Below are 110,000 nucleotides of genomic sequence, written 5' to 3' on the forward strand. Positions count from 1 at the left end.
TCTATCTCTCTTCTCTCTCTCGTCTCTCAACAGGAAAAACACTCTTTAGAATTTGGCTAATCGTCTCTGTAGTCTTTGAAAATGGTTGCGGTGAGAGAGAGAGAGAGAGAGAGAGAGAGAGAGAGAGAGAGAGAGAGAGAGAAGGGGGTGGAACGTTTTTGAGTATGACGCAGAGTCCAGGTCGGAGTCAACCAGACCGTGGGGTGGCGAGGCGAAGGCGGCGCTCGGAGGCTTTCGTGGGTCGCGGCGTGGGAGAGGAAATAATTGATTAACACGTGAAAGGAGAGAATCAACACAGGTGCTCGGCTTGTTTACTCAGTCCCCAGCATCGAAGGGTGAAGGCGAGGAGGGAGAGAGAGGAAGAGGGTGAGGAAGAGAGGGAGAGAAGGGGTAAATGTAAGTAATTCTTGTTTTTTGTTCATTCCAAGGGGATTTGAAGGCATTTTCTACGGTGGTGGCTTGTTTGGTGTTACGTGGCTTTCCTTTTTGTTTTGGTTATGTTACTGTGACCCTTTCATGCATTCTGAGTCACCATAATGCCCTGCTTCTGGTATGTTGTCACCACGCTTCATTTTCATAGTTTTTTGTGGTATATTTAATCTTTTTCTTTTCATCCTTTCTCTTTTTTCCACCTTTCTTATCCTTTATCTTGTTCTTTATCTTTCCTCTACATTTTTCTCCACTTTCCGCCAACGTGTCTGTCTCCATGCTGTATTTTTATAGTTTTTTGTGTTATATTCAATCTTTTCTCTTCTTTTTTACCTTTCTCTTCTCTCCACCTCTCTTATCCTTTATCTTTCCTCTGTCTTCCTTCATCTTCTACTAACGTGTCTCTCTTCATGCTGTATTTTCGTAGTTTTTGTGTTATATTTTATCTGTTTTCTCTTCTCATTCTTTCTCTTCTCTCCACCTCTTCTATCCACCTTTATCTTGCCTCTACGTCTTTCTCCACCTTTCACCAACGTGTCTTTTTCCATGCCTGTTCTCTTCTTTTCATCATTTCTCTTCTTTCCACCTCTCTAATCCACCTTTTATCTTTCCTCCACGTCTTCCTCCATCTTCCACCAACGTGCATTCAAAATATAAACTCCCAAATCCACCACAAAGCTTTGAAATCTAGCAAGAAAGGAGTCACGTTCCTCAGTTTAAACGCTTGACAGACTTCCCTTGTTTTTACCTTTCTTTTTCCCACGTGGAGGTTGAAGGTTTGTTGATTCGGGACAGGGAAGTCGAACCCTCACTCATCCGTAACGTCAGAGAAAACAGAACAATGTCAAGATCTTGGAAACGGGAGCTAACTTTTTTTTTCTCCCTTCTTTTTTTTCTACCTCGGGAAATTATTTATCTCCCACAGACATTGATCTCTCGTCGCCCGCCCGCGTGTTTGTATATTTATCTGTCATTCTGTCCATCCGCGTGTCTGTCCGTCTGTCCGTCTGTCTTCTCCGTCAATATCACTGTCTAGGGTTTTGTGACGATGTGACACGAGGCTCCATTGTGAGGCGTGGTGGCGTCTGCTTTTTGAGAGAGAGAGAGAGAGAGAGAGAGAGAGAGAGAGAGAGAGAGAGAGAGAGAGAGAATGGTTTACGCCTCTTAACTCTTAACCAAACGTCTCCAAACTTCCTTCTCTTACACACACACACACACACACACACACACACACACACACACACACACACACACACACACACACACACACACACACACACACACACACACACACACACAACAGCTTACTTAACATCACAATGACTCGTGGATATCAACAAGGGTCAAAACGAAGGCCAAATATTTAGGATTTTCACCTTTATTGGGTTGTTTTTCTGTGTTCACGATGAAGAAAGGAAGGGAACAGAGGAGACAAGAATAATGGGAAGGAAGGAAGGAAGTAGAGAGAGAGAGAGAGAGAGAGAGAGAGAGAGAGAGAGAGAGAGAGAGAGAGAGAAATTAAATTAAGTAGGGAAGGAAGAATAGAAGAAAATAAAGAAAGAAAACAAAGAAAATAAGAAACTGATTTTGTAAATATAAGATAAAACAAGAAAAAAAGAAAGAAAAATGAACGAAACACACACACACACACACACACACACACACACACACACACACACACACACACACACACACACACACACACACACACACACACACACACACATGGTGGGAAGCTCACGGTGGACACAGAAGCGAGGAAAGGAACAAACTGTCGAGAGGTAAATGATATCTGGCAGTGTTGGCCTCGCTTAACACTGAATGATGGATTGCCAGCGCCAGGGAGAAGAGGAGGAGGAGGGTGGCCGAAGAGAAAATTCCGTCGAAACGCTTTCCTCTCTCACCATCACTGCTTTCCATAGGTTCTAGTTGAAGATACTCGTGTTTTTAACCCCTTCAGTAGCATAACGTGTTTCTCATATTCATTCTGCTTACTATTCGGTGATTTTATACAGCTTCAGAAACCTATGTGGGGTTAAAATAGTGAAGACTCTGGCCACTAATCTTCTGGCCTCCATAGACCCTTCCCAATATCAATAAAATCGTTTAATCGCACCCAAAACTAATGGTAAAAATGCGTCCCAGTACTGAAGAGGTTAAAGGTGTTTTTTATGGTTCTTGCGATAGACAGGCAATATTTCTAGATTACTGGAAGGAGAAACTGTCTAGAAAACCCGGTTAATTGCCTCTGAGGTCTTGGTAAATTGTCACGTTTTGTTCACTGCTTTCCAAAGGCTCTGGTTAAAGATACTCGTGTTTTTAAGGGTATTTTTATGATTGTGGTGATAGACTGGAAAGATTTATAGTTTACTGAAAGGAAAAATTGTCTAGATAACCCGACTAGTTGACTCTATGGCCTTGGAAAATTGTCTTGGTGAGAGAGCAAGCTGTTTGTGAATATGGGCTAACGTCTGACAACCTCCCCCCTCCCTCTTCAGATTAGTACTGAAGCCGTTCCGCTGTCCTCCCTTTCTCTTACAGTTTGCAGTGTTGTTGTATGTGTTGCTTGATGGAGCTTTGAATTGTGGGAAAGTAATAAGGGTGTGTTTTGTGTGTGTTTTATTTATTTTCTTTGTTTTTGCGTGTCTTTAAACGAATAAGTTTTCTTTTTCTTTATTTGTTTTGATGGTCTCTCTCTCTCTCTCTCTCTCTCTCTCTCTCTCTCTCTCTCTCTCGCAGAAATGTGTTTAAAACTGCAATTTTCTCCTTTCTATTTCATTTAATCTGTTTTTCTTTTGTTTTTTTCTTTTTCTCTTTATTATTTTCTTTCCTCTTTTTATTATCTTTTTCTCATCTTCGTATTTGTCTCATTTTCTTCTATTTCCTCTTCTTTTCTCTTAATTTTTTTCGTTCCTCTTTTTTCATTAATTATTTTTCATCTTCCTATATTTTTTTTCATATTTTTCTCCTATTTCCTCTTTTACTCCTCATCTTAGTAACTTCTCTCTCTCTGTTTCCTGCTTCGTAATTGTTATTGTTTGTGTTTCTCCTCTTCCATTTTTATCAAGTGTTTCTTCTCGAGTGTTTCCCTTTCTCTGTTCATACTTGCTGTTGTTGTTGTTCTTGTTGTTGTTCTTGTTGTTTCTTTGTTCTGGTTCGTTTACATTACAGTGTGTTGATTTTGTTTTCTCTTCACGGCTCTGCTTATATTTACTCCTCCTCCTCCTCCTCCTCCTCCTCCTCCTCCTCCTCCTCCTCCTCCTCCTCCTCCTCTATTTCCTTCCTTTCTCTCTTTTGTTTATCTTTCTCAATCTTTCTCCACGTCTCTGTATCTCTTTCCTTTCTCTTCCTCTTCCTCTTCCCTCTTTTCCTCCTCCTCCTCTCTCTCTCTCTCTCTCTCTCTCTCTCTCTCTCTCTCTCTCTGCTCCTCCTTATCCTTTCTTCATTTCTTCTTCTGTTCCTTTTCATTCTCGTCTTTTTCTTTTTGTTTCATTCTTTTTCGTTTATTACTATCTCTTCTTTTTCTTCTTTTTCTTCATTCCTCCTCCTCCTCTTTTTTTTCCTCTTATCCATTCCTTCTTTCTTTCTTTCTTTCCTTCTTCTAACCTTTTCTTTCATTCCCATCCTTTTTCCTTCCTAGTCTTCATGCTAGTCATCCTCCTCCTCCTCCTCCTCCTCCTCCTCCTCCTCCTCCTCCTCCTCCTCCTCCTCCTCCTCCTCCTCCTCCTCCATAACTGCCCTCCATCGCAGACCTCCTCCAGAGATTCGCCAATTTATTGATTCTTTGACGAAACTTGATCTTCAGAGGAGCAAAAGATGTCCTGTCGAGTCAGCCATCTTGGATTCGTAAGCCTGATTGTGTGTGTGTGTGTGTGTGTGTGTGTGTGTGTGTGTGTGTGGTAGAGTAGGAAGGGAAAAGACCGGGAAATGTATGTAGAAAGAAGGAAATGGATTAAAAGAGAATGAAAGGAAGGAAGGAAGGAAGGAAAGAAGGATAAGTTAATATAGAGATTTTTTTCATTTTATCTTTCGTTTCCCAGAGAGAGAGAGAGAGAGAGAGAGAGAGAGAGAGAGAGAGAGAGAGAGAGAGAGAGAGAGAGAGAGAGAGAACCGTTCCACTCCCCATAACCATCCTTTCTCCCTTCCTCCTCCTCCTCCTCCTCCTCCTCCTCCTCCTCCTCCTTCTTCCCCAGTAAAGGGTTTGCATTCCCTTTTGAGTTATTTATCACCCTAATCGTGTTACCTCCCGTTTTCTTCATCTTTGGAGCTTTGTACATTTCGTTTTCTTTGAGAGAGAGAGAGAGAGAGAGAGAGAGAGAGAGAGAGGGTGGTTATGGCATCCGTCAAGCCCAGTGTGGTCGTAAAATATAACTGTAGGTGTTAGTGAGTACATGTGGTATTAATCTATTTCCAAAAGGCGATACTATCAATATATATGTAACCATTTCGCCGCGGACATGACCAGTTAATTTTCCGCCTCGCCTCATGACTATAACATTAAAGGGAGCCCTGTAACATGGATTATTTTAATTACCAACCTTCTCTTCGACCAACGCCGCCCATTCTTGTTCGCCTTCCCTCCCTTGTCCACTCTCCATGCCACGGACGAAAAGAGTGAAACATTTCTAAGCCACGTGAAACATTTCGGAGAGTGTGGCCAGGCTGACGCGAACACACAGGTACATAGCTACTGGATGTTGTAACCCCGTGTCCCTATGTCCTGATCTGACGCCGGCTTCAGTTTACTGTTTATATTGTAACCTTGATTTAGTGAAGTTCTTGGTGGTTTTCCGGTGTGATTTTTAAGTGTCTAGACAGCTTAGGTGGTGTTGCAGGAGTGTTGTGTGGTGTTTGTGTGTTTTTCTCTCTTGTTTTTGTGTTTCTCTATGTTTTTTTGTTAAGAGGAAAACGAAATGGTACGTTTTTCTGTTCCTTTTCACTTTTTTTTTTTTCTGTCCGTCTCCTATTTTTCTTTTTTGGGTTCAGGATAAAATTTTATAAGACAAACGTAGTGAACATTAATCACTTTGAGTCTGTGCGAGCTGTGGCACCGATAAATATTTAGTTTGTAAAGAATCAAAGGTATTCTCAATCGTGTGTGTGTGTGTGTGTGTGTGTGTGTGTGTGTGTGTGTGTGTGTGTGTGTGTGTGTGTGTGTGTGTGTGTGTGTGTGTGTGGTTTATTTCAATTCTCCTTTTTTTTTCTTTTTGTTTTTATTCTTGTTCTTAGACGCAGAACACAGAACACTAATACGAACACACACACACACACACACACACACACACACACACACACACACACACACACACACACTACAAACATATGACGGTATGGCTCCCTTTGTAAACACCATTCGAATCCTTTAACTTTGGCTTCGACACACACACACACACACACACACACACACACACACACACACACACACACACACACACACACACACACACACACACACTCCTCCGAGACAATAAGCATAAAACAAAGTCCCGATAACAAGAACTAATGATTTTTAAAAGGAAAGAGAAGCCATAACTTTTTTCGTGCCTCCTTAGACGTGATACAAGGGTCACAGAAAGATGGACGCTCAAAATCCTCTCTGATAAGAATCGTCTGCTCCTGTGCCCGTAGTAAGCATAGGGAATCAGATACTCCGGTGATGGATGAGTCTATAGAGGCCACAAGGGATCTGATGCCCCTTCCAGACCCTCTCCCTGATGCTCTTTTGTTTCTTGTTCTCTTTTTCTTGTTTTTTATTATCGTTTCCAAGTCTCTATTCGTGGTTTATTTTATGTCATTGATGTTTTTTTCTTTTTTTCTTCGTTTTTTTTCGTTTTTAAATCTTTATTGTTCTATTTTGTTTGTCATTTTATTTTTGTTTGTAATTCACTTTTTTTCTCGTTTTACTTTTGTTTTTTTAGTCTATTTTTTTGTTTATCTTACTTTTCATTTATTTTATATTGGTTCTTGTGCTCTTTTTCTTGTTTTCTTTTCGTTTTTATGTTTTTTCTTGGTTTATCTTCCCTCTTTTTGTTTTCTTATCGTCTTTCCTTCTTTATTTTTGCCTTTTGTTGATGTTCTTTTGTTTTTAAGGCTTTTCCTGCATTTTTGTTTCGTACGCTCTTTTCTTGCTTTTTGAGAGAAACAAGCTAGAAAAAGTAAAGAAAAGAGATAAATCACTTTCTTTTCCTCATTTTTTTCACTTCGGAGTTCAGAAATAACGTAGTGAGTCTCGGATACGGTTCATTGCTTCGCCCATTCGTCTTGAGAGGCTCGAAATCCCACACGACTCGAAATGTTTGCTCTCGCGTCTTACTATTGGAAAAATAACATAAATCTCCACCTATTTGGCGAGACTCGGGAGACGTAACAGTGAAAACATTAACTCCTGCACGCTCTCTCTCTCTCTCTCTCTCTCTCTCTCTCTCTCTCTCTCTCTCTCTCTCTCTCTCTCCCAGGGCGCCTAGTCATTACCCCGATGTAAACAACCCCCCGTGGCTGGCCCATCATAACGCCCCTCGCATCCCGGCTTGCCACCTTGAATAAAGCAATCACTAGCTAGAACCATGGGGGAGGGACACCACCACCACCACCACCACCTTTCCTCTTAAGCTGAGAACCCGGGTCACAAAAATCGCCTCTGCACATAAGCTTGGTGAAGTTATGTGTTGGCGGGTCTTGGTTGGCGCCTCCAGTAATCGTGTGTGTGGACTTATCACCCAAGCAATCAGTATCTTATCTCCCTCGCGGGTATTTAACATGTCTAAAGGCTCCGGATCCTTCACCAAGCCAAATGGGAGGCTTCTAAATTCCTCCTTCTCATGGCTATCCATTAAAAGGAGCAAAACCTGAAACTCCCTCGCTGATAGGACGTGAATCACCGGGCATGTAGCCTCCGCACGCCTATCATTGGCAGATCGGTAGGCGGGCCAGCCATAAATTAGCCAATCACAGAGGGGGTCTGCCGGGGCGCGACACACAGTCCAATAGACGATGTCCGGCAGTCTGTCATCCCTGATTCCTTGCCATTGTCTCCCTGGACCCCGTGAGAGCACCACGTCCGCACCGACCGCCGGAAAGGGAACACTCTCTCTCTCTCGACTACCTACTTACTTTTTTTTTTTTTTTTTTTTCTCCTGTTACAAGTTTTTTTTTTTTTTTTTTGGTTCACCTCTTCCTTCTCTTCACACTTGTTTATTTTGTTTTTCTTTCTTGTCCTTCTTTCTTCTCGCTCTCCACAGCTTTACATTTGGTAGCTCTGTGCTTCTTGCCTTATATTCTATATACTTTTCGATTTTTGCTGTGTGTGGTGCTCTCTCTCTCTCTCTCTCTCTCTCTCTCTCTCTCTCTCTCTCTGCATTCGTCCTTCTATTTTTCCTACTTATTCTCTCCTCCTATTTATCGTTTCTTCTCTCTCCTATTCATCATTTCTCTGTCCTCTTTATTTTCTCCCTTCCTGCATTACCTTATCATTTGCCCTTCTCTTTCTTCTCTGTTTTCCTCTTTGGTCTCTTCTCCTGGTTCCTCCCTCCCTCCCTCCCTCCCTCCCCACCTTTCTCTACAGATAGAATCACCTGGCTGGCTTGGACGGGTATTGGTCACCCGCCTCCAATTAATTCGTGTCTATGAGCTCTCTGGCATTCCTGGAAATTGCCAACTGTCTCTTGAGTCTTGAGGATTATCGCTCAGATCACAACGCCCACCACACGAGGAACCCCCACCGATTTCCCGGGGACTGAAATGTGTGCCTCGTTGGTGTGTGTGTCTCCTCAGCTGTCGATAGTGTCCAGATTCGAGCTTCTCTTTGTTTTGAACGGGTTAGCTTTTCTGTGTGTGTGTGTGTGTGTGTGTATGGGGTATGTGGTGTCTCTTTATTCGTTATTGTTCGTGGGTAATGCTCGAAAACTTCATCTTTATTCTCGTTAGACTCTTGTGCTTGTTATTTTAGTTTTTTTTAAAGGTGTTTACGTGGTTTTATGTTCAGTTTAATAAGAATTTTGCGCTGTTATTGATAAAGATGTTAAAAGTACACCTATAAGAACTTTTATTCACCTCCATACAGACGTCTCCTGAAATTGATTGACTGTCTAAACTCTCTCTCTCTCTCTCTCTCTCTCTCTCTCTCTCTCTCTCTCTCTCTCTCTCTCTCTCTCTCTCTCTCTCTCTCTCTCTCTCTCTCTCTTTGCGTCCTTGCCTTTCTTCCCGTTTAATCTCAGTTATTTACGTCGAATGGAAGGGAGTAAGTATATCTCTCCGCCTCTGTTTACCCTCCTCCTTACTCCCTTCATTCCTCCTCCTCCTCCTCCTCCTCCTCCTCCTCCTCCTCCCGTTCATCCCCACACGGGCCGCGTCATTGACATATCCTATACTAATCTCCAGACGGAGACAATGGTGGCTGGCGATCAAAGTATCAATAAATCCGACGGACGCGGGAGGGGGTCGGCGAAGAGGGACATTTTGAGCCCAAGCAGGGAGGAGAGAAGGCAGGGCGAGCCACGGGTTGTATTAACATTAGAGTGAAACCTCGTATATTGTTCCCCAGAGACAGTGTTCGCTTATTACTGCAGGATGACTGTGGGTGAGCAGATAAGGGAGCGCTGTGGCATTGGTGGTGGTCGTGGTGGTGTGTGGTGCGTGGTGCGTGTAAACTCGAGGTGAAGTAATGGAAGTGGTGCGCGTTCTGCTTTCAGCCCTCCGTCTTTTCTCTTGGTGTGTTAACTAATAATAAAAGTTGCTTATGTAGGGCGGCTGTTGTCTTAACCCCTTCAGTACTGGGACGCATTTTTACCATGATTTTTGGGTGATTAGACGATTTTACATTAGGAAGCGTCTATGGAAGTCAAAAGATTAATGGCCAGTCTTCACTATTTTCATCCCCATATAAGTTTCTGAAGGTGTGTCAAATCGCCAAATAGTAACCAGAATGAACAAGAAGAGATTAATCCCCTCAGTACCATGACACGTTTCTATATTCATGCTGTTTATTATTTGGTGCTTTTATACAGCTTCAGAAACATGTGTGGGGGGGATTAGATTAGTGAAGACTGCCCATTAATCTTCTGACCTCTATAGACCCTTCCTGACGTCAATAAAATCGTCCAATCACACCCAAAACTCATGGTAAAAATGAGTCTCAGTACTGAAAGGGTCAAGAAAGGAATCAATTTAAAACTATTCACACCTTTCAGCTCTACGTGTGTGTGTGTGTGTGTGTTGGATGTAAAGTCAGGCCGGTCGATCTAAACACCCCTTTCTATATGATCAGAATCTACACAGCGATACCTAACACTATCATTCTCAATTTCTCACCTTCACACACATCCACGCACCTTCCCAATCACACAGCACCAGCCTTCATAATCCCCACTGCTATAACCCACATCACCCTCACATTACACGCGTCTTTAATGTGTTATCGTGTTATTCTCAAGTTCCCGTTGCCTTTATCTCCACATCACTACGCATGCATCTTGGCCACAACCTTATCGGTCCGTCGTCTAGCCTACCTCTTTATCTGAAGCAGCGGGAGGGTACAGCGTCTTTATTACAACTATGCATGGCTGTTATCTGTACATTGTTAACTTGTGTTCTCCCCCCCTGGTGGTCTGTGGCCTCCGCTCTCTCGTTGCTGTTCATATTTTCCCATTTAATTGCTCCTTTTTCTTGTCCTCGTCCCGTCTCTCTTGTTTACGTTACGGCTAGCGGAGGGAGCGAGAAAGGGAGGGAGAATGAGGAGGAAAGGAAGAAAGGAGGGAGAGACAGGTGCTATGCTTGTGTTGGAGTACTAATCTTTTCTTCTTCTTCTTCTTCTTCTTGTGTTAGTTAGATTTTTCTGTTTTCTTTTCTTCAGTTGTCTTACTCTTCCTCTATATAGTACTGGCGTGATTGTGCTTCTTATTCTATCACTACTATTTTCTCTTCTTATAGCACGTTATTTCTCCTTTCTTCTTCCTCTTCTTACTCCTCGTTTGTGCTTCCTTTTCCTTTCTTTCAATGTCTTCCTCTTCGTTTAGTGGCGTGATTTTGCTTCTTATTCTATCACTACTATTTTCTCTTCTTATAGCGCGTTATTTCTCCTTTCGTCTTCCACTTCCTCCTAGTCCTCGTTTGCGGGCCAACTAACAAGACCCAGACACCTTTACCATTAGCTACGTCACTCATAAAACAGGCAGAGTAAACATATCAACCCCTTCAGTACTGGAACGCATTTTCACCACGAATTGTTTATGTGAATAGACGATTTTATTGACATTAGGAAGGGTGTATTGAGGTCAGAAGATTAACCCCTTCAGTACCATGACGTGTTTTCTTATTTATTCTGCTTATTATTTGGCAATTTTATATAGCTTCAGAAACATATGTGGGGGAATTAGAACACCAAAACTTCAAGATCAAAATGTGTCACAGTATTGAAGAAGTTAATGGCCAGTCTTCACTATTTGAATCTCCACATACGTTTCTCAAGCTGTGTAAAATCACCAGGCAGTAAGCAGAATGAATAGGAAAACGTGGCATGGTACTGAAGGGGTTAATCCTCATTTGCTGGTCAACTAACAAAACCCAGTCACCTTTATTACTAACCTAACCCTTAAAACCAGGCAGAGTAAACAAATTAACACCAAACAAGGCAAATGACACGAGGAACAAACCATCAAACCATTTATTCAACAATGAAACCAACTTAGTAACAGTATAATGAAAACAAGAGGACAGGAAGTTATTACTAATGAAGATATTGCTAAAAAGGTGTGAGAATACCCTTATGAGTTTTGAGAGGGGATTCAAAGGGGCTAAACGTTGCAGGCAGTGAATGCAACAGTGTTCAGTGTCCACCCTCTATTATAATCTGCACATTTTTGATAGAGTGGCAGTGCTGTTTTCTATTATTACTTCTTTACGGGCCAAGACTGGGTGTTTTCTACGTGTTACTAGAAGAGCAGAAAATATATCAAAAAAAATTCAGAAAGGAGAGAATTTGGTCTATTTAGGTTAGCGTTTTCATCTTTTTTTCTTTACTTCTCGTCAAAAAAGATCAAACAAGCATTCGGACGGAGGGAGAGACGGATTGTCACAAATACATATTAAAAAAAAAGACAAGAATGTTCTCACTTCAGATCTCAGCTTTTTTTGTGTGTGTGACTCGCTTTGGGGATGTTGTTTTCCTTCTTAATCACCACAAATCACAGAATCATCATCATCATCATCATTATCATCACAAGTACACTAAAACAAAAAAAGCCAGATGTTCCTTGCTCTGACTTTCCTCTATGTTGCTTCACAAATTTATCTATTTCAGTAATCTTAATTGCAATGGACTTTCTTCCCAAGCAGCTTTGTTTGTCCTTTCCATCCCTTGTAACACTAGCGAGAATCACATATACACACACTGCATTGAAGTATTTGTATTGCTAGTAGTGCACAGCAGGTATACAATGCTCCCTTTTCTTATTTCCATGTTATAGTCCTTGAGCAATTCTATACAGCAATCTAAATGCCATGTTACTTGCAGAACAATTATGCTATGAACCAGACAGCTGAAAAGCACACACACTTTTAGAATAGCAAGTAAAAATGATAAAAGAAAATGTCACATATACAGAAACAAGTAGTAGGCAGTGACTCCAGACAGATTCCTGCATGGAAGCAAAATGCACAACACTGAAAAAATTAAAAGAAACTAGCAATGTTTTTTAATATTTTCCTGACTGAGTTGTTCCTCTAAGACTGTGATGAGGTGAGCCAGCGCGCCGCCAACACTCACTCAACGGGGGAACACAAGGAGCATCGAAAAGAAACACTGGCAATGCACGTGACAGCAACAGAACATTGTAAAAAAGTACATAAAACAGTGACGTGATTAATATTGTTGACAAAAGTGAAGCAACACCTGGACAATTGGACAACGCTTTCACGACAGCAATGAGACAGGTGTAACAAACGATTAGTGGCGGCGAGGGCGGCAGCACAGACGCCCTCGTGCTGCGGCGCCCACCAGGCTGTCTGTGCACTGCGTGGCACACACCACGCGCCACACGCCACACGCATCCACATACAAAGTGACTATTTACTAATGCATCGTGAAATAAACAACTACAATTGATAATTTTTTTTCTCTTTTGACTTGACTGAGTTAGTTGTGCAAAAATAAATCCACTTAGTTGTTTATTTCACCAGCCAGACAGTCCTATATTATGCTAATATTGCCTTTTATCAGTGTCTTTACTGTGGCAGAACCACTCTTGATTATCATCATTAATATTATTACATACATAATTATTCATATTGCAAAAAAAGAATTATCTAAAAGTAACAATTCAAACTATGAAATCAGCAACAAGAAAGATCTCCATATATATATAAATATATATGTATATATTATATATGCATAACACATAAAGCTGTTTAACAAAGCATCACATGGTAATTTGATATGCATTAATTACCTTCCATCTAAAAATACATCAAGCAATAATAATTTTTGGAGCAATAAAATCCCTATACATCATACTATACTTAAAAAAAGGTTAAAGATTATTAGAAATTAACAGTAAATAGATATTTTTCCCTAACTGGCTCCAGTGGCGGCCTCATCTCCTCTACAGCAAACTAATAATTACACAAGCATCTCATCAGTGAACACTTGCCATGATGGACGCCTTGAGCAAAACCTTGATAGAAAAACCCTCATCAGCCCTGAGACAACAGAAGGCAAGGGATGTGCAGGGAACCAAACAGGACTAGAGACTGTGCTGAGAGACAGACAGACAGACAGACAGACAGGAGAGGGAGAGGGAGAGGAGACGGGAAGGATAGTGATGGAAACACAGATAAGGATACGAGTATAGATAGAAGCATATATGTTATATGTATACCTTGCCTGTTTAACCCCTCAGGATGAGGCATAGACCATTTCTGGTCTCCTGGAGCAAAACACACACACACACACACACACACACACACACACACAAATTAATCAATACATTTTACACACATGGATAATTCCTTTCTCTCTCTCTCTCTCTCTCTCTCTCTCTCTCTCTCTCTCTCTCTCTCTCTCTCTCTCTCTCTCTCTCTCTCTCTCTCTCTCTCTCTCTCTCTCGTCCCAGTCTCTAAAACAGGACAACACAGCACAAACTGACAAGAGTATTTCCGCCTCCACACAAAACATTTGTTGGTGCACGGCACAAAATGTACAAAACAGTTCTTGGTGCACGTTACAAAATATGTCTGACAAATGGTCTCAGCAGAGGAGTGTCCAGTCCCTCCAAGAGAGGACCTCGCTGCTCTCCCTTCCTGAAGTGTGCTGGTCAAAATTATCGTATAGGATATGGATACATATATACAGGTGTGGTCTATAGAAGGACATACAGAATTCATGGACAGTCTTCTCATGGATAGTGATTATGTATGACCAAGAATAATTTGCAAACTTATGACACAGAAAGGTCATCATTATTGTTATCATCATTGTCATAATCATCATCCTAAACACTGCTATCATCACTCTCATTATCACACCATATCACCATTGTCACTACCGTCGCTACCACCACTACCACCACCATCAACGTCATCATCATCATCATCCCCATTTCCATTATCAGTAACACCACTTAATTTCAATTGAATAAGTGTCCCACAAGTGTCAGTGGAAGTATGTAATCATATTCTAAAACTATTTAAGATTCATCCCTTGAGGAGTGACAAACTGCTACATCCTGGAAATAAAAATCACATACAGAGAAAATTTGGTTTGTGTGCAGGATAATGTTACAATTTTCCATTCACTGATGCTGAGTAATGAATAGAAGCAGTGCACTGGAAACACTGAGGCAGAGGCAGTAGCACCATGCAATGACACCATCACTGTGCACACGTCTCACCGTCACAGTCTTGCCCACCACCAACAACAACAACAACACTAACAACAGTCTCCACACAGCTGGCCTTCCCTAAAACAAGTGGATTGGCACATTAAATAAGCAAAATGCAAAATTTGGAAATAATTCATAAATCTAAAAATAAATTCATATAAACCTTCACAATATCCACAAATCCCTGCTCTCTCAGATAAGCGTTCATCTCTCTAAATATCTCTTCCCTTGCTATTTAAATAAAAACTTTTAAAAACCTCAATTGAAAAGAAATATTAACTATCCCTGTAAATTTACCCAGTCCACAATCTCCAAAGTCACATTCACATTCTTATTGTCATTTTTTTGTTGCCAGTGTCAGCTGAAAAATGAGCCACACTCCTGCTCCCTTTCTTGCAACTGACTGGGGACTCATAATGCTGATAATGCTGTCGCCACTTCCGCAGTCACATTCATCCCCTTATTGCATTATGATATTCTTACTGTAATTTTTTTTTGTTGCTAGTGTCAGCTAAAATATGAGCCACACTCCTGCTCCCTCTCTTCCTGCAGCTGACTGGGGAATTCATAATGTTGTCACTAGTTCCATAGTCACATTCATCCCCCTTTTTGCATTATGCTATTCTTATTGTCATTTTTTCGTTGCCAGTGTCAGCTGAACAATGAGCCACACTCCTGCTCCCTCTCTTCCTGCAGCTGACTGGGGAACTCATAATGTTGTCATCACTTCCCTCACAGATCACTGAGGCGCCATGAGGGAATAAGGACGGAGGGATGGGATGTCTCTCCCTGCTATTGCTTAAACAAAACTACTAAAGACTGACAACAAGGTGAGGGCCTCTACTCAAGTCTTCCACTAACTACTCTATCCTTCCTTCCTCTCATACTCTAGTTGTGAGCAGCTGAGGTGATACACAGTGAATTTAACCCCTTCAGTACCAGGATGTATTTTCATATTTGTTCTGCTTACTATTTAATGATTTACAGCTTCGGAAACTTGTGTGGGGATTAGAATAGTGAAGACTCTCTAATCTGACCTCCATAGACCTTTCCTAATGGTCTAATTGTACCGAAGACTCAAGGTAAAAATGCATTCCAGTACTGAAAGGGCTAAGGAGACAGGGACTCTAGTGGTGGTTTGTAACATTACAGTGAGAAACCAACTTGATTTATGAGCTATCACTGAACACTGGGATGACAATGATGGGAACACTTCATACATTTTCACCCTTACAGCTTACCCTCCCCCTGACTGAGCCCTTCCCTCTCCCCTCCCTCGGCATCTATACAAGTAATGGGCACAATGAACCCCACAATTTCAAGACGTGACAAATATGGCATCGAGAATTGTCAGGCTAAAGGTATACACTTGACCAAGAGGTGAAGGTCTTGGGTCGTACATCTGATGAAAATCATGACTTTGTTTACCGGTATCTTGAATTACAATAAGAAAATAATAGTACACTTCTGTTATATATCTCTCTATATATATTCCACCTCAAAACAATAAACAAATTACTACAGTACACAGTTATTCATTAAAGCAACAATATGTAATCATTTCATAAAAGGAAAAATGGTTTTGATTACAATACAGAGGACATTATATAACATCATCATCATCTTTGAAGGTCACAGATAAAAAAAAAAAAAAAAAGAAAAAAAAAATAGGCGGAGGATTATCACAACACATTTTGATTGACCGACTGATCCTGATGACAATAAACACTAATCAGAAATATGGCAACACATCCAATGCAAACCAACCCACCAGGCAAGCAGGCAACACTCACCACCACCTACACATTTTCATCCGAGAAATTGAGTTGCATGAGAAGGGGTGGGGCGCTCTGTGTGGCCTCATCGCTCATCTTGGCTGAGTCGTGGGCGCTCTTGATGTGGTGGCGGAGGCTCTGCTTGTGCTTGAACTCCTTGCTGCACCACCGGCAGGAGAAACGCTTGTAGTCCGAGTGAACTGCCATGTGTTCACCAATGTATTCCTTGCGGGAGAAGGTCTTGCCACACACGTCACAGGAGTATGGACGCTCACCTGTGTGGTAAGGGGTGGTGTTAGGGAGGGAAATGGTAGTCCTTGCGTATAGCACCTGTAGGCACCCTTGAAGAGTATATGGGAAGTGCTGTTTAGCTTCCGCCCATTAGTGGCACAGGCAATTTTATTTATAGTGGTACCCATATTAGGGTCCATATCACCAACCAAGTGCATCTTTGGTGTAACTACCTAGAATCTGGTTATCATGCTGACATGTAGGTAATTTCTGAACCACTCGACAAATGGTATAGCTTCAAAGTGGTATGTGGTTGGATTTGAACCTATGCATGGACGTCTGCCCGATCCCATGCTCGGTAGTGGTGGTAGTACTGATGATGGTGGTGGTGGTGGTGGCAAGAGGTTGTGAGGATGTTCCAGTGTTGTGTGACTGTTTGGTGAATGGCAATAGTAGAGGTGGTGGTGGTGGTGGTGGTGGTGGTGGTGGTGAGGTTGAGTATGTTCCTTTGTGTTGGTGAGTTATAAGGAATTTTGTTGCTAATAACAGTTTAAGGAGAGATGGTCTAAGTCAGGGATGGGCAAACATTTCAGTGCCAGGGTGGCCACATTAAAAAACTCACCATTTAATAGGATCACATAGTATATTAACCCAAATTTATCAATATTTAAAAGACAAAATAAAAGGCTTGTAAAGAAAAAGCCACTCTCCCAAACAAACCTGCTGAAGGAAAACAAAATGCCGATATTATTTGGCATCATTTGTTAGCTTTGTCTTTCAATTTTACTAACATTTGTCAGACTGCATGAATTCACAGGCCACAGTTTGTCCACACCTTGTCAAAGTTAACAAGGTCATGAGAAATTGTTATCTGTTACATGGTTCCTTTTCCTACCGATCATCTATTGGAAAACCTTCTCTTTTAACCCCATTCCCTTTCCTACTCATTTTTGTGAAGGTATTTTAGTGCATTTTAAAGTGAGTCAACAAAAACCTCATGAATTCTGTAACACACCTGACCAAGACAAGGAAAAACAAGATGACTCCCATACCATCCTTGTTTTATGTTCAGCTTGTTTGGGGAACCGGCACCTCAGTGGGTCTTTTTTTATTACAGTTTTTGTTGCCCTTGGCTGGTCTTCCCTCTTACGTAAATTAAAGGTAAATAAATAAATAAAAAAAAATCTCACCTGTGTGTGTTCGTCTGTGCACATTGAGGTTGTCACGCCTGGAGAAGTTCTTGCCACACTCATCACAGGTGTATGGCGCCTCACCTGTGTGCAGCTTCACGTGTTCTGTCAGCCTGTCCTGTAGGGGAGGAACGCTGCATCAGATCACCTCAGGGACAACATACAGTCTTGTCTTAGTTTGTCCCTTCCTCTGTGTCTGGTAATACTGGAATACTGAGAAATGGTCACTACCTTGGAAAGAAGTTTATTTGAAAGAGACAAGAAGGATTGAACATACAGTCTTATTTCTCTGTCTCCCTTTCTCCATGTCTAGTGATGCTGAATACTGAGAAATGATCGCTATCTTGAAACATGTTAATTTGAAAAGGAGGTCAGAAGACTAATGGCCACAGTCTTCACTATTTTGATCCCTCCCATAAGTTGCTGAAGCTGTATAAAATCACCAAATAGTAACCAGAATGAATATGGAAATGTGTCATGGTACTGAAGAGGTTAAGGAAACTGGCAATCAAGTGGACCTTTTCCTTAATTTTCGTTGCCCTTGGCTGGCTTCCCCTCTTTGCACACACACACACACACACACACACACACACACACACACACACACAAAACAAAACATCCCAGGTAGGCAGCATACCTTACGAGTGAAGGTCTTCTCACAGGTGGGACAGGTGAAGGACTGACGGGTGTGGTGAGTGGCAATGTGACGCTGGAGGTTGGACCGTGTGGTGAGCAGCTTGAGGCAGAAGGGGCACTGTTGGGCGTTGATGCGAGAGGAGCCTTCCCGCTGGCCGTTAGACATCATGGAGGAGTCGTCAAAGTGGAAGGCCTCCCGGTGCTCCTTCATATCGCTGGAGTTGTCGTTGGTGTTCTCGGTGCACATCACCTCCAGGAAGCTTGCCTGAGGAGAGGAAAACACCATTAAAACGCACTTAAATACCCACAGAACCCTTAAAACACCCTTAAACACCCACAGAACCCTTAAAATACCCTTAAATAACCACAGAACCCTTAAAATATCCTTAAACACCCACAGAACCCTTAAACACCCTCAGAACCCTTTAAACAATCTGAGAACACCCTTAAATGCTCACAGAACCCTTAAAATAACTTTACAACATCCTTAAATATCCAAAGAACCCTTAAAACACCCTTAGCAAGACTTCTGCTTTCTTAAAAGGAGAAACTGTCTAGAAAACCCATTTAGTTGTCTCTGTGGCCTTGGAAAATTGTTGTAGTTAGAAGGGAAGGTATTTCTGGATACAGGCAAAAGAGTGAATGGTCAGTAGCTTTCATATCTCAAAAAATGACTGTCAATTTCCTTCCACATTTCAATAAATCTCACATAAGAGAACTAAAAACTCAGTAGAAAAACAGAAAACTCAAAAAGGCTACGTACAAGATTGGGATCCTTCGTTGATGGGTTCTCTTGGGTCGACTCTCCCTCTCTACTCTCCTCATTGATATCCTCGTCCTCCTCCTCCTCCTTCTGCTTCATGGCACAACCCTCAGCACTGTCCTCAAAGCCCTCAAACTCCTCCTCTTCCTCCACATCTTTCAGGTTCTCTTGTGTCTCATTGTCCTCCCCGGCATCCTGTTTTTCCTCCTTGTCCTCATCATCCGCTGGTTCTTCCTTGATTGGACGGTCGCCATACACATTACCAAGGAGCTGAGGTCATACGATTTAATTAATATTGTTAAGGGAAGCTGTGGCATAGTGGATAAGGTGGTGGTGGGATCGGGCGTAGGTTCAAATCCCATCACATACCACTTTGAATCTATGCCATTTGTTTGATATTATTATTGTTTGATAAATGGAACTTTTGTGAGTATTAATATTTCAGCTTGTATCTCTCTCTCTCTCTCTCTCTCTCTCTCTCTCTCTCTCTCTCTCTCTCTCTCTCTCTCTCTCTCTCTCTCTTCTCTCTCTCTCTCTCTCTCTCTCTCTCTCTCTTTACCAAGGAGCTGGAATTAGAATTTATGGAGTTGGGATTTCAGTTAAATCTCTCTCTTGTTTGTAGTTAAATCTCTTCTTTCTCTTAATCTCTCTCTCTCTCTCTCTCTCTCACCTGGTCTTGTCCATTATGCCCCTGGTACCATGGTGGATAGCCCAGCCCACGGTACCCCCAGCCACCAAGAGGAAGGCTGCTGGGCTGACATTCCTGCCCACAATGCTCCTCCTCTTGACTCTCCTCTCGGGACAGTCTTCCACTCTCTGTTGGCTCTTCAGAGTGGGGTGCCTCAGAGGGGGAGTCTGGGGCACCTCTCTTGGCTTGCTTCTGTGGGGAGTTGGCTGAGGTGCTGGACTGGCTCTCCTCCTCAGTGCTCTTCCTTTTGATTCCAGGATGGAGGGGTTCTGGAAAGGGTTCTGGGTGAGATCCTGGTGTGTAATGGGTGTGGTGTTGCATGGTTGATGGGCTATAGTGGGTTCCGTGGTGGTGTGCTAGGTGGGTCTGGCTGTGTGGTGTCTGTGTTGATTTGTAACATGGTGCACTGGTCAAGAATATCATGTTAATCTCTCTAGTACTATGATGCACTTCTATATTTATTCTGCTTACTGTTTGGCGATTCTATACAGCTTCAGAAACTTATGTGGGGATTAGAATAGTAAAGACTTTGGCCTTTAATCTTCTGACCTCCATAGATCCTTTCTAATGTAAACAAAATTGTCTAATCGTACACAAAACTCAAGGTAAAAATGTGTTACAGTACTGTAGGGGTTAAAACAGTGAAGACTAGCTATTAATCTTCTGACCTCCACAAGCCCTTCCTAATGTAAATAAAATCATCTAATCTTACACAAAACTCAAAGTAAAAATGTGTCCTAGTAATGAAGGGGTTAAGTAAAGGGTACATTGAGTTAAAAGCTGCAAATCAAATACCTCTCATTTTCTTTTTCTGAAAGGTGCGACTGAATAGGTAAGAACCCACTCCTGAGTTAAGCTTCAGAGGAAAATAGTGGCTCATGTACTCACTAGTGGAGGGAGTGCCACGGAAGTGTTCTGGGATGATCAAGCCCTTGACCTGGAGTCCCTCGGCAGTGTGCAGCAGTGAGGCAAGGCTGGAGTGTGCCACCTTCACTGTCCCTGCGTACATGTAGTCCAGAATCGCCTCCAGGTCTTCCTTTGGCACATCCTAATCACACAAAGACAAAAAATAGATGTGTAAATACCTAACCACAAATAGAGAGAAGGAGGTTTCAAGACATTTATCCCAGACTTTTTGATAACTCTATTGTTCTTTAAGGGAACTGGCAATCTAGTGGGCATTTTTGGTTTCTTTTTGTTCCCGTTGGCTGGTTTCCCTTATATAAAAAAAATAAGTAAAATAAATGAGTAAGCAAAATTATATATCTAGTAATAATAAATACAGAAAAGGAGTATGATGAATACTATCAAGTTACATCAAATCTTCCTCCACACACACTCTCTCTCTCTCTCTGACAAGCTAACAGGAACTGAACCTCCATGAGCAGTGGGTGACAGTGAGTGGTGTGGAGTGTACCTTCAGATAGAGGATGGGGTGCTTGTTGGGGTGGGCACACAGCATGACCCTGAGGTATTCACTGCAGGCAGAGAGCACAAACTTGTGGGCCGGGTACAGCCTCCCGCCACACGCAATGGTGACATCTGAGTACGTTTCCTGAAGGGAGAAATAATTATAGATGTACATGAACAACAGAGAGAGAGAGAGAGAGAGAGAGAGAGAGAGAGAGAGAGAGAGAGAGAGAGAGAGAGAGAGAGAGAGAGAGAGAGAGAGAGAGATCTTAATATTGATATAGATAATAATTCATTTTAATCCCTTCAATAGTGAGATGCATTTCTACCTTGATTTTTGGGTATGATTAGATGATTTTACTGACATTAGGAAGGGTCAATGGAGGTCAAAAGATTAATGGTCACAATCTTTACTATTCTAATCACAATATATGTTTCTAAAGCTGTATACAACCACCAAAATAGTAACCAGAGTGAATAAGAAAATGCATCCTGGTACTGAAGAGGTTAATCTATAATTTTGATTATTACTATTACCATTATTAGTTCTCATAGTTACTATCATTACTTATCATTAAGTTATCACCTATCATTATTATTATTTTTCATGTATGTATTCAGCTTATTACTTTCCGTTTTTAGGGAATATCAGAACGGTAGAGTGATTTCTTTATCATTAACTCCTTCAGTACAGGGACATATTTTTACCATGAGTTTTGGGTATAATGAAACAATTTTACTTACAGGTCAGAAGATTAACGACCAGACTCCACACTATTTTTAATCACCACATACATTTCCAAAGCTATACAAAATCATCAAGTAGTAAGCAAAACAAATATGAAAATGCATCATGGTACTGAAGGGATTAATATGATAAATGTCTATTTCCGCATTACTTTGATACCACTTTGACACATTCAGGACAAGCGAGGCAGTGTAGTATGGTGCAGTATTCTTCCGTTCCTCACCTCATTGCGGAGGTCTGAGAGAAGCGACGCAAAGGTTGACAGATGATTGTTCCACCTTAGAGCCAGGAGTTCTCCTTCCATAGTGGTGTGTGTTCTGGGGCCAGGCTGAGGTGGGCAGTGTTCATCTCTCCTGAAACACAAACACACGCTGAAGATTTTTACTGATTTTAACCACTTATGTACTGGGATGCATTCATTTCCTTGAGTTTTAGGTGTGATTATATTATTTTATTGACATTGAGAAGGGTCTATGAAGGTTGGAAGATTAATGGCCAATCTTCTCCTGAAATACAAACACATGCTGAAGATTTTTACTGATTTTAACCACTTATGTACTGGGATGCATTCTATTCCTTGGGTTTGGGTGTGATTAGATTATTTTATTGACATTAGGAGATTGGAAGATTGGAATTCTCCTGAAATACAAACACATGCTGAAGACCTGTACTGATTTTAACCATTTCAGTATTGGGATACAATTTTACTGTGAGTTTGGATGTGATTAGATGATTGTATTGACATTAGGAAGGGTCTATGGAGGTTGGAAAATTAATGGCCAGAGTCTTCACTATTTTAATTCTAACATAAGTCTCTGAAGGTGTATAAAGTCACCAAATAGTAAACAAAATGAATGTAGAAATGCATCATGGTACTGAAAAGGTCAACATCGATTCTTTATTCTATTCAGTTCTTGTGATACTACTCGTTATTTCTACATTAACGACTCCATACTTCTCGTTTACAAAGAAACTACATTTAACACACTGTGGAATGACGAATCGAGAGGTACAAATTATTACATACAGCAAGATTAACCCATTAAAACTTCACCAAATACACATCTTGCTTCTAATATAAAAAATTCTCGTGACCTAATTTTCTAAAAGCCACAGAATTCACTCTACGAGACACCGGAGAACACAAAGATGAGAATTACCTCCCATTGTGCATTGAAATTTCACCAAAGACAACCCATTACCCATTAATACAAGGCGATAAAAGGGTCACCCCTATCCTATCTTTATATCACCCTACCAGGCAGTCATAACTTAATAAACCCTCTCTATACCCACACCAACGATCATGAAAGTGTAAATAAAGCAACATAAAGTCAAAATACACAGAGATACACCTAAAACACACCCCAGTTCCTCGTAAGATAAGGGTCACCACTGTCCTTCCCTTATCACACCAAGCCAGGCAGTCATACCTTAATTAAACCTGCTTATACCCACACCAGCGACCAACAAAACGTAAATAAAACAACATAAAGTCAAAATACACAGAGAAACACCCAATTCACACACCAGATCCTCGTGACCCACCAAAAAATTTATGGTGTGACGAAGAACGCTACTGTTGTATTTTTGCGGTGTTCCAGAGGGCACCAAGCAGATTTCACTAGCAGAGGGTCACCAGCTCACCTTGCAGAGCCTACAGTATGTATAGCAAGGTGGTGGGCTGCGGGTAGAGGGAATTATAAGGTGTTAAAGACCATACAGCACGTGCAGCAGTAATATGTAAACACAGCTGATGTAGCCTCCCGATCCTTCCCTCTGGCTTAACATTCATTACTCTCACCATTTATTCAGTTAATCTAATGCCTTTTTCTACTCTATCAAGGGTTTATTTGACGTTTCAAAGCATTTTATTTGTTTTATTTGATAGCGAGAGCCTTTAATCCCGGTTTTGAAAGTTTGCAGCTTTTTATCCGGTTTTTATTCTCTCTGACCATTTATCTAGTTAATCTGCTGCTTCTTTATCTTTTATTAAGGGTTTATTTGATATTTTACAGCCTTTCCTTAGGTTTTTTTGACAGTTTACAGCCTTTTTGTATAGTATATCTGATAGTTCGCTGTCTTTTTTCCGGTTTTTTGTCTTTTCTAGCTTAACATTCATTACTTAGCATTTATCTAGTTAATTTACTGCTTTCTAGGCGTTATTTTAGATTCTATAGAGTGATTTTATGTGATTATTTTGCTTTATAATTTCTCTACGTTGGAAATATACAGCAGCGAGTCAGTGATTCGAATTGTAGCCCTGATGGAGAGAGAGAAGCTTGATCAACACATGTTCTGTTCACGAGTTCAGTTCATTTTGTCAGTCAAGTGCTGATTTCTGTCTCTTCTGTGGTGCTGAGGTGCTGAGTGGGCCAGGGCGTCAGCAGGCAGTCCCCAGCAGGCCAGTGGAGGGCTGGGTGGTGAGTTGTAACAGTACAGACGCCATAAAATAGTCCCCCGCCATTTCATTTCAAAATTTTCTCACGTTCCGGTATTTTTTTTTATTTTGTTTATTGTTAGTTTTGGTTTGTGTTGGTGTTGTTGGTGACTTGGTGTGTGTGGGAAGGGTTCATTGTTGCTGCCTGTGTGTTGGTGAGTGGTTTGTGTTGCTGTGTGTGTGTGGTGAGAAATACAGCGGCAGTTTTCAGTTTTGCTAGTGGGTAAATTTGCAGTCTCTCTCTCTCTCTCTCTCTCTCTCTCTCTCTCTCTCTCTCTCTCTCTCTCTCTCTCTCTCTCTCTCTCTGACAAAATTTTTCTCCTATTTCCACCTACATCAGTCTTTCGGTTTAAGTCGTAAGAGTAATAAATGTCGTTTTATCCATTTATTTTGTTACCTTCCTTCTCTTCCTTCCTTTTTTGTGTGGGCTTTTAACAACCAATATACCCTATCTTGTATTTCTTTTTCCCTATGTCTATCAAGCTTGGGGACCTCCTGGGAAACCTAACGTAACCTTATTATTAATTTCCGATAGGGTAAAATGAGGTTTGAAATACTCGTAGACCTAACCTATCTTTATTATTAATTTTTGATAGGGTAAAATAGGGTTAAAAATTATTGTAGACCTAACCTAACCTTATAATTAATTTCTAATAGGGTAAAATGGGGTTAAAAATGCTTGTAGACCTAACCTAACCATATTTTTCATTTCCAATAGGGTAAAATGGGGTTGAAAATGCTCATATACCTAACCTAACCTAACCTTACCTTGTTATTAATTTCCAATAGGGTAAAATGGGATTGGAAATGCTTGTATAGGTGTGATCTAGATATATGTGTATAGTTACGTGTGGTGTATTGGTTCAGACTGCAATAATACCTGTTAGTGTTACACCTCAATCAACTTAGCTTTTCTGAGAGGGGGAATTTAAAAAAATAGTGATTTGTGACGGAAAGTAAGTGCAGATTCATCCAAGACAGGTAAAAAAATACCAGAAATATTGGTATTATTGCAGTTTCAACCAATACACCAATATGAGCATTTCTAACCCTATTTTACCCTATCGGAACTTAATAATGTTAGGTTAGGTTAGGTTCGAGGAGGTCTCCCAAGCTTGTTAGACAGGGAAAAAGAAATGAAAGATAGGGTATATTGGTTGAAACTGCAAATTTACCAATAGTTTCATCATGAAGTGAGGTTATGGTGAAAGGTTGCCAATTTACCCAGTATTTCCTTTTCCTCCAGGCTGATGTGTGTAGCCAGTCTGTGTCTTGCATTTACAAACACTTCTGTGCTTGACCTTCACTATTCCAAAAGGCTTTATTTAAATATTCACAAGTTTATAAGCTGTTTTTACGGTTCTAGATGCAAATTGACAAGATTTCTGCATTATTAACACTCTTGAAAATCTACCAACCATTTCTGTGGCCTTGGAAAATAGTCATGGTGTTTTAAAGGATATTTTTATGGTTCTAGAGGCAGAGTGACAAGATTTCTACATTAACTGGAGAAACACTCTTGAAAACTCCACTAATAATTTCTGTGGCCTTGGAAAATAGTCATGGTGAGAGAACAGAATATTTTCAAGGGTATTTTTATGTTTCTAGAGACAGAGAGAAACACTCTTTAAAGCCCCACTAATCATCTCTGTGGCTGTGGAAAATAGTCATGGTGAGAGAACAGAGCATTTCTTAATGTGAGACACTTACCACTGGAGAAGATAAAAGTAATGGCAGTAATGACATTAATGGTGGTGATAATAGACTGTTCTCTCCTCTCTCCCCAGCACAATGTTCACCCCAGGAGCTGAGCGTGGGGGTGTTGGGGCGCCCACTCCCCCGCCCACCACCCCTGCCAGTTACTCCTCTGCCAGTGCCAGGGTAGCAGCCGCTCGGAGACGCAGTGGCCTCTTCACCTCAGGGGCAAGGCAGTCCCCCTTCGCCACTCCAGGGTAAGAGATACAGAGAAGTTTAGCCCCTTCAGTAGCATGACGTGTTTTGACATTTATTCTGGTTACTATTTGGTGATTTTATACAGCTTGCTATTTTGCTTACTATTTGGTGATTTTATTCAGCTTACTACTCTGGTTACTATTTGGTGATTCTATACAGCTTCAGAAACTTATGTGGGGGCGATTAAAATAGTCAAGACTTTGTCCATTAATCTTCTGACCTCCATAGACACTTCCTAATGTCAATAACATAGTTTAAATGCATCCAAAACATGCATTTTGATACTGATTCTGGTTACTATTGGATGATTTTATGCAGCTTCAGAAACTTATGTGGGGATTAAAATAGTTAAGACTAGCCATTAATCCTCTGATCTCCACAGACCCTTTCTAACGTCAAAAAATTATCTAAACAAACAAAAAAATTGTGATAGAAGTGTTCCACTACTGAAGTGGATAAAGATTGCAAAATTGATAGTATTAGTAGTGATATGATAGAAATTAAAAAGTAAAGGTTGTAGTAACAATATAAACAGGAATAGAAAAATGAGAAGCATCAGTAGATAGCATAGAAGTCAAATAATGGCTGTATATTGTATCTAACACTGACTAATGAAGGCAGAAAAATATCACCTTGGTACTGTTTCCCTTGACAGACAACCTACACCCCTTGAGAAGCATAGATGGATAGCATAGAAGTCAAATTGTAGTTGTATGTTGACTAATGGAGACAGAAAAAACAAAAAATCCTTACACTTGGTTCTCTCAACAGTTGACACACATCCTGAGAAACTTAAATAGATAGCATAGAGGTCAAATTGTAGCTGTATATAGACTAATGGAGGCAGAAAAACAAAAACTTTCTCATTATTTCCCTCGGCAGATGACTCACACCCTGAGAAACATAGACAGTAGCATACAAGACAAATTGTATCCCTATATTGACTAATGGAGGCAGAAAAAAAAAAATACCCTTCTTTTGTTTTCCCGGTAGTCGGTCCACACCCTTGAATCGCTCCCTGCAAACGTCACAGCTGCTGGAGTCGGCCGGCCAGTACACCATGGAGTTCTACGGCTCGTCGCTGCCCACACTGGTCAAGGAAGCACTTACTTTTGCTGACCGTAAGTGTGCCAGTGTCCCGTGCCTCAATGCTTTTTATTTCATTGTATTTCAGTTTTTGCTTTTTTTTTTATCCATGTAAGAGGGAAAGCCAGCCAAGGGAAATGATAGATTAAGAAAATGAACCACTTGAATGCCAGTTCCCTTAAAGAAAAAAAGATTAGCCAAAAGTCTGGAACAAATGTCTTTAAACCTCCCTCTTAAAAGAAGTCAAGTCGTCGGAAGATGGAAATACAGAAGCAGGCAGGGAGTTCCAGAGTTTGGTAGATAGTAATGTATAAGTGAGCGGTATTGAAATGAAAGCCACATTTTATTTCATTTTTTGCTTGTTGGGTTAGGTTAGGTTAATGATACATGAGTGAGCTATGTTGAAATTAACTACTTGTTGAGGGATTTAATTTTGCTCTACTCACGCACCACCACCACCACCACCACCACGCCAGGCAATGTGGAGATGTCTGCGGTGCTCTCGGAGGAGGGGTGGGCATGGCTGGTGTGTGGGCGGCGGCTGCTGGTGTGGAAGTACAGGCCGGAGGAGAGTCGGTCGCGCCTCGTCAACCACCAATTCCGTGAGCTGACCCTCCCACCTTCTGACTTGGCCACCGTGCACAGCTGGTGGTGGTGTATACTCCAGCTGAGGGACAGGTGGGTCTCTGCCGTCTGTTCTATTTATTTATTTTTATTTTTATCTATTTATTTATATATTCATTAATTTATTTATTATTTTATTTATTTTTTTTTTTGTAAGAGGGACAACTGTCCGAGAGCAATGGAAATAAAATAAAAAGGCCCAGTTAATTGCCAGTTCCCTTACAGGTCAACAGAGTCAGCCAAAGGAAAGGGATAAATGTCTTGAATCCTCCCTTTTAGAAGTCAGTTTGGTTCATTATTTCTAACATCTAAGGAGAGAGTGTGTGTACTGCTAAGTAACATGTATTTTTATTAATCCTTCCAAACTACAGGTAACTCTTGATTTACACGTGTTTGATTTACTCGTTTTTGTTAATATGCGACTGAAAAAATAGTATGATTAATTAAATTTGCGTGATTGGTTTCCTTATACATGATTTGGACCACATCCCGCATCCCCCTATTATCTATTGTTTCTTATGAGAATTACAAGATTGTTTTACGCGAATTTTGAAATACGCAATGCCTCTTGGAACACATCTATCATGTAAATCGAGAGTTACCTGCATCACCAAAATACATTGAATCCATTTGGTCTGATGTATATTGACTCAGCATGGTATCATTGGTCTTGCTATACACAACAGCTCCTTCTGCCCTGCCCTGACCAGTCATTCAGTGGCAGGCTGCGCACGAGCTGAGAGTGAAGTAGTGCTGTGCGGGGTAGAGGCACCACCAGCCACGGTGTCTCTTTTGGGAAGCCAGCACACAATGAAGATAAAGATGTTTAGACTGCAGTATAATTTAAACCCTTCAGTGCTAGAATGCATTTTTATCATGAATTTTTGGTGTGATTAGATGATTTTATTTACAATAGGAAGGATCTATGGAGGTCAGAAGATTAATGGCCAGAGTCTTTACTATTTGAATCACCACACAAGTTTCTAAAGCTGTATAAAACCAGAATGATCATTAAAACACACCCTATTGAAGGCCATTATTCTCTAGCCCTTCAGTATGTTATCTTGAAAGATCTCAATACGCCTGTGGAAATCATGTTTTTTTTGTGACAGGTGCCATCGTGCATTGCTGCTTCCCCCGAGGGCTTTGTGAGGTACTGGGGCACCATCACCCACGAGGCATCTTACTGTGAGGTCAGCACGGAGCTCCAGGTGAGGCCACAACAGGTGCTGAGTGGTAATGTTTGGGAGATTTGAGAGAGGAAGTATGAGATGAAGAACAAGATAAAAAGGTGAGAGGAAGTGAGAGAAAAAAGGAGAAAGGAAGTAGATAGGCATAGATTGACAACAGAAAGATGGAGAGGAGGTAAGTATAGCCTTTTATAAAATAGAGGTTTTATGATTTTCTTTCCTTTCTCTGCAGGAACAAGAGTGTGAAAGATACAGAGGAGATAAGAAAGGCCTTTTGTAACTAGAGCTTCTATTATTATCCTTCCTTTCTGCAGGGACAAGAGTGTGAAAGCTTGGTCTCCCTTGGTGCTGGGTTAGGCTGTCTGCTGGCCACCACTACCTCCACCACCCTCCTGCTGCAGCCCGGGGGAGGTCTCGGGGGTGGGCAGACCATCAACGTGCGGCACCTCAAGGCACCAGCAGGTCTTCTTGGGGGCATATCTCGCCGGTCTCCTCCCTCATGTTTGGATCCATGCCCACACAAGCTCCTGAAGCTGTGAGTTGGACATTATTTTTATTTATTTATTTTTTCTATTGAAGAGGGGAAAGCTGGTCAGGGCAACAAAAAATAATGAAAAAAAAAGTCTCACTTAGTTGCCAGTCCTCCTGCAGCTCTTGTATTTTGATAGTTAATTATGTCATTATTTGCCTTTGTTTTCTCATTTTGTAGTCCAGTCAAAGGCCTGTATTCTGAAATGCTTTGCTCTCTCACCATCAATGCTTTCTAAAGGTTCCAGTTGAAGATACTCGTGTTTTTAAGAGTATTTTTATGGTTCTTGTGATAGACTGGCAAGACTCCTAATGTATTTAAAGGAGAATCTGTCTTGAAAATTCAGCTTATCTCTGTGGCTTTGGAAGATTATTATAGCAAGAGGGCAGGACATTTCTGAATACGGGCGAAGTTATCACACTATACTCCCTCTTTTTGTACACAATGCTTAGCTGTAGTATCTTGGTGTGTTTCAGAGGCTGGTGAGGGCAGTTGGGGTACCAGGAGCTCAGGGGGAGGAGCGGGCTATCCTGGTGCTCTCTGCCAACAGCCTGCAGAAGTGGTACCTTGCCCCCAGCCAGGCTGACCAACTGGTGTATGAGTGTAATGTGGAGAAGCACATTCGAGAGAGCTTTGTTGATCATGTTTGGGTGAGTGTCTTTGCTATAGAGGTTTTTGTGTGAGTTTGTATTTCTGTAGTTTGATTTGCAGATTCGTGTATGTATTTTTGTAGTGTATTTTCAGATTCTGACGTGTCTTTGTATTTTTGGAGTGTCTTCGGTTTGTAAGTTCATATTTTTGTAACATTTACAAGCCACTATGAACACGAGTTTCATTCATATTGCTGCTGTTAATTTTTGCTTTCTCTAATTGACTGAATATACATCAATTAGGGAAGGTGTGTGTGTGTGTGTGTGTGTATGAATATTTAAGTGTCACATCCCAATACACAAGCCATGACCTGTCTCCTGTACTGTGTGTGCCAGGGGCGGGAGCGTGCTGGAGCCACACAGCTGAGGGTGTGGCTGGTGGACATGCAGCCAGCAGCAGGAGGGTCGGCTGTCATGGTCCTCACAGCTGCTGTCAACCCTCAAGTGTCACAGCAACTGGTTTATGCACTGGGTGAGTTGAGGAAATGTTTCTATCAATGTGTTTCCTTCATAGATTTCTTTCAGTCTTTCTTTTCTAGCTTTCTGTCAGTATGTTGAGGAAATGTCTTAACAGTGTTTTTTTTTATTATTATTATTGTTTCTGTTGCCCTTGGCCAGCTTTCTCCTTGCATAAAAAAAGTGTTTCTTCATAAATTCTTCTCAGTCTCATTTCTGGCTTACTTTTTATCAGTGAGTTGAGGGAATATCTTTATCAGTGTGCTTCTTTCATAAATTATTCTGTCTCATTTTTGTCATACTTTTTATCAGTGTTGAGGAAATGTCTTATCAATGTGTTTCCTTCATAAATTTCTTTAGTTTTTCATTTCTGGCTTATTGGTGTGGGAAACTGAACAGTAATGAAAGCAATGTGTTATTCATGATTGTTGAAGTTTTTTTTACTGCTTTTTGTGTTATTTCTTGTTGATTCTTTAAGTTTTTACCATGTTGTCATTTGTTTCTGGGGTAATTGTGTGATGTTAGACAGTGATGACAGAAACCAGACCACAGAAGTATTTGCGTTACATGTTTTTATTACAAAATATTATTACGAGTATAAGAAGTGTACAGTTTGATCTCGGGATGATGGGGACCACTCACATTTGCCAGTACTATTCAGATTCAGCACCAATTGCATGACTGAAAATTAGAATATTCTTAGTAATACTTCATAAATACTGCACAAAATTTATGGGATACATTTAACTACTAAAGAAGCAAGACTGAACAGTGGCAGGCAAGTCCCAATGACCCCGAGATGTGCCAGTGTGGCCATTATGTGTAGAGGAGCCACTGCTAGTTGAGAGTCTCCCCCTTGGTGACCCGAGCCTCTAGGTATTCAATGCGTCGTTCCAGCATGGTCAGCTTCTCATTGAGCTGACTCAGTTTGCTACGGCACGACATGTCAAAGCTGTTCAGGAAGTCCGCGATTCTCTTGATGTTGCTTGTAATGACCTGCAAGATACACACTAGAAAGTTTACAACATAATTCACAGGAAGTGGCTTTTATTAATTCAGGGATTGCTTTATCTAGATCATCTGGTCTTTATTTTGTAGTTTTCAACACTGTTTTGTAAGTTATAGTGTTTTGTATTCCTGCATGTAACATTCTGTGATATAAGTATGACAATGACAATTCAGTGGGTCTCTCTCTCTCTCTCTCTCTCTCTCTCTCTCTCTCTCTCTCTCTCTCTCTCTCTCTCTCTAATACTGGGACACATTTTTACTTTGAGACATGAACAATTATACCATTTTATCTACCTTTGGAGGTCAAAAGTTTAATGGCCAGACTCATCACTATTTTAATCCCCCACATAAGTTTATAAAGCTGTATAAAACCACCAAATAGTAAGCAGAATGAATATGAAAATGCATTAAGCTACTGAAGAGATGAATCACAGTATTTGTCCTTGGCTGGTTCCCCACCCACATATAAAACAATGAATAAAAGCAAATGTCAGCGTTGTACCTCAATGTACTCTCGGTTGACCCAGTCCTGTTGGATCTGCTGTGTGATGACCTGGTTCCGGGCAGACATGGTGAGGCTGGGTCACGCTGCGGCACCTGCCTGGTAGAGCAAGACGTCTGGTGTTAGTTGTATTTAGGCAAGGAAATGAGTTATTGATGTACTGCAGTGTAGATCTTAATTTTTACTCATTTTATACTGTGGTTATTATTTTTTATTTATTTTTTTTCTGATATTTACATTTTGGGGTGTCATATTCTCTCTCTCTCTCACACACACACACACACACACACACACACACACACACACACACCAAAACCACGCTGAGTCTGAGTAACCAATCAACGCCTCTCGACACTGTGACACGGCCCACTCACAACTCTCAGCCGGGATGAGAGGCGCCTCGCATTGCCAGAATTGCCACACAGAACTTACTGGCAATATTACTCACAGCTCATGAATATATCTCGCTGGCTTAGAGAACCACCCTCAGATCACAATAAGAGATAGAAGAAGCGATGCAAATTATAAGAATAGAGAGAACAACATTGCAGTCTCGTTATTGACCATGCTGAGAGGGGACCCGCTCTTACAACTCCCACAATGCACCTACACGCCTCCAGCATTATTAGGGCAGTGCTTGGGAATGTTAATAGCGGGAAAAATTCGGAGTAAGACATAGTACAGATTGCGTACCGGAGTGCTGGGTGTGGAGTGGAGAGAGGAAGGGAGTGGCGGTGGTGGTGGGTCGAGCTGTGTTAGTGTTTACAAGTATGGTTCAGTCTTGCACCAAGGACGGTTTCTCTTATTATTTCGTTTGTTATTCTATTTATATGATGTTTTTGGTTTTCGTGGTGTGTGTTTGTAGTGCTTCGTTTTATTTGTGCTTTTTTTTAATGTGAGGCTTTTGTTTTGTATTGATTGAAAAGTGCCATATTTCTAAAGGTTGCAGTGGTGGGGGGAGAGGAAGGGGGAAGGGTTTACTGGTGGTAGCTGCTTCGGTCTGATTTTGCTCTATATTACTAAGTTAACAAAAAATAAACAACAGGAGTTATGAAGGAGGAAGAGAAGGAGAATGTTAATTTATGCACATTAGAGAGCATTTGCTTTTACTTATTTATTTATTATTATCTTATTTATTTTATTTTTTTTTTTCATTGTTGATGTGATATTACAACACCAAAATCTCTCTTTCATACACACCACACACACGGGTTAGGAGGTGGCCAGCATACTCGACCTCGCTTGTTGTATACGCTTACAGCAATAAAGTTATCAATCAATCAATCACTCAACCAATCACCCACAGCTACACACACACACACACACACACACACTCCCTCCGACCCCCACCACCGCCACCAAAGCTACGGTATACCTGGCAGGTTGGCGCCCAGCGGCCCCCGCCCGCCAACCCCCGCTAGCCCCGCCCCTTCCACCAGCAGCCAAGTGATTTAGGGCGTTTTTCGAATGTCCTGCAGGTGTTTGCTGGTGTTTTAATAGCTCGCTGTGTTGGAGTACGTGGAAGAGGTGGAGGTGGAGGGGTGGGAATGAATGAGGGAGGGAGGGGATGGGAGATGGAGGCGGTGAGAAAAGGTGCAAAAAAACTACTTCGGCTCTACATCACGATTTTTTCTCGTTAATTATTGTACTTTACATTGTTTTTGTATTTTGTTTATTAATAGGAATGTATATCAAACAATAATCCGCAATAAGATCGTGTGTAGCTGTGTTTTGTGTTTTTCGTTGAAATAATACTTTCGGCATTTTATAATTTTCACTTTTTTTAATTAGCACGCCTGGGATTGTTTTGATGCTTGATATAAGACTAGAAAAATATGAAAAACATGACGCAAGTAATAATGTTCCATAAGGTTTACTCTAATTATTTGTATTTTCAAATTCAAAATTCTTAACGGTTCCGATATAGAAAACAAAAATCTTTATATGACGAGGAATCTGTGTTTTCTTTATTTGGCCTGAAAGCAAAAAATTTTCGTATTCAGAAAATGTAACATGATGTAGTAGGGCTGCGCTTTCCATCTCGACATTATGAGTGTTTGTGATACCGTTAATTTGATATAGACACCGTTGGTTGGACCGCGCAATGTAAACAATCGACCCGGTAAGGATATTATATTTTGGTTATTAGTTAATGTATTTGGCGCGTCAAAAAATGTAGTGTATTTCAGTCTGTGTGCTTTTTTTCTTGTGGCGATTTTCAAAATGAATTACGTACGTAAATATTGGGCCACAGCTGGGCACCTTAGCCGTACCTTCCCCCCAGGTCAGTCTACCAATGTTTCGCCTGCACTTCCCCTGTGTTTCTAGACCCAGACAGTGAAGCAAAGCCTGAATCAACCACCGAAATAGATAAATAGCCCATTACTGTGTTAAATAAGGCAATAGCTATGTTCACCCCCATTCAGATCCGCGGCGCTCACCATGACCCGGACCCAGACCCCGCCCCATCAGTCACCCTCCCTCCCTGTGTCAACTCATCAACATTTCCTTCACTTCTCAGTGTTTCCCTGGCATTTCCTTCTGTTTTCCTCGTGAAGAGCATAAAGTGTTGTGATAAGGGGAAGAAATGTGGAATAGGAGTGTGTAAGGGAGTGTAGTAGTAGCACCAGCAGCAACATTGCTATTGGTGTGTGTGGGTGTGTGTTGTGGCATGACTCGCCTCATGTTGCTTGCCAATCTTCTCTCTTTAACCTGTTAGAGTTGATATAGGTGCCAGTTTGGGTTATTGTTTGTTTATTTGTGATATTGTGACCTTGTTACTGCAGCAAAGGTAAATATATTGAGTTTTTTCATTGATTTACTTGTTTTTTTATAGTTATATATGGCAATCTTATAGTAGAAGTAGTAATAATGATAATAATAATAATAATAATAATAGCATCAGCATTAATAAGTAGTGAATCAGATAGATTTTCGCAGTAACGCACATCACACGCACAGACACACACACACACATCTTCCACTTAAACACATATTGATGGAAGCTGAAAATCTGGACATTTGAAGAGTTTTAAAAAATCATCCCAGATGCAGATTTCAACACATGAATTCCACACATGCCTGGGAAAGTTCGGACATGTGGCAACCCTGTAGTACTATTACCATTGTTGCTGGTGCTTCTGCTACCAGTCCTGTAGGTTATTTTGAACAAAATTGACCTATATAAATGAATAAACACATGTATTTCAAGACATTTGTTCTTGTCCTTTGGCTAATTGTATCAGCTCTGTAAGGAGACTGGCAACTGAGTGGGCCTGTTTTTCCTTTATAATTTGTTGCCATTGCCCAATCCTCTTACATAAAAAAAGGAAAAGAAATCAAGTAACCTAACTGACCTGAATCTGAACACCCACAGCCACCATGGAGACAGGCGGCACCACTCCACCAACCACAGTGAACAATTTCTCCGTCCTGAAGCATTCTGAGTACTACCAGGAGTCAGCGGAGAATGTACTGCTGGCTCAGAGGTTCCTGTTGTGTGGGACCACTGCTTACATCTACAACAAGAACACTGTGCTCTGTGTCTCAGGTATTTACTTGTCCACCTCCTCTCTTTGTGTATTCTAGTGTCCTTAACCCCTTCAGTAGTGGGACACTTTTTATTTTGATATTTGTGTACAATTAGACCATTTTATTGACATTAGGAAAGGTGTATGGGGTTCAGAAGATTGATGGTCACAGTCTTCACTATTTTAATTCTGCACTTAAGTTTCAGAAGCTGTGTAAAATCACCAAATAGTAAGCAGAATGAATATGGAAATGCATCATGGTACTGAAGGGGTTAAAAGCTGTATAAGGGATTAGAAAGAGAGAGAGAGAGGGTTGTCCAATTCTTCTTTTTGTGTATTCTAATGTCATGAAAAGCTGTATAGGTGATCTGAAAGAGAGAAAGGGTTGAGCAAATCCTCTTTTTGTTTATTGTGTCTAAATGTTGTATAGATGATTTGAAAGAGAGAAAGGGTTGTCCAGCTCTCTCTCTTTATTCTAGTATCTGAAAGCTGTGTAGGTGATTTAAACAAGAGAGAGGGTTAACAAGCTCCTCTTTTTTGTTTATTCTAGTGTTTTGTAAAGCTCCATAAGTGATTAGAAAGAAAGAGGGTTGAGTGGTGGAAAGGCAGAAGATTGAGCCTTATGGAAAACACTAGTAAGCTTGAAAGAGATGTGTGTGTGTGTGTGTGTGTGAGTGTTAGTGACTCCATATGCTGTGTGGTAAAATAGACTTCATGTACCATTTTCAACACACATAATTTATCTTTCCTTTTTCTCTCCTCCTCCTCCTCCTTCATGCTCCTATTATTAGCCTGGGAAACTCAAACAACTGTATGTCATTACATTATATTACCACACTGTACACCATAACATATTATTATCATACCACACTGTACGTCACAATACATCACCACACCCACCAACTCAACCATGCCACTGAGCACCTGACTGTCTCCATAACATCATATTAACATCATATCACATCAAATCATATCATCATAACATCACATCACCACATCCACCACCTCTATCATTTCACTGAGCACCCCCACTGTCTCCCTCCTGCATTGGGTGTCTCCAGCAGTGGGTGAAGGCGACAGTGGAGACCGGGTGGAGTTCTCAGGTGCGGGTGACAGTATCTTGGGTGTCGGCCGGTCTCAGAGGCTGCCACTCTTCTTCTCAGCAACTAATGGCATTGTCTCCATCACGCCCACCACTGCCAATACTAGTACTCTTGGGTAAGTCTGCTCTTGTTACTGTTTTTTTATTGTTTTCTTTCCATTTTTTTTTCTTGTTTTGTCAGATTTTTCTTTTCTTTTTCTTTTTTCTTTTCTTTTCTTTCTCTTCATTCTTTTCTTTTCTTTTCTTTGTTACAGGGGAAAACTATCCAAAAAGCAACATAAAACTGAAAAAAACAAGGGTCCACTTAGTTGCTAGTCCCTTGACATTTCACTATTTTGGTGTATAAAGTGGGCAGTTTTGTAAAGCTTGTATTTTGAAGTGGGAAAGGTTTTGTTTGGAGTTAATCTTGCTTTGTGTATCTTTGATTGGATGTTCTTTCATTTTGGGGATCAAAGCGTTGGCCTGTATTTCTCTCTCTCTCTCTCTCTCTCTCAGTATCTTATCTCCAAGTGTGAAATCATGTACAAATCTCAACAGAGGAATGGTGAACGAGAGCATGACAGAGGAGGCATCCCGGCTGACAGAGGGACTGAACCTGAGTCTTGGTGGGTGGGGAGAGGGTGGAGCAGACCAGGATAAGACTACAAGGTTCCAGGCAGCATTCCTTCACTACAACAAAGGCAATGTAGCTCAGTCGCAGGTATGAGGCCCTGAGATATTTGGCAAGATGTCAAGTTTAATGAGAGGAGAAACTGTCTAGAAAAACCAGCTAGTTGTCTCTCTGCCTTGGAAAATTGTCATGCTTTGCTCTCTCACCATCACTGCTTTCCATAGGTTCTAGTTGAAGATACTTGAGTTTTTTAAGGGTATTTTTATGGTTCTAGTGAAGTGCTGGCAAGATTTATAGATTGGTATAAGGAGAAACTGCCTCGAAAACCTGGTTAGCCATCTCTGTGGCCTTGCAAAACTGTCATGGTTTGAAAGCTAAGAGTTTCTGAATACAGGCTTGAGTGGCAAATTATTATTCCTTTGTAATTAAGTGGCCTGTGTATGTTATATGTCTTATGCAGTATAGTGGCTTATGTTGTTACATGTATCAAACAGCTCCTTCTGCCCTGCCCTGACCAGTCATTCAGTGGCAGGCTGCGCAGGAGCTGAGAGTGAAGTGAGTGCTGTGCGGGGTAGAGGCACCACCAGTCATGGTGTCTCTTTTGGGAAGCCAGCACACAATGTAGATATAGATGTTTAGACTTAAGAGTAGTTTAAGCCCTTCAGTACTGGTATGCATTTTATCATGAATTTTTGGTATGATGAAACGATTTGACATTAGGAAAGGTCTATGGAGGTCAGAAGAGTAATAGCCAGTCTTCACTATTTTAATCCCCACATAAGTTTCTGAATCTGTATAAAATCTCCAAATAGTAAGTGGAAATAATATGAAAATGTGTCCTGGTACTGAAGGGTTAATGTAAGTACAAATAAATCCAGTCAACTTACCTTCCTTTGTTACTGTCACTCCTCAGCTGCTGCTTGACGAGCTGTTCCCTGGCTCAGACACTTCACAGCTGGACTCGGCTGTGCTGCAGCTCTCCATCAACCTCCTGGATGACTCTCCGGCCACTGACCCACGCTGGGCTGAGGCACTGAAGGGGCCGCTGGAGGCACAGGGGCCAACCTCCCTCATTGTGCTCAACCAACTGAAGGACAAGACCACTGCCCACCAGTACTTCATCACCTTCTTGCAGCAGGTGTGGTGTGTGCAGTGTTGGACTGGCCTAGTGTTGGACTTCACTCGTGTAGCAGAAAACATTTAATTGTGTGTTGACATGAAAGTCTAGGATGAAAAAAAATGCAATGAATACATAATTGTTCCACTAATATAACTGATAGGGTTAATAGATATCTCAACAGTGGAACCATGCACGTTTTGAGGTCTGAGGTGTCTCCAAATGCAAGGGTTTGAATCCTGGCCATGGTCAGGTGTAGGCAGATCTTCCTTACTCAGGATAATAGTTCCTTGATGCTTTCAGGTATGAGGTACTAAAAAAGATACCTCCTTTAGCCCATAAATTCCTGTGAAAAGCCCACATGGTATAAAAAAAAAAAAAAGTAAAGGAGGTATCGAGTAATTAAAAGTTCTTGTTCACAAATCAGCAAAGAACAATTAACAATGCACATGTTCCGTGGCAGATGGGACTGTGGCAGCAGCTGAGTGTGGGCATGGAGCGAGACACACGTGGCCACCAGAACAGCCCTGGCAGAGCATGGACAGAGGCTTGCCTTCGCCACAGCACTGCGCAACATGCACAATGAACACCAGGAGCTTGTGGATGCTGCCATCAGGTACAGTGAAGGCCAAAAGTGTGTTAACGTACTGTATTTGTTTCCAGTAATTTATCTCTTAAGTCCTCCACTGTCCTATGTCCAAAGTATTATTGAATTTGTTGCTTTTAACCCCTTCAGTACTAGGATGCTTTTTTACCATGAGTTTTGGTTACAATTAGGCAATTTTAGTGACATTAGCAAGTGTCTATTGAGGTCAGAAGATTGATGGCCACAGTCTTCACTATTCTAAACCCCTACATAACTTTTGGAAGCTGTATGAAGTCACTAAATAGTAAGCAGAATGAATATGAAAGTGTGTCATAGTACAGAAAAGCTTAACCCCTTTAATACTTGGACACATTTTTACCTTGAATTTTGGTTACGAATAGATGATTTTATTGACATTAGCAAGCTTCTGTGGAGGTGAGAAGATTGATAGCCAGAGTGTAGCAAGGGTCTATGGAGGACAGAAGATTGATGGCCATGGTCTTCACTATTTTAATCCCCACATAAGTTTCTGAAGCTGTATAGAATCACCAAATAGTAAAAAGAATGAATATTAAAACACATCATGGTAGAGAAGGGCTTAATCCACCAACTATTATACACACACATTCTTCACTCAAGCTTTAGAATTGAAAAAAAAAAAGAAGGAAAAAGAATTATGACTTCTATACCAGCCAAGGAGTACCCTTTCACTTTCACTTTTTTTCACTTTTTTTTTTGTTGCTTTTTGATGATTGTCCCTATTACATAAAAAATAAAATAAGAAAATATCGAGTAACTGCAATCCTTCAGGCATGTGGTGGCGGAGCGTGGCGAGGTCCCTAAGAACAAACTGACACACGCTGACCTCTTTTACCGGTGTGTGAGTCAGATTGAGGACATCATCGCCGGGGTGTTGAAGGCGCAGGAGGAGGTGAGTGGGAGAAGGGGAATGTTAAACTGATCCATTATAGGGTAAGGGGAATTAAAAGTAACTTGAGTGCTCTCTGGTGATTGAAGTTGATGGAGGTTTGAAGGTTTTAAATGGTCAGTGGAGAAGTGATGAGGTTTGGATGCTCTGTGAGAAGTTAACAGTGAGGTTTGAATGTTATTGAGAGTTATAAGGAGGTTTGAATTGCATGTTATGGTTTTTAATCTTATAAATTTACTAAGAACTCTTGTATTCTCTTTTCAATCCTATAAATTCAATAAAAACATGTGTAATTTCTTTGAATCCTTTAGATTTAATAGAAATTCTTTGTATTCTCTTTTTGATCCTTTGAATTCACTAAAAAGTCTTGTAATCTCTCTTTCAATTCTAGAAACTCATTTAATATTTTTTAATCCTTCAAATTCACTAAATCTTCTGTAATCTGGAGGTATAGTTGTACAAATTCACAAAAAAATAGTAATCTACAAGTATAATCCCACAAATCCACAAATACACTAAAATCGTTGCAATTCACAGGTCCTCTCGGCAGACGTGGCTCCTCGTGATCCTGTAGCAACCATCCACAATGTCAACAAGCTGCTCCTCTCCCTGCTGCACACTGCCCGGGCCCCCTCCCCCACCATGCCCCCTTCCACCACCACCACAGACTCCTCACTGGAACATGTGCCCTGGACTGCCACCAGGGGAATGAAGGGCACCAGAACACTCCTCCTGCAGCAGCACCAAACCACTGTGCAGGTGACTTGATTGATGCTAAGACAGATGGACAGACAGACAGACAGACAGACAGACAGGCAAGCAGACACCAAGGCTTCACACTATGGCCTGTATTCTGAAATGCTTTGCTCTCTCACCATCACTGCTTTCCAAAGGCTCCAGTTGAAGATACTCATGTTTTTAAGAGTTTTTTTTATGGTTGTGGTGATAGATTGGTAAGATTTCTAGTTTATTAAAAGGAGTAACTGTCTTAAAAACCCGACTAGTTGTCTCTGTGGCCTTGAAAAATTGGTGTAGTGAGAAGGAAAGACGTTTCTGAATACAGGCATATATCTTTTTCTAGTAGAGGTTCAGAGCAAGGAGTGACAAGTTCTTTGCTTCATCCTTTGAGTGTCTTTATGTTCTTGCAACATGGTAAGATGTTGTGTTGACAGGCTATTCACTCTTCCTTACTCCTTTAGTATTGTATTAGTGGTGGTCATGGCTGTGATGTGTTATGTATGTGGTTTTTGTAGCTTATGTGCAGTTGTGTTATTGTCTATAGATAACAGCAACAGCTCCTTCTGCCCTGCCCTGACCAGTCATTCAGTGGCAGGCTGCGCAGGAGCTGAGAGTGAAGTGAGTGCTGTGCGGGGTAGAGGCACCACCAGCCACGGTGTCTCTTTTGGGAAGCCAGCACACAGTTCAATAGGTTGAGTAAAAGTAGAATGATTATGGAAATACATCATGGTACTGAAGGGGTTATGAAAGCACTGCATTGTTGTGTGCTTGAAGGAATAGATGAAGGTTTGACAAGTGGACATTTTCTCCCTAACCTCTTCAAAAACTTTAATTCATATGTAACCAGATGTGAAAATCCCCGAGTAACAATGTGCTGGGTGGCAGGTTGGATTGGTGAGGGCCGAGGACAGTGCCACAAGGACTAGACTGTACAGCCAACTAGTCAACCTTGCTGACTTCATCCTGGCCGACTACCAGCCCCACCTGCGCTCCCTGGCTGCCCTGCCCCTGGGCCACGACGCACACCAGGACCTGCTCAAAGAGTATGGCAAGGACAGATACAGTCTTATCCAGCCCCTTGGTGAGTAATGGTGAAGTGTTTGTGCTTGTGTTTTGTGTGGGAACACTTGTCTCATGGTGATACATAACCTGCTTCCATTATTTATTGCCAGCTGGTCATTACTTGCATATGTGAGTGTCTGAGTGTGTGTGTATTTCTGTAGATGCATATCAATATATACATGCATTCCCCAAGAGACAATGTACGTAGATGACATGCATATGTCTGTGTTGCAGTGGAGGGTGAGCAGTATGACCAGGCAGTGAGTCTGGCAGAGAAGTACTGTGACTTCCGCACACTGGTGGAGGTGTGTGACCGAACCAACAACCAGGAGAGGCTCACGCAGTACATGAACAGGTTTGGCTCAGAGGTGAGTCATCTCTGTGATGGTGAGATCTGTAATGTATGGCATCCCTGATTTATGTAGAATAGCTTACATAGTTTCATGTAACAGCTCTTTCTGCTCTGCCCTGACAAATGTAAGGCAAACAACTGAGTCAATTATTTCTTTTCAGGGTTTCTCGGACTTTGTGTTCCGGTGGTACCTTGAGACAGGGAAGCGAGGGAAGCTGCTGTGCCAGGGAGCCGGCCAGCAGGGAGGTGAGCTGGCCAGGTTCCTGCAGGACTACAGCTCCCTGGCGTGGCTGCACCAGATCAACACCAGGGACTTCACCTCTGCTTGCTCCACCCTCAGACATCTGGCTCAGGAGGAGAGCACTTACCTCAGCCGGAAAAAGGTGTGCTTTCAATTTTTCTTCATATGCATTCTAATAAATAATAATAATAATAATAATGAATAAAAGGCAGGTGTAATATCCTTCCTGCTTTCTTTCCAGACATTACTGAGTCTGAGCAAACTGTGTGGCTTAGTGGCTGGTGGTGGTGATGGCGGTGGTGGTGGCGGGGCAGACACCACCAATGGCAGCATGGTGGTGGAGGATGACTCACTCAGCCTGGAGGAGGAGCTCATCCACTACCAGGAGCAGCTGCCTGAGTCTGTCCTCTCAGCACACTTCCTTGATGCTGACACCATGAGGGTCTTGTCCCCCACCGAGCTGATTCATGTGAGTGTGTCAGCATCTCATTCTTGTCAGTGTAGTCTTGTGAGGTGTGTTCAGTAAGGATTGACCCTTTCTAACCCTGATTCTTTTAGGCAACATGTGTGGGAATGCTGGTAAGTTGGTAATGCAAAGGCATATATAGAAAGAAATGCTCTCCTTGTCCTCCAGATGTACACCATTTTAGGTAAGATGTGAGAGAATGCTTGTAAATTGATTGTATAGGGAACATGTACAAAAAAACCTCCTTGCCTCTCAGATGTACTCCATTTTAGTCAAGATGTGAGGGAATGCTTGTAAATTGATGAGGTAAAGTTCCATGTACAAAAAAAGCCCTCTCCTTGCCTTCCAGATGTACACTAGTGAGGACAATGTGAGTGCCAATGAGTTCGACTTCAAGAAAGCTTTGGACCTGATGTCATTTGTTGGAGAAGAGGAAGCAGAGGAGTTGCGTCGCCTGGTGTGGGTGAGAGCACTGCTGAGGAATTCCTGGGAGCACCTGGACACAGACAACCCCATACAGGCCCTCAGTGAAACAACCTTCTTCAAGACAGTGGAGCTGGCATTCACTCAAGGTAAGCACTGGTGGCACATAGCATACAGATTGGCAGGTTTCAAGACACTTGTGCCTTTCTTTCGACTGACTGATCTGCAAGGGGACTGGCAATTAAGTGGACCTTTTTTATACTTTTTTTTTTTTTTTTTTTTTTTTTTTTTTTTTTTGTGTTTAGCTAGTTTTTCCTCTTAGATAATAAAAATTAAGGTTTCAGTCTTTGCTAGTGACTTTTTGTGGCCATTTCATCCCTCCTGGTCCAGTATTTCTGTAAGACTAGAGTGACAGGTGACAGGACAGGTTGGTGATCTCTCCTTGCAGGGTGTGAGATGAGGGAGCTGCTGGTGCCTGTGGAGGAGCTGCTGACATGTGAGGAACTGGAAAAGCTGTGCCAGGATGCTAATTTCAAGTTCCTTCTGCGTGCCGGCTATGAACACGTGGAAAAGTTGATCGGATAGCATTAATGTTTTTACCAGAGCGACTCTCTCTCTCTCTCTCTCTCTCTCTCTCTCTCAGTACAACATAGTATTTTCTTTTTTACCAACATTTTATTTTCTATCAGTTACACCAAATTTGTTGTAATTCATCCTCCCCCATAAACAGACCTTCATTTATCTGTTACTGTACTTCATTACCACACAGGAACATGTGAATTGTCACTGCCAATGTTCCCATCCATACATCAGTAAAACTTAATTACGTGTGTGTCTAATAGTGATGCTAGACATTTTTTGTGGTACCCAGCTTGAATCGTGTGTGTGTGTGTGTGTGTGTGTGTGTGTGTGTGTGATTCTTTAGTGACCAAATGTTTGTGTGTAATATGTATTAGGCCTTTTCTTGATTAATAAAACTATAAAAAAAAAAAATCAAATAAAACTATGCTATTTTTCCAGCTTTCATTAAATTAGCATGTAAGATTTCAACACATGGATGAGACAAGTTGGAGGAGAGTGTTTCCTTCACTCGTCTGGGTCCTGAAGACTTGCAATCAGAATATCAGATACCATTGGTCACTTGCTGAGAATGGCTTGGAAACTGGTCAAACTGCCTCTTGCTACAGGTAAGAGAGCATTTCTTTTCTTGGCCATTAATCCCTTCATTACTGGTACGCGTTTTTACCATAAGTTTTGGGTGTGATTAGACGATTTTATTGACATCAGGAAGGGTCTATGGAGGTCAGAAGAGTAATGGCCACAGTCTTCACTATTTTAATTCTCATTATGAATTTGTGAAGCTGTGTAAAATCATCAAATAATAAACGGAAAACGCGGCATGGTACTGAAGGGTTTAATTAACAGAGAGAGAGAGAGAGCGGGCGTAGAGAAGAGAGGAAGGCAGCTTGACTGGCGGATCTCATTTCGTGCCTGGGGCGTTCTTTATCTCGTGTCCCCGTTAGGCTTACGTGAAAGATGCCCTTACTTATCAAGAGTAGTTTAAAGATTGTATACTGATAAACTACCTGCTAGGGAAACTGCGTGAGTGAATCGGTTATAGGACGCGTGTTTCTGCGTTCTATGAATAAAATGATGGATAAATGCAATAATGTTAAATTCTTAGTTTGACGAGCGACAGTGCCGGATGTATATGTGTAAGAGATGAATATCGCTGTCTCAGGGTGACTGTCCGGCATCGTAGAAAAGTATAATGAGTACCCGGCTGATGCTACATATATTGACCTTAGGCGCATATTCTGAAGCAATTCAAATGGCTGTAGTTGAAGTGATATGAATTTTAAGGATGTTTCTGTAATTCTAGTGCTATGTTGACTAGTTTATGCATTATCAAGAGAAAAAAAAAATACTCTGGAACTCGGGTTAATTGTCTATTTGTCTGAAAATAGAATATCACGTGGCTAAGTTGTCATGTGGTTCACCTGACTTGAATTAGGACCCTTGCACGTGTGATATGATGGAAACAAGACAAATAACACCTAGAAGACTATATATAAACACCTTTACGTAAAATCTACGCACTAGGGAGTTGCCAGCAATTGCCATATAGACCGGGAGTGAGTGAAAAGATGCCAAATTCACCGGGAGAGGCAGAGCAGCAGACCGCTTTCAATTTTCTTCAGTACGTGTCAGTCACCTAAGAGGGAAAGGCCACCAATATGATGCGCTCCACCAAACTCCTCTTCTCCCTTCCCAAGTCAGGACTGGTGAAGGAATATGCACCAGCACTCACCAGGTACGCGGCAATGTACTTTTAAAACACTAAATACTGAAATAAAAGGATTTTGCTTAGGCTGTGGCGGTGTTGGGATCAGCTGATTGTTATCCTTGAGTCCTATATGAGTCAAGGATGCCTGGCGGTACACTGGCTTGGGGTTATTTAGTTCCGCATGCACTTGTAGGACTTATAGGAATGGTTTTATAAATGGAATGGATGTGTGAAGTTAGTTAGTAGAGTAGTAATTGACGTGACCTAATTTTAGACTAATTTGCAAGAGTCACGCATTGTTTGTCACGATTTTGCCCTTATGTAACTTGAATTTTTATTTCTTTCAAACTAAGAATAAAAGTACGATGTAAACACTCAATTAAATCTTAGAGTTCGGTTAGATTATCTGGTTTTTGTGTTATAAAGGAAATTTGCGTCATTGATGTTGCTTATGTAACTGTACCTGATACCGTACCATTGCAAATTGAACCATCTCGCAATGCACCGTCTTTTTCATCTCCAATTACCTTGATCCGTCAATTTACGCGTTTTGTCTGCATTCCTTCATCTTGTATAGCATTTTTCCTTTGTGAAAGAGAGACTACTTGATTCAGTCTTCTAAATCTGACTTTATTTTTATTTTAATCCTCAGTATAGGAAAAATATTTATGTAAGTTTGTTCCATCAGTATTATCATCAGGTTTCTTGCTTCCTTTAACCCCTTCAGTAACATAATGCATTTTCATATTCATTCTGCTTACTATTTGGTGATTTACAGCTTCAGAAACTTGTTTGGGGAGTAAAATAGTGAAGAGTGGCTCATAATCTTACCTCTATAGAGCCTTCTTAATGTAAATAAAATAATTGAATCATACCCAGAACACTCATTTCAATATTCATTCTGCTTACTATTTGGTGATTTTATACAGCTTCAAAAAGTTATGTAGGGATTAAAATAGAGAAGACTGGCCATTCATCTTCTGACCTCCATAGACCCTTCCTAATGTAAATAAAATCATCTAATCACACCTAAAACTCAAGGTAAAAAGCATCCCAGTAGTGAAGGGGTTAAATAATTCACAAAATTGTACCTAAAAAACAATCCCAGTACTGAAGGGGTCAAGTAACATTGTATTGGCAGCTTAGTATTGATTTAACAACAGCAACAATATAAAAAGCCATACATTTTGATCCCAGGTATAATCCTTGGCATCCGTCCCTTGGAATGGTGCCAGGGGGTATGAGGAACCTTGGCAGGGCTGTAGCTCACGTGTGGCACTCTTGTGATGCCCCCTTGCCTCACCCTGGCATTCCTTACCCTGCCCCTCACTCTGCCAAATTATCCTACCTTATGTGACCCAAAAACAATGCTTTTGCTTCTCTGTATGTCTTTACTCTTTCAGTACTGAGATGTATTTATACCTTGAGCTTTAGGTGTGATTAGATGGTTAGGAAGGGTTTATAGAGGTTTGAAGAGTAATGGCCAGAGTCTTCACTATCTCATTTCCCACACGAGTTTCTGAAGTTGTATAAAATCTCCAAATAATAACCAGAATGAATATGAAAATGCATCCTGGTACTGAAGGGGTTAATGTGTGCGTGCGTGCGTACTTATGATTTAAAGAACTTGGCTAGACTCATTGTTTACTGTCTGTGTATCTTTATTCATCTAGTTTCTTAATGAATCAACACATTACTCACTTCATCACCTCTCTTCATTTCATTCAAAGTCACAACACATTACTCACTTCATCACCTCTCTTCATTTCATTCAAAGTCACACACCTCTCACACCTCTCGACAGTGTACAAACAGTAATTTCCTGGTAGAATGACACGTGTTAACCTTTGAGCTCATTTCTGGCTTGTTATTCCCCCTTATCTCTCACCCTTGACCAGGCAGCCTTGTCTTATCACTCCACACTGCATCATCCTCAACCACCCACATGACTGCATAATCTGGAACATAGTGTTTTGCATAAGGAATTGAGTGTTATGTAACCTCTAGTCTTCATGTATCTTTAACCTCTTCAGTACCATAATACATTTCCATATTCATTCTGGTTACAGTTTGGTGATTTTGCACAGCTTCAGAAACTTATGTGGGATATTGAAGTAGGGAAGACTGTGGCCATTAATCTTCTGACCTCCATAGATCTTTACTAATGTCAATAAAATGGTCTAATCATACACAAAACACAAGGTAAAAATGTGTCCCAGTATTGAAGAGGTTAATTAGAGATACAGCATTAAGATCTGTGCTATGATATGCTCAATTTTTTTAGATTATGACACATTTAGAGACACTTGTCCTCGTGTTTTTGGCAGTGGCTTCTGGTTTCTGATCCTTCTTTGGGGACAGGCACCTCAGTGTTTTTTATTATCAAATTTAGTTGCCTTAGTCTGATGCTCCTCCTATGTAAAGATGAGTACATAACAGTCGACTATGTAACATCCACCTTTCAAAACCTCTGTCCTTTGTTACATGAGCATGATTACCTTGCTTCTTATCCTTATCCACCCCACCCTGGATTGCCTCACCATTACCTTATCTCATCACCTTACCTAGACCTGATTACTCTGATATTAGTATCCTATCTTTTTTTTTTTTCTTTTCCCTTTTTTTTCCTTTTTATCTCACCAACTTACTTAAACCTCATTACAGTATCCTATCTTTTCTTTTCCTTTTCTTTTTTTTGTCTCACCAACTTTGCTAAACCTTATTTCAGTATTCTATCTTTTCTTTTTTCTTTCTTTTTTTTTCTTTTTATCTCATCAACCTACTTAAACCTCATTTCAGTATCCTATCTTTTTCTTTCTCATTTTCTTTCTTTCTAGTCCAAGGAAATAATGATAATAAGTTATTTAAGCCTTCAAGGTATATTTGTTCTAGATGTTTACCTTGGGAGGGGTCATATTCATTGTGGTTACTATTTGGTGATTTTATACAGCTCCAGAAACATATGTTGGGATTAGAATAGTGAAGACTGGCCATCAATCGTCTGACTTCCATAGATCCTCCCTAATGCAAACGATAATGTCTAATCATACACAGAAATCAAGGTAAAAGTGCATCTCGGTATTGAAGGAGTTAAAGTTCCCAATTGACTCACCATTAATATGATTATTGAGTTCCATTCATTAACCACTCTTAAAGAATCACTTCCTTCGTATTTCTTTCCTAAATCTGAATTTTCAAGTTAGAACCCATTATTTCTGGTTTTATCCTGGCTACTGGGTCTCCACTTTCCTATGTAATATTAATAATGACTCCTATTATCATCCTGGAGTCTTCTTTTGGCTATTTATCATTTATTCAGCTCATTTAACTCCCTTCAGTATCACGACATTTCCATATTCATTCTGCTTTCTATTTGGTGATTTTAAACAGCTTCAGAAACTTATGTGGGGATTAAAATAGTGAAGACTGTGGCCATTAATCTTTTGACCTCCATAGACAATTCATAATGTGAAAAAAATAATCTAATCACACCAAAAACTCTTGGTAAAAAAAAAGCGTCCCAGTACTGATGGGATTATGGACCAGTACCTCCTCCTTTTTTACTAATCATTTGCGTTGACCTTCGCTAGATTTCCCTCATACATATTAAAGAAAAAAGAGAAGCAACAAATCAGGAACCATCTCACACCAGCCTGCAGCAGATTTCCCTCTTACATTAAAAAAAGAAAATGAATAAATAAATAAATAACCAAGCATTAAACACTTCACACTTACCAGGTTGCAGTCCACCTCAGCCCAGCCTGCAGCAGCGGCGAGTTCGAAGAGGAAGGAACGCACGATGAACAAGACAGTAAAACCCAGCAAGTCCTTTGTGATGAACATGTTCCGAGGGGCCACCATGACGGAGCAGGTGATTCCTTACCCCAACGTGATGACAGAGGAGCAGATGGAGACCCTGGAGATGCTGGTGGACCCTACCGAGAAGTTCTTCCAGGTGAGAGAGAGAGAGAGAGAGAAGTGGAAGGAAAAAAAAATGTGTGCTTGTGTGTGTGAAATAGAGAAAGGAAAAAGAGAGCACACGTGACTTTTGGGTAGAGAGAGAGAGAGAGAGAGAGAGAGAATGTGTGAAAGCATAAGAAAGGAGAGAGAAAGAGTGAGTGAGTTTGTTTAATTGTTTGTGTAGAGGAGAAAGGAATATACCTGTGTGTGAGTGAGTATACTAGTAGAAAGAGACAGATAGACAGACAGACAGACAGACAGACAGACAGGACTGGTTCTGTGTATATTTGTATGCAAGGAAAAGAGAGCAAGAAAAAAGATAGTAGAAGATAGGTCAAGGTTAGAGAGAGAGAGAGAGAGAGAGAGAGAGAGAGAGAGAGAGAGATCAGATAAAGTGAAAGTGAGAGAGAGAAAGCTACAGCCTGCCATCTGACACAGCCTGGCAACACAGTCCTCCCAGCAAGTCTTAAAAATGGAGCCTTTCTAATCATCTAATACCATATACAGAATGTTATTTTTCTGTCACACTTTCCTTTACAAATATAGACTAAATGATGAGGAACTTAACCCCTTCAGTACCAGGACACATTTCCATAATCATTCTGCTTAATATTTGGTGATTTTACACAGCTTCAGAAACTCATGTGGGGGATTAAAATAGTGAAAGCTGTGGCCATTAATTTGACCTTCATAGACCCTTCTTAAATGTCAGTAAAATGGTCTAACTGTACATAGATCTAAAGGTAAAAATGTGGCCCAGTATTTGAAGAGGTAACAGAGCCTTTCAAATCTAATACCATATACAGAAAATTTTCTCTCTGTACCACTTTCACAAATGTAGACTAACTGATGAGAAAATTAATAGGCAGAGTGTGTTATGTTTAGCCGAGCCTGTAGAGAGACAATGAGGGAGGTCAGGGGAATGAGGAAGAGGAGAGGGAGAAAGTCAAGGTTAGGTTAGAAGGAAGATGGTGTGAGCTGCATTGTTGACTCGTGGTATGGCTTGAATAATGTATGTTGGTTGTGATTTTGTGATTGGGTGTTATTGGTGATGTATTGGTTATTTAATAGGGATGTGAGAATGTAAGAAAAGCTGGTGTTATTTTGGGAATTGTACTTTAACTATAAATACGATAAGAGGAATAATGTGCAAGAATTTAAGCTTTATTATTGTTTTAGTATGAGTGTTTGTTTTTTCATTAGTTAAACTGAAACACACACACACACACACACACACACACACACACACACACACACACACACACACACACACACACACACTCTACTCTAACTCTACTCTAATACATCCACTACTGCCTCGTCTTGCAGGAATGTAACGACGCCTCAAAGAACGATTCGATGGAAAGAGTGGATGATGACACACTGCAGGGCCTGAGGGAGATGGGTGCCTTTGGTCTACAGGTGAGTTTTATGTAAATGGCACTTCACTTCTTCTCTTCCTCCTTCACCTCCATATCCATCTCCTCCTCCTCCTCCTCCTCCTCCTCCTCCTCCTCCTCCTCCTCCTCCTCCTCCTCCTCCTCCTCCTCCTCCTCCTCCTCCTCCTCCTCCTCCTCCTCCTCCTCCTTTCTTTTCTTTATTGATATTAACTTTTTTTTTCTTTCCTTATATTAACATTTCTTCTTCCTCTCTCTCCCTCAACAAACTTTTGAAATAGCTTGCAGAGAGAGAGAGAGAGAGAGAGAGTGAGTGAGTGAGTGAGTGAGTGAGTGAGTGAGTAAAAGTTTAAATATAAAAGAAAACAAAAAGAAGAAGGAAGAAGTGAAGGAGATGAAAGATGAATGTAAAGGAGGGAAGGAGAGAAGAAAAAGAAGAGAAAGATGAAAGAATAAAGACAAGGGAGGAATGGAAGAAGAGAGAGAGAGAGAGATGAGATAAACAACCCTCACCTAACCAGTCCTATTTTTCAACAGGTCCCGGCAGAGCTTGGTGGTGTGGGGCTGAACAACACACAGTACGCCCGCCTGGTGGAGATTGTGGGCTCTCATGACCTTGGCGTCGGCATCACCCTCGGCGCCCATCAGTCCATTGGCTTCAAGGTACATACAGCCCACTAATATCTGTCTTATTTTGGCAAGGCAGTGAGATTTTTTTTCCATTTTGATTTATTTTTGTTATTTGTTTATATATTTATTTTTTTGGTTATGGTTGTTGTCTCGTATCATCTCTATATCTCTCTCATTCTAGGCTGTGAGTTGAAGTTATGATCAATCTTGTATCTTATTTTGTTTATCGTATTCTAGCAAGTTAATGAGATAAAGTATGGCTTACAGCCTGTTATGATCACTGTCTGTTTATCTCACTCTAGCAAAGCAGTGAAATAAAGCTATGATCATTCTTGTCTCTTATCATTGTTTGTTTATCATATTTTAGCAAGAATCACAAAAAAAAAGGCAATGAGATATGTGGTCACTGTCTAATCATAACTGTTTGTCATATTCTAGGCAGTGAAATACAGTTATGATCATTCTTGTCTCTTATCACTGTTTGTTTATCTCATCCCAGCATGGCAGATCCTTCAGTGTGACTCCTCTTCCCTCAGTTTTCAGATCCTTCACAGCTCCTCTTCCTGCCCACACAGAATATTGCATTTGTATACCTTTAGATCTTGCAGTGTAGCTCCTTATCCTCCTCATCATCATCGTTGTCATCTTTATTTTCCTTTAACATCTGCATTTTCCCATTTAGTGTGGGGTTGAATGGGCAATGATTGATTTCCACAACTGACGATCTTGTTCCGTGTGTTCTATTCCCAAATTCATGTCCTCCATCACACACTCCATTACTGCTTTCTATTCCTCCGTCTGGTATACTCTCACAGCTTCCCTTTGTTCTCCCTCTAATATACCCTCACAGCTTCTTTGTCCCCACTCTGGTATACCGTCACATCTTCCCCTTGTCGTTCCTCTGGTATATCCTCACAGCTTCCCTTCATCCCCCTCTGGTATACCCTCACAGCTTCTTTTCCTCCCCCACAGGGTATTCTCATCGCCGGGAACCCTGAGCAGAAGGAAAAGTACCTCCCCAGGGTGGCGTCAGGGGAGGATTTCGCCGCCTTTGCCCTCACAGAACCCAGCAGTGGATCAGATGCCGGCTCAATCCGCAGCCGTGCCGTGCCCTCGGAGGCGGCTCACACTACGTCCTCAATGGCTCAAAGATCTGGATCAGCAATGGTGGTTTGGCGGAAGTGTTCACAGTGTTCGCCCAGACTCCAGTCACCGACCCCAAGACAGGTGTGAAGCTGCTTGTTGTCTTGTCTTCATCTTGACAGAGAAAATTTTCATATAAGCACAGAAATAAGTTGATATCAATAAAGAAGAGGAAGGAAAGACAAATTTCACAAAGATAAGAGAAAAAACAAGAGAATCAAGGCACTCATAACTTCTATTGCAACCTCTCATGTTTAATTGCTTATATTTCTTTTGTCTACCCATTCTGATTACTAGTTAATGTATCATAATTCAATTTTTCTACCTTCTGACACTTCAATTTGGTATATCTATGGCCTATATTCGTAAACGTGGTGGTACCTCATGTCAACTACACTTTCAACAGTCTCCCATACAAATTATTGGTGTATTCAAAGGTGTTTTTATGATCCTAGTGATAAATTGACAAGTATTCACCACTCTGGAAGCCTTTGAGAATAGCTGTGATGAGAGAGTAAAGTGTTGAAGACCTAGAATAAATGACCTCTGACCTTTGACTCTCCAGGACCTTCAGGAAACTGCCCTCTGTAGCCTTTGAGAATAATCATGATGAGAGAATAAAGTGTTGATTGACCTAGAATATATCCCTAAATGACCTCTGACCTTTGACCCTCCAGGAACCACCAGGGACAAGGTGACGGCATTCATTGTGGAGCGTTCATTTGGAGGAGTGTCCCATGGTCCTCCAGAGAAGAAAATGGGCATCAAGGCTTCCAATACTGCCGAGGTTTACTTTGAGGACACCAAGATCCCTGCCGAGAATGTCCTTGGTGGTGTTGGCAATGGATTCAAGGTCAGCAGGTGTTTGCTACTTGTTTGCTGGTTTACTGGTTTGTTTGTTTGTATTTACTGTTTTTATTTATTTGTGTGGTCATTATTTTCTCATTCTATTAATTTATTTTTACTCTTAAGATGTTTGTGTAAATTTGAAGTTAGAGAGTATCTATTTTTAACCTTTCCTCCAAGTTACACTGAAGATTTTTAAGACCTTAACCCAACCTTATCTTACCTTATCTTAACCTAACTTTTTTCCAAATCATAGTGAAGATTTTTTTAAGCATCTAACCTAACCTAATCTAACCTAACCTCAAACAATTAATTTTCATCAGGTTGCCATGGAGATTCTGAACAACGGCAGGTTTGGCATGGCAGCAGCTCTCTCCGGCACCATGCGTTACTCTATTAAGAAAGCCGTCGACTTTGCCACCGCCCGCACACAGTTTGGCCGTCGCATTGACTCCTATGGCACTATTCAGGTGAGCCATTTCCACTGCTTCTCTATTTCCAACTTTTTAAACTGCTCTATTTCCTAATTTTTCCTCTGCTTTTGTATTTCCAACTTTTTAAACTGCTTCTGTATTTCCAACTTCCACCTACCTATGACTTAAATTAATTTAACTCATTGACAGGTGTTTGGCATTTCATTAATTGTTAATCACTTTATTTGTTCTCTCAAACCTGCAAAGGGACTGGCAACTAAGTGGGCCTTTTTGTTCAATTGTTTTTGCAGCTCTTGGCCAGTTTTACCCTCTTACATTAAAAAAAGAAGAAAAACTAAACTTTCTTAGAGTAAACAGGTAGTGGAGAACATAAAATTCCTTTGCCATTGTTGATAATTAAGGGTAGAAGAGATGTTATTGTTTTCTTCTGTTAACTGTGTCTTCCTTCACTACTACAGGAGAAGCTGGCACGCATGGCAATGTTACACTACGTCACTGAGTCAATGGCTTACATGATCTCCTCCAACATGGATGCCGGCTCTAAGGACTACCATTTGGAGGCAGCCATTAGCAAGGTCTGTGTGTGTGTGTATTTACTTACCTACTTGTATTTACCTAGTTGTACATTACAGGGTTGGATTGGGGCTCATAGTGACTTGTCTCCATATCTACTTTTATCCAGCTTTTCCTTAAATTTATGCACATTTTCTGCTGCTACAATATCATCACTCAAGCCATTTCAGATGTCCACCATTCTATGTGGAATACTAAACTTTTTAATGTTTCTCAGACATTGACCTTTTGTGTGTGTGTATATATATGTGAACAAATGTATGCCATTCTTATATCTTTGTGGTAAAAGTTGAGAATTGAGTGTTAGTAAGAGAATTGAGTGTGAGTGAGAGAATTGAGTGAGTAGAGAATTGACTGACAGAATCGAGTGAGAGAACAGAGTGAGAAAATTGAGTATGAGTGAGAAAATTGAGTGTGAATGAAAGAATTGAGTGCCTGTGTTTGTTCCGTCAGTGCTTTGCATCTGAGGCGGCGTGGACAGTGACCGACGAGGCGATCCAGGTGATGGGAGGGATGGGCTTCATGAAGGACACTGGGCTGGAGAGAGTCATGAGGGATCTGAGAATCTTCCGCATCTTTGAAGGAACCAATGACATCCTTCGCCTCTTTGTTGCTCTCACTGGTAAGGATCTCTCCCCTCCCTCTCCTTCATCTTCTTCTTCCTCTTCCTCTTTCTCTTTTTTTTGTTATTCTGTTGTTACGCATGTTTTTCTCTCTTTTCTCTCACTTTCTCCTTCCATTGCTTTTTATTATTTTGTCTTGTTGCTTCTCTCTCTCTATTTATTCTATCATTACTCTTATTTTCTTTGTTATTTTTCATTGCTAATAATCTAAGTTTCTTCCTATTCCTTCCCCATTAACACCTATTTCCTCAGTTTAACTCCTTCAGTACTGGAATGCTTTTTTACAATAAGTTTTAGGTGTGATTCAACAATTTTATTTACATTAAGAAGGGTCTTGGGAGGTCAGAAGATTAATAGCCATAGTCTTCACTAATTCAATCCCTACGCGCATTTCTGAAGCCCCGTAAAATCACCAAATAGTAAATAAAATATGAAAATGTGTCCTGGTACTGAAGGGTGTAATCATGCATATTTATTTTATCTTTCTTGTCTTCTTATAATTCACCCATCATGTCTTCTTGTCTTCACAGAATTCATCTACTGCCATATCTTTCTTGTCTTCTAATAATTTATTCACCACCATATTGTCTTGTCTTCTCTTCATTTATGCATCTCAGTGTCTTCCTGTCTTCTCATATTCATCCACCATATCCTTTCTAGCTTCTAATTCATCCACCACTATCACCTCCAGGGCTTCAGTTTGCTGGCGGTCACCTGAAGGAGTTGCAGCAGGCACTGAAGAACCCTGCTGCCAACATGGGCCTCATTGTGGACGAGGGTGCCAAAAGAGCAAAGAGGGCCATTGGCTTCACTGACACTGGCAAGATTGAAGGCGTCCACCCCAACCTGAAGGACTCCAGCCTGCTCTTGGGAAGGGTAAGGAAGGGAGTCAGTCAATTTTCACCCCATGATTAGTGAAATGTGACAGGATCTACTCTTTAGCTTTCCAAGAGGCTTAACTTCTTGACTGGATTTGATATTTTTGCGGTAGACACTAAGTACATAATTCAGGCTTTATTTATCACACAGCCACCATACAGAAACCCAAACTAAACCAAATGTATCCTAACCTAACTCAATTCAAACTAACTGCTACTTAAACTTGACCTTATTCAACGTAAAGGCTATTTAGAACCAGCTTACACCAAACCTAACCTAACTCAATTCAAACTAAACGCCACATAGATTCACCCTTGTTTAACCATAAAGGCTATTTGACATCACCCTAAATGAAACCTAGCCTAACCTAATTTAATTCAAACTAACTGCTACTTAAACTTGACCTTATGTGATGTAAAGGCTATTTAGAATCACACTAAACCAAATAAAAGCTAACCTAACCTAACCTAACTTAACTCAATTCAAACTAACTACCACATGGATTCATTCTTATTTAACACAAAGGCTATTTAAAATCACACTAAACAAAGCAAACCAAACCTAACCCTAACCTAACCTAAACTAAACTAGCTCAATTCAAACTAACTGCCACATAGATCCATCCTAATTTAACCTTTAGACTATTTAAAACTGACCTAAAATCACTTTAACCTTAACTCAACTTTCTACATTTCCCTCCTCAGGCAGTGGCAGCATTTGGGGCCAGTGCCGAAGGTCTCTTAATGAAGCACGGCAAGCAGATAGTGGAGCAGCAATTCCTCCTGAACCGCCTGGCCAACGCTGCCATGGACCTGTACAGCAGCATGGTGGTGCTCTCCAGGGCCTCCCGCTCCCTCTCCACCAACCTGCCATCCTGCACACATGAGGAGAAGATTGCAAGGGTGTGGGTCAATGAGGTAAGTGTAGGACAGAGAGAGGGAGGGAGAGGGAGAGTTAGAGATGTGTCCTAGTATTGAAGGAGTTAACAGTGTGTGGTGTCTGACTGTTCTCTTTTATTGCAGGCATCAGACCGCATCCAGCTCAACCTGACAGCCATGCGTTCTGCCACCTCCATCAGCAACTTTGACGACTTGGCTTCCATCTCGAAGGATTTGTGTGAGAATGGCGATATCGTTGCACAAAGGCCACTTGGGATTTAGTCACCTAATTACCTCTTGTCTGGGAATTAGTCAGCTTATCTCATGTCTTCCTTTGTTCCTTCCTCTTCTTTTCCAGGGTTTCTGCTCCTTTCTCTACATTATTTCCCTCTTTATCTTCTTCATTGCTTCATCAGTTTTGTTTCTTCCTGTTTTGATTGTTTCTTAGGTTTCTGCTCCTCCATCTTCTCCATTTATCTCTCTCTTTGTCTTCTTTAGTGCTTCCATCACCTTTGTTCTTCTCCATCTCTCTCTCTTTCTCTGTCTCTCTCTCACCTTTTCTGGGTAATAATTGTAGTGGTTAAGTAATGAAACTATACAAATTATGAACTTGCTTTTGAGAGTGAAGTTTTATCCTCTCTCTCTCTCTCTCTCTCTCTCTCTCTCTCTCTCTCTCTCTCTCTCTCTCTCTCTCTCTCTCTCTCTCTGTCTCTGTTTCTCTCCAGGTCTCCATCCCTTTTGTAATGGCTAAAGACACCTTTTTCTAATAGTCCATCACAGTGTACCTTTAGACTCAACACACTTGTACATACTCTGCCTCAATTATAGTAATAAAAAAACAGGTACAACTTGATTAATATATATTTTGTACAGTTTACATAGTCAAGGTTATTTATTTTTCACCATTGATCCTGTTGAGACTCTTCATTTACTCTATTTTTTGGGTCCAGTTACCTGAGAGTTACCTCATTCATACACTACACAGCTTAATTCCCCACCGACGCTGAGATGATCTTGGTCTATCCTGAATGTTGATAGTAACTTTATTTTCTCACTGTGACAAGCAACACCATAGCACTAGCACCCATATTCAACCTTTTCCCTCTCACTATGGCAATTTTCCCAGGCCACAGAGACAACTAACTTGGTTTTCAAGGCAGTTTTTCCCTTTTATAAACTAGAAAGCTTGCCAATCTATCATGAGAACCATAAAAATACTCTTAAAAACATGAGTATCTTCAATTATAGGTACTGGAAGCAATGGAATCTTGATAAACGACAAGAAAAAGAGATATTAAATAAAATCAGTAATTTTTAGTGAGTTTAATGCTAAGATATTGCTGAGGAAGGAGAAAAAAGACCTTAGTGGTTCTACATATATTAGGGAAAATCAGTGAAGAAAAAGCTATGGAAACTTAATAAACCACAAGGAAAAGAAATATTAAATGGAATCAGCAATTTTTAGCCAGTTTGATGCTAAGATATTTTGAGGAGGGAAGAAAAAAGACATAGTGTTTAGTTATTAGGGAAAATCAATTAAGAAGCAATGGAATCTTGATAAACCACAAAGAAAATAGAAATGAAGGGTTTTCAGCAATTTTTAGCTAGTTTAATGCTTAGACTTTGCTGAGTAGGGATAAAATAGACCTTAGTTAATTAAGTTATAAGAGGAAATCAACTCAAGGGAAAGTGTTAGTGGCAGTAAGGCTGTTTCTCTTACCTCAGTGTTCAGTATTGAATTAAATGCCAATACTCAAACTGTAAGGAATTTTGATGCTCTAGGAATGTCTCGGCTATTTTGCATTTCTATTTTGTCTCATTTTAATTCATTGTTTGTATATCATTGAAATACCTGGACTGTTTCTCATCTTTTCCTCATTTTTACTCATTTTCCTGTGTCTTACTTCTTTGGGGGATGTAAATCAGGTGGTATACACACACACACGCACACACACACACACACACACACACACACACACACACACACACACACACACACACACACACACACACACACACACACACACACACACACACACACACACACACACACTGCATGTTCTGTATCCTTAAGCACACTCAACATTTTGCCATAACAATGCAATTCTCCTTAACAGTGCAAGATATGACTAGTGGATAACCTTTAGCAGTATGTTATGTTAAGCCCTTCAGTATTGGGATGCATTTTTACCTTGAGTTTTGGGTATAATAGATGATTTTAGGATCATTAAGAAGGCTCTATGGAGATCAGAAGATTAATGGCCACAGTCTTCACTATTCTATTCCCCCAGACAAGTTTCTAAACATGTAAATTATCAAATAGTAAGCAGAATGAATGTTGAAATGTGAGTTTTGGATGTGATTAGATAATTTTATTGACATTAGGAAAGGTCTTTGAAGGTCAGAAGATTAATGGCCAGAGTCTTCACTGTTCCATTCCCCTCAGAGTTTCTAAAGCTGTATAAAATCACTAAATAACCAGAATGAATATTGAAGTGTGAGTGTTGGGTGTGATTAGACCATTTTATTCACACTAGGAAAGTTGTATGGAGGTCAGAAGATTAATGGCCAAAGTCTTCACTGTTATATTCCCCCCACACAAGTTTCTGAAGCTGTAAATCACCAAATAGTAAACAGAAAAGTGGAAACGTGTCCTGGTACTGAAGGGGTTAAGTAAATTTTGACTATAGTGTAGTGGGATGGGGCCAAGTGTATTTTTAATAATAATAATGATAAACATGTTCTGGTGTATCATTGGTAATCCTTTTGAAGTGCACCAAGTTATTGTAGTGTGGGTTACTTTATAAATGCATGAAGGTACTGTAGTTTTATGGGCTTTGTATTAATTTATTTTCTTTTTCACTATACATATCTATGAATTATTGTAATATTTTGCACATGTTGTTAATTGGTTTCTAGTTGTTCCATTATTTTGAGTGTAGATAGGAGTAAGAAAAGGTACAGTGGAACCATGCGTGCTTTGGGGTCCGAGGGGTCTCCAAGCGCACACTGGTTCGAATTCTGTCCACGGTCCGAGTGTAGGTTGGGCTTCCTCATCCGGAGCAAGGGTATCCTAGCGGGTGGGCTTTGAGATTGGAGGTACCCCAAAAAAGTACCCTCCTTTAGCCCATAAATTCCCGTGAAAAGCCCACATGGTATAAATAAATAAGAAAATGAAATAATAAAATAAATAAGGTGGTGGTGGTAAAAGACAATGTATACTTTGTTTCTCCTCTCAATGTTTGGTTTTCTATGCAAGATTTTTTGGCAGTAATACACTTTGTTGGGATGCCATGGTAAGGGAGCCAAGGTTACTCAAGCCTTACTAGTCACAAATGCCCATTGAGAACCTCCTCCTCCTACTACTACTACTACTACTACTACTACTACTACTACTATTTCTACTACTATTTCTACTACTACTACTACTACTACTACTACTACTACTACTATTTCTTACTACTACTACTATTACTACTACTACTACTACTACTACTACTACTACTACTACTACTACTACTACTATTTCTACTACTACTACTACTACTACTACTAATACTACCACCACCACCATTCCCTTTACGGTGTTCATTTATGTTGATCTTCCTATTGGGATGGTTTCTCCATTTTTGTCCTTCTCTTTCTTTCTCTTCTAAAATCAGCATAATATTTATTCTTTATATAATTTGATAACTTCATGATTAATCTGGTACTTTATGTTATGTTAGTTTATGAGAAAAGTGAAGAAAAAGAACATAAATCTTGACAATCTCGACATTTTGAGTTTCTGGTAAACAAATCGTGACGTCATCGCCGGCCATCGTAACTTGCCTTCCTGTCATGGCTCCGGCGATATTAATGAGAATTTCTGCCCTGGCCTTGCTTCTGCTGGCCTGGGGAGGAGCACACGCATTCCAGGTACAGTAGGGGAAGTGGGAAACCAGGGGAGGATGCTGGGGAAGGCGTGGGTGAAGTTTATATGCCTTTGTTTTAAGATCTCGTGATTATTGTAGTTACTTTGACACGGGTCTTTTAATTCCATCAGTGCTAGGGTGTGTTTTTATGCTTATCCTTTTTGCTATTTGGTGATTCTCTTCTGTTTAGTGTTTGGTGATTTTATTCTGGTTACTATATGATGATTATATAGCTACTTGTTACTATTTGGTGATTATATACCTGCTACTATTTGGTGATTTTATTGTGGTTACTATTTGGTGATTCTCTAAAGCTTACAATTCTGCTTACTATTTGGTGATTCTATACAGCTTCATAAACTTAACGTGGGGGATTAAGATAGTAAAGACTGGCCATTAACCTTCTGACCTCCATAGACCCTTACAAATGTTAATAAAATGGTCCTATCGTACACAAAACTCACGGTAAAAATGCGTCCCAGTACAAAACTTGACTTATTTGAAGTAGATAATTGACTTTTTTTTATTATAAGAGGAAAACTGGCCCAAGGGAAGCAAAAACAATAAATAAATAAGATAGGCCCACTGAGTTGCCTGTCCTCTTAACATTTTTACTGTGATACAAAACAACACTACCAAAAGTAAAGCAGAAAATCTTTGTAAGTGTCAATAAGAAGGTAAAAGGATGAAAGGAACATATTTTATTGCAATTTCTACTCAAAAGATTGGAGGTTGCTGTAGAACAAGTAGTGACATCTCAGAGTGATTAGTAATTAAGGAAAGATGTACTAACTAGCAATCAAAGGGTTAGGTGAATATTCTCAACTATAGTATCCTTGGAGCCTCACCTCTGGCTACATCAACTTGTTTGGGGACTGGCACCTCAGTGGGTCTTTTTTGTCACACTTTGCTGGTATTCCTTCTTATGCAAATAAATAGAAAAATTAAAAACACTCATTATTACTTTTATTTCTGCAGGAGGATGATTTTCTGGATGGTCAGCTGACATTAGTGGTGGAAGATGCACTGGATGGTGGCCCAGAACCAGTCTTCTCCCCGCGGTCCACCATACAAGTCCGCTCAGTGAAGTCTGGCAGTGCGGTGATTAGCCACACCCGCCCCTGGACCTCACAGCTGGACACCAAACTTAAGGTGATGGTGGTGGTGGTGGCAAACATTTTATTAGTCTTTTTTATATTTTTCTTATTTTAATTTTTCCATATTGTGCCACTTAACTTTCTTTCATCATTATTTTCTATGTGTGTGATAGTGGTGCAGGTGAACATTTTATTAGTCTTTCTCTTTTTTTATTTCTATTTTTCATATTTACATTTAACTTTCTTTATTACCTTTCTTTTTCTTATCATTATATATTTTCTACAGTGTGTGGTTGTGGTGGTGGTGGTGGTGGTGGCAGGGAGTGGTCTTATATATCTCTAGTAACCTCACTGATAATTGATACAGTAAAATTTCCATATATTCCTGCTTTTTATACTTGCATATTCTCTCTCTCTCTCTCTCTCTCTCTCTCTCTACCCATTTATATATCTTTGTCCTTCTCTCACTCATGCTTCCACCTCCCCACAGAGTCTGGTGGACACGGACGACTTATATCGCATCCGAGTGTACCAGAAAGGCTCAGAGGACAGGCGCTATGTGTCCACCTTCACCAGAGCCGTAAGTTAGGTGCTGCTGTGATGGAAGTGGTGGTGGTGGTGGTGGTGGTGATTTGATTGTTTTAGTGAGATAATTTTTTTTTTTTTTTTTTTTCATCCCTCTATATTTTTCTATTTCAAGTTTTATATTTTTTGTATTTATGCTTTCTCATTCCATTTTTCACTTTCAATACTTGATGGGCATTTTATTTTGTTTTAGCGAGATACATTTTTTCATCCTTGTAATGTATTATTTTTCTTTTACATTTTATTTCAAGGTTTTTATTCTTTCTGATTTTATTTTTCACTCGCAATACTTGATATCCACATTTTTAACTCCTTCAGTACAGGGACATATTTTACCCATGAATTTTGAGTGTGATTAGATGCTTCTATTGACATTAGGAAGGGTCTGTGGAGGTCAGATTAATGGCCAGTCTTCACTATTGTAATCCCCACATAAGTTTCTGAAGCTGTAAAGATCACCAGATAGTAAGCAGGAATATGGAAGTATATCATGGTACTGAAGGGGATTAAATAGTGTTGGTGTTGGGTATTTTATGGTTCTATTGTTCATCAGGTGGTCTTAATTAGCTAATGGTCTCTTTACAAAACCTTCTAAATTATTCTAAGGAGGCTTGAGTCTGCTAATGTGTCACAGTTTTATCAATCTTAACTCCAATTAGCTAACAGTCTCTTTACAAAACTGGTTAAGTTATTCTAAGCTCAGGAACTTCTATTTAAAAAGAGTGTGACACATATCCTTTGCCACATTTACTGCAGGACACTTCTACAAATTCAGCATTTTTTAGAGTAGTGACATATTTCCTACAGGACTACAGCATATCTGGGTACAAAATTACTGTGTAGGAAATGTGCTTGCCACTCATCCTTGTGTAGGAAATATTACCAATGTGTAGAAGCTGTGGCTTTTGTGTAGGAAATGTGCCAGGTACTTATTTTTTTGTGTAGGAAATTTGTCAGGTACTTACTTTTGTGTAGGAAATATGACCACCTATGTGTATTATGTCTCAGATGTAACAGGGACATTATTCGGCCTTAGAAGTACAACAGTGTCTTGAAGTTTGTGTAACGTTCGATTTTGTTCATTCACATACGATATTCTATGTTTTTCTTGAAGTATAGTTGTGTATTAATATTTCTTTATTCTTCAAATGTTTCCAGGATTTTGTTTTTACTCTTTGTGTTAATGTATGAGTAAGGTTTTCATCTATATAATGTCATCAGAACATGTACAAGTGTGTGTTTTATCCGCAGTGCCAGATATATGAGAGTAGCCTGACGGAAACCCTTAGTCTGGTGGTGGACAGCGGAGGCATCTCAGTGGTTGGCGTTGGCATCTTCCCCCCTGTGGCTGTGTGTGGTGGAGAGGCGCCGCCAACACCACCTGCACACCACAACACCACTGTCATCATTCGCTCTCCCATTCCAGCACCTGTGTGAGTGTCTGGTGCCTTCAGAGGGCTTATTGCAGCTTCCCTTAGTTCTTGATTTTGGTGCCTTACTTTTGTTTGGTAAGAATAAGAGGATGATTCATGGATAGAGAATCTTCTGATATGTTGAAATGAAAGTCTGTTAATATCTTTTATGTTCTCTCTCTCATTTTAGTGTGTTTGTGCAATATGACTCATCTTTTACCTAATTTCAGTCTCATATCTGTTGGTTTTGTTAGAGTGCAAGGCTAGTACATAGATAGAGAACATTCCAATATGTAGAAAAGAAAGTTTGTTAACCTTATTCATATTCATTCTCTCTCTCTCTCTCTTATTTTAAGGTGTTTGTGCAGTGACTAAGCTTTTATCTAATTTCAATCTCATATCTGTTGCCTTTGTTTGAGTGGGGAGCCTGTATTTTTTTTTCTTTATGCAGGACAGAATGCCAGCCAAAGGCAACAAAATATAAAAAAAAAGGCCCACTTGAGCTGGTTCCTTTAAAGACAAGTAGAGTCAGCCAAAATTAAGGAACAAATGTCTTGATACCTCCCTCTTAAAAGAAGCCAAGTTGTAAAGATAAAAGAATGACCTGATATTTTAAGTTTGTCTGTTAATCTCTCTCATATTCTCTCATTTTAAGGTGTTTGTGCAGTGTGACTCATCTTTTATCTAATTTCAATGTATGTGTTGGTTTGTCCCTCAGACCTGACACAGCCACTTACATTGAGAAGCTGGAGGCCATGAAGAACGAGAAGGCAGAGGGGAAAGACAACCGATCCTTCCTGGCTAAATACGTAAGTGGGAAGATGCATATTGTTGTGGAGATGACAAGTGACTCTTAGCGCTCTTTATATTTAGTGAAGCAAAGGAAACTTGTCATTGTGTTGAAGATGATAAATGACTCTAAGCACTCTTTGTACAGATAGTGGAGTGAATTAGCACTGTTTTTGTGTAGGTAGTGGAATGAACCAGCAGTGTTTATATGGATGGAGATGGTGGAGTGAAGGAAACTTTTTGTGTTGGAGAGATAATAAATGATTTAGCACTTTTCATGTAGTGGAGTGGATTAGTGCTGTTTTTGTGTGGGTAGTGGAGTGAATCAGTGGTCTGTATATGGAGATGGAGTGAAGGAAGCTTGTCATTGTGTTGGAGTGAGATAATAAATGATAGCACTCTTCATGTACATAGTGGAGTGGATTAGTGCTGTTTTTGTGTAGGTAGTGTAGTAAATCAGCACTCTTTAAATGTAGATAGTGAAGTGAAGGAAACTTATCATGTTGAGTCCTTGTCTTTATTTGCAGTGGATCTACATTGTTCCTGTGGTGCTGATCATGGTGCTGTTTGGAGGCGGCCAGGAGGGTGGCGGCCGCTGAGTGCTGAGTGGAGGCAGACTCAACAGATTTAGAAGTTGTTTTGATTGGTGTGCTCAAAATTCTTGTCGTTTTCTTGAGAATTTATTATTTTTTCAGTTCCCTTGTATGATGAAAGTTATATATGTTAAGTGTACAAATGTGTGAAACTTAAGTGGTAAGGGGTTTTGAGTGCACCAATCAATGAGAGAGAGAGAGAGAGAGAGAGAGAGAGAGAGAGAGAGAGAGAGAGAGAGAGAGAGAGAGAGAGAGAGAGAGAGAGAGAGAGAGAGAGAGAGAGAGAGAGAGATCCTTTATTTAGTAAGTACAATACTAGATGTAAAAAATATTAGATCCCCCCTCCTCCTCCTCCTGATCCCCCTCCTCCTGATCCCCCTCCTCCTCCTCCTCCTCCTCCTCCTCCTCCCCCCCTCCTCCTCCTCCTGATCCCACCCTCCTCTTCCTCCTCCTCCTGATCCCCTCCTCTTCCTCCTCCTCCTGATCCCCCCTCCTCTTCCTCCTCCTCCTCCTCCTGATCCCTCCTCCTCCTGATCCCCCTCATCCTCCTCCTCCTGATCCCCTCATCCCTCCTCCTCCTCCTCCTCCTCCTCCTCCTGATCCTCCTTCTCTCCTCCCTCCTCCTCCTCCTCCTCCCTCCTCCTCCTCCTCCTCCTCCTCCTCCTCCTCCTCCTCCTCCTCCTCCTCCTCCTCCTCCTCCTCCTCCTCCTCCTCCTCCTCCTCCTCCTCCTCCTCCTCCTCCTCCTCCTCTCTCTGCCTCACACCACTGACTCCCTAACTCCTTCCTTCAGTGGAGTATCCTGGGCTTGTTGGAGACCAGTAATGAGCAGCAACTGGAATACAATGAATACTTATTTATTACACATACAGAAAGTCAATGATTACTTACTGCCTCCCTGTGTAGTGTGTAATTGTTTTAAGGGAGGTCATCTGTATTGCTTTTATTGGATGTTCTGTAAATCTGCTTCTTGGTTCAGTTATTACAGGATGACTCAGGGATTTAGGTGCATACTTTGGGATTTGATAGGTAAAGTAATTCCTGCAAGTTTAGATACATTCCTTGGGATTTGATGGTTAAGATACATACTTTGGGATATGAGAGTTAATGTTAATCTCTTGCAAAATACAGCAAATGGCAGTGTGTTTTTGACTCAGAATTATTTCAACTACCAAATCCCAAAGTATGTACCTAAACTCCTGGGACACCTTGTAATCAGTGATTGAAGAAGCAGCTTTACAGAACAAAGTGTAGGCAAATTAACTACATCAGCTTACATCCAGTAAATCCAATACTGATGTGTTGTATGAGTGACTTGAGTTAGAGTGAGTGACATTAGCTAGTCTGTGAGAAATGTTATGTTGTTAACTTATCTTTCCACTTTGACTGTGTATCATACAATAAATGTTATTTGTACAGACCAGTCTTGTTTTGCACAGCAGCGCCTTGACACACAGGCAGCAAATGTTTCTCCAATGACCACCACTGCCACAACCTGCAAGACACACTGCTCATAACAACAATAAAGTCAAGCCAATACAAGATTAATCCCTTCAATACTGAGATGCATTTTCACCTTGATTTTGGGGTGTGATTAGACCATTTTATTTGCATTAGGAAGTATCTATGGAGGTCAAAAGATTAATGGTCACTGTCTTCACTATTTTAATTCCCCGTGTAAGTTTCTGAAGCTGTATAAAATCCCCAAATAGTAAGAATGTATATAAAAATGCATCACAGTACTAAAAGGATTAAAGTATTGAGTGTGCTAGTAAAAAGATGCTAAGAGGACATAAAGGACAGATAAATTCATTCTGGGTAATATTAAATTGAAAAATATGTACTTCAATATTACAAAGCAACCTTAGAAATCTTTAACAATACCTTGGTGTCTGTTGAACAAGAGTTGGCTGACCACCACATCAATGCTGGGACACACTGCTGCCCACCACCATCACTACCACCTCCATCTCCTCCTCTTGTCCCCTTTACCTCCCTCCTCTCTCTCTCTCTCTGCATAGCTTTTTCTTACATTATTATTTTTCATCACCTCCTCCTCTTCTTGTCCTCTTTATCTCTCTGTCTCTCTCTCTCTCTCTCTGCATAGCTTCCCCTTACTCCCATTATTTCTTTAAGTGACAAATGTACATAAATTTCGTTAGTGTCAAGTACATTAATTCTGTTAGTGTTTAAACTGACATTTCCCTTAATTTCTACTCCAGCACAATGACAGTCAGCCTCTTCAGTCCCTGGTGGGGAGAAAGAGTTGTGAAGCAGGCAGCCAGCACACTACACCCCAGCATGCATTGGTTCACCCCTGCCCCTGTACAATAGATTCCAACACATTATGAAGTTAGCATGTTAGTAGTGGTGCTTATCTACAGTAGGTCAACATCATTACATCAGGGCCCTTGGCAGTGACTTTATTACATGTACATATCACAACCCAACAATCAACAATACACACCCACACCCTCATACAGCAACTCACAAGATTACAGTCATGCCGACCCATCACCAGTGTTGTGTGTGGCATCTTTCCAGTCAGGAGTGCTGCCAAGTTACCTCCAGGCCCACCACTCATTTTGTACTTCAAGAGGGAGGATTTTAACTCATACAGCTACAAATTAACTCCTTCAGTACCACGACATTTCCTTATTCATTCTGCTTTCTATTTGGTGACTTTGTACAGCTTCAGAAATTTATGTGGGGATTAAAATAGTGAAGACTCTGGCCCTTAATCTTCTGACCTCCATAGAGCCTTCATGTAAAAAAAAAAAAAAAAAAAATGGTCTAATTGTATACAAATCTCAAGGTAAAAATGTGTCCCAGTACTGGAGTTGATGGCTTTCACTGAGGTGGTGTACAGAGTGGAATGCATGAGTAACAATCAATGCATCGTCGTCAACATTACCCGTTTTAATACACTATCCCTTCGATCACCTTACCAATCACTCACAACTCATTCTGCTACAAATCAATTCTTTGCCTGCTATTTGGTATATCTTTCCTTAATCAATAATCACATGGGCACCTTTATACTTTACAGCCACCTCTAATCTTTATAAACTGGCTAGAAATTGCTAACTCTATTTTTTAATCCCTTTCTTACAGATGTTGATTACGATTTCATGGATTACTTCTGGTGCAGTGAAAGGGTTAATGGGTTTGCACTGAGGTGTGTTGTGTACAGAGTGGAGAGCTTAAGTAACAATTAGTACATCTCAGTTACCATGACCCACTTCTATTTCACACTTTCCCCTACATTACCTTCCCAATCACTACTTCACTCACAATCTTCTCTTCTCACACTTTCTCCTACATCACCTTCCTAATCACTCTTTCACTCACAACTTCCTCACCTCTCCCTCACACTTTCCCTTACATCATCTTAACAATCACTTTCACTCACAATCTTCTCAACTCTCCTACATCACCTTCTCTCTCAATCACTCTTCCACTCACAACCTTCTCACCTCTCCTTTCCCTCACTAATCATCAAAGGGTGGCAAGCCGTAACTCTCTGGCTTGAAGTCTTCCAGCGTGGTGAGCACCTGTGTGGCTCCCTTGGTCAGCTCAGAGCTCAGGCGAGGATCTGGCACCATCACCACCTGCATGCCGGCCGCCACACCCGCCTGTACACCATTTGGGGCGTCCTCAAACACCAGGCACTGCAGGAGGTGAAGTTATGAGATTAACTCCTTCAGTACCATGTCATGTGAGTAAAGGCATCACTCAGACACATGTGGTAACCTGATGCAGTCAAGGAAGATAGAAGAAGTAAGAAAAGAAATGAGAGAAAAAGAACAATAAGGAAGAAAAATAGGAAAAGTAGAAAAGCAGTCCCATGTAGCTAAAATTTTGTTTAGAGTCTTGATGGCAACAAATGGGAAGTGTACACACAGGAAGCAGTGAACAGCAAGCATGACACACCTCTTGCTGCCCATAGAGAAAAAAAAAAAAAAAAAAAAAAAAAAAAAAAAAAAAAAGAAAAGTGAGTGGCAGATGATGGTGTAATGGTGAGTGAGCAGCACACACACCTTGGCAGGGTCTGGGTTGTCGGGGAAGCGTTGGGCACACACCAGGAACACGTCCGGCGCGGGTTTGCCCTGGGTCACCTCGGGGTCAGAGGAGGCCAGCACCACATGTCTGAAGAGTGACACAAAGTCACGGTGGTTGGTGGTCTTGAGGTCAAAGCTGTCCTTGGCGCCGCCCGAGGCGATGGCGATGGGAATGTTGTGTTTGTGCAGGTGACGCACCAGCCGCTCCGCTCCTGTGGGGAAATGGCAGGGGGGAGGGGGCGGTGGGTGCCAGGCTTTACTCACCTCACTAAGACTGTATTATTCCATCTATTTCACAATATTCATTGTCACCAGTAACCATCATCATTACCATTACCATCACTACTAATACTATCATGGTAGCACATGCAAAGAAAGGAAGGGTTAATGAAAACAAAACAAAGCAAGCTTAAAAGATACACAAGCAAGCAGAAACAAAAAAGAAAACTCATGATGGAAAAAAATGAGCAATGGAACTTTTATGAATATTAGATATTAAATGCAGAATGAAGGTAATGATGGCCTTGGCAGATTTAGTGATCTTTAACTTAGTTGGCTTGAAAAGATGAATGAAGGAAATAGTGCACAGACTCTTTGTGCACAAAACTCTTTGGTCACTGTTGTGAATCCACTCACCACCACAAAACAAACTACTCCAGACATTTCCTGTTCTTGCCCGTTCTGTCATTCCAGTGGAAGGAAACATTCACAAGGTGAAAACTATTCTTTACTTCAGGGCAAGAAAATGCTCCAAGCAGATCCAGTCCATTGACAACAAAAGGTGGAGGCAAGACAAGTGTATTCAGAGGTGTGGGCACTAACTAAGCTGTCTAGGAAGGTGATGGTGACTACTGGCACTGCATTCAGGGAGGGCCAGGGAGTGAGTACCTGGCATGGTGGGTGAAGCAGGGAACACCTCAGGGTAGACCAGACTCAACCTCCTCTTATAGTCCTCAGGTGTGATGGTGAGGTGCAAGTCTCGGCACAGGTTTTGGCACACCTCTATGGCACTGTGGCCCATCTGTGCCATCAGCTGCACCCATGAGATGCTGTGGCCTAATGGTGCCAAGATGCGATTGTGGCACTCCAGGTAAATGCCCACAGTGTCTGGAATTACCAACTGGAGTGAGTGCCGGGCTCTAATCAGTGACTCACGACACTAACTCTTGACACAACCAAGTCACTGCTTCCCTTCATGCTTGCAACACATCACTTCATCTCCAAAACTGATTCATAAACATTGTCTTTTGCTTTTCTTCTCTGCAGCAGCAGCAGCAGCAGCAGAAAATTCTTCTCTATTCACTTGTACTCAGTCTGTAGTTTGGTGGTGGCTGTGGTGAGGTGCAGGAGTGTCATGTCCAGTGAAGGAAGGAAGAAGGAAACAGACCTGCTGTAGGTGAAGAGTGTGAGAAGCAAAGAGAGACAGGATCAGCAAGCACAAGGAACAATAACAAAGGCAGGAATGAATGTTGATTATTTTGGTGCAGCCACCCACTGGCCTCACAGGAGCAGGAATCATGTATGCAAAGACCACAAGTATGTACTAGAGATGTACCGATACCAAAATTTTGGCCGATTCCGATACCGATACCACCTAATTGGGGCCGATACCACCGATACCGATACTACTACTTATAGTGATTACTGCACTGGACACCAGGATGAGTTGGTGGACGGCGAGCGTTATCAGATGGGAGGCTTTGTTTTGGGGGATGCTGTAAGTCCTGAGAACGTTTGTGAAATAGGAGCAATTCTAGAAGCTTTTTGAAGTCATTTCCAAAGGTAAATTACTCAGGAATTGAAATGAATATCTCCTCAGTCTTCTGATTCTTGTCAGTTATTTTAAATTCTTACTTCTTACTCCTTTAGCGACCATTTGGTCTTGTGCATTTTCATTATTAAAATTGTAAAACAGACACAAAATATTAAAAAAAAGAAACTCATTTTGTTGTGTATGTTTCTCTTTAATTAAATCTGACATCCTTTGATATTGATTCATTACACATTAGTAGACCAATTCAGAAAAATGAGCTTTCACCTAATCTTTTCAATTAAATAGAAAAAAGTTTAGTTTATTCTAAATTTCTAGTGTATTGCTATGATCTTAAATAATTAATATGCAACAAATTATACACAATGCACATGATTACAAAACAGAATCGTTACTTTCTTAGTTATGGAATTTTTACATCCTTAGGTTAACACAAGTAACTCAAAAATTAAACTTGCATTAAAATTAATATACATATATAATTTGAGCTTCCACCTATTCCAGTATGATATCTTTGAAAAGGCTAGCACTAGCACTGTTAATTATAAATCAAATAAGAATATGCTGTTATTTACAATAATGCAAAAAGCCTAACTATATAGATATACAGTGAATATATCACTAAGTAGTAAATTCCTTTTAGGTATTGGAAGTGTTGGCATAAAATAAGCCGATACCGATACCCAAAAAATGGGCCAATACCACCAATTCCGATATCGATACTGATGCATCGGTACATCTCTAGTATGTACAGGATGTGCCTTCTCTTCAGGCTGGAATCAAAGCTTCCCTCACGCAGATCATTGCTTTCCACAACATCTGCCTCAAACAACAAGTTGTGAAGGACACTGGCTGCCAGCACTGACTGACACAGGGGCCTGGGCCATGATGGGCACTGGAGGGCCATGCAGAGTACCTGGCATGACGGCTGACTCAGGGAACACCTCAGAGTAGACAAGACCGACCCTTCTCTTATATTCCTCAGGTGTGACCTCCAAGTGAAAGTCCTGGCATATGTTTTGGCACATTTCCATGGCACTGTGACCCATCAGTGCCATCAGCTGCACCCAGGAGAGCCTGTAGCCTAATGGTGCCAAGACATGATTGTGGCACTCCAAACAATTGCCCACAGTGTCTGGAATTACCAATGCAGTCCTGTGTCAGTTTGTCAATATTTTACACCACTTGTCACTGCCTTTCCTTTACCTGAGGCCTACTTTGATTCCTGTAGAGGTTTGGCCAGCAGGAGCACAACACGTACACACACCAACACTCACCACACCTGAGCTTTTCTTAGCTGAATACAAGCACACCTGGCTACTACCTGTGTGTGATGAGCTAACCTTGCAATGATGTATTCCTACACCCAAAAAGAAGAGGAGTCTGCATTTCAAGGGTGGCAAAGTGAGTGTGAGTGAGTGTCTAAGGGGTAAGAAAAATGAATGGCCAATGAGATGATAAAAGAGGAATAGCAATGAAACAGAAAACCACGCCAGCTTTTAAGTCACCAAAAAATAAGAACCGCAAGAACAGCTAAACGAAAATGCACTACAGGGATAAAGAACCAGAAGAGGCAAGCAAATATAAAACAAAGTAAACAGAAATGGTCAGAGGTCTGTTAATGTGCCACACTCCTGCTTTGCATCTTTACTCCACCTCAAGTCTCCTAAATCACTAGTAATCTCAATACAAAGCTCACAATACACAGAGCACAAGCACCTGAGTGGACACAAGAAAATATCCCACAAACTTTACATTAAGACAAACTTTCTGACTTGCTAACTTTTCATTTCCACTATTTTCCTGAGAATGTAGATGATAAATTACGTTCTTACACTGTTTTATCATCCCCAAGCAATACACAACCTTTGCTAAACAGTAACTAGAGACACATAAGCACTTTGAAAGCCTCAATAACCACCACGAAAACTACAACTTCCTATAACTTGACTTAATTTAAAGAGGGAGATTTCAACACATCCCTTTTTCTGGCTAACTCTCTCAAACCTACAAGGGGACTGGCAACTAAGTGGGCCTTATTATTATTTTATGTTGCCCTGGCCAGTTTTCCCTCTTACACAAAAAAAAAAACAAAAAATAAGCTAAAAACTACAAGAATAAATTAAAAAAGCTAAACAATGAGTGTGGCACAGCAATCAACCAGTGACCAAGGCTGTGTCACCATCAGAACCCAGAAAATAGAAGTAGGATAAAGGAGGAAGAAGTAGGATAAAGAAGGAAGGAGTAGGGTAAAGGAGGAAGGAGTAAAATAAAAGGAAGGAGTAGGATAAAGAAGGAAGGAGTAGGATAAAGAAGGAAGGAGTAGGATAAAGAAGGAAGGAGTAGGATAAAGAAGAAAGGAGTAGGATAAGGGAAGAATTACTACAATAAAGAATGAACGGGTAAAATAAACAAAGAAGTAGCATAAAGAAAGAAGAAATAGGAGAAAGGAGTAGGAGTAGTAGATGAAGGAAAATAAGTAAGAGAGTGGCTTATTTGGCCCCTCGTACCTGGCAACACCTTAGCCGTGGGGAAGAGATTATTATAATGCTTGGCTATCTGTTCAAGGTACTTAGGAACGGTGAGAGGCAGGCCAAGGGAGTCAATGATGTGCTGAGCTGCCTGTGGTCCCTTCATTCCCATACACCCAACCTTCACCTCCCATGTATACTCCTTGCCATGGGGGGTAGCAAGCGCCTGTGTGGCCTCTGTGTATAGCCGCTCTGTGTCTGTGAGTGCATGGCTGTGGTTTAGCAAAAGAGGTAATGGTTTTTGTGTGTGGTGAGGTGGTTATGATTGGGAAGAGTGAGAAGTGGTGTGAAGTATTGTGACTTCTTGGTGAGAGAATGGTGCAGTGAGGCAAGGAATGGAGGAGAAACACAGAAATTGAGGACACAAAAGATTCTTAACCTCTTCAGTATCAGGACGTGTTTCAATAATCATTCTGCTTACTATTTGGTGATTTCATACAGCTTCAGATATCTATGTGGAGGTTGAAATAGTGAAGACTGGCCATTAATCTTCTGACCTCCATAGACCCTTCCTAATGTCAATAAAATCTAATCACACCAACAAAATTCAAGATAAAAATGTGTTCCAGTACTGAAGGGGTTAACAGATGCATTACTTCCTTCATAACAAACACTGGGTGACATAAACAGAGGACTCCAACACTCCCAGGCTAACTCTTCAGCTGATGACACAACGGTAGAGAGGAAAACAGAAACAGAAGCGGAAGTGGCTCTGTTGCAAGACTGAAATGGCTGACTAGACTGGGATGATATAAATAAAATGATAATGAGCAACGACAAATTTGAACTAATGAAGTGCGATGCTCCACATGACATCAAACAAGACACCAGCTACCAGGATGCCATCAGACCATTACCCAGAGTATGTGCATAACCTGGGAATCACCAAGAGTGCCAATGGAATCTTCTCACAACACACCATTAACATCGCTAACAAAGCCAAGACACTGACCGGGTGAATTCTCAGTATCTTTCACACCAGGGAGAGGACCTACTTGTTGACACTGTGAAAAGCTCAGGTGGAATTATTGCAGTTTGAACCAATACACCACACGTCACTATACACATTCCCACGGTCTAGATCACACTTCTACGAGCATTTTTAACCCCATTTTACCGTATTGGAAATTACAATAACTTCAGGACAGAATTTAGGTTAGGTGAGGTTAAGTTAGGTTATGTCTATGAGCATTTTTAACATCATTTTACCCTATCAAAAATTATAATAACTTCAGAACAGAATTCAGGTTAGGTGAGATTTAGTTAGGTTAGGTCTATGAGCATTTCTAACCGATTTTACCCTATTGGAAATGAATAAGGATTTCACGACAGAATTTAGGTTAGGTCTACGAGCATTTCTAACCCCATTTTGCCTTAACAGAAATGAATAATAACTCAAGACAGAATTTAGGTTAGGTTTGGTTTCCCCACCCTAAAACCCCACTTTCCCAGAAGGTTCCCAAGCTTTAGACATAGGGAAAAAGAAATATAAGATATTATTAGTCTTACTGCCTGACCACAGTGGAGGCCCACCTTGCCTACCCCCAGGTGAAAGGTTACACAGTGAAGTAAACACGTTGGTAACACCAGATTAAACATAAATAAACACAAATAAAAGCTAACTCCTCATCAACTATTCATGACACTCTAGAAATCACTATCAAAATAATCCATAAGAAATAAAAAAAAAAAAAAAAAAACGCCGGCAGAGTGAATACCTGGTGGTCCCTTCACACACCTGTCAAGAAGCGCCATTAACTGCTAATTCCTACTAATGAGGCTTATTCCGGCACTAACCGACCACACACACAGCTTTCCAGGGCCTTCATTGACCTTGCAACACCGGTGACACGACACATTACCCAGCAGCAGGCCGTCCATGTCGAAAATAACGTGTGTCACAGGCTGTGGGGTGGCCATGGCTGCGAGTGAAGGCGGCAAGGTCTGCTATTGTCTTGATCTCTGTCTTGAACTTGTTTTTATCAGCACTCTCGTTCTTGAAAGCTGATATATAATTGACGAAAAACTGGGAGATGGAATTAGAAAGTAATTTTGACACGAAAGACTCGAATCTCTTCCTCTCTCGTATCAGCGGTAGTAGTAGTAGTAGTAGTAGTAGTAGTAGTAGTAGTAGTAGTAGTAGTAGAAGTAGTAACATAGCTGTCAACCCCTGAAAGTCCTAGAGAGTGAGAAGCAGGGGTGCAGGGGGCGCAACCCCTTGTTAAGTCCAGGCGACGCCCTTGTTGGGGAGGTGTAGGGAGACGAAGACCCTCCGGGAAATTAAGGATTTTAGGTTTCCAATGAGGTGAAGGCTTACAAACTGAAGGAAGGCGGACGTTTTATAGTCCGTAAAATTCGGTTTTACAATTTTCCTCAGAAATTATCATGTCAGAAAGAATATGTGGGAAATATTTGTAAAAACGCGTGAATTTTTAGAGGCGATGCGTGTCACATGGAGGGGGAGGGAAAATGTCCGAGTCTCACGCTTGATGCGTCAGAGTTGACATGTAGTAGTAGTAGTAGTAGTAGTAGTAGTAGTAGTAGTAGTAGTAGTAGTAGTAGTAGTAGTAGTAACATCTAATAGCATACCTTTTCACTTACCCGCAAAAAAAAAAAAAAAAAAACACGTTTGGTTTTGTTCTCAACTCGTACAGAAACGTAAAAAAAGATGTACGAGTAAAGTGTGTTGGCCTAAGTAGACTTGCACTCAGAACTCCAATACATAACACCATGCAAGGAAACTCAATTGCATTCGTGTACAAACATATAACGTTATTCTGCCCCCTGGAGGCGCCTCACGGAACCTAAAGCAACACACGAACAGACAGACGGAAGGAGTGACAACACAGTATTGTACATATCAGGAATTGACGGGGCCAAGGGTCGCATTCCAGGTGAGTTTCGTTAATACAGATGTGACAGGTGTAGGATGAAGGTTCTCTGCCTCCCCATCACCCCACAGTTGGCACTATAATCTCCCCGGCAGCAGCGGCAGCAGCGACGACACTTATAGTGTACGTACCAACTGTGTGGATTTCCTCTACCTACACTAAGTACTTTGCATTTGCCATTTGTCTGTCCATTCGCTCATCTTATCCAAATCTGCCTGGAAGGTGATGGCATCCGAATCTGACCTAATTAATCTACCACCGTTTTCCTCACTACACACCTCACCCTGCATTCCCTTCCTTCCCTCATACTTACGCCACACGCTATCCATGTGTACTCACCCTAAAACCGACACTAGCTTCGTAAAATGGACTTAGTGTAGCCTGCATTTTCCTCCCACCTCACCGCTCGTCCTTCTTTCCTCGAAGCTTTTAGTCTGTCTCGCTGTCTTGTCTCGTGTGCTAATCTTGAACCCTGATCTTGAAAGTTTTATTTTTTTGTTCTTTCTTTTGTGTTCTAGATATATCTAGGCCATGGTCTTTATAGAAATATATAGAAAATTTAACGACCTATCTTCATGCACTATTTATTTTGTGTTCTAGTTAGTGGTTAGTTAGAAATGCAATCCATTATCCATACGTAGTTTAATACGAGGGAGTGGGGCGGCCAGACATCAAGTGACACTTAGAGACAAAGAAAACGGAATTATGTGAGGATAAACTATAGAATAAGGCTGAGGTGAGGTGAGGAGGTATCTAGATGGCTGTTTGGGGGTGTTATTTGGCCTCCCCTCCCCTCCCCCCCTTTCCTGATGGCTCTAGGACACATCAAAGGGAAGACAGGTATTGCCTCACACAGGAAATTCAGGTGAGAGGGGAAACTTACCTGGTTCTAGACACGAAGGTAAGGGGAGAGGGGGAGGGGAAATTGAAGGGACGAGAGCGAGAGGGAGCGGGGAGACATGTGTGTGGGGGTACAGTGGGTAGGTGTGTGTGTGTGTGTGTGTGTGTGTGTGTGTGTGTGTGTGTGTGTGTGTGTGTGTGTGTGTGTGGATTATTCTCTGTGTCGTGTGTGTGTGTGTGTGTGTGTGTGTGTGTGTGTGTGTGTGTGTGTGTGTGTGTGTGTGTGTGTGTTTTGACTTCCGTGTTTGTTTGTTTGTTTGTTTGTCTATCTCTCTGTTCATCTATTCCTTTGGCTTTGCATCCTTTGTTTTCTTTACCTTTCTATTTTTCTTTTAATCTTTCAATTTCTCTGTCTGTGTGTCTATCTGTCTGTCTGTCTGTCTGTCTATGTGTATGTATGTATTCGCATTTGCATCTCTCTCTCTCTCTCTCTCTCTCTCTCTCTCTCTCTCTCTCTCTCTCTTTGCATGTATGTTTTTGATTTCCTCTTATTCCATGCACGCCGCCACCACCACCACCACCACCACCTGGCCGTCCTACCCACCTGCATCCTTCCTCGCACAGCTGGTCGCTTCCACCTGGGAGGAGGAGGCGCAGGTGGTGCAGGAGGAGGCTTGTGACCAGCTGTGGCGGTGGTGGCGGTGGTGGTGGTGGTGGTAAAGCAAAATTTCCATTGGTTGCATTCACTATTATGGTACACGATTTCTTTAGTAGTAGTAGTAGTAGTAGTAGTAGTAGTAGTAGTAGTAGTAGTAGTAGTAGTAGTAGTAGTAGTAGTAGTAGTAGTAGTAGTAGTCAAAGTCGAAGTAGTAGTAGTAATAGTAGCAGTAGCAGTAGCAGCAGTAACAACACCACCACCACCACCACCACCACCACCACCACCACCACCACCACCAGTAATAACAACAGCAATAGTAACAGCAACAACAACAAAAAATAAAAATAAAAACACGGTAAGCCGGCGAGATAAAAGAGACGGTGGACTGACAGTACAGACAGACAGAGAAGGGACAGGTATTGGGCAGGAAAAGCACCACTGAAGCCTCACAGGTAGCCAGAGAGACAGGTAATTGGTAGAAGGGTTTAAGAGCGGCCGATTCCTGCAGCAGATCAAGGGCGAGAGGAAGGAAAGAGGAGGAGAGGAGGAGGAATAAAGGAAGACTAACTGGAGAACATTGGTGATAAAACGAGAGAAAAAGAGACAGAACGGGGAGAGAAAGTGTGTGCGGGAGGAATAAATGGATGACAATGAAAGAAGAGGAGGAGGAAAAGGAGGAGGAGGAGGAGGAGGAGGAGGAGGAGGAAAGATTAGAAAAGAAAACGAGAAAATTACAGGTTACTTAATGATCAATATGGCTACAAATCACATACACTACTTTATCTCTCTCTCTCTCTCTCTCTCTCTCTCTCTCTCTCTCTCTCTCTCTCTCTCTCTCTCAGGTACACCCATTAAGTAAACAATCTGCAATGGCTGGTGACAATTCGCTTCTAAGACGTTTGCAGTACACAGAGAGAGAGAGAGAGAGAGAGAGAGAGAGAGAGAGAGAGAGAGAGAGAGAGAGATAGGCAGAGCGTATTGACAGACAGACATATCACCACAACGGACAAGGAAGAGAGGAAGAGAGGAAGAGGATAATAGATCGCCAGGAATGGAGGAAGAAGAGGAGGAGTAGGGGAGGAGGAGGAGGAGGAGGAGGAGGAGGAGGAGGAGGAGGAGGAGGAGGAGAAGATACAAATAAAAATGACAAGAGTGAAGATAAAGAAATGGTAGATGGATGTGAATGTGCGTCAGAGAGAGAGAGAGAGAGAGAGAGAGAGAGAGAGAGAGAGAGAGAGAGAGAGAGAGAGAGAGAGAGACAGCTCCCCGCTAGTCTTCACCCATCAATATTGACAAACAGTGACAAACAAACCCACCTTTAAAGAATATTTTTTCAATTTATTTTTTCATCCTTAAAAATAGACAAAAAAAAAATGAATATATATTGCCTCTCTGTCACTATCAATTTTTTTTTAGTCTAATATTCATCACTATTTTTTTTTCCCCCTTTCTTCCTTAGTAGTGGAAGATTTCAAGACATTTACCCCTGTTGGCTGACTCTCTCGGACCTGCATGAGGACTGGCAAATAAGTGGGTTTTTTTTGTTATTTTTCCCCTTGGTTAGCTTTCCCCTCTTACGTGAAAAAAAGTACTAAGTTTGAGTAGTTAGGTTAAGTTAGGTAAGGTTAGGTAAGGTCAGGTTAGGTAAGGTCAGATTAGGTAAGGTCAGGTCAGGTTAGGTAAGGTTAGTTTATGTTAGGTAAGGTTAGGTTAGGTTAGGTAAGGGTTCAAATCCCCTGTTCCCTCCCTTTTTCGTACCTTTTGACCCTTTCCTCCTTTCCTTCTTTTCCTTCACCTTTCCCTCCATCTGTTCCCTCCATTAAGCTTTCCTCCACCACCTCCATAAATTTAATACTCAATCCTCCCTCCTTCCCTCCTCCTTCCCTCCCTCCTTCCCTCCCTCTCTTTCTTCCTTCATCGTCTCCATAAATGTTTTTTTTTCGTCTTTTTTCAATCATATAAATATTTTTTTCATAATTCATCGTCTTCTTTTCTTCCTTTCATTCGCTCAGATTTTCTTCATTTGCATATTATTTAACATTATTTTCTCAGATTTCATTCTATTTGTTTTCATAGTAAGTTATTTTTTTATTATCTATTTATCTATCATCGCTTCTTCATCCTTTATTTTTCTATTTTTATTCATTTTTATTATTATTTTTTCTCTTTTACTTATATTTTTCTCTCGGATTGTTCTCATATTTCTTGTATTTTCAAAAGTAAGTTTTTTTTTGCTTATTTTCTTTGTTTTTTCTTTATTTCTCTCTATGAATTCTATCACTTGTTTCGCTTTTCAGTTTTTCCCTCTTCTCTTTCTCCTTTTGTCGTTGTTGTTGTTGTTGTTGTTGTTGTTGTTGTTGTTGTTATTGTTGCCATTCTTCTTCTTTCTGTTCTTCCTCTTCATCATTTCTCTCACTTCCTTTCTTCCATTTTCTTTCATTTTTCCACATTCTTACTTTCATTTTATTTCCTGAGTCATCTCAAAATTTTATGCCCTCGCTTCTTCCATTACCCCTCTCTCTCTCTCTCTCTCTCTCTCTCTCTCTCTCTCTCTCTCTCATCCGTGTAAGTGAGACTGAGACTGTCATGTGATTGGTTACCTCCACGTTCTCTCTCCACCAATCACGTACGTTCCTGTCATTATCTCGCCTCTCTATTGGTGCAGGCGGACTGTGGACGTAATTTTGGCGTCTTCTCATTGGTGCAGATCTCCAGATGTGTGCCGTTCATTCGTGACAACTCGTATTCAAATGACTATTACGTCCCTACATTATCTGAATATCTCCCGCGCCGTTGCTGAGTAAAGTAGGTTAATCTGGCCGCTCTATCCTCCGCCAGAGGGAGTGAATCTGTAATCACGGAAGGTACAGGGAAGGAAAGGTAGATAGCAACATAGAAAACGAAGATGGATAGGTTGGTGAAATGGATAACTGTTGTAAATCGCATTAATTTCGTGGGGGTTTCCTATTTTGTGATGTGGTTTCATTTTACAAGGTTTTGTGGCACGTATTATCACTTCTAAACTCTATCAAGGCAAACACACCAAACACAACACACAGATAAACACACTTCTCTCTCAGCAACACTTCTAAACTCTATCAAGGCAAAGACATGAAACACAACACACAGATAAACACACTTCCCTCTCAGCAACACTTCTTAACTCTATCAAGGCAAACACACCAAACAACACACGGATAAACACACTTCCCTCTCACGCAACACTTCCTCTATTCACGTCTCGCTTGTTGACAATTTCAGAAGACAAGAATGATGCTCCAAGCCTTGACCCCTTCAGAAACCCAGCTCCCCGCCAGCCAGACCCCAGCCAGCCTCCCTTCCAGCCCCCCAGCGCTCTTCCAGCCCCCTTCAGCACCTGCCCACGCTATTTCAGATTCACTCAGGCACTGCGTATTACAATCCATCCCCGCCTCTCCCACGCAAGAGAGAGAGAGAGAGAGAGAGAGAGAGAGAGAGAGAGAGAGAGAGAGAGAGAGAGAGAGAGAGAGAGAGAGATAGCACGTCATTTTAATTAAGGTAACGGGACAAAGCAGATCGTTTCATTGATTACTGACCAGCCAATAGAAAGAAAAGGTGAGAATCGTGTGGTTTCTGTGTACCATCGCCTATAGCAACACCAATTAAAGTGAATAAATCAACGAATATTTGAGAACTCTTAGGTTAAAAGTTAGGCGAAATTTTCCTTTGCATTTCGTTGTATGTCAGATAAATTAAGGGCGATACGATGAAGTGGTGAATTAGAACGAAGATTTCAGAACACGTAAGTTAAAAGCTGAGCTCATTTTTTCTTTGCATTTCCTTCTATGTCAAATTATTATGACCGATATGATGAAATAGTGAATGAATTAGAACGAATGTTTAAGAATGCTCGTGTCAAATGTTTAGTGAAATTTTCGTATGCACTTCCGTCTGTGTCAAAGGTAGGGAAAGGTAAGGCAAGGTAAGGCAAGGAAAAGTAAGGTAAGGTAAGATACTGATAGGATATGTAAGGTAAGATAAGGCAGGGACATAAGATAACGCACCACGGTCTTGCATAAATCGTTGTTTTTACGAGTTTGTCATTTGAGTATTTTTAAGAGACCTAAAAATGGGTGTTATCACTAATACGGCTGTGTTGTGGACAGATTATTGATATTCCTATAATCAATGCGTGAATATTCGATAAATCTCTCTCTCTCTCTCTCTCTCTCTGCCTGTCTGCTTGCCAAGATAGAACGTGTGTGTGTCTGTGTGTGTGTGTGTGTGTGTGTGTGTGTGTGTGTGTGTGTGTGTGTGTGTGTGTGTGTGTGTGTGTTCCAGCCCCTGCACATTAAAAACAGCTGCCAGACTTAAAAAAAAAAGACCGTAGACATTTCCTTTGTGTGAGTAAATGAAAAATTATAATTCCAAAACGGAGAGACAATAGAATCTCTTAAACTAAATAATATCCATGACTGCTCTCTCTCTCTCTCTCTCTCTCTCTCTCTCTCATTATTAGCTTTTTTTTCCTTATTTTCCTAGCAGTTTTTCTTTTTCTTTTCTATTGTATGAGTGTTTGTCTGTATTTTGTTCTTAATGTTCTTCTCTCTCTCTCTCTCTCTCTCTCTGATGGAATGGCGGTAGATATAAATTCCGCAATATATATCATACTTTTTTTTCTTTTTCCATGGTTTCAATTTACTGACAGAGCATCGGTGTATTTACATTACAGTGATATTAAACCATCGATGCGCATTTGTTTTCTGGCTCTCGTGTGTACATGTGAATGAAAAAGGAAATGTATTAATCTTTCCCTTCAAATGATCGACTTAATTTCTTCTTACCTTGATGATAGAAGGTTAGACATTATTACTATTACTACTACTACTACTACTACTACTACTACTACTACTACTACTACTACTGTTGCTACTACTACTACTTTTAATATTACTACTACTACTATTACTACTTCTACTACTACTGCTATCACTATTACTATTTTTACTTCTATCACTACCACTACTACTACTATTCTTATCCCTATCACTACCACTACTACTACTATTTTTACAGTCATTACCACTACTACTACTTCCACTACCACTACAATATCTAGTTACTTATTTATTTATTTATTTATTTCATCTCTCACTACCACTTCTACTATTTTTACTTTGACTACTACTAATATTACCATTCACTCTATTATACTATCTCTCTTCAGCCTTTTCGGGAACTGGCATCTCAGTGGGCCATTTTTAGTTCAATAATCTTCGTTGCTCTTGGCCCGTTTTCTTTTTCTACATAGAGAAATGATTACCGTTTTCTTTATCCCCATCATCATTATTCGTATTTCCTTTTATCCTGACATGTCTATACAAGTTTAGCTCCATCTCACGTTCACACGCTCTCACGCTCTCACTCTCTCGCTCTCTCACTCTCCTCTCTCTGATCTCTAGGAAGTTATCGCCGCCTCTCCATTGATCAACTTCCTTTAATGCTTCGTCTTCTCCTCCTCCTGCTCCTCCTCCTCTTCCTCTTCTTTGTCTTCTAACTTCACACCATTGTCATTATTATCATTATCGTGGTATATTCTTCCTTCTTAATGAGTCCGTTTGTCTTTCTCTGTGTGTGTGTGTGTGTGTGTGTGTATGTGTGTGTGTGTGTGTGTATCTGTCTGTTTACCTATCTGTCTGTCTGTCTGTCTATTTTTCTGCCTCTTTGGCTTGTCTGTGTGTTCGTTTCTCTCTCTCTCTCTCTCTCTCTCTCTCTCTCTCTCTCTCTCTCTCTCTCTTTCACACACACACACACACGATCACATTTCCTTACCCTCTCCACCACCACCACCACCACCACCTTCTCCTCCTCCTCCTCCTCCTCCTCCTCCTCCTCCTTCTCCTCCTCCAATCATGCTACCTGATCCGCGCTGGAAACTTGTGAAGGCTTACAAAGGCTACCACTCCAATTACCCGCTCGGTCCCGCCAACGTAGCGAGGCCCTGGAGCAGTACACGAGAGGCGAGGCACTTGCTGTAGAAAAAGGCGAAGCGGTATCACCTTCCCGATGTAACTTTTCTTAAGGTCGGCCAGTATTGACGGTGTTTGTGTAATAGTAACGTGGTAGAAGCAGTGAGAGGGTGAAGGAAGTGTGTGTTGGTAGGTTGGCACTGATTTGGTTGTTAAGTAATTAGGAAAGGAAACTAAAGGAAAGGAAAGGAAGGGATGGGAAGGTAAGGAAAGAAAAACATAACAAAATAAACCTAACCCAAGAAAAGGAAGGTAAAGAAAAGTGAAAGAAAAGAAAGGAAAAGAAAGGAGAAGGAATTAAAAGAGAGAGAAAGGAAAAGAATGGGAAAAAAAAACCTAACCTAACCTAACCTAACCAAACTTAACCTAACCCAACCCAAACCTAACCTAACCTTCTGAACCCCAACGCTGGCAGTCCTCACGCCCTCCGTCAGCTGGATCACGAGGGAGCAGGTGGTGGACATCGGATGGAGCATACCGCTGGAGTGTCCCGTGCAGTACACCCAGGACTACCCCGTGCTGTGGGTCAAGAGGGGGACCGGGGGCATGCAGGACCTCCCCATCTCCAGCGGACTCATCATTAGGGACTCCCACTACTCCCTCAGGCACGACAAGGGCTCCTCCAGGTGAGATAGACAGATAGACAGACAGGTAGATAGATAGATAGTTAGACGTGCAGGTGGAGAGACAGATAGATAGATAGACAGATGGACAGACAGATAGATAAACAGACAGACAGATAGACAGACAGACATATAGATAAATAGATAGATAGATAGATAGATAGATAGATAGATAGATGGATAGATAGATAGATAGACAGACATATCAGATAGATAGACAGACAGGCAGAGAGATATACAGATAGATAAACAGACAGACAGATAGACAGAGACAGAGCAGGCAGACAAACAGGACAGAGATAGACAGATGGACAGATAGACAAAATAAACAGAAAGACAGACAGACAGATAGATAGACAGATGGACAGATAGACAAAATAAACAGAAAGACAGACAGACAGACAGACAGAAAGACAGAGAAGAGATCCTTTACTTATATTCATCCTATAAGTAAGATGTCCCTTGTTTTGGTGTGATCTGCAAATTTGCTAATACGACTGCTAATTCCATTGTCCAAAGGATTAATTTATATATTAGCGATAACAATGGCCCTAAAGTGATCCCTGTGGCACCTGAGTAATTATTTGGGCCCACTCAGAATTAGAAGCGTTCACTACAGCTCTGTACCACTTATCACCTAACCAAGGCTTTATCCAGCGTAATATTTGTACCCCCATCCCGTGCGCCGTAACCTTTCTCGTGAGTGTGTGATGCGGTACCTTATGAGAGGCTTCATTAAAATGTAGGTATAGGGTGTCATAACATGAGTAAAGTGTTGTTGGGCGGTGTCCACTGCACTAGTGCGCCACACCGCCACTGCACTGAGAAAGTTTTAGTTGGAGTGACAAGATGGTTGTTTGTGTGATTGTAATGACGTATTAACAAGGTTTGTTCATTACTAATAGGGAAAGACTCTTGAAAATGTTTGTAATGAAAGGAAAGCACTTGAGAATATTGTACTAGTTCCAGTGAGACTTGTTAAATAGAGAGTGAGAGACCTAACCTAACCTAACCTAACCTAACCTAACCTAACCTAACCTATCCTAACCTAACCTAACCTATCCTAACCTAACCTAACCTAACCTAACCTAACCTATCCTATCCTAACCTAACCTATCCTAACCTAGCCTAGCCTAACCTAACCTATCCAGCCCTAACCTAACCTAGAGACTACGAGTGTGTCACCAGCCACCACCTGAAGGTGTGATGGGTGGCGGCCTGTGTGGCGGTGACGGTGTGGTGTAGCGTGTGGTGACCCTCCATGAGTGGTGGTCGGTGTGGTGTGTCGTGGTGGTGCTCCGTGGCAGTAGACTCAGCACCACTCCAGGGTCACGTGATGCATAACTAAGATGAAGGCCATGGCCTGCGCACACCGCAGCAGGCTGTTCACTAGGCCCCTGCCACCCCGCGGGATATCCTTCCCCTGCTTGGATGGGGACGGAATGGAAGGCTGCAAGACATCAGAGGACCTCCCGCGGGGCTCTCCCTCCTGTGGCGGAGCTGGGCCTGGGGAGCGGCCCACCTCTCGCCATCCCCGAGGTCACGGTGTACGACCTCGGAGGTCTCGCCAGTCTGAGGAATAAGTTCCCTCTCTTGAGAAGACTGGCCTTGGGGAGCGGCCCACCTCTGGCCATCCCCGAGGTCACGGTGTACGACCTCTTGTGTCAGGCTGGCCACGGTCTCGTCAGCCTGAGAAGTGTATTCCCTTCGCTGCCGGGGCTGGGCCAGGGGAGCGGCCCGCCTCCGGCCATCCCCAAGGTCCATCACCGTGACCTTGGGGGTGAGGACACAGTATGTGACCTCAGTGATCATGCTTGCTCCAGAGTTTGTGTACACAGCGTACGGAGGCAGGATGAGCTGGATTTCACCAGCCTGGGGGGGCAGGCTGGCGTGCTGCTCAGATTTTGGTGGTTCCTGCTTGTCCTCCTTCATTGTCCTTGGGTTGTTCAGGAGCTTTCCGCTGCAGAACACGTCGACATGGGCTTGGTCTTGTGCCCCGCCAGCGCCGCCTGCTGCATCTCCAGCCTTGAGGCTGAAGAAGAGCCCAGAGCGGCGTCCGATCTTGTTTGTTTTGAGACCCGCCAGCAGGTCGGCCAGCGGGATCTCACGGCGGGCCACGAGAGTCTCTCCCGCCAGGATGTCCACCCTGACGGGCGTGGCGCCGTCCTTCTTGGCGACCTTCCCAACGGCCACCAAGGTCTTGCGGGCAGACCTGTGCTGGCCTGCCCCGTCCCCCGCGCTGGGGAAGCTGAAGTCCCCCAGCAGGCGCCGGCCTCCCTTGCCTCTGCTGCGGGGCAGACAGAGGGTGAGGCGGTCGGCGCCGCCACACTGGCCCACCACCTCCAGGTGGGCACACACCTTGAGAGTGCTGCACCCCTGCCCCATTGCTCCAATCACTTTATCTTCTTATTTTACTTTCTTCACTTTGATATGAATTGAAATGTTTCCTCGGAGGAGTTTTGTCAAAATGTGCTGAAACCAGATGGCGCCTCAACCGCCGCCGCCGCCACTCACTCACTCACTCACTCACTCACTCACTCTTTCACCCAGTCATTTACAGAGAGAAAAACACTGAGCAGCAGCAGCAGCAGCAGCAGCAGCAGCAGCAACAGTAGTAGTAGTAGTAGTAGTAGTAGTAGTAGTAGTAGTAGTAGTAGTAGTAGTAGTAGTAGTAGTAGTAGTAGTAGTAGGAGGAGGAGGAGGAGGAGGAGGAGGAGGAGGAGGAGGAGGAGGAGGAGGAGGAGGAGGAGGAGGAGGAGGAGGAGGAGGAGGAGGAGGAGGAGGAGGAGGAGGAGGAGGAGGAGGAGGAGGTTCCATTAACAGAGTAACATAATTTCTACCTTATGAATAGCAAAAACACTACTGCGGATAAAATTTCTCATCTCTGTGGACTTTGAAAAATATTGGCCACATAACATGTGTTTTCAAAAGACTCTTGTTTCAGTCACACGGATTTTTAAGGACAATTTGATGGTTCTATTGACAGATTAATATAATATCTACTTTATGAAAGCATAAAAACTCTTACGAAAAAAAAGTTTCAAATCTCAGTGAACTTTGAAAAATAGTGGCCACATAATCTATGTTTTTAAGACTCTTGTTTCAGTTACATGGGTTTTAAATTGTAGTATGATACTTCTATTGACAGATTAATATGATTTATACTTTATATATAGCAAAAACACCCATACGAATCAAGCTCCTCGTATTTTAAAAAGGCTCTTGTTTCAGTCACACGGATTTTTATGGGAGGTTTGATGGTTCTATTGACAAATTAATATGATATCTACCTTATCAATAGCATTAAAACTCTTACAAAAAGGGTTTCTCATCTCTGTGGACTTCGAAAAATAGTGGCCACATAACCTATATCTTTAGAAGACTCTTATTTCAGATACACGGGTTTTTAAGGGTAGTTTGATGGTTCTATTGACAGATTAAAATGATTTCTACTTTATATGTAACAAAAACACTCATACGAACCAAGCTTCTCATATCTGTGCTCTTTGAAAATTGTCACAACATAATCTATATTTTAAAAAGACCAGAATGAAAATGGAAACGCGTCATGGCACTGAAGAGGTTAACAGAACAGTAAACCATATATTCAGCCTCTCTCTCTCCTGGCGTTTTGAGTCTCACCTGTTGAAACTCACGTGGGAAAGATTGTTAAAACTTCCACAGGTGTTTACTTAAGCCCTGCAGGAAAATTAGATTACTGAGGTGCTAACTTTCTATCTCTCACGTTTTAATGGTCTTTGACGCGATGCCCCTGATATAATAGTATGGGTTTATATTTTCTTGTGTATTTAATCCCTTCAGTACCATGGCGTGTTTTCATATTAATTTTGGTCACTATTTGGTGCTTTTACACAGCTTTAGAAACTTATGTGGGGATTGAAATAGTGAAAACTGTGACCATTAATCTTCTGACCTCCATAGACCGTTCCTAATGTCAATAAAATTACCTAATCGTACAAAGATCTCAAGATAAAAATGTGTCCAAGTACTGAAGGGGTTAAAATAGTGAAGACTGTGGCTATTAAACTTCTGACCTCCATAGACCGTTCCTAATGTCAATAAAATGGTCGAATCGCACACAAATCTGAAAGCAAAAATATGTCCCAGTATTGAAGGGGTTAAAGAGTCAAAGAAGATACGATAAGGAAGAAAATAAAAACTAAAAATCCACTGAGGTCTTAAAAAAGGGATAAAAGAAAAAAGAAATGTCAAAAATTAAAACTGTCTTTTGTATTTAAGGAGTCTAAGGGATACGAAAATGAAAAGAAAAATCACACTGAAGTCTTAAAAGGGAGAACAAAAATGGAATATCCAAAACTAAACTGGCTTGAAACCTCCCTCGCGAAATAAAATGGAAAAGAAAACGAAAGAAAACTGAAGGTAACAAGAGCCATAAAATCTTCACCACCTCACCACACCAATACATCACAAACTCACCACAATAAAACCACACGCCACTGAGATCATATGCCGCTGCTTTGTCGGGAAAAACCACTAGTGAAATATGACAGGATTCGAACCCTTAACAGCGAATCAGCGAAAGCGTGAACCAGTGAACCAGCTAACCAATGAGTTAGTGAGCTAGCGAACCAGCAAACCAACGAACCAGGGAACCAGTGAACAAATGAGTCAACGAATCAGCGAACCAGTAAACCAGTGAACCTGCGAATTAGTTAACCAGTGAACCAGTGAACCAGTGAACAAGCAAATAGGTGAAACAACGAACCAGTGAACCAGCGAACCAGTGAACCAGTGAACCAGAGAACCGGTGAACCAGCCAGCGTTTCCTCCCATACTCCATCTCTCCCAGCACGACACGGACACTGTCTTGTTAATTCCTACAACAAGTATAAGCAAAACCACCAAACTTGTAGCAAAACACAGCACAACGAACTTCTACAGCAGTGTAGGAGAGACATGCAAGTACATAGCGACAACACACACACACGAGAGAGAGAGAGAGAGAGAGAGAGAGAGAGAGAGAGAGAGAGAGAGAGAGAATAAGTCCGTCTGTCCGTCCGTCCGTCTGTCCGTGTGTGTGTGTGTGTGTGTGTGTGTGTGTGTGTGTGTGTGTGTGTGTGTTTCCTGAGTTAGCGAGGTATCTGAAATGTCGTTGAAATGCAATCAATCCCAGACCTTATGACCGGGAGCATTTAGTATGACAAGGAGCCTTCTTCGGGATGGCAGATACGGAGCCAGTGTGAGGGAATGCATCTTTAAAATGACGAGTGAGCCTCTCAATTGGTCACTACACCTTTAAAAACACTAAGGACTCGCCACACGGAATACATATCTTTAAGAACGCACTCACGAGAACACCTTATCAATCTTATCAATCTTCAACACGATCCTCCATCAATATTACAGTGAGACTTGAGTTTTTCTTCATTCTTTCTCTCGTATTCTCAAACCCTTTTGCATTTCACCTCCACTGTTTCAAAAGCCTTTACTTAAATTTGCACGAGGTTTTTAAGGTATTTTTACGGTTCTAAAGGCAGAGTGACAAGACTTCTACGGTATTAACTGGAAACAGACTCTTGAAAACTTCGTTAATCATTTCTATGGGCTTTGAAAATAGTCGTGGTGAGACAATAGAGCGTTTTCAAAGGCGTTTTTATGATTCTAGTGACAGATAAACAATACTTTTACAATATTAACTGGAGAAACACTCTTGAAAACCTCGCTAATCATCTCTGCGACCTTTGAAAATAGTTGTGGTGAGAGAGCAAAGTGTTTCTAAATACTGGCCTTACTTTTCCTCTCTCTCTCTCTCTCTCTCTCTCTCTCTCTCTCTCTCTCTCTCTCTCTCTCTCTCTCTCTCTCTCTCTCTCATTCCATCTTAAAGTGTTGAAGCGCTTAGGGAAAACTGAAGAAACTGGAAATACAGAAACGAGAGGAGAGAAAGGAGGAAAGAAAGGGAGAGTGGGAGGACAAGACAGGTGGGAGTGCTTGAAGGGAGGGAAAAATGAGGACAGCGAAAGAAGGAGGAGAAAGGACGAAAGAAGGAGGAGGAGGAAGTGGTAAAGGAAGAGAGGGGAGGATATGATAAAGGAGGAGAAAGGCTGGGGGGATGTAAAAGGCAGGAGGAAGAGAAGGAGCAGAAGGAGGAGGAGGAGGAGGAGGAGGAGGAGGAGGAGGAGGAGGAGGAGGAGGAGGAGGGTTGTTACTTTGTCAACAAGAGCGTTAAAGTAGTTTGGTCTACAAGGAAACGCGTGCCTTAACAGCTTCCAGAGAGAGAGAGAGAGAGAGAGAGAGAGAGAGAGAGAGAGAGAGAGAGAGAGAGAGAGAGAGAGAGAGAGAGAGAGACTCTTTTATACACACAGCCACAAAGACATACGTACACATACAAAAATACAGAAACACGGTCACACAAGCACACACACACACACACACACACACACACACACACACACACACACACACACACACACACACACACACACACACAAACACATCATACATAAAGACAGACAGACAAACATACATTGCGACAAAATATAGACCAAAATAGAACACACACACACACACACACACACACACACACACACACACACACACACACACACACACACACTCACATACAGACAGACAGATGGAGCATGATAAAAGCCTGAGTGGAACATATTAGCCAATCATGAGGATAGTGCCTGGATAGCGCTTCGAAAAATGCACCAATCAGGTCATCATTCCGCTTATTCCGCGACAGGGACAGCCAATCAGCTCATCGCTTTGACAGACGCCGCCCGCTCATTGGATCAGTTACGTTAGACGCTCGCCAGTTCAGCCAATCACAGCCGCCGCCAATCGCAGCTCATTTCCTCGTTCTAAAAATGCATCTCTCTCTCTCTCTCTCTCTCTCTCTCTCTCTCTCTCTCTGCGGAAATCAGGTCGCTGCAGAAAATGAGGCGGAAAAAAAAGGTGGGCAAGAGGAAACGCTGCGTGTAATATTGAAGAAAACGGGATGTGGGGATGAATGTGCTGAGGAAAACTAAAATAAATGGAAAGACGTGGTTTTGTTTCGAGAATTTGATGAGAGAGAGAGAGAGAGAGAGAGAGAGAGAGAGAGAGAGAGAGAGAGAGAGAGAGAGAGGGCTGTGGACGTCAGGAAGGCCACTGGACCTGACGACGTGAGCCCACAAGTTCTTCGCCACTGTGCTTCTGAGCTGGCGGGACCACTCTCACAAGTATTCATGGCCTGTATCAGGGAAAACACCTGGCCTCCATATGGAAGGAAGCTCGCGTAGTACCTGTCCACAAAAAGAACTCCAGGTCAGATCCTGCCAACTACAGACCAATCTCTCTCGTAAGACCTTGGAGGTAATCACCCAACAACATCAGAAGGATTCCCTGGATGCCTTTGGCACGGAGCTTTTCCAGCAAGCCCGCGTGCCACACCCGGTCAAAGGCACCCGCGATGTCTAGGGCAACGACAAGAGTGTCCAGGCCATTGTCTAGGGAGCCACCCACATAGGCAGCGCCGCTGGACCCCTGGAGCACCGCCGGGATGTTGTTGCTGCGCTTCTGGTGTTCCACAAGACACAAATACAAGAAGTGTCGCACCTGGCAAGGCTGAGGCTCCCCCCTTGAGATGCTGTGAGAGACACGAGAACGGTGCTCTCTAGCCTCGAGCAGGTCAAGGTGCCCAGGTCACGCGCCAGCCAACACCAGAGAACCTTTGTGTCGAGAGTCTCGCGCCTTTGGAACATATTCACCGCGACAGTGCCCTCAGTGCGTGAGATGTCAACACAGCGTGTGAAAGTGGCGGCTCACAGGTGGAGAGGGACACTCCCTACGCCACTGCTGGTGTAAATTGGCGCAAAGCAGGCTTTTTAAATAGAGCCACGAGAAAAAAGGGGTTCTTTAAGCCAAGCGCAAGTATGCATAGACAATACACGAACATACCAACCATTTCTATGTACTACGTGGCATTGTGACTTTTTTATGTATACTTCGTGATGCTGTAAAGTTTAAATAAAAAGAGAGAGAGAGAGAGAGAGAGAGAACTGTAGGATAATGGTATAATTTTGTCGATATTAATTCAGCCATTCAGTTCTTAGTAATGAAATTTGTCAAGTTACTGAGTGAATGATTAGAGCATTTTGTTGATTAAGGGGTAATAACCTAACTTAACTTAACCTAACTTAACTTAACTTAACTTAACCTAACCTAACCTAACCTAACTAACATTATTCACCACCACCACCACCACTACTACTACTACTACTACTACAACTACTACTACTACTACTACTACCACTACTACTACTATCACTACTATTACTACTGCCACTACTATTACCACTACTATTACTACTACTACTACTAGTACTACTATTACTACTACCACTACTACCATTATTACCACCACTACTACTACTACTACTACTACTACTACTACTACTACTACCATTATTACCACTACTACTACTACTACTACTACTAATACCAAACAAATCTTGCTATTTTTACCACCACCACTGACCATAAAACATCAATCATACCAAACACAAAGCTAAATCTCACAACACAAACCTGCAAGGGGAATGGCAACAAAGTGGGCCATTTCTTTCAGCTTCCATGTTCTCTTTACCCAACTTTCCCTTACATGGAAAAAAAAAAAATGCTGGTACTTATACTAATACTTCTAGTACTAAGACTAATAGTAATATTCATACTAACACTAATACTAATGCTAATTTTATCTTCTGTTCTATCTTCTTCAGAGGAAATGATCAAGAGCTATAACAACGAAACTACTCAGGAATAAGGTACTCATTCACAGCCCGCGTATCCCTTCACCACCCTTCCACGAGTTGTCATTATGTTCTTACTAATACTAATGAAAGGTTTCCGCCGATAGGAATAACAAGCACGCCGTCATGAACCAGCCGGATCAACACAACCAAGGTAATATTTCAACCATTTAATCCGTGACAAATATTCCCACATCAGTCACTGTAATACTGCATGGCTACCTGGATCAGAGTAATTACATCAATCAAGAACAGGTATACTCTCTCTCTCTCTCTCTCTCTCTCTCTCTCTCTCTCTCTCTCTCTCACAAAGGCTCGGATCTTCAAACACTTCTGCGCTTTACGTCCAATCTTTCAAAAGACTTTATTCAAACTTACACGATTTTCTAAGAGTGTTTTTCTGGTTTTAGAGGCAGGGTGACAAGATTTCTACATTATTAACTGGAGAAACACTCATGAAAACCCCGCTAATCATCTCTGTGGCCTTGGAGAATAGTTGCGGTGAGAGAATAGAGCGTTTTCAAGGCATTTTTATGGTTCAAGAGGCAGAGTGACAAGATTTATAAGATTTATACATCAATAACTGGAAAAAAAAAAAACCACTCTGTAAAACCGCGGTAATTATCTTTGAAAATAATAGAGAATAGAGCATTTTCAAAGCGTTTCTATAATCGTAGAAGCAAAAAAACAACATTCTTACATTACTACCTTGAAAAACCCTCTTGAAAACCCCGCTGATCAACTCTGTGGCCTTGGAAAATAATCAAGGTGAGAGTTTTTAAGGCGTTTTTATGGTTCCAGAGGTAGAGAGACAAAATTTCTACATTATTAACTGGTAATCATCTTGGAAAATAGTCTTGGTGAAAGAGCAAAGCGTTTCTGAATACTGGCCAAAGTGTGATGGATATTCTAATACAATTTCGCTTTTTTTTATCAACGGGGCTAAAATAATTAAACAAAAGGGTAAAAATAAGGAAAAAAAGCCCGAATTATTAACTCAAGGTACAAGTCAAGTGAGCAGAAACTAATTTACCTTCAATTAAATGAGCTGTAAAAATCATTAAGACTCACATTCTTTCGCCAAGGAGAGGGAAATCAAGTCTTATGTCATTAGAAGGGAAAAGAATATTGAACTCTCTCTCTCTCTCTCTCTCTCTCTCTCTCTCTCTCTCTCTCTCTCTCTCTCTCTCTGTGTGTGTGTGTGTGTGTGTGTGTAGAAGCCAACAGCTCTGTATAAACATTGGCCATTTTACTCCTCCTCCTCCTCCTCCTCCTCCTCCTCCTCCTCCTCCTCCTCCTCCTCCTCCTCCTCCTCCTCCTCCTCCTCCTTTATTCACAAGAGAAGAAGGTAAATATACACTAGAGGTATTGAAGGAGTAATGAAGGAAAGACGAAAAGATTGAAAAAGGAGAAAAAACCTGGAGATATAAAAATGAAAATGCAGAAAAGAAGAACGTTGAAAAAGGAAGAGAAAGAAGAAGACACAGTGGAGGAAAGAAGAAAGAAGAAGAGGAAGAGAAAGAGGAGGAAGACGAAAAAAAAGAAGAAGATGAAGAATAAGAACAAAGAAGAGAACTAGAGATAATGAATGCTGGGAAAATTAGACAAAATAAAATGAATAAAGAGAAATGAAAAAAAATGAGGAAAATAGAAAGAGGAAGAGGAGAAAGACGAAAAATAAAGAAGAGGATGAAGAATAAGAACAAAATGAAGAATAAGGGTAAAGAATGATTGGAAAAACTAGACGAAGTAAAATAAATAAAGAAGATTCAAACAAATGAAGAAAATAGGAAGAGGAAGAGGAGAATGATGGAAAATAAAGAAGAGGACGAATAAAAACAAAAAGAAGAATAGAAGTAATCAATGAAGGAAAAAAATAAACTAAGTAAAATGAATAAAAAGGAGTAAGGAAAATGAATAAAGAAGGAAGAGGAAGAGGAGGAAGACGAAAGAAAGGAAGAAGAATATCAAAAATAGAACTAGAGGAAATGAATGCTGGGAAATTTAGACAAAATAAAAATAAATAAAGAAGAATAAGAAATGAAAATAGGAAGAGGAAGAGAAAAAAAGACGAAAAATAAAGAAGAGGAAGAAGAATTAAGAACAAAAAGAGGTCTAGAGGTAATGAATTCTGGTAAAATTAGAGAAAGTAAAATAAACAAAAGAAAAAGAAATGAAGAAAGTAGGAAGAGGAAGAGAAGGAAGACGAATAAAGGACGAAAAATAAGAGCAAAAATAGAAAATAAAGATGATAAATACTGGGAAAATTAGACAAAATTAAAACAAATAGAAAAGAATAAGGAAAGTGAAGAAAGAAGCAAGAGATCGAAGTCACGGATCGACCCAAATGATTCCAGCTTATAAACTCGATTTCCGGATCACAAAGAGGCGCAAAATATCTCTTTCAAACACTCACTTTTATTATTCTCCTTCTGCTGCTGCTGCTGTTGTTGTTGTTGTTGTTGTTGTTGTTGTTGTTGTTGTTGTTGTTGTTGTTGCTGTTGTTTATGATTTACGAGTTTTCTCACACGTTCCTCTTGTCTAAAAGTTCCCCCCAAAAAATCTATTCCTATTTTTAAATTTTTGTTTTGTTTTTTGCATTGAGTTTCTATTTTATATTTTTCCTTCTCTTTTTCCTGATTGGCTGGAGGTACTTGTGTCTTTTTTACGGACAATGCTCCTGCGCTATTTACCTGTCAATTAGCATCTCATTAGTGCCTCTACACCTGGCGGGACACGAACTCTTGCTGATTGTTCTGAGTCAGTCAGGAACAATGGAAATTTGGTTTTCACTTAAATGGAGAGACAGACAGATGGATAGACACAGACAGACAGATTGACACACACAGACAGACAGACAGACAGACACACACACACACACACACACACACACACACACACACACACACACACACACACACACAACGACAATAATATCAACAATACTACTACTACTGTTGTTACTACAAGTACTACTGCTACTACAACTACTACTACTACTACTACTACTACTACTACTACTACTATTACTATTTCTACTACTACCACTACTCCTCTACTACTACTACTACTACTACCACTACTACTACTACCACCACTTACTACCATTATTACCACCACCACTACTACTACTATTACTACTACTACTACTACTACTACTACTACTACTACTACTACTACTACTACTACTACTGCTACTACACACACACACACACACACACACGAGTAAAAAATATAAGATTAATTTGCAGAGAAATTAATTGCTATCTACTGTTGACTGAGAATGACACGAATGAAAAAAAAAAAGATAAGAAAGTGAAATAAATAAAAAAGGAGATACAAATGATAAAGGGAAACACGAAGGGAATAAAATGTAGGAAATTGAATAAGTTGATAAGAAGACAATACAATGAAGGAGAAGGAAAACTAGCAAGAACAAGAACAACAACGATTAAAAAACTAGACATTACTACACACACTAGACAACACATACACAAACAAACACACAAACAAAACAAATACACATAAAAAAGAAAAATAACAAAGAGTAATATATAAAACGAATAATTTGCTCTGTATTCTTTTTCCTTTTTTTCCCTTTTATTTCCCAGCGAGCAGAGCTGTAAACATTCCCAGCCCCTCAAACTGGCGCCCACTCGAGGCTTCACGAGACGCTTCACTGAATCCCGCACCGGACCCCTGTGTACTGTTTCGAAGCTTCGGATTTGCCCTGTGTGATTTTCTTTTTCTCTTATTCACTGACGAGGGAGGGAGAAAAGAGCTTATACGTGTTGGAGCATTAGGAATGTATAAATTGTGTATGAGATGCATGCATATGTATAAAAATGGCTAATATCTTCCATCTGTTTCCGAGTTTTTGAAAAGAAAGATTGTTATTTTTATTTTTTTTTCATCCCTCGTTCTCTGTCTGTATATTTTTGTTGCGTTTTCAAAAATACATGGATATATAACCTTTATTTTTGTTTTGTTTTATTCTTTTATTTGGAGCAAGCGATATGAGAAGAGTTGTTGTTTTTGTTGCTATTGTTGTTGTGTTCTGGCTATCTTATACCACACACACACACACACACACACACACACACGACAACTTTTTCCTTCTATAAACACAAGTATCTTATTTCTGAAACAGTATTCTAACTAATTCCATTTCTTTTCCAAGTACCATGACGAGTGTGGAGTAACGCTGGGGAGAGAAGGGTGAGCATATGTAGTAGTAGTAGTAGTAGTAGTAGTAGTAGTAGTAGTAGTAGTAGTAGTAGTAGTAGTAGTAGTAGTAGTAGTGGTGGTGGAGGTGGTGGTGGTAGTAGTAGTAGTAGTAGTAGTAGTAGTAATAGCAGTTATTTTATGAAACGCAAATTTTCCTCTTAAAATAAATTATCTTTTCAACAAATTAAAAAAGAAAAATGTACCCTTAAAACTACACACACACACACACACACACACACACACACACACACACACACACACACACACACACACACACACACACACACACACACACACACACGCATACCTAAAAAACTCAAAGATATCGACCAAATCAAACAAATCTATATAAATTTTTCCCATTACAAATCCATGTACTTTTAATTTACCAACACTGGAGAACACTTACACAGTTAATCTTCACACTTCACGCTAATAAAGTACCCACATGGTATAAAAAGAAAGAAAAAGAACGTCACTATAGTTTACTCTAACGAACACCTGCAACAATTACTTCAACACAAAGCCAACTTAATATGTTTACTTTACATATCATCACCTCCTCTCTCTCTCTCTCTCTCTCTCTCTCTCTCTCTCTCTCTCTCTCTCTCTCGAACACTTGCAATTGGGAGGCATGGGCATATACACAGGAGGGAACGGAAGAGATGAGAAGGTTTGGACATCTGCTAAAATGGCTCCTGGATTTAAAACATGTTGTAGTTTATTGATTTGTTGTGAATAAGGCGTGTTTTCTGTTGATCAACGCACTCATTACAGGGACAGCTCACGGTTTTCCTCAAGATCTGACAACCACGCACTCCCCGGGAAACCATTCAAACCCAGACCCACGAGCCACTTTAGACAGACTTAGTTGACGTAGAATACATTAAACATATTGTAAAGCATGGCGACTCGGAACAGATTTTGCTGATTTATAGTAAGGTAGGTGCAGAGAATTATGGATAAAGCTGGAATTATATAAATGGCTGAATAAACAAGTAACCCCTTCAATACTGGGACACATTTTTACCTTGAGACTAGACCATTTTATTGACATTAGGAAAGGTCTATGGAGGTCAGAAGATTGATAGCTACAGTCTTCGCTATTTCAATCCCCCATAGAAGTTTCTGAAGCTGTATAAAATCACCAAATAGTAAGCAGAATGAATATGGAAATACGTCATGGTACTGAAGGGTTTAACTAATGAATTTCAAACAGTAAATGGTCCATCAATATCTTAAAACCCACTGAACAAGAAGCAATGCTGTCTTATAACACCACAAACCGAGTATTTGAATGTGAAAGAGGCAATAGAAATACGAAATCGGGACACCATTCAAATTTAGACTCAGGAGCTAGTTTAGAGTAGGCAGACTTAGCTAACACCACGATAGGCAATACTTCCTTTGTTCCGAGTGTTGAAGATTCATTCACCCATTCACTATACAACATTATTCACTTCCTCTTAATCACCTTCAGGAGACTCATAAATACCGTGAGAGAGAAAGATAAAGAGAGATAGACAGAAAGATAGATAGATAAATAGATAGATAGATAGATAGATAGATAGAGATAGATAGATAGAGAGAGAGAGAGAGAGAGAGAGAGAGAGAGAGAGAGAGAGAGAGAGAGAGAGAGAGAGAGAGAGAGAGAAACCCGAAAACACGGAGACAGAAAAACAGAGAGACAGAGATAGAAAGACAGAGAAAAGACCAGAAACATAAAAAAAAACAAGAACGAAAATAAAGAAATGTTAGATGGATGTGAATGTGTGCCAGAGAGAGAGAGAGAGAGAGAGAGAGAGAGAGAGAGAGAGAGAGAGAGAGAGAGAGAGACGAAAATGCTTAGTTAATATTGCGGCCTACGTTATATTTCTAGCGTAAGCCTTAGTAAGTATTATTATTACTAGTATGAGTGTTATTAATGTTTTTATACTACTGGTAAGCCACACTGGGATAGAAATAATGAAAAAAAAAAAACAGGTGAGAGAGAGTCGCTATACACTTCCAGTCCACCTCAGCTGCAATTAATCATCGTGAGAGAGAGAGAGAGAGAGAGAGAGAGAGAGAGAGAGAGAGAGAGAGAGAGAGAGAGAGATAGGACCAATTTCGATATGATTAAATTGCAGAGTACGAAATATTTCATTCTCTCTCTCTCTCTCTCTCTCTCTCTCTCTGTTCATACGACTGGAAAATCACGGTGGGAGAGAGAGAGAGAGAGAGAGAGAGAGAGAGAGAGAGAGAGAGAGAGAGAGAGAGAGAGAGAGAGAGAGAGAGAGAGAGAGAGAGAGAAATATATATATATATATATATATATATATATATATATATATATATATATATATATATATATATATATATAGAGAGAGAGAGAGAGAGAGAGAGAGAGAGAGAGAGAGAGAGAAAGGAAACTTGTCGGAAAGAAGAAAGAAAAGAAAAAGAAAAAGTTGAGACCGATTTTCTTGAGTGACAACTGAGATAATTTTCACCTTTCTTTTTTTTTACTTTTATCCCTTTGAAATGTAAAAACAGACTCACTCTCTCTCTCTCTCTCTCTCTCTCTCTCTCTCTCAAGTAAAGAAAGTAATACCAGTTTTTCCCCATTTTCTTTCTCTTCTCTTTTTCATTCCTTTCTCATTCATGATTGCTTTAAAGGCATTCTTCTAAAGGTGTAAGGGAGGGAATATGCTCTCTCTCTCTCTCTCTCTCTCTCTCTCTCTCTCTCTCTATTACGCGGTGGAGAATCAGGAGCTAAAAATGACTGCCTCCCTTTCTTCCTTTACCTGTGCGTGAGTGAAGGGAAATGTTGAAGCTGCCGCTGTGTGAGTGTTTCGGAATTGTGGGGCGAGCCATCAGAGTAACGCTAAGTAGACCCCGCTAATGGAAGAGTAAGAGGAGGAATAGGAAGGAGGAGGAGGAGGAGGAGGAGGAGGAGGAGGAGGAGGAGGAGGAGGAGGAGGAATAAGAACTACAAATTTTCTATCGCTTTTATCATGTCTTTCGTCTCTCTTACCCATTTTCCATCTAGTCTAAGCTTTCCATACCTTCCCTTGCCTTACCTTACTTGACCTTACATTTCCTTGCCTTATTTTACCTTACATTGCTATACCTTGCCCTTCATTACCTTGCCTTGCCTTATCTTCCCTTACCTTTAAACCACATCGGAAACCTTTTACCTTTAATCATTGTTTACCTTTCTCCATATCTTCCCTGTTTATCCTGCTCCAAACCACATTCCCTAATCGCATTCCCTAAAGTACCTCCGAATTAATAACCCACGTAACAAGCACCTCCTGGCCTCGTTACACTGCCCACACCACGTTCGCACTCCAGGGAACATATACTGCTCTCATCAACCTAATACTGTCGCCAGGGAAGTGTGTTTATAGCGCCGTATGTACTTGTCAATGCCATAATTTAGGGTTTGATGCCATGTATGTGGTCTTTGTGGGTTTTAAAGGCTTAGTTTATAAGTTTTGTGGTGGTTTTATAAAGGGTATTTGAGTTTAATCCTTCAGTACCATTTTGTGTTTCCATATTCATTCTGGTTAATATCTGATGATTTTATGCTATTTCAGAAACTCATGTGGGGGATTAAAATAGTAAATACTGTGGCTATTAATCTTCTGACCTCCATAGACCATTCCTAATGTTAATAAAATGGTCTAATCATACATAAATCTTCAGGTAAAAATGTGTCCCGGTATTGAAGGGGTTAATTGTGAAAGAAATGGATGTTTTGCTAATCTTGTTCATAAAGTTTGGCATAGATTCATTTTTAAGGTTTATGTTTGTGGCTGTGTGTCTGTATGTCTGTGAGTCTGTGTATCTCTCCTCTTCTCAGCAATAAAGCCAAATTTTGAGAATAATACTTGAATACTTCAACACCAGGACGCGTTTCCATATTAATTTCTGCTTACTATTCAGCATTTTGTACAGCTTCAGAAACATATGTTGGGATTAGAATAGTGAAGACTGTGGCCATTAATCGTGACCTCTATAGACCCTATCTAATGCAAATAAAATAATCTAACCTCAAACAAAAACCAAGGTAAAAATGCGTCTCAGTACTGAAGACTTTTTTCATGTAAGAGGGGAGGCCGGGCAAAGGTTATAGAAATAAAACAAAAAGACCCACTTGATTGCCAGTCCCCTTAAAGTGCAAATAGAGTTAAAGTGAAACGCTCAATAGAAAATCTGAAATAACAGCAAAATTTTCCAAAACTCCATCTTCAGTACTGTGGCACATTTTTACCTTGAGATTTGTGTAAGATTAGACCCTTTTATTGACATGAGGAAGGGTCTATGGAGGTCAAAAGGTTAATGGTCAGTCTTCACTACCTTAACCCCTTCAATACTGGGACATATTTTTACCTTGAGATTTGTATATGATTAGACCATTTTATTGACATGAGGAAAGGTCTAAGGAGGTCAGAAGATTAATGGCCACAGTCTTCACTATTTCAACCCCTTCAGTACTGGGACACATTTTCACCTTGAGATTTGTGTAAGATTAGACCATTTTATTGACATTAGGAAGTATCTATGGAGGTCAGAAGATTAATGGCCACAGTCTTCAATATTCGAATCCCACACATGAGTATCTGAAGCTGTATAGAATCACCAATCAGTAAACAGAATGAATATGGAAACGCGTCATGCTACTGAAGGGGTTAAGGAAAAAAGTGAAGAAAAAAATAATAACAAGAGAAGCGAACGAGGCAAGAGTATGGGAAGCCAGGTGCGTAGGTTTGAAGAAGCGTTCCGTCACTGTTGTTACGAAGATGGCTGGATACGAGTGTGTTGTTGTGTGTTGCTGGTTTCTGCTCCTCTTCATCCCTGATACGCTTGTTGTTGTTCCCTTCTGGCTCTGAAATTCACGTTGTTGTTGTTGTTGTTGTTGTTCTTCATGTTTTTGCTCTTATTCTTGTTCTGCTTCTTTTTTTTCTTTATTTTGTTCTTCTTCTTGCTCTTCTTATTCTTCTTCTTCATCTTTTTCTTCTTTTACTTCTTGTTCTTCTTTATCTTTTTTTCTTATTCTTGTTATTCTGTTTTTTTTGTTTTCTTCATTTTTTTCTTTTTGTTTATCTTGTTCTTAATCTTCTTTATATTTTTGTTCTTCTTGTTCTTCTTTTTGTTATTCTTGTTCTTCTTCATCTTTTTCATATTCTTGTTCTTGTTCTTGTTCTTCTTACTATACCAACACTACTACGAGTATTATTTCCTCCTCCTCCTCTTCCTCCTCCTCCTCTTCCCTCTCTTCACACCTGTTCACATTTCCCCATTCTAGTCAGTGTTCCGTTCAGTATCTCAATGACAATTACATACGAATCTTGCTTTCTTTTCTATCTATTCTAAAATTGACGTTATTATCCCTTTACTGCTTCAAATATCCCGTTTTCTTTCAACTTTCACCACCAGGCACATTAAAATATCTCTCATGTAGATTCCTCCATACGAGATTGTGTTTTTGCTTTCCTTTCTGCCTCGTTGCTAATATCTACGTTATTTGTGTGGGACTGAGAAGCGTACCCGTGATTTAGCTCCCAGTCTCCAAGCCCCGACCAGATTCCTTTCTCAACAGCTCCCTTTCCCTCCTCACAGCCCCTCCCTAGGCCTCTTCCCACTAGTCTCCCTCTCCATCCCGATGTCTAGATCTCCTCCCCACCTCGCCACCGCCCCTCTCCTCTCTGCCTTGCTAGAGAAAAGCGTAATGGTTATGACTGTTCGTATACTGTTGTTTCAGCCGCTGTTTCTCTCTCTCTCTCTCTCTCTCTCTCTCTCTCTCTCTCTCTCTCTCTCTCTCTCTCCTATTCTTTCCCAAATGTTCCCAAATGTCCTCTTCGTTTTCATTTGCTTCTCTGTCTCTTTCTTTGTCTCTCTGTCTCTCTCTCTCTCTCTCTCTCTCTCTCTCTCTCTCTCTCTCTGGCTACATCTCCCCCCCCTTCTTCCTTCTCATCGCTTCTCTCTTACCCCACCTTTCACCTTTTTTCCTCATTTCCCTCTCCACCTCTTTTATTTTCCTCTCTGCCCTATTCCCTCACTCAGCAAATTCTTTCTTCTCTCCTCCTACCTCCTATCATCGCCTTTCTTTACTTCTCTCCTTATCTCTTCATCTCTCCGCCCTCTTCCTCCTCTTCGCAACTCTCTTCTTTCTTCGCCTCTTCACTTTTCTTCTTTTTTTCCTCTTCTCTTTAACTCTTTCAATACAAAATGAATGTCAGAATAGTATGGGCTTTATTTTTTGGGGTAAATTATATCCATGGATTGAGTTGTGAAGGAAGGTGAGGTAAAATGATTAATATATCCACTAACTTCCATCTATCCATCTATTTCTCCACTCATTCATCCATTTTCTATGTACTGTTCGAGTAACTCACCCATCACTGCTGCTGCTGCTACTACTACTACTACACTACTGCTACTACTGCTACTACTACTACTACTACTACTACTACTAATTTTACTACAACTTCAACAACAACAATTACTACCACTATTACCACTAGTACTACTACTAGAACTATAACATCAACAACTACTACTACTACTACTACTACTACTACTACTACTACTACTCATGTCATAACAACTTTGCATGCTCATTACCTTCTCCACTTGACCGTAAGACACAAACCAGTGATACGAAATTTGGAATAAACTAATCTTTTTTACAATTTTAAAGGCAAAAAAAAAAAAGCTATTTGAACACATCTGAACAAAATATCGTACACACAAAAAAAAAGACAAACATTATACCCAAGGAGTCTTCTTAACTTAATTACTTGAAGTTTTTGTTAAGAAGTAATGTTTATAGTTGCTTTTACCTTTCTCCATTCCTCCTTCGCCTCCCTCCCTTCCCCTCCTTTGCCGGTAGAAGGAAGCTGCAAAACTTTTAAAATGGGGAAAATCTCGTAGCAGCTGCGTTAAATTTCATGGACCTTGTGTTAAGTTTTATTTTTGAACGAAACTAACAGATATTTACACAACGATGGGAGGAGGTTGGTACACGAAAAGAAAGGAATAAAAAGGGATGGTTGTCAGGATGTAATAAAGCAGGTATGAGGAGAATGGAAGGAGAAAGTGTGTCAGGGAGGGATACAGAAATATACATAGCGAGTTACAGAAAGGAGACAAAAATAGAAACAAAAAAAAAAATCCAGGTGAAACTATTCTAGATACAAAAACAAGTAATAACAATATCGTCTCCTCTTCCTCTTCCTCTTCCTCTTCCTCTTAGTTAAGGAATGACAGAATGAAGGATAGAAAAATAGAAAAGGTGAAACAATTCTAAATACAAAAACAAGTAATAACAATATCGTCTCCTCTTGCAGTTCCTCTTCCTCTTCCTCTTACTCCCATCCTCCCTTCTCTTCCCTCCACCTCACCGGAACATAATTACAGGTGAAAGCAACAACTCAAGTACATTTCCGATTTTTGTATATCTGGCAACACTGCGGAACCAACTCCACTCTCCCTCACTGACTCACTGGCCTGAACGAGAACGAGGACGACAAGGAGAGAGGGAGAGTTATGACACCTTGCTCTTCGCTCTGTGTCTTCGGAGGAAACCCAGACAGATTTACAGGGAGACTCGGCTGTGCATCTTTACAATTTACAGCGATGGGAGTGAGAACAGCGACACTAAACTACGCCACAATACGCCGCGCCTCCACGCTGACTTCGCCTCGAATTCTCAAACACTTCTGCGCTTCATCTCTATTTCAGAAGACCTTTTCTAGATTGACACGAGTTTTTTAAGGTGTTTTTACGGTTCTAGAGGTAGATTGACACGATTTTTGTACTGTTAACTGGTGAAACACTCTTGAAAACCCCGCTAGTCATCTCTTCAAAAATAGTCGTGGTGAGAGAATAGAGTGTTTATAAGAGTGTCTTTATGATTATAGAGGCAGATTGACAAGATTTCTACATTATTAACTGGGAGAAACACTCTTGAAAACGCCGCTAGTCATCCCTGTGGCCTTGGAAAATAATCGAGGTGAGAGTGCAAAGCGTTTCTGAATAAGGACCTTACGCTGTTCTTACACCTTAAAAACAAGTTAGTCGCACTCACCTGCCTCAAACACCGCCTCCATCTTTCAAACCCGCTGCTGATGTGTTCTGAAAATTAAAACAAGAATCTATACAGTGAATAAAAGAAGTAAAAGGAAATTGTTTGATGGATTTGTGATGAAATTAAACTCGAAATTAATGACTTTAATGAAGAAATGTATGTGAGGAGGAATGATAGGTTAATTAATCATGGAAATCAACAAAATTAATAAATAAAATAAAAAAACGAAAACAAAGAAAAATACTCAGAGGCAAAAGTAAACTATCTTATCCACACAATTAGATAAAAAAAATATAGTTTTTTCTTTATTTTCTTTATTTCAATCTTCTATACTTTCAACCCTTTCAATAACGGGACACATTTTCACCTTGAGATTTGTGTACGATTAGAATGTTTTATTGACGTTAGGAAGGGTCTATGGAGGTCAGAAGATTAATGGCCACAATCTTCACTCTTCTAATCCCCACAATGAGTTTCTGAAGCTGTATCAAATCACAAAATAGTAAGCACAGTGAATATGAAATGTGTCATGGTACTGAAGGGGGTTAAACTCAAATACCCTTTATAAAACCCACGTTACTGATTCAAACACCACAAAACTTCTAAACTAAACTGATCGCCATTCGCTCTCTCAGGCAGGGAATCAAGATGGCGAACCAGCAACCCTAACACACTCAGACTTCACCGCCAGTCAGTCACAACCCGTTACAAGCACGTCCTTTTCCTGCGCACATAAACCTTCCCTTGTGTGTTAATCTCCTTCCCTCGCCGGACAGATCCGTCTCCCCGGCCCTTCACACATACCTCTTGTCTCTCTCAGCGCCCACACACACATACACATACACACACATACACATTTATTTTTCTATTATCTTACTGACAAAAGCAGAATCATAAAATTACAAAACAGAATCATAAAAAGAACTTGACAAAATAAAAAAAAAACAATGACGTTATCAGTTCATTACAAAAATAACAGAAACTAGAATAAAACACACACACACACACACACACACACGTCACTCTCACCTCTAGCTGTCTCTTCAGTTGACATTCGTAAGGTGACTCTCAGTGGATCAGAGAATTTATGCATGACTGAGGAGAAATGTCACGCACTCAAGGAATATATAAGGTGAATATAAGGTGAAAGTTGCTCAGGTACATATCTCGTGATTATTCCTACACTGTAAAAGAAAAAAGGCAAAATCAATCTGTTTTCCCTTTTTTTTCTCAACCTTCGTCAAAACAGTGTCGGTGAAGGACAGGCATTAAGGCTTAAGGTTGGGGCAATAGTGTGATATATTCCTGAGGCTTTGGTGGCGATAAGGTTGAGAGAACATAGTCTTTCCTTTGGGTATCCTTTCTTAACCCCCTTCAGTACCAAGATGCGTTCCTATAGTCATTCTTTTTACTATTTAGTGATTTGATACAGCTTCAGAAACTCATGTAGGGATTAGAATAGTGAAGACTGTGGCCATTAATCTCCTGACCTCCATAGACCCTTCCTAATGTCAATAAAATGGTCTAATCGTACACAAATCTGAAGGTAAAAATGTATTAGTATTGAAAGGATTAATTATCATAATCAACAAAAAAAAAGTGACTCGTATAATAACAAAAAGAAATTAAAACACAAAAAATATAACGAAAACAAACTAAATAAATCAAATAACAATCTTAATTATCTTCTTAACTATCTTCTAAACAACATCCTCCTCCTCCTCCTCCTCCTCCTCCTCCTCAGCCGGACGTGCTTCAGTGCCTCCTCCGTGAAAGAAGACCCTGGTTTGTGTAAAGATCCTCAACATGTTCTGCCTTAAGACTTCCAGTAAAGATGTTCTCCCAAAGTTTGCAGAAGAATGCAGGGAGGAATGTGGCTCAGTCCTGCGTCTTACTCCCACACTGCTGTTCGTGACTGTGTGGAGGTGGGCTGTCACGTTTAGAGCTGCGTGATGGTGGTGGTGGTTGTAGTAATAGTAGTAGTAGTAGTGGTTGTGGTAATAGTGCTGGTGGTGGTGGTGGTTGTGGTGGTAGTAGTAGTAACAGTAGTAGTAGTATTAGGAATGTGAGTGTAGTAATAGTAGTAGTAGTAGTAGTATCATTATCAATAGTAGTGGCAGTATTATTATTACTAGTAGTAGTGAGTGTAGTGTAGTAGTAGTAGTAGTAGTAGTAGTAGTAGTAGTAGTAGTAACAGTAGTATCATTATTACTAGTAGTAGTAGTAGTAGTAGTAGTAGTAGTAGTAGTAGTGGTAGTAGTAGTAGTAGTAGAGGCAGGAGCAGAAATCATGTGAAGAGGAAAACTTCTTTACAGTACAAATTAGAGAAGACCAAGAAGCAAGTGGGCTAATTACCACTAATTAACAAAATAAATAAAACTTTTAAGACCACACCGCAAATTTCGCCCTGTAACATTTCCGCGGAAAAAGAAAACGAATAAAAAAAAAAAAAAAAACTCGTACCTTACTAGGAAAAAAAAATGATAGAAAACGGAGGAAGGAGGAGACGTGAAGAGGGAGACTTAAGTATTATCCTTCCTGGAAATACAAAACGAAAAAAAAAAAAAAAAATTTAATCAACCAGAAAAAAAATAGAGAAAACGGAGGAAGGAGGAGAAGTGAAAGGGAAGACTTAACTATTACCCTTCTTGCCTCTCTTATTACATTTAAACTCAGCAATTACATCAAAATGCTTATCCACCTCCTGCCTCCACACTCGACTGAGATGCTTGGTCAGTTTATACTCAGGAGGCGCTGTGTGTCAGGATTACAGGCTTAGGTTAGGCTGGGGGAGGGTGAAGAGGGTTGGTGGTTGGGAAGGAGGGAGGAGGGAAGGTGGGAGAGGTGGTGTGTGGCGTGGCTTCGTGTTAAGGTTGAGTATCACTTCACTAAGACTCCGTGTCACTACATTAGTTACTCTTTAATAAGCTACTACTACTACTACTACTACTACTACTACTACTACTACTACTGCTACTGCTGTGTGTGTGTGTGTGTGTGTGTTTGCGCGCGCTTTAGGGCTAGAAACGATGTAAGAGGAGGAGGAGGAGGAGGAGGAGGAGGAGGAGGAGGAGGAGGAGGAGGAGGAATACATAGGAATACATAGGAAAGACGAGTGAGGCCTTGCGACTTATGATGAGTTTACTCGTTCACTATACTACGTCTATAATAAGCTATGTATCTAGTAGGAGGCAAGGCTGGAACAGGAGAAGGAGGAAGAATAAGAAGTGAAGAACGAGAGAAAAAAAAAAAAGGAAGGACAGAATAAGGAAAGAGAAAAGAAAAGAGATGAAAAAAAACCCAGATAAAGAAGAGCAAATCATAAACAAAAAGACTAAAAAGAAAAAAAAAAAAAAAACGAAACGAATAAAAAAAGACGAAAAAAAAAAAAAAAAAAACGATATAAAAAACCGAACACATGAACCGTCCTTTATCTGAACCTAATCCCACACACACACACACACACACACACACACACACACACACAGACACACACACACCAAACCCCCTGTCCCCACAACCTCGTACGTCGCCAGAGCTGAATGTATAGCACTAATAACATCTCTGAGTAGGTAATAGGAGTCAATTTTACGGAAGGTGCAAGTGGCCCTTCTCGTTTTGATGCGCCAGTTGGAGCTTCGATGAACGAGCTGGAATGATCACCACAGCAGGACCCACTAATGGTATGGGGGACTTTAGAATCATGAGTAATGGAAGTGTGGGAGAGTATGGGAGGGTATGGGAGTGGGAGGGGAGCTTTTGGGTACAAGAATAGTAATATGGGAGTGACTGTAGGAGAGTGATTAACGAGGTAAGGGGAGGAAATGGGGTATATGGGTGAGATAGAGAGGAAAAGAGGGGGAGTAAAAGAAAATGGAAGAGAAATACAGAAAAAAATCAAATTAACCTCATAAATTCTTAATATATAAATAGATAAATAAAAAAAGTACAAAAAGATGAATTATAAGAGAGAGAGAGAGAGAGAGAGAGAGAGAGAGAGAGAGAGAGAGAGAGAGAGAGAGAGAGAGAGAGAGAGACAGACACGCATGTAAGCACTTTTATATATTCCGTGCCACTCAAAAAAGAAAGAAAAAGAAAAGAAAAACACGACTAGAACTGAACAACAAATTTAACAGATTAGGGAGAAGTGTGAAAAGCGAAAATAAATGA

The 110,000-nt window shown here is 40.9% G+C and overlaps 6 protein-coding genes across 10 annotated transcripts; 3 read left to right on the forward strand and 3 right to left on the reverse strand.

The window, feature by feature from the left end:
- Window positions 1–11,072: 11,072 nt before the first annotated feature.
- LOC123513036 (GDNF-inducible zinc finger protein 1-like) lies at window positions 11,073–23,536 on the reverse strand. Of its 2 annotated transcripts, none has more exons than XM_045269859.1 (9): window positions 23,389–23,536; window positions 21,965–22,094; window positions 21,001–21,138; window positions 20,472–20,631; window positions 19,566–19,852; window positions 18,896–19,165; window positions 18,134–18,397; window positions 17,497–17,614; window positions 11,073–16,350 (listed from the first exon to the last, which is right to left on the reverse strand). In XM_045269859.1, exons 2-9 carry the CDS (start codon window positions 22,043–22,045, stop codon window positions 16,100–16,102), a joined length of 1,569 nt encoding a protein of 522 aa, XP_045125794.1. In that variant the 5' UTR covers window positions 22,046–22,094; window positions 23,389–23,536; the 3' UTR covers window positions 11,073–16,099. The 2 variants fall into 2 exon arrangements, with proteins under 2 accessions (XP_045125794.1, XP_045125787.1); XM_045269852.1 differs by having other exon boundaries at window positions 23,290–23,525.
- Window positions 23,537–23,991: 455 nt separating this feature from the next.
- Window positions 23,992–59,726, forward strand: LOC123513018 (nuclear pore complex protein Nup133-like). Its single transcript, XM_045269830.1, is given in 25 exon segments — window positions 23,992–24,164; window positions 25,969–26,133; window positions 27,128–27,255; window positions 27,697–27,849; window positions 27,852–27,898; window positions 28,957–29,055; window positions 29,349–29,520; window positions 29,523–29,569; window positions 30,040–30,213; window positions 30,550–30,685; window positions 35,556–35,729; window positions 36,771–36,927; window positions 37,349–37,511; window positions 38,335–38,559; window positions 39,002–39,033; window positions 39,035–39,154; window positions 39,935–40,055; window positions 40,590–40,811; window positions 41,676–41,871; window positions 42,087–42,220; window positions 42,366–42,587; window positions 42,687–42,914; window positions 43,261–43,483; window positions 43,783–43,974; window positions 57,620–59,726. Coding segments are annotated over 23 exon segments (3,471 nt in total). The 5' UTR covers window positions 23,992–24,164; window positions 25,969–25,972; the 3' UTR covers window positions 43,920–43,974; window positions 57,620–59,726.
- LOC123513049 (probable protein BRICK1-A) lies at window positions 31,225–33,018 on the reverse strand. The gene is made up of 3 exons (XM_045269868.1): window positions 32,873–33,018; window positions 32,180–32,278; window positions 31,225–31,665 (listed from the first exon to the last, which is right to left on the reverse strand). The coding sequence occupies exons 2-3, from the start codon at window positions 32,246–32,248 to the stop codon at window positions 31,507–31,509; spliced, it is 228 nt and encodes a 75-aa protein (XP_045125803.1). The 5' UTR covers window positions 32,249–32,278; window positions 32,873–33,018; the 3' UTR covers window positions 31,225–31,506.
- LOC123513027 (very long-chain specific acyl-CoA dehydrogenase, mitochondrial-like) lies at window positions 45,493–59,726 on the forward strand. Its single transcript, XM_045269840.1, is given in 13 exon segments — window positions 45,493–45,648; window positions 49,360–49,576; window positions 50,911–51,003; window positions 51,516–51,641; window positions 52,581–52,725; window positions 52,728–52,835; window positions 53,429–53,604; window positions 53,921–54,067; window positions 54,490–54,606; window positions 55,058–55,226; window positions 55,919–56,103; window positions 56,811–57,023; window positions 57,129–59,726. Coding segments are annotated over 13 exon segments (1,911 nt in total). The 5' UTR covers window positions 45,493–45,571; the 3' UTR covers window positions 57,267–59,726.
- Window positions 59,727–60,754: 1,028 nt separating this feature from the next.
- Window positions 60,755–65,677, forward strand: LOC123512686 (ER membrane protein complex subunit 10-like). The gene is made up of 6 exons (XM_045269194.1): window positions 60,755–60,902; window positions 61,877–62,050; window positions 62,486–62,575; window positions 63,832–64,013; window positions 64,711–64,801; window positions 65,309–65,677. Exons 1-6 carry the CDS (start codon window positions 60,825–60,827, stop codon window positions 65,378–65,380), a joined length of 687 nt encoding a protein of 228 aa, XP_045125129.1. The 5' UTR covers window positions 60,755–60,824; the 3' UTR covers window positions 65,381–65,677.
- Window positions 65,678–66,080: 403 nt separating this feature from the next.
- On the reverse strand, window positions 66,081–105,867 carry LOC123511744 (pseudouridine-5'-phosphatase-like). 4 transcript variants are annotated; one of them, XM_045267777.1, is made up of 5 exons: window positions 75,598–75,737; window positions 73,715–73,933; window positions 69,413–69,645; window positions 68,849–69,043; window positions 66,081–66,867 (listed from the first exon to the last, which is right to left on the reverse strand). In XM_045267777.1, exons 1-4 carry the CDS (start codon window positions 75,653–75,655, stop codon window positions 68,864–68,866), a joined length of 690 nt encoding a protein of 229 aa, XP_045123712.1. In that variant the 5' UTR covers window positions 75,656–75,737; the 3' UTR covers window positions 66,081–66,867; window positions 68,849–68,863. The 4 variants fall into 4 exon arrangements, with proteins under 4 accessions (XP_045123712.1, XP_045123713.1, XP_045123710.1 ...); XM_045267778.1 differs by lacking the exons at window positions 66,081–66,867; window positions 75,598–75,737 and adding an exon at window positions 105,831–105,867 and having other exon boundaries at window positions 67,782–69,043; XM_045267775.1 differs by lacking the exon at window positions 66,081–66,867 and having other exon boundaries at window positions 67,782–69,043.
- Between the last annotated feature and the right edge of the window lie 4,133 nt (window positions 105,868–110,000).

The sequence above is a fragment of the Portunus trituberculatus genome, chromosome 4, assembly GCF_017591435.1.
Source record: "Portunus trituberculatus isolate SZX2019 chromosome 4, ASM1759143v1, whole genome shotgun sequence".
NCBI lineage: Eukaryota > Metazoa > Arthropoda > Malacostraca > Decapoda > Portunidae > Portunus > Portunus trituberculatus.

Excerpts from the sequence above, each read along its gene's own strand:
- LOC123513036 (XM_045269859.1), bottom strand. The coding sequence starts at position 22,045 with ATGGAAGGAGAACTCCTGGCTCTAAGGTGGAACAATCATCTGTCAACC. Across the intron at positions 21,139-21,964 it reads TCTCAGACCTCCGCAATGAG|GAAACGTACTCAGATGTCAC; the intron begins GTGAGGAACGGA and ends TTCTCCCTTCAG. Across the intron at positions 19,853-20,471 it reads CCGTGGCACTCCCTCCACTA|AACCCCTCCATCCTGGAATC; the intron begins GTGAGTACATGA and ends AACCCTTTCCAG.
- LOC123513049 (XM_045269868.1), bottom strand. The coding sequence starts at position 32,248 with ATGTCTGCCCGGAACCAGGTCATCACACAGCAGATCCAACAGGACTGG. Across the intron at positions 31,666-32,179 it reads TCAACCGAGAGTACATTGAG|GTCATTACAAGCAACATCAA; the intron begins GTACAACGCTGA and ends TGTATCTTGCAG.
- LOC123512686 (XM_045269194.1), top strand. The coding sequence starts at position 60,825 with ATGGCTCCGGCGATATTAATGAGAATTTCTGCCCTGGCCTTGCTTCTG. Across the intron at positions 60,903-61,876 it reads GAGGAGCACACGCATTCCAG|GAGGATGATTTTCTGGATGG; the intron begins GTACAGTAGGGG and ends TTATTTCTGCAG. Across the intron at positions 62,576-63,831 it reads TGTCCACCTTCACCAGAGCC|TGCCAGATATATGAGAGTAG; the intron begins GTAAGTTAGGTG and ends TTTTATCCGCAG.
- LOC123511744 (XM_045267777.1), bottom strand. The coding sequence starts at position 75,655 with ATGGCCACCCCACAGCCTGTGACACACGTTATTTTCGACATGGACGGC. Across the intron at positions 69,646-73,714 it reads CACGGCTAAGGTGTTGCCAG|GAGCGGAGCGGCTGGTGCGT; the intron begins GTACGAGGGGCC and ends ATTTCCCCACAG. Across the intron at positions 69,044-69,412 it reads ACAACCCAGACCCTGCCAAG|TGCCTGGTGTTTGAGGACGC; the intron begins GTGTGTGTGCTG and ends CACCTCCTGCAG.